This window comes from Cavia porcellus, unplaced genomic scaffold (assembly GCF_034190915.1).
Source record: "Cavia porcellus strain 051 isolate PalLab524CR breed Dunkin Hartley unplaced genomic scaffold, mCavPor4.1 scaffold_16, whole genome shotgun sequence".
NCBI classification, from domain to species: Eukaryota; Metazoa; Chordata; class Mammalia; order Rodentia; family Caviidae; genus Cavia; species Cavia porcellus.
The window spans coordinates 48,011,447-48,133,342 of record NW_026947499.1 but is presented as its reverse complement, the minus strand read 5'-3'; the positions used below and the strand labels follow the sequence as shown (position 1 = coordinate 48,133,342).

Sequence of the window (121,896 nt, the reverse complement as noted above, 5' to 3'; positions counted from 1 at the left end):
ATTTTGAGTCTAAAGTAGAATTTTGCTTTTGAGTTTGTGTCGGTACACGTGCACCTTGCACTGCACCGGCCAGACGGTGCGTAGAATCCTCCAAAACTCCAGGGGGCACAAGTGGGCTTGTTTCCTCGCTGAGCATGCGCTGTGGCTCTCGTTTCCTGGGGCTTTGGGCGTGGGGACGTAGTGCGCCTGCGCGGCGGCGGCGTAGTGGGCGGGGCTTGGGCTGTCATCCCGCAGAGAAGGAAGGAGCCGGCAGCGTGTAGTGTGAGGGGCGGGACCGGGCGGCTTGCGGAGGGTCTGGCTGGGAAACTGGGCCATGCGGGCGGGCCGGGGCGCGGGGCCACCGGCGCCCGTGGGGGTCGTCGCCGCTGTGCTGCTGCTGCTGAGCGGCGCGGGGCCAGCGCTCGGCTCTGAGGATATCGTAGTGGGGTGCGGAGGCTTCGTTAAGTCGGACGTGGAGATCAACTACTCGCTTATCGAGGTGAGCGTCCACCCCCGGCCTGGCCCGGACCGGCCCGCGTCGCGATGTTACCCTGCGCCAGTCTCTCGTCCTCTCTGGGCCACGGTGGCCTCGTTTCAGACACTGGGCAGCTTCCGCCAGCCCCTCGCTGTCGGAGTCCTTCCCTCTGCGCACGCTGTGCCCTGCACGGGCTCCGCCACCCTCCCCAGACTCGCCCAAGCGGCTTAGTGCCGTGGAGTCTGCTACAGATTGGGGGCGCCGAACTCCCGACTCTCAAAACCCCGACTACAGATCTCCAGAAATCAGACCCCAAAACCCTAGAACCCAAACCTCCTTTCACGGAAACCTAGACCCCAGGTCCCGCAGAACTAGGCCCCCTGAAACTTAGATCAGGAATAACCCCTATTCCAGAACCTAAAGACAGCAGATGGTATTTATTAAGCTCCACAGCCCTGGTCCCCCTGCCCCTGTCCCTGCCCCACTGTGCTAATCTATTACTCCTTCAACATCGGTTAATTTCTTTTTAAAGAGTATAGATTCCCATCCCATATAGATTTTGACTTAGTGGACCGGTATTGGAATCTCTGAGGCTGGAATCTGTACCTTGCTGACCCTGACTACGCACGCTCCTTTCCTCTGAAAATAGTTGCCAGATGGCCTGATTGCCTCAATACGTAGTTTTTGGAATTACACTTGAGATTTGTGTAGACGTTCTAAAAAATTGTAAAGCTTTATTAAATGATTATTAGCCCATGAGATTATGACCCAGAAACTTGAGAAGTGGAAGGGGGATGGTTGGAAGTAGGGGTGAAGGACACTTGTCAAGGTAGAAAGGAAGGGAGTTGAGAGAGGGCTGGTCCTGGTTTTGCTAAGGGGACTGATGGGGCAATGGAAGGGATGGGAAATGGAAGAGGTAGAGTTTATGCACCCGCAAGATGATTTGAGCGAAATGGAGAGAGAAGGGAAATGTGGAAGGGAAGGGATGAAGAGAAGGGACGGGGAAGAGGACCTCAGAGGCTGTCTGAAAGCACCTTTGAGCTTCTTCCCCAGTGATGGTAATGAAGGATCAAACCTTAGTGTTGTACAGAGCAAATTGCTGAGGATTAGGGGAGGGTAGGAATTTGATTCTGCACCCCAGGATCCTTTTGACTTGGCTTTGCTCCAACTCCCAGGTTATGTACTTGAAGAATGGGAGAGAAGCCCTGGAATCCATCACCATGGTTTTCTTAAAAAGAATTATCATTTTCAGGGCACTTGTGTGTGCCATTCTACCCTTTTTACTTTTAGGGGCTGCTGGGGACATGCTGTTGGATGCCCAAGCCACCTCCTATACTTCCAAGCATAGGGCATTTCAGAATCTACCTTGAAATGCTTTTTACTCTATAGTTTCCTCAAACCCTGGGAGAAAGGGAAGGGCAGTTAGAGGCAACCCCATGCCCAGAAGTAGTAATTTTGAGAGCAGAGAACAGAGAGCAGGTTTTATGACCCATTATGAACTGTGTTCTTGAACACTAGCCTGCCTTTCTACATGATTGGAAATGCTCATGCTTTTGTAATTTCTGATTATGAAATCAGACAGTTCATAAACGTAACCTTGACATACGTTGCTATCCTGTGTCCTGATCTGTACTTTATAAAAGAAATGTAAACAGGATATTTCAGTCATTCGTTGATTGTGTTTTCTGTGTTCCAATACAACTACCTTCACTCTCCAGCCTCCTTCTGTTTTGGGTGTCTTTGCATCATTGTCATTCAGTCAACAATTACTTACTGAGTTTCTGCACGTACTGAGGCCACTGTACAGGTGGGTATGTAGCAATATAGTGAACAGGTCAGACAAAAATCTCTGTTCTTAGGGAACTGGCATTTATTTTATTTTATTTTGTGGTAATGGGATTGACCAGGGCCTTTGCCCTGAGGTATATCCTCAGTGCTTTTTTATTTTTTACTTTGAGACAGCTACTCATTAAATTGGTAAGTTGCCCAGACTGGGCTCAAACTTGTGATCCTCTTGCCTAAGTTTTCCAGAGTTTTGGGATTACATGCATGTGTCCCTATACCCAGAGACGTTCTATTCTTTAATAATAGTCTGTATTGTTAAAAGGAAAAATTATACTGGTTTCTGATTCTTTAACAGTTGGGTCTCACATTAAAAACCGAATTCTCAGTTTCTCTGAAGAATGAGCTGATCTTTGGGCTGAAACACTAGGTGTGAGATGCATAATGCTCTGAAACCCTGGAGAAGAAGGTCTGTTAACAAACAGTGCCTCTGAAGCACTTCAGGCTGGTGAATGTCTAATCCTTGCATAGTACCTGTACTCATATGAATTAGTACTAGGAAAACAAACAGGACTGTCACAGGCCCTGTGTAAGCCTGAGCTGTGGTGGTTGCCAGCTATAGAGAGCTTACAGTCTACTTGTTTTCTCACACTCTTTCTTATGTGTGCAATGCATGAGTTTGTGGCTTGGTACATTATCTTAGCTGGTGAGAGTTGACTTTGGCATTTCACATCTTGGTTATACCATTCACATTTTATTTTATTTTTGGTACTGGGGATCAAACTCATGATCTCACACCTGCCAGGCAAGCACAGCATTCACATTTTAGAGGCCAGATTCTTAGAGTCATTAGACCTAATTGTGTTCTTTTTTCCTTTTTTTTTTAGAGAAAAAAAGCAAAACAGAAAAAAAGGGTAGAAATAATACAGAATTTTTTTTAAAAAGTAAGAAATCACTAGTTGATAAATTACATATTGTTATCTTAGAAGTAGCTAGTCGTCACAAAATCAAAGCATAAGTGAGCAACCAAACAGTGACAGTACAGACCATTCTGTGTGATGAACTAACAAAAACTTGGAGGTATGGTTATCTATCTTGCACACGTATACAAAGTTATATCCTTTGAGCACCTTCTTTCCCTTTCATTATCTCAATACCTATTATACATTTGGATCTCATTACTCTTTCATGTTTTTATTATTTTTCATACTAGAGAGAGACAATACAGTGTTTACAAATGTGAGTCTAATTTATTTCACTTATGAGGATAGTCTCAAGTTGCCTCCATTTACCTATACAAGCCTCAAGATCATCCTTTTCATAGACCTGAGGATCAATGGAACAGATTAGAAGATGCAAACACAACTACAAAGACACTCAGCCACCTTATATTTGACAAAGGGGTTAAGCATGTTTACTGGAAGAAGGATACTCTCTTTAATAAATGGTGTTGGAAAAATTGGCTTTCCACATGCTGAAGACTGAAACTAGACCCATGTCTATCACCATGCATTAATCTAAAGTCAAAATGGATCAAAGATCTAAATATTAAAACAGAAACACTAAAATCTGGAAGACAAGGTAGGTAGAAATCTTGGAGCCATAGTGGTAGCCAATTGTGCTTTTTTAGAGATATAGGAACTGAGGCTTATTGGCTGGTTAAGCCACAGAGGAAAGTCAGAGAATTTTTCTAGAGCTTGATCTATGCCTTGTTGATGACATCATGTTGCCTTTTATTTCTAGAGAGAGATATTAAATAATAGTAAGAACTACTTTGTTTTAGGGTATGTACTCTGTGTTAGGTTCTTAATATACACTGATGTGAATCTTGTACTGCTGTGAGAGCGGCTCCCTTTTCACCCATGAAGAAAATGAACCTCTGATAGTGAAGTGACTTGTCCAGGGTCACTCAGGTGTGGGATCCCTGATGTAGGTTGTGTTTCTTGTTGTGTGAACAGTTCATTCTGCTGATGTTCAGGATACACGAGTTTTAGAGCATTCTTGCAGAGAGGATGTATTAATATATTAATATATGTTACATGTCTTTTTTGATCTATTTTTTTTCTGAGGATAGTAAAGAGAAAATTGAGTTTCCAGGTCTACCTGGGGCTAAAAATGCAGATCCCTATCCCTCATCCCAGACTTTCTAATTGAGAAAATAAGGTGAGCCCTAGGAATACTGTAGACTTCATTGTATGTGCTGTTGAAGTGAGCACACTGTATGCATTTTATTAAGCAACTTGTTAACAAAAAAATTTGTAAATTTGTTTAATACTCAGAAACTTAGATGAACAGCATAGTCACTAAAATAAACAGAAAAGCAATGAAAAATAAGACTTAGGGTAGGCTTTACATCATTTCTTTTTTAAAAATTCCATTCTAGGACTCAAACCCAGGCCCTTGGGCATATTAGGCAATATTCTTTCACTGAGTTAGACCCCCAGCCCTTTAAAACATCCAATCACGTTTTTTTGGTGGTGACTTTGTTTTGTTTTTCTTTGTCCCTGATGCCCAGTGTTAATAACTTATGTATAGTGGTCCTCAGCAAATGCATATTGAGTGAACGTATTCAGGCGTAATGTATGGAGTTAATTATCAAAGGCAATATTATGACCTCTGTTTTCTTCCTTTTTAGATAAAGTTGTATACCAAGCACGGGACTTTGAAATACCAGACAGACTGTGCTCCTAACAATGGTTACTTTATGATCCCCTTGTATGATAAGGTAAGAGGAAGGGAACTTTAATCTTCACCACTGGTCTTTTTATGAGAAATAATGCATCTGCCCCTTCTCCAGTCAAGAAAGAGGCGTTTTCCACATGAGCAAATAAATGCTCATTTATCATGCAAATGATTTGTAAACTATGGCAGTGTTAGCCAGATTCCAAGGGAGACAACTTATAAACCTGTTTGATTGACTACTCTGACTCTCCATGTCTCCAGGGATATTTGACAGTGTCTGGAGACATTGTGGTTATCACAGCTATGGAGGGGTTCTACTAAGTAGGTGCTGGGAATGAGCTAAACATCCTACAGTGAATGCTATGCTGGACAGCTCAAATGCCAGTAGTGCCAGGACTGAGAAACTCTGATTGAATAGAGCTCTCCACCAGCAGCCTAAAATACTATTTAAAAAATTATACAAGTAATGTGTGAATTTATCAGCTTTGTGGGCAAAAAACAAAAAACAAAAAACCTCAATGTCTTTAGAGTTACTTGAAATAAATTTGTCTCCTTCGCCCCTACCACCTCCCTCTACTACAATGATAACCTTTGACAAAAGTACTAATAGGTTGGTTAGAGTGAGGCAGATACCCACAGTATGCATGAGCATGGACATACGTGTAAGCACACAAATGCATGTGGGTCCTTGCACACTTCTACTTACACAATTTCATCCTTAAATTTCAGCTTTTTATTTGGAAATACAGATTCATGTGAAACAGCAAAAACAATAGTTTTGACTTTGATTTTTTAAAAATATAATTGGAATCTAGAAATAGAAGTTATTTTGCACTTTGATCCCTCCAAAGATAATGATAACGATAATGTTACAATAGGAACATTCGTTTTTTTCCCCTTGCTTTTAACATCGGTATATGGATCAGTGTTGCTGCCTTTCTAGGGCTACATGGAATGTTAGAGTCAAACCAAGTCTATAATGTGTTTAGCCACTTTTCAGTTGATGGACATACACACTTTCCCCAATTTTTAAATTATTAATAATACAGCAGTAAATATCCTTGAGCTTACATCTTTATACAAAATGTGCTTAAAGGTAGACTAGTTTGGTCTTAAAAGTCTGTCATTGCTGTTTTTCTTTTCTTTTTTTTTTTTTAACTTAATATCAATCTCAAGAAATTTTAAGAAACTAGCGTTGACCTTGTTGAGTTAAACCTTTTTTGAGGAATGATTTTAGATCCTAAGGATGTGTTGACCCTTACAACCTTAGGCATGTGAGAAGTTAATAGAGGTCTTGGTTACTAGTATGCATTTGGTGTCAAAAGACGAGTGGCAGAATGTGGTGCTTTAGAAGTCACAAATGGGCTTTAGCATGGCATCTGATTGCTGGAGGGAATCTTTGGGTATTAGCTTCAGCTTGTAGCCTCTGAAGGGAATCCAGGAAATGTCACTATTTTTTACTGCTTATGTGCAGAATCTCATTTTAGGCAGCATGATTTTTAGTTTAAATGATATTATATTATATTACTATAGTAATATCATGCCTTTAAGTTTAATTTTTTCTCTTTTTCTTTTAGGGGGATTTTATTCTAAAGATTGAGCCTCCCCTAGGGTGGAGTTTTGGTAAGTGAGCTGAGTAACCAGGCTTACCTTGTCAGGGTCACACTATGAGCTGGGTATTAGTTTAGTTTGCCAGAGTACAGAGACTATTAAAATATTACGGAACATTTCTGGTGTGGAAGAGAGCTGTTTTGGCTTTTTTCCCCCCTTTATCAGTTTAGCTTGGATTTACCTTAGATATATCTTAATGCTGCCTGTCATTTTTCTTTAAATGGGTGTTTCTCCTTGTACTGTATCTGTTTCGAAAACTCTGCCTTTGCAGTTTTATTCATTAGGTAGCAATCAAACAGTGCAGATGCTAAGCCGAGGCTGTGTTCGTGTCTGAGGCTGGCTCTTTCTTAGCACCCTCAGTTTTATGTATTTTATTTTTTAAAATTAACTGAATGTTTAAACATTGTGAGATTTGATTTTAAAATCCTGATTTGTGGTTCCTAAGGAATCAGAAGATCTGACATTCTTGGGCTCTCTAGCTCTCTGTTGACCTTGGGCAACCTCTTTCCCCTGCCACCTCTGACTGCTCGTATGGTGTCACAGTCCTTACAGGCTCTGCTTCTCAGGGTGCTGGGAGGAACAGTGGGCCAATGTTAGTTGTTCTGAATGGCTGGCCTGCACTTTGCAAGCACTATATTCAAAATCAGCTCTCTGCATCCATATAAACAGAAGCTTCCAGCTTTCTGCTACAACTGCCTTCAGCAGAGTTGAGGAGTTGGGAATGGACTTGAAATCAGAGGAGAGGATTCCATTTGGCTATGGCTGGCTGGTTGTTCAGAAGAAGAGAGTTTTGTCATTGGGTGCAGTGTCCCCCATCTACAGCTTGGAGGGGAGCAAGGCTTGCTTGTGTTAGATTCTCTCTGTTGGAAAGGTGAAGCGAACCTCCCTCACTGCCAGCTCATTTGACCAGGAAAGCAGCTGTTTTAGCTCTCAGTCCGAGGTACCTGAGAGGTACTAGAAAGGTGAAGGGGAATTCAACCCAAGTGATGGTGGAAGCGGGGGTCACATATTGGTGGCCTGTATGTGTTTTGTTGGCAGCCATTTTCCTCTTGCTGATGCTTTTTCTTTTGACTAAAATTTTTTGAGTTATAACATACTATTAGAAAAGTATGCTGAATTTAATCCCCGTCTCCCTTCCGTCTTGCCTTGGTGAATTTTCAAAAAGTGGGCACACTCAAGTAACTGACACCAGATAATGGGATAGAACTTTTCTAGCACCCCAGTAGCACCCCCTCCCACCACTCATTATATGCCCTGCCCCACCTACAGGTGACCACTGGCCTGCTCTTCTAAAATTAAACATCATATAAATGGAATCATCTAGGGTACATTTTTGTATCTGACTTTTTTCTCTTAATGTTGTTCACAAGATTCATCTGTATTATGTGTCATGTTATGTGCCACTCTAGTTTGTTCTCTTTGCTGTGAGAATTCCGTTGGGTGAACATAAAACCGTATATCCTTTCCATTACTGATGGACGTTTGGCTTGCTTGCCAATTTTAGCTACTAAGGATCATGTTCTGCTGAAAGTTTTTATACTAGCTGAAGGTTTTTTTACCTATCTTTTGGTGTGTGAGTTTTTGTTGACTATATGCCAAGTGAAATTGCTATGTGAGAGGTTTTTTTTTTTTTTAAATCTCACTGTGTATTGCAGGTTGACCTTGAACTCCTTTATGTAGCCCAACTTGACCTCAAACTCACAGCAATCTTTCTGCCTCAGTCTCCTGAGTGCTGGGATTACAGGCATGTACCATCACACACAGCCCTGGGTGATAGAATTTATACGTACTCAGTTTAGTAAATATATTCAAAGAGAATAACTTACGCTTTGCCATCAGTGTACAAAAATACCTAGTTGCTTCACTTTTTGGCCAGCACTTAGTGTGATCAGTCTTTCTCATTTTAGTGGCTTTTTCATTTATTGATGTGATAGTTTATATTGTGGTCTTGATTGTGCTTGTCTGCTGACCAGTGAGACTGGGTACCTTGTTGAGTTGTTTCTGTTTATTTGTTATCCATGCTTGTTCAAGCCTTTTACCTTCCCTCTTTTTCCGAATCTTCGCTTTTACATACGTGTTCTTGTGCATGGTGTGTAATTGTTCCTTTTACCTGAAATTCTCAAGGCTTTTCATTTTTTTCTCTACTTATTATTTCATATTCTTAGTAGTCTTTTAAAAAACTTGACCTTGACCCCTGTTACGATAAACTCTTCAGTTTCCTAGAGCAATTGAATTAATTGCCAGTACGGACAAATCAGGAGATTGCACATATGACCCGTATTCCCAGTGCTTCTGAGATGCGGGAAGCTGGGGCCGCACAGGGCATCTGGCAGCAGGTGGCGCAAGTTGAGAGGTGGCTGCACCCTCGGGTTGCCTCCTTGGCCTTGCTCATTTCCCTCCCTCCTGGTTCTTGTGGCATTGGACCCTGTGGGGCTGCTTATGTCTGAAGCAAGTTTTGGGGGATTCTGCTGGAGCCCTGGCACTCACAAACTGTGTGACCCTGGGAGAATTCTTCTGTGCCTCAGTTTACCTCTCAGTAAATTATCTCCTAAAATAGTGATGAGGATTAAATGCATTCAGTATTGTGCTAGTCCATGGTAACCGTTCAGCAAATAAGACTGTTTGGTGCTCACTCAATTTTCTGTGGGACTCCAAGATTTAAATTAGCTAAAAGACTGTTTTTAAACTTCTATTTTGTAAATATTTGTTCCACTGGGTCAAGGGAACCAGGTAATAAGGGAACGGGTGGGAGGGAGGCTTCTCTGTATCACTTGCTTTACCTGTGGGTTTTGAATTACATAAGTATGCAAAGTGTTCAAAAATTAGTAAATAGAGGCTGGGGATATAACTCAGTGGCATGAGTGCCTGCCTGGCAAGCACAAAGTCCTGAGTTTGATTCTTGGTACCAAAAAAAGAAAAAAGAAAACAATTAGTAAATAGAAGAGCCTAGCTGTGAAATGTGTTTTACTTAGAACTAAAGTTGCTCTCTGTCTTGTTCCCTGTCTCCCCACCCCACCCCCTTTGCTGCTTTATTCCTTAGAGCCAACGAATGTGGAGCTGTATGTGGATGGTGTCAGTGACATCTGCACAAAAGGCGGGGACATCAACTTTGTATTCACAGGGTTCTCTGTGAATGGAAAGGTTTGGCTGGAATTTGCTATTTTCCACTTGGCTATGTAGTATGTGCTGAGTCTTCTCTCAACCTGTGGAAAAACAGGGTGTTTGAACTTGAGTGTTTTGACCCTAGAAGGTCTCCATTCACAGATGGGCTTCAGTGGGGTCTCTCTGACCTCTTCCTTCTGTGGTAGGTAGAGCAATGGGTGTTTTTAGGAGTCAGACTTAGGCTGCTAGCCACCTTCCACCCACAGAGTAAAAATGCCAGGAGTGGCCTTTTGCAGCGATACGGAATAGGAATCAGAACTGTGGCCTTTGCTGTGGCTGTGGGTGAACTGGCATCACTTCCTGCAGAGACGATGTGCCTTGCCTGTGTCCCTCCCTGGGAGTGGTCTCAGTGTTTAAACTCACTGGGTGTTTCCCGCCTAGTATGAATCCAGGGTGCTAATCTGTGTGAGGGTACTTTTTCCTTCAGACTCTGAGTGGAGAACTTTGTTTTCTCCCTCTATTTGGCAGCCAGGCTTGAGGAGTGCAGTTTTCCTTGCTGTCATAGTCTTTGTTGGTGGAATTGTTTTTCTGTTACTTTTTTTTTTTGCCTTTTTTTTTTTTTTTTTTTTGTTTTTTGTTTTTATCGGTACCAGGGATCGAACTCACGACTGCCTGCTTGCAAGGCAGGCGCTTATGCCACTGAGCTAAACCCCCAGCCCCTGTTTTCCTGTTACTTTTATGTGAAGAGTAATGCCCTCAATCCCCACTTTATGTGTGGGGCTCTTATTAGAGATGGTGATCTTGGGTATTTCTTTTTCAGTGTTATGTGAAATATTGGTGCATTTTTAACTGATGGTATCTTAATTCAGTGAAAGAAGGTTTTTTTTTTTTTTTTTTTTTCGGTCACTATTCCTTTCCCTAGCCCACCCTCAGAAAGGGCAGCCATGCTTTGTGATATTTTTTGAAAGCAGTCCTTGACCAAAGAACGCTCCAGGTACCTTGCAAGGAGAGAGCTTTGCTGCCTAGTGGGTCCTAACCTCCTTCTCCACGCAGGTGCTCAGCAAAGGACAGCTCCTGGGTCCTGCAGGGGTTCAAGTGTCTCTGAGAAACACGGGGACCGAGGCGAAGATTCAGTCTACTGTCACACAGCCTGGTGGAAAGTGAGTAACATTTTGGCACCCAGCCTCGCAGCTAGAACTGGGCTGTGATGGGACTGAGAGGGGCTTTGGATTTAGGAGACTTGATTCAGATCCTTGTTTGACCTCTTAACTTCCAACAAGTTTGTACCCTTCAGAGCTTTCCACTCATCTGTGCCGTGGAAGTCTGTTGCTCCATCTACCTGGTGAGATGATGAAGTATCAGTTCGTATGCCTAAAGGGTCTGATACTTAATAGGCCTTCATTAGCAGTTGAGGCTGGTGCAGGAGCCTGGTAGCCCATGTTTGAACCTGGCTCCTCCATTTGCCAGCTGTTTGACCTGAGACGTTACTTAATTCCTCTCTGCCTCAAGTTTCCTCATTTGTTAGTGATAATTGTGGAATCTGCCTCTAAGGTTACCAGGAAGATTAAATTATCAATATTATTTCAGACCTCCTGGCATGGATCCTATGTGTGTAATAAATGTTTGCTCAATATAGGTTAGCTTGGTTATGATTTAAAGACATCATTTTATCACTATCAAAATGATTACTTAATTAACTTGCTGATTGAAATTTGAAGCACTTATTTAATGGATCTATGTAGTTGAGTTTAATAGTTACCATAAGCTAAATATCAGAATAGTTCAAACTGATAATTTTGAAAGTGTTCAAATTGTTACTACTTCAGTACGCAGAATCATCTAAATAGAAGTTTATAAGGAAGTCATCCAATTTAAAAGTTATTGTTGTTGAAATAGTATTTATTTCTATTTGAGTGGAACCTCTTCAGCCTGTTCTGTAAAAGGAAATGGAGCTGTCATTTTTCTTTTCTCCCAGGCTAGTTTGTGTGTCCTTAACAAGAATACTTGGGGACAGAACTGTCTTGGACTATGGGATTTTTCAGATTTTAGAGTATTTGTATACACGTAAGGAGCTATCTTGGGGATAGGACCCAGGTCTGAACATGAAATTCATTGTTTCATATATACTATGTGCATATAGGCCAGAGGTAAACTTGATAATTTGGTACATGAAACAGTTTCATGGTCTGTAATTTTCCATTTGTGGCAATACACTGGCATGCAAAACACTTGGATTTTGGGAGATTTCAGATTAGAAACGATCAACCTATTGTTTGTTGATCTTACCAGGAAAGGTGACTTGAACTTCTAAGTTCCTTTCATCTGCACCAACTAAAACAATGGTAGTAACTTGCAGCACTGGGATACAATGGAAATTAAGCAGAGCCTAAATCTTCTCAAAGCCAAAATCCAGTGGTAATTTCAGTTTTATTATAACAAAGTGATTTCCAAGCCTTATCCAGTTACTATATGCAAGTACCATATAAACAAATGGAATGCTATTTGTAGTTTATTTCAGTGGACTGAATCCTCCAGCTGTCAGGTGCCTTACCAATTTAGGGTTAAATGTGTCAGAGTCCCTGCAGTAGCAGTTACTTTGTCTCTAGCTACAGAGTTATTTTTATTAGCTATTGGTTTCATCACAGTCACTTTGCATAAGAGCTCAAAATGGCTTATGTTTGTTTCAGATAACAGATCAAACCTTTTTCTGTGTAGGATTCAAAGCTTGTCTTTATTTGCTATGCCTACATTGTTAGTGTCATCTGGTGTTAGCATCTGAGTCAGGCAATATGGATGTGTCTCTTCTTTATACCTTTTGCACTTCTATTCCTTGGACCATTACCCTCCCCTCTTGCCTACATTTTGGGTGTGTGTGTGTGTGTTTTTAGACAGTCTCACTATGTAGGTCAGGCTGGCCTTGAACTCAGTACGTAGCCAAGGTGGCCTCAAACTCGTGGTGATCCTCCTGCCTCAGCCTCCCAAGTGCTGGGATTACAGATGTGCACTGCCTGGCTCAGCTTCCTTGCCTAGTTGTACTTGTTGAACCTGTCTGACCATTTTATGACTTACCCCACTGAACTGTAGTGATGGTTTAATGCCAAAAGTCCTGGAGATGAAGGGAAGTGGGAGCCTTCATCCTCCCTGCCAGCACGTGGAACCCCTTTCCTTGTATACAGTAGATGCTCAGCAAGCACCTTTTGTTGTGGCTTTGTTCAGTGAAGAACCAAGTTTCATTGTGTTCGTTTTGCTAGTGGGAAGATTGTGATAATTCAGATGTTATGTTCTCTCTTTCTTTTTAAAAAAGGTTTCCTAAACATTCACTGTTTACTTCTTGTTTTTTATTTTTTATTCTTTTTCCATCAGATTTTATTTGTGCATTTGAGGTAGATAGAGTGATCACATTCATCATAGAGAATTTGTACCTGTACATGTGTTAGTTTGTTTCTTTGTCTTTTTCCCATTCCTCTACTCTCCTTTAACACCTCATCCCCTCCCATTTACAAAAGCTTTGTTTCCCTTCTTTTCTCATTTTTTTTTACTTTTCCCTTTCCTTTCCGCTCCCCCTTCCATTGTTCAGATATTCTATTCTTGTGATGCTAATATTAGTCATAAAATTAGAAATACTCAGGTTGTTTTGAGAACATTAAGTGATATTTTATGTTTCTTAGGTTTGCGTTTTTTAAAGTTCTTCCCGGAGATTATGAAATCCTTGCAACTCATCCGACCTGGGCATTAAAAGAGGTGAGCATTTCAGCTATAAGTGCAGCCCTGCCAACAGTGCACTAGCTTGGGAACAGATGCAGGGACTTTCAGTTTAAGATGTGGAAGGAGTGTTTGGTTTTTCCAGATGTCAATGAAAAAATAGTGGTGCTGCTGATGGTGGGTTTATGAGATAAACTCAGCTGCTGTAGCAGATGCTTCTGGTATTGGTTTCAATTTAGGTGACAGTGTCATCGTCCTGCTGCGAAGTAGCTCTATTCTTATTTTTTTTTTTTTTTTTTTGAAGCAGCTCTATTATTAACCTTGGCTTCTGAGCTAAATCAACAGCAACAGCACCTGATGAGATAGATTTGTTTTCTTTTCCAATCGGAAACAGAAACTTATAAATATACTCAGACATTCTAGAAATTGTGCATGTGCCCAAGCAGAAAGTATGAAAATGTTTGTTGCAATATTGTTTGTACAGCAAAACACTGTAAACAGCCTAAATGCCCATTAGAAGAATAGATTGTAGTTTTGGTGCCATCACGCAACAGAATTTTGAATGTCAGCAGTAAAGAGTCCAGAGCTATGTATATCTCTGTAACTGCATTTCAAGCAGAATTGAAGGGACAGGATACTATGGATATTGTCTTACGTATAAGAATAGATAGAGATAGTTTTAAGTAGAATAATTATAAAGATATGTAGAGGAATGGCAAACATCAATATTCATGGTGACACTGATGGCTTTAGAAGGAGAGAAGAAGGGAGTTTTGGGGTAACCAAGGTCTTAAATTGCATTTCTAATATTTTTACTTGGTGAGAGGATATTTAGGTATTCTTTAGAGTGTTCTTTGTATCTTGAATAGTTTATAATGGAAAATTCAAAAAGAAATATACTAGGTAAGGTTTTATGACAGCTGTAAGAAAAAAGTTGAAATAAGATTTAAAGACATTCTGATCTGCTAACTTTGCATTAGTTTTGGGGCTGTGTCTTAATTCCTGAAGGTACAACAGAATCAATATTTCCTTCTTCATAGGTTTTTTATGCATCTGTAATTAATGGAACAATTTTACACCAAGTTGTTTCTATGTAGTGTTTCTGACTGTTGAGTTTGGGGTTCTACTCTCCTAGGCCAACATTTGAAAACATTTTGTTTAAAATTTAAGAGCTTACATGTTGTGCATAGAATAAATTTTTGGGTTTACATTGTATGCTAATTGTATGTGTAAAAGAATTTGAGTTCACTAAAGTTGTGATTTTTAAGACCAAGCATGCTAATAGAAGTCAGGGTGATGATTGCCTGTTGGGGTCAGTAGCTGGAAGTGACAAGAGGAACTTCAGGCCGAGAGCTGGTTCTTTGTCTGTCTGCTATTGGTTACTCAAAGTGGTCTGTTCAGTCGAAAATCATTGCACTGTATGCTTAAAATATGCCTACTTTCTGTATGAAAATTGTACTTCAACAAAACATTTAAAAATGTGTGCATGTATATGATTAAAATAGAAAAATACTACAATATGCTCACTTAAAAAATTGACAGAAAAAAACCACAGTATGCTCAGTAAAACAAACAAACAAAAAAACCTGGGACATAAAAGGAATTCAAAGAAATGGGACAAAGTTAGAAATTTTGGAAGGTGGAAAAATGTAGAAGTAAAATACTGCTATTTAGACAAAGTCAATATTTACATTTTACTATATTTCCTTTCATTCCACTTTGGGCATTAAAAAGTAGTTGTAGGCTGGGGATATAGCTCAGCAGCACAAGTGCCTGCCTGGCAAGTAGGAGTCCTGAGTTAGATTACTGGTACAAAAAAAGAAAAAAGTAGGTGTAATTATACCGTTGTACAGTTGGACGATAGTATTCATGAATTGTGCATCCAAGGATTCAGCTAACTTTGGATTCACCCAATTGTGAATTGAAAATAATTGGGGAAAGAATTATACTGAGAGACTTGGTCATTAGTCTGTAAACAATACAGTGTAACAATTATTTACATAGCATTTATGTCATATTGGGTATTAAAGTAACTAGAGATGATTTGAAGTACACAGGAGGATGTGTGCTAGTTACTTGCAAATACTATGACATTTTATATGAGCAACTTGAGGATCTTCAGGTTTGCTTTCTGTGGAGGTCCTGGAACTAATTCCTTGTGAATACTGATCATATGTGCAATTTTATATATTGCTTGCCTCGGTTAATGTTTTACTTTAAACATGTCTTCTTGTTGTTAGACACTTTGGGACTATTTAGTTTTTTGAAGGTTAAACTCTTCTCCTTTGTAGGCAAGCACCACTGTGCGTGTAACCAACTCTAATGCCAATGCAGCCAGTCCCCTCATAGTTGCAGGCTATAATGTGTCTGGCTCTGTTCGGAGTGATGGAGAGCCCATGAAAGGGGTGAAGTTTCTTCTCTTTTCTTCTTTAGTAACCAAAGAGGTAAGTGCAGGAAGCATACAGGGAGGTAAAAAAACCACAGAGATTGGATGTGTGTTTTGGACAGAGGAACAGAGGTGAAATGGGGGATTATAGGCTAAGATTTCTTGTTGAAAATGCCAGTTTAAGGTTGACTTATTGCCTTGATGTTTATATTGAGTCACAAGAAACTGGGTGTCTGTACTGACAGACATGAGTTTGGTGGAAAGTGGAAAGGCTTTGATCCTTGGCAGCTACAGGACTTTGGACTGGTCACTTTGCCTTCCCGAGCCATCATTTCCTTGTCTGGGCAATGGTGATTCATTACTGGGAAGGACGGTCTCATCATCTGTCTAAAACTATGCCAGCTTTTAACTTTTTACCTTCAGTATGAAGATTTTTCTTGCTTTTGTCTGTGTGAATGTGCCCTACATTTCAGAAATACATAAATTAGGGGCTGGGGATTTAGCTCAGTGGCATAAGCACCTGCCTTGCAAGCAGGCGGTCATGAGTTGATCCCTGGTACCGATAAAAAAAAGAAATACATAAATTATCCTAAAACTTATAAAAGTTCTTATATTCTGTGGTGAGGCTTTTTGGTGGTAATCAGAACATGTAAGTTGAAAGGAAGCCTTATTTTTTCTTACCTTGGCATAGGATGTCCTGGGCTGTAACGTTTCTCCAGTGGCTGGGTTCCAGCCCCAAGATGAGAGCCTGGTGTATTTGTGCTATGCGGTCTCCAAAGAAGATGGCTCTTTTTCCTTCTATTCTTTGCCAAGTGGGGGTTATACTGTGGTGAGTGAAGCAGGTTTCCCTTCTGTTTATGTTTGGGACATTTATGACTTGATAAGAGTTGATGCCATTTAGATATTAGAGGAAAAAGTGGTTCTCTGCCCTGTTTAGCAGTTAAAGATTAAAGATTGAGCATCCCTAACTCCGAAATTGAAAATGCTCCAAAATCCAAAGCCCTTTCAGCATGGATATGATGCTACAAGTAGAAAAACCCTTACCATGAAACTCTGTTCCACACGCAGAATTATTAAAAATATTGTATAAAATTAAGTTCAGCCTATGTGTTATTTTTCAGGTATATGTAAAACAAATGAAATGCCTGTTTAGGCTCAGGCCCCATTCTTAACTTAAGATAGCTCATTATGTGTTTGCACGTATTCCAACATCTGAAAAACTAGGACATACATTTCCAAGATGTGTAATATTTCTTGGATAAGGGGTACTCAACATGGACTTAGGATGAGACACTGATCTCGTAATAGCTGCAAAAAGTACTATGCTTCCTCCGTGAAAATTGGCAGCACTTCTGATTAATGTTTCTCTTGGGCTGTCTTGAACCCTTGTAGTGTCTGGGCTACTAGATTAATGATTCATATTGTTGGTGAGATTATGTTATTGGTTCCTTGTAATTAACAGACCCTTCCTTCCAGATCCCATTCTACAGAGGGGAGAGGATCACGTTTGACGTTGCCCCTTCCCGACTTGACTTTATGGTGGAGCACGACAGCCTGAGAATTGAGGTGAGGCCTCGCTGTATTCAGGGATCAGGTGCTTGAATTTCTCTCCTTGTGCATAAGAGTTGCAAACATGTAGGAAAAAAGTATCAATATTCTGTGCAAATGTCCTTTGGGAAAAAGTGTAATCTTGTACTGTGTTCTAGTTTAGCTTGGGTTACACAAGATACCTCACTTCTCCTATGTAACGTCTTCGGTCTAGAGAGTTGGATTCCTTATTAGAGGGGCTTCATTCAGTGAAATCCTGTGTCAAGTGCATCCTATATTGACATGCGTTTAGGTCTTATTCCAGGGCATGGGATATGACAGTGATCAAAAGAGGCACAAATTCTTATCCTTGGGGAGTTCATGTTCTAATGATGGAAAGTCAGTATATGTGTAGAGAGGTGAGTTGGAAAGTGGACTAGATCTCTGGGAAAATGAAGCAAGAAAGGAAGTCAGGAAGTTCAGGGTGGAGACAAGGGCTGCGTTTCATGTAGTGTTCTTGGGAAGCTTTCATGGTGAAGGTGACGTGGAAGCAGTGGCCTAAATGGGAAGAGCAAGTGAACCACACTTAAATCAATGAGGAAAGTGTCACAGACAGAAGGAATGAGAAGTGCAAAGGTCCGGAGGCAGCACATATCTGGAGTATTAGGGGCACCTCAAGGAGGCTGAGGTGGCTATCATGGAGGGAATGAGAAAGGAAAGAAGAGAGAGTCAAGGGTGATGGGCAGCATGGGCAGCACCTGCTGGGCCACTTGGCCTGTTAATCTGGTGAGAACTGCTGCCATCAGAAGGTTCTGAGCAGAGGAGAGTTGTGAGAAGAATTTGTAGGGAGCCAGGCGGAAGCTGGGGACATGGGAGGAGGCCATTGTAGTAAATCAGTGGGGCTGATAGAACTTGGACCATGGTGACAGGAATGGGTGGTGTGATAGGTGACCTGATAAGCTCCTTAGGCCCTAAAATAGATGCTAAATGTCTTTTTCATCACACTTATGTTGTCTTTAATTACAGAAGTAGAAAATAGTTACTGTAGAAAATTTACCAGATAGAGCAAATCCTAAGAGAAAATAGCAGTCTTTCTTAAATGGACCACCCAGTGTTAGAGATACTGAAAAAAGTGTACTTTAGTTGTTTTCTTTAATGTTACATTGAAATTAAAAAAAAAAAAAAAACAGTGTTAAAATAGCACAGCCTTGCAGGAGCTTGTTTTTAGGGCACATGCTCAGTGGGGAGCCGACTCTGCTTTTTAAGATGCAGGAAAGCATTTTACTGTTCTGCTGCAGGCTGGAGGGGGTGGGAGTGAGATCATGCAGTTTCCTTGCTTCAGAGGGCTTGGAAGGATGAGGGCGGGTGAGGGAGGAAGATACTCCCAGATCACTGTCAAGTACAAGTTCCAAGCAGTGGTGAGTGGAATTCCAAGGAGCAAAGGCCTGTAAGTGCTGTGAGTCAGGAACCATTAGTGATTATGCATCCCTTACTGTGTTTCTAACCTGTGATTTAGCATCTGGTACATAGAAGTGCTTCATAAGAGCATTTGTTTTGTGCATATTTGAATTAATAAGTGGGTAGATAAGTGGATGAATCATGTGTTTTTGGATGGATTGGGAAGAGCCACCTAAATAAAAAGAAAGCCATTTTACTTTTTTTACACTTCCTTTCAAATGTTATTGCATCATGCATATATTCCTTCATTTAGGTGTCATTTATTAAGTGCCTACTGTATACCAGGTAACTAAGAAAAGGTCTCTATTTTAGCAACTTACATTGTGGTGGGAGGGAGATAAGCTAAGAAATCAAACAAAGACATTTCAGATACTGGTAATTTTGATGAGGGTAATGAAATATTGGGGTGAACTTGAAGAAGCAAAGATCGGAGTGGGTGGCGTGCAGGGACTCTGGAGAGAGTTGAGGCACAAGTGCTCACCGTGAGCAGGACCCACTGCAGTGAGACGAAGTCTCGGTCTACTTAGTGTGCAGTGCTGAGGTTGGCAGAGTAGGCCAGTTGGTCCAGGCAGGGGCTGTGACCCAGCTGAGGGGCAGTGAGAGGTGGGCAGTTGGATCTTGCAGAGGAGGAACCACAGGATAGGCTGATGCTGGAGGGATGGGGCCAGGTGTGGAGTGGTGCTGGGGCTTGTGCTTGGGAGACCAGAGGAAGGTGTGGTTCACCAAGGGTCACCTAAAAGAGAGGGGCGGGAGTGGGGTAAGGCTGGGGCAATGACCTATAAACTGAGAAGTGAGCCTGCGGACCCTTCCTGTTCAACTGTTTGGCAAACATTTATGTGGTGGCAGTCAGCAGGGAAGGCAGACCCTGGGAATGTGAGAGGGATCTGGGCAGGAGTGCAGTGAGAGTGAGCAGTGGCACACCAGGTGAGAGGAGGCTTTTGTGGCCCAGGCACATGAGCATCATCTGTCCTTCATCTTCTAGCCGGTGTTCCACGTCATGGGATTCTCTGTCACTGGCAGGGTCCTAAATGGACCCGAAGGCGAGGGTGTCTCTGAGGCCGTGGTCACTCTGAACAACCAAATCAAAGGTGAGCAGACATGTTGGCTCCTAGCCTGTTAGACAGGGCTGTTTTTGAATCCTAGATAGCAATGGAAAGGAGCAAAATCACAATAATTATGAAAACACACTGGCCTTTTGTCACACATTCCTGTATACATGTTAGGTCTTGCAGTAGGTTTTGCTTCATCTTTTGTTTGCATATTTGCTTCACAGTCAGAACAAAAGCTGATGGCTCCTTCCGCCTGGAGAACATCACAACAGGCACGTACACCATCCATGCCCAGAAAGAACATCTGTACTTTGAAACGCTCACAATCAAAATTGCACCAAACACCCCACAGCTGGCGGATATCATTGCAACAGGGTAAGCTTCATTTCTGTGGGCCTGGAAGTACCAGTGCACAAGTTAGGTAGGATATCACCTTCACCTTGACCTGACTGTGTGTTCCTACCAGGGATCTGCATCCACTCTTCAATGTCTAGTAAGACATCTAAGCCTGTTGGGGTTGCACATACCTGTGATCCCAGAACTCAAGAGGCTGAGGCAGGAGGATCTGTGAGTTTGAGGCCAGCTTGGGCTGTATAGTGGGTTCAAGGCCAATCTGAACTAATAGTGAGATACTGTCTCAAAAAAAAATAAAAACAAAACAGCAACAACAACAACAAAAAAAGAAGGAGGAGGAGGAGGAGTAGGAAGAGAAAGCTACTTAGGCTGCCTCCCCTAGAAGAATTAGTGGCAAATCTTACAAACTAAAGGTACTTACATGTTGGATGCCTTGAAAAAACTTTCCTGTGCTTCAAAGTTAATACAGGTTTGGTAAGTTAGAGAAAGATTTTTCATCTTGGCCTTCATGTCTGTGAGATTTTTCTTTGCCTATTCCTTGAGGACTTTGGAAGATGATCTAGTAGTTGATTGAAGTAGTGTGTTGAAAGGTGTTTCTGGTCATTGGCATAGCTCTTGCTGCTGTATAGTGTTGATTGTAAACTGGGAGGAGGCATCCTGTGGTTGAGTTCATGCTGCTTGATCCTCTGAAGCAACATTGTGTAGTCTGACCTGGAGTCAGGCCTTGGATCTTTGCCACCCTGTGGGGGGAATCTGCACAGTGAGGATTCTCCCATCTTTCTTTTTGACAGTGGTGGGCTTGGTGTCTGTAGCTTAGAAGGAGATGTGCAGGGCCTAGTGGGGAGGGACGAATTGAGCAAAGCCGTGCAGTGCCGAAGTGTCAGTGTGGGTAGCTGTGTACAGCTTGGTGTTGTAGGAACATCAAATACAGGGCAGGTGAAGGAAGTGATGAGGCTAGAAACGCTGCAGGGACAGATTGTGGCCTCCTTGCAGCCCACTGGAACGCAAGGACCTTGTCCAGGAGCCACAGAGCCAGGCATGGCTTTGAGCATTCAGGTGACATGGTTTGCTTGGTGTTTTTAGTAGGTGTGTTAGTCCTTTTTCTGTTGCCAGTAACACAATAGCACAGACTGGCTGAGTTATGAAGAAAAGTTTTATGCTGGCTCCAGGTTCTTCAGGAATAATGTGGAGGGGCTACATCTGATGGTACTTTCCTGGCAGGTGACAGAGTCCTGAAACGTACAGAGAAGTAATACATGGGCCAGGGGGAGGGAACTCACACGTGTGTCTGCTTGTCCCTCTTTATGAAGCCACCAGGATTCCATCATGGGACTCCATCCTTAGGACCTGATCTAATACTAATCACCTCCCCAAGACTCCACCTTAGCCACCATACCTGGATTAATGCTCCACCTTCTTAATTCCTCACACTGGGATTAAATTTGAACACATGAAGCTGTGGAGGACACATTCACATGTTTCCATGTCTAAACCAGAACAGGAGGGCACTCTGAGGGTGTGGAGGGGACTGATCAGGGTGCAGTCCCCACTTTGAAGGGGACTGATCAGGGTGCAGGGGGCCTGAAAAAAGTTGACAAGGCCAGGATGGATTGGAAAGATTTAGGGTTTCCCAGCTTGACTTGTGGAATGGCAGGATGACCACTGGCTGTGGATGGAAAAGAACCAGTTAGGTGCCAGTTCAGTTTGGGCCATGTGGATCTGTAGGGCCACTAGGTGGAGCTCTCTAATTGGTATTGGGAGGATTGTAAATCACTGGCCAGAACCTTGTGTGGGTAAGAGCAGGTGCAGGTAGAATTGGAACAGTAAATTGGAGTGCCAGCACTTAAGAACGTGGCCCAGGAAGGACCTGGGGTATGGGTCATGGGAGGTAAGAAAGCAGGTTTTAGGTATAACACAGTGTGCAACTAGGAGGTCAGGCAGCTGAACCCTGCAAAACACAATCGATTGGCTTGGTCACTGCGGAGGACACAGTGACAATTTTCTGTAGACAGGTGGGAGTCAAAGTCAGGGGGCTGGTTCAGTAAGTGGGAGGTGTGAGGAAGCCAGTCATCCTCCAAAAAACTCCCTCCCTTTTATAAACTTTGAGCAGCTACTGTGGGTGAGGCACTGTGATAAGCAATAGGGATGTGACAAGGAACCAAACCAACTTCAGAGTGATGGGGGTTTCATCACACTGGGAGATACGCTCAATATAAAGACTCCTGTGGGTATAAATTGCTATAAGAATGGTACAGGGGAGTGAGCAGCGTGCTCTGGTGGACGGCGAGCTCTGCACAGCCTCTGGGTTGTGGCTTCCTTAGGGCCGACCAGGGTTAATAAGTGAGGGGCTTTGAGGCAGGGAAGCAGCAGGTGCAGTGGCATAGGAGACAGGCAGGCAGCGTGGTCGGAGGCGGGTGGCAAAGGCAGGAGCTTTGTGACCGTGGCTTTGCCTCTCAGTGCAGGAGGAGCTGTGAAGAGCTGTCGGGGTACAGATTGTGAGACGTTTAATTTTTTTTTAACTTTTTTCTTCCTAGCTACTGGGTGGAGAAGGGACTGGAGAGACAACAGGACGTAAGTGCAGACCCAGATAGGAGACTGTAACTGTTGTCCAGAGCAGATACGTGATGTGGGGTTCAGGGTGCTGGCAGGCGAGGGGTGAGAAGCAGACGGGTTTGATAGGTCAGATGCTGTCTGGCCCAGCCTCTTATTTCAATGCCTGGGTTGTTGGAGGAATATTTTTATATACTTTCTTTTTTTAAAATGGAGTATTTGGAGTAAAGAAAGAAAAATTACATTTTTTACTCAGCATTTTTGGTTTGATGTTTCTGTTTTTTTCTTGCAGAAGGTGAGGGAGGGCCAGCATGGCACATTTGCCTTTTTAATATGTTGGTATTTCTTACTTTCTTTTTTTTTTTTTAAACTAAATTATGTCCCAATTTACTTAAAAATCAAACTTTTTATTTCTGTTCAAATACCTGTGATATTACAGTTATTTCAATATGTACCAAGGTAGTAGGTTTTGTCCAAATATATTAAACTCTGTTGAAAGAATATTTTGAGACAAATCAATTTTTAAGGATATCAGTATAATTGAACTCTCTCCTAACAGCTTTTCAGTTTTTCCAAATGAAAAATCAATATGCATTTGAGGTTTAAAGAACCTGGGTGCTTTTCTTTAAATGAGAATGTGAGCTAAAAGTAGGTCTTCTGGTTAAAACATTTACAATTTAGTAAGGCACAGAGCGTTACCTGGGAGCAGGCAAGGTGATGTGTCCCCTGACCAGTGCACAGAATAAGACAGTGTGTAGTGTCCTTAGGAAAATTCTGTCAGTGTTCCTCCTTGTCCTTTAAGTCTCAAAGTGCCAGTAGTAGAATGTGACAATAGACTTTTCATCCAGCACAGTTGGCAGATGCATTTTATTTATTTTGTAAGTTTGTTTGGTAACAGAGTTTGAACTTAGGACCTTTGCTGACCTGTGTCTTCGGCCCTGGCAAGCATTTTTATAAAGAGCCAGATAATAAGTCTTTAAGTTTTGTGGACCATGTAGTCTCTGGTGAAAGCCACTATATACAGTTTGTGAATGAACAAGTGTGCCTGGGTTCCTGTGGGTACTAGGATTTGCATTTCACATGATTTTTACACGTCTTGAGATAATACTCTGTTCTCCCTGCCCCCACTTAACGCTTCTGAGTACGAACACCATTCTTGGCTTACAGTCCACATAACCAAGTGGTGAGCACAGTGTGGCCTGTAGGCTGTGGTTTGATCCCTGCAATAGAGAATAAGCTGGAACAAAATGACTGTTCTTTTGCTTTATGCTGTGTTTCATTTCATACCCATCTACTATTTTGTTTATCTTTCTACTGTTTTTCATCTGAGGCAGAGTGGTTATTCCAGCATTTACTATATCCCATAGTTGATCAAATATGATGTTTTTTTTTTATCTTTCTGTCAGAAGGAACAAATGATGTTTATCTAAAATGACTGTTTAAGTTTAGAAAATACAACGTTTATGGAGTTAAAGAGACAAGAGAGGCTCCAGATATAATTATTATTACACTTTACCTCGTCAGCTAACTAAAAATGAGGAGCATACACTGAGGGTAATGGTTTTCATTGGTCTTTGTTAGCAGGCAGATGTACCTTTCTGACATTTGTCAGAGATGCTTTGAGCATCTTCCACAAGTTCACCTGAGTTCTAAGTCTGAGTCATTTTCTGTTATTAATAGGGCTTTTCATCTGTAAGTTGCTTTTGTGACTCTCAGCTCCTGAAGAGTTTAGTTTTAGCTTTGCATTTTTAAACTAAAAACTTTTAAAGTTAAAAATTTCTGTGCAAATCTCTCAGTTTGCTTTTATCCATACATGATATCTACTCACAAGTGAGACACTGTTTTAATAACCCTGCCTTGTTTTATGGCCTGGTTAATGCCAGCTCTGGCTGTTAAGGCCCAGATGATATTCTCAGTCCAAGCCTGTTCCCCTGTCAGTAGTCTCATTATCTGAAACATTTTTATTATCTGCAGACTTTCTGAAAATTGCTTTTGCAGTGGGGGATTACCAATGTAACCCGGAACACACAAACAGTTCCACCATAGGCCTCTCTTCTGTAGAAAGAGGTCTACTCCTTTCTGAAGGTTGCTTGTTAAAGCAGAAATCACTTAGGCTGTGTCTTGTCTCTTTGGTCAGATTAAACTAGTCTGAGACACAAAGGCCAGAACAGGGATGTATCTTGAGGTTGCTAAGCGCCTGTCCCACAATAATTGAGTTCTCATGCTGGAGTGAATGGTGTTCTTCTTGCAGGTTCAGTGTTTGTGGGGAGGTGTCAATCACTCGCTTTCCTGACACTGCCAAGCAGATGAATAAATACAAGGTGGTCCTCTCATCTCAAGACAAGGATAAGTCTTTGGTCACCGTGGAGACAGATGCTCATGGATCATTTTGCTTCAAAGCAAAACCAGGAACCTATAAAGTCCAGGTGCGACGAGTTTTGTTTTATATAAAATATTTGAGGAAAAGAAGAAAAAATAATTTTCCAAAGGGTTAGGAGTCAAAGTGGGGCTTGAGAAGGAGTATTTGAATTCCCAGCTGCTTTTTTTTTCAGTCTTCACTTTCCTGCACATCACAGTTAGTGGAGCAGACAGACATCCAACTCAAAAATAATGCCATAGGGTCTGGGGGTTTAGCTCAGCGGCATAAGCGCGTGCTTTGAAAGCAGGCAGTCCTGAGTTCGATCCCCAGTACCAATAAAAAGGAAAAAGACAAAAAAAAAAAAAATGCTATAGGACTCTTACTTAGTCATGCTATTTGCAAAGGTTTAGTATCAAGCTGTCAATCACCTTTACATTTTCTCAGTCTTCTGGCTGCTGCAGATCTGAGTCCAAGAGGATATCAAAATGAGCTCTTTTTAAATGGCAGCTCAAAAACTTACATGATGCATGGCTTCCGGGACCCCAGGCAAAACAGAATTTCCTGTTCATTACCCTGACCTAGGTGGAGGCACATGGGCAGACCCCGTGCAGTCTGTCCATCCAGGCAGACAGAGAAGCAAGGGAGAAGGCCTGAGCACTCCTGCACCAAGTGAACAAGTGGCAGGACAACCAGAGACTGGCCACTGTGCCTTCCAACGCAGTGGCCCTCCCCCTGCAAATACTGTGTCTCTATATATCTCAGGCTCTCTTCCATCAAATTAGTTGCTGTTGCTTCTCTTTGGGGAAGAGCAAAGCAGGGAAAGGTTAAAGGAAAATAGGGCAGGAAGGTTCCCTTAGGACTGCTGTCTTCTGCAGTAGGGTGAGATCCCTCCATCTGTGGGGACACAGGGCAGGAGAGTGGCACTTTCACTCTGTCACACAGCAGTGTAGTGGGTGGGTTGACAGCGCTTTTCTTTGACATCAGCCAGCTTTTTGTGAAGATTGCCCCATTGCCAAGCCTTCCTGTTGGAAGCACTGAAGGACTGTCCCGAGGGAAAGCAGTTCTGTGATGTTGTGCATAATACAGATAGAGGTAACCACTGCCTCCCTACCATTCTTGGTCTAGGAAAGCCACACAGAAGAAGAAGAAGAAGAAGTAAAAAGTGAAAGGAAGAAAGTAACTGGATTCAACCAAAAAGTTGTCCATGTAGTGTCACCAAATTCATAGCATATGCTGTGAAGGAACTAATGCCAGGGGAAGGGGCTGGGAGCTGTGTGGCTTTTGCCAGTGTGCAGATGGCTGTGTCAGTCCTGTGTGCCTTTGTGGAGAGCTGCAGTGATACCCTTTTACACATACCCATGGGACTATGGGAGGCTGTTTGTCATCTGTGACACCCATAGAAATGTGTTTCTTTACTCAGATTGTTTGTGAATTTATTTTGATAATAAAACTAGGCTTGGAAATGAACCTTTATTCTTTATAATCTGCTGCCCTCTGGGCCCAGATGAATGTTTTAGTGCCCAGGAGCAGTCCCTGTGTACACTTGTAATGTCAATCTATGCATTCCTGCAGGTGGTGGTTCCTGAGGCTGAGACCAGAGCAGGCCTGATGTTGAAACCCCAGACGTTCCCTCTTACTGTGACTGACAGGCCTGTGATGGATGTGGCCTTTGTGCAGTTCTTGGCATCTGTCTCTGGGAAAGTCTCTTGTTTGGGTAAGATGTTAATTGAAAGCAAGAGCAGATAGTTGCAAAGAAGTGGGTGAGTGGGGTGGGACTGAGGTGAGTGGTCCTCATTGGCTAGTGTTAAAGGCAAGTGCTGTCCTGTGGAGGGTTTTTTTTTTTTTTTTTTTCTTTTATTTTGAAAGTAGTAAAAATACAACAGAACAAGACAGAGCAAAGCCAATCGAGACAATGCAGTGAAATTGGTATAGAACTTCACAGTAGGGTACTGGGATGCTAGTAATAAGATATATCTTGTTATCTTCACGATAGTTGTCCAGTCAGTTAGGTATAGCAAAATCAAGCCAAAAACAGAACATTATAAAACTAATTGAGAGTATTGAATAGAGCAAAAGAAACATAACAAAGCAAAACAGTGAAAATAACCTTTGCCTTCAAACAGAAGATAGAAGGAAATCCCCCATATTTGCTATATTGCCTATGGTCATCCTCACAAGAAATGCTGAGACATCTGTCCCCAGTAGCTACGGGTGGGGGAGGGTGTTTGATTCTCATCCCACGCAATGGTAGGCTCCCAGGAGCTGCTGGTTCTCCTCCTGGCCCACACTGGGGGCACTTCTGCGGATGGGTTTTGACAGTCCATCTGGCGCATACCAATAGTTCTTTCTGAATTATTGCCCCAGTAGTTGCTGAAACATTTTCCTGCATATTTTGGCTTGGGCTCTCAAAAGAGCCCACTTGTGTTTGCATGCTTCCTTCAGGCCCAAGTTTCAGTCCCAGCTTTTGTCTTGCTAGTGTTGACTGTCAGCCCTCCTGGAAGTTTTTAATGAGGCTTAAATATGGCTTTGTTAAGAGGCAGTGTAGCACAGTGGTTAAGAGCACAGGCTCGGCTGGTCCGAGTGCAGTGGTGTTTACAACTAATTGATCACAACCAGTTACAGATTTCTTTGTTCCTTCTCCACTCCCACTGCTTCACTTGACTAGCCTTAAAAAAAAAAAAAAAAAAAAAAAAGCACAGGCTCTGGAACCAGACTCCTGGGCTTCGTCCCCAGCTGTGTGACTGGGTTAAAGTTATTTAATCTCCTTGTGCTTTTGAGCCCCTTGTCTAAGATATGGAGATAATGCCAGTAGCTGCCTTGTGAGGCTTAAGGGAATTGGTGTGTGTTACCCTAGGAAAAGTACCTGAACATACAGGGGGCTCTCTCAGGCTTTGCTACTGCCGGTGTGTTACCATTGTGATAAAGAACCCGGGTCTCTCACTGGCTCAGCACTTCTGTGCTTTGTTCCTGTTGTTGGTGCTGTGAAAATGCCACCCCCACTCCCTCCTGTCTCAGCATGTTCTCATGAGTGTTGCTCTTCCTGTCTTTCCTCCCCTCCCACTAGAACAGGGGTGTACAGTGGGGGTCCTTTCTCTGTTGCCTTCGCTGTGTGCCGCTTGCACGGGTGACTGCCTGGTATCTGGTCGGTGTACACTGGCTTTGAAGGAGCCCTGTGGGCTCTGCCTCTTGGGGACTGGGGGTGACTAGTATCCCTCAGCCCAGAGTGCAGATGTGTGCTGTGCTCTGGGACTCCATTCATATGAGGCCTCCTGTCTTTCCCCGGCAGATACCTGCGGTGACCTGCTGGTGACCCTGCAGTCCCTGAGCCGCCAGGGCGAGAAGCGCAGCCTCCAGCTCTCAGGCAAAGTCAGCTCCATGACTTTCACTTTTGACAGTGTGCTCCCGGGAAAATACAAAAGTAAGAACAGACTGCAGCACTTCCTGTCTGTGTAAGCTTTCACAACACAGCTCTCAGATTGTGTCTTATTGGTGTGCGTTTCCTTGCTGACCTTTTCTTTGCCTGGTGACCTTGAAACACATCACATAATATTGGCAGTGGCACAGGGCTCCAGACTCTGAACCTTGTCCTAGCTGCACATCAAATTTGACTGGCAGTTTGGAGAGGCTGTTGGTATGTAAACCACACTGCTTCTGTGCTGTGGCAAGTTCATTTCCTGTTTCTGAGCCTCAGTTTTCTCCTCCTTCATCTGTTTTGGAAAAGGTACCCTGACTCATGTCATGTTATTTCTAGACACCAGAAAGGAATGTGACATAATTCCATTCACAGGTCTACTTGTTAGTCCTGTGTGCCATTGGCAAGTTACTTGATCCCTGAGACTTTTTTTTTAATTGATACCAGGGATCAAACTCACGACTGCGAGCTTGCAAGGCAGGCACTTATGCCACTGAGCTAAATCGCCAGTCTCGAGATCCTGTCTTCTCATCTATAAAATGGAAGTAATACAACCTTTCTGCAGAATCTAAGACTGTAAGGCCCCTTGCACACTGCCTAGTCAGGAGCAGGGACTTCATCACTGGCAGTTGCCTTTTCCCTACTTCCCAGAAAGCCTTTTTTGCTTGGACTTTCACTTTTTCAAAGATCGACTCAGAGCTGCTGTTAGTGGATAGTTTATAAGGTGGACTTCTATATAAGGGGGGAACAAACTTCTCCACAGAAGCTGACTGCCTGTTTTTATAAAACCATTTCCTTAGAATATAGCTATACTTATTGTTTCTATAGTGACTGTAGCTGCTGGTGAGCTTCCCTGGCAGAGTAGAATAGTCAAGGTCACAGTGTGTGTGGCCTCAAACTGAAAGTAGGATGGTGTTGCATGTCTGTAGTCTCAGTTACTCAGGAAGCTGAGGCAAGAGGATCCTGTGAACCAGAAACTCAAGGCCAACTTGGGGGACATAGAGACCCCACCTCAAAAACAAAATATCTGAAAATATTTACCGGAAAAGTATGCTAACCCATAGATGTTTTATTTGCAACCTGATCTTTTTGGCCAGCTGGATTTCTTTGTTGGTGATATTCATGGCTAATTTTTCTTAAGCAGTAACTTCTTCTGAGCATTGCCAGCTATCTGTGTGTGTGTTTATATATGTCCGTGGGCACACACACTTTTAAAGTTAGTTTTCCCATTGCACTTTTCCTGGCGGGTGCAGGGCTGCAGTGCTCTGTGCCCATGTGTCTTTCTGCCGTGTTTGGCTTTGCAGTCAGCATCATGCATGAGGACTGGTGCTGGAAGAACAAGAGTCTGGAGGTGGAAGTTCTGGAGGACGATGTGTCGGCAGTGGAGTTCCGGCAGACGGGCTACATGCTGAGGTGCTCCCTTTCTCATGCCATCACTCTGGTAGGTGTGGCTTGTGAGGGGTCTCTTGCTTGGAGAAACGCTCAGCTTGTAGAAATTGCCAAGGGAGTTATAATAGTGTCAAGTCAGAATTCCTTTTCTGCTTCTTGATTTGTCCACCTGTTAGGGAAGGCACAAGTAGGAAGGATTTAAAATTCCAGAGTAGAAAGATGCCTGTGTTTAGGGGATTTCCTTCTCTTGGCTCACATTAAATCAGACAATTTGGGGAGACTGTTGGTTCGTAAGCCACGTAGCTTTTGTGCTTTGGCAAGTTGATCGACTGTTTCAGAGCCTCAGTTTTTGCCTTTAAACATGAAATTATACAACCCACTTTGCAGTTGCAGGGAGATTTCTGTGAATCTCAGTATTAAACACTTCCTTTTAGTATGCCGCTGTTGATATATTAAGAGACACAGCTGGATAAGTTTCTCCCGAATATTGATTCTAAGGCAGATAGCAGAGCTGTTCTCTTACTGTTCTCATACTGGCCTGATAAAGTGTGCTAAATGGATTCCAAGAAAGGTAATGTCTATATAGTTCACTTATGAGATATATATATATATATATATATATATATATATATATATATATATATTTTGTTGTTGTTGTTGTTGTTGTTGTTTTTGTTTGTTTGGGTACTAGGGATTGAACTCATGACCTCATGCTTGGCAGGCAGGTGCTTAAGCTACTGAGCTAAAGCCCTGGCCCAATTTAATATAATTTTTGATGTCAAGCAGTGGCAAATGTAATTGTCAGAACCCAGTAAAGAAACCAAGGAAAATGGTAAATGACTGCTTGTGATAGACATGGGAAGAACGGTGTTCCTCATGCCAATCTGCTGTTCCAACTGCCATAAACACCAAATAAACTTCCCTATTACAGGAAATGGGCTAATGAATATTGAGTTGAAAGCAAGCAATAGGGCTTCCTTTTCAGCAACCCTTTAGTGGATTTCTGCTTCCATAGATGGAGATCCATATTCCTTAACAGTGACCTAGCTCTTACTTCACTTCCTGCTGCTCTGCTTGCTTTCGAGGCCTGGTCTTCTCTAGTTGAATAAAATGCTGCTTCCTCCTCTGGCCTTTGCACATTCTAGCCCCTCTGTCAGGAGGGGTGTGTCCTTTGCAGAAATACAGGCTGTTTGTTTTTTTCTCGACTTGCAGCTGTCTCCCCACTGTTACCCTCTCAGGAGGACACAGGCCTGAGGCTGGAATGCTCAGGGACCCTGCACAGTGATCATTCTTTCTCCTGTTCCCTGTTTATTTTCTTAGCTCTACTCCCCTTAGCCGAAATCATTAATTTATTTGTTAACGCATTGATTGTCTGATTTCCTGAATTAAAAGGGAAGCCCGCTGAGAACAGGAGCCATGCCAGTGCCTCCCGAGGCCCAGCCTTGTGTCTGTCACATAGCAGGTGCTCAATAAATATTAGTTGACTGAATGAAAGGAGCATGTTTGTGTTGGAAGTTTTTGAAGGTTTTTAATTTTCCTGTGGCACCCAACTGCTCAAAATGATTAATGGGCAAAACAGACGACTGGTTTGGAAATAGAAATATTATTAATCATCATGGTGTCTCCGTCTCCCCTACTAAGTCACTGTATTGGCTCTGGTCCCTCAGGAATTTTATCAGGATGGAAATGGACCTGAGAATGTGGGGATTTACAACCTCTCCAAAGGTGTCAACCGCTTCTGCCTGTCCAAGCCTGGTAAGTTGGAAGAATTGATGTGCCACAAGTTAGAAAAATGGGGAGGTGGCAAGGATGCTTTTGAAGGCATCTTTCCTATCTTCATTCTGTTTGCATCATGCTGTCAGTTTGGGCTGTACTCCACATAAACCTGTGGAGGGAACAGTGTTGGAAGCTGTTCCTGGTTTTGTGGCTTTGAGTTGGGCAGAGACCAAGGAATCTTTCACCTTCAGAAGTGTTTGTGAGCCAGTGACCTCTCTTCAGTCACCTTTCTTTGTTTTTTTTTTCATTGTGTAAAATTCACTCACTAATAATGTATATAGTCTTTTTTATTAGTGTACATAATGATCTTTTTGAAGTCGAATTATCTCCCACCTTGCTGAAAATTCTTCAGGGTTCTTGCTCTCCCTTTTAATTTTATTGAGATACAGTTTTCAAGCCATAAAATTCATCCATTTGTGGGTCAGGGTTGTGGCTATGTGGTAAAACACTTACCTGGCATGGGTAAAGCCCTGGGTTTAAAGACCAGCACTCCCAAAAAAGAAAGAAAAAAATACTCATTTAAGATATACAATAATTTTTATTTTATTTTATTTTTTTTTCATACCGGGGATTGAACTCATTACCTCGCACTTGCCAGGCAGGCGCTTAAGCCACTGAGCTAAATCCCCAGCCCATACAAAAATTTTTAGTAAAGGTACCAAGTTGAACAGCCATTACTGTGGTCCAGTTTTAGGACATTATTATCGCTTCTAGTAAGGTCGTATGTTCCTAGTGAGAGCCACTCCCTGCTCCTAGTCCTAGGCAGCCACTAATTTCCTGTCCCTGTGGATTTGCCTTTTCTGGACCTTTCATATAAATAGTTACAGGTATTTAAATACCATACAATGCTGGTATTTTGTCTGGCTCTCTTCATTTAGCATGGTTTACAGCTTATCCACACTGTAGCATGCATGGGAAGTCTGTTCTTTTTTGTTGTTGCCAAATAGTATTTTAGTAAGGCTGGGGTCCTCTTACCACATTAGAACAGTGTGTTTTTGTTTGTTTTTTTTTTTTTTTGGTACCAGGAATCGAACTCACGACTGTGAGCTTTCAAGGCAGGCGTTTATGCTGCTGAGCTAAATCCCCAGCCCATAGGTGTTTGGTTTGATTCCATTTTTTTTGGCCATTATGAATAATGTTGCTGGGAAGATACTTGTACAAGTTTTTGTGTCCATATGTTTTTGTTTTCCTTACTGGAATATGAAAATAATCCTAAATGAAATTGCTAGATCATATCATAAATTTATGTGTAATTTTTTGAAAAGCTACTCATTGGCTTTTGAAGAGGCTGTGCCACTTACTGTTTGTACCAGCAGTGCACAAGGGTTTCTGTTGCTCCAGGTCCATTCCAACATTTGTTATTGTCTGCTTTGTGTTGATAGTCATCTGGGTAGATGGGAAGTGGCATCTCCCTGTGCTTGTATGTTGCATTTTCCTGGGACATAATTCAGTTCTCTTGGTTCTCAAAATATAAAACCCTTAATCTTGACTTTGAGCTCCCATAGCCCTGAATACCGCTCTGAACTCCAGCCTCTCTTTTTTTTGGTGGAACTGAGAACCGAACTGAGGGCCTGCACACTGAGCTTCATCCCCAGACCTTTTTATTTTTTGAGATGGGGTTTCACTAAGTTACCCAGGCTGGACTCAATCTTGGGATCCTCATGTCTCCTTTTCTGGGAGGCATCCTTGTGTCTCACTGGCCAGAGTGTGTCACATGGTCCCTACGGGCTGCAAAAGAAGTGTGAGTCAGTTGATTTGTTGCCTGAGGCTGGACATTGCCAGCCTATAGGTAATCAGCATCTGTTTTTGAGGGAGGAAAGATAGTTTTCTTGGTAACAGAGAACCAGTCAACTTGTGTGCAGATGCTCTGTCTTCCCTGCCACCCTGCTCCATACCTGCTCTGCCTTCTCACAGTTAGTTCTTGGTTCTGATTTGCTCTCCAGCAGGAGCTGGTCCTCCAGTGTCCTTTAAGCCTCCCTTGTCACCCTCTGTCACAGCGCTCAGTTCTGTTCTCTTAGTAAACATAGCCTGGGTGGTATGTCAGTGATGATGGAATACTTCTCTGTCTCTGCAGATGGGTAAGTGCTACGAAGGCAGGACCACACCTGTCTAACTGTCCACTGTGTGCTGCTTCCAGCATGGTACCTAGTCTGGAACAGGAGCACTGTCAGTATTTGTTGAATAAAAGAACAGCAAAATGAATTGAGATAGCTGGTCCTTTTATTTTTCTGATGAGAACCACACTGTTGCTTGCTCAGAGTAAAGAAAACAGCAGGGGTGCTTTGAACTAATCTCATATCTTGTAGGAAATTAGCCGTATTTTTATACTTTGCTTTTTCTGAAATTGACTGTATTCCTCTGGCAAATGATGAAACTTGCTCCTGATCTGAGTATCAGTGTATGGGCTCACAGTGTAAAAGTATTTTCTCTGGTTTTATGATTTTCTGGACTTTCTGCTACCCTCTGCTCCTTTCTAGGAGGGGTTCAGTGTGGTTACCTTGTGAGTCTTTAACAGAATCTTTTAAGAAGAAAAATTCTCAGTCTAATTTGGAGGAGGAAAATGTCCTTTTTCTTGCTCTCTCTTTCTCTCTTCTATCTTATAAATAATAGGTTGATTTATAACAGCTGTTCTGGATAGTTAAAAGTTTGTTTGTATGAGGAGTTATCTAACTCTGAGCATACTGTACAGGACAGTTAGAAGTCGTCATGGCAAGAGAAAAGCTACAGCTGGCCTGCTGCAGCTAGCACAAAAACAACCAGAGAACAGTAAGGGAAATGTGGGGATCGAGGTGTGGTTTGTTTATTGTAAAGAAAAAACAACTCTTTAGGAATATTAAGAAAGAAATATTTTGCACTGGAAGGAAAGACATGAGGTTGCAAAATTATAAGTATTTACACTCCAGCCCTGTCCCTACTCTAAGAGCAGAGTGTAAAAAGACAGTTGACTAAACAGGCAAGTCTGAAATTTCTCTTAGAAATCCTAAAAGTTTTATTCAAATTTAAACTTGCTTTTAAAAAATTTGCTAAGTCAAAAGGCGTGCTTTAGTGACATGCTAGTGATACCTGAAAAAGCTCTAGAACCCCCTCCTGTCAGTGCCGTGTTCAGGTTGACCAGCCAGCTCACACTTCTGAGCCCAGGTGTGAACAGGTACACATGTGAGGCTCTGGGCCTGCTGGTACTGTGTATCTACCTGTGAACTGTCCCACGTCCAGGGAGCAAAAATGTGTGTTTTGTTCCTTCTTGGGCAAGTATGTGTTAGCTTGGTCTGTGCAGATGGAAGTACTGTGAGTTGTGTGTTATGGACAGCGGAAAGCTCTTGCCTTTATCAGGCTGTGAAATGGTTGGGTTGTTGGTGAGATGTTATCACAGGCAGCAAAAGAGATGTCTTCCTGGTTTTTCTGCTCCTGTTATCACTGATCCGCAACATATTTGAGTTTTCAAATAGAACCTGACTTGGGATTCAAAATGTTGGAATTGCTTAGTGTAATGGATACCATTCTCCAAAAATTACTTCCATTTCCTGTCCATAGGTGTGTACAAAGTGACCCCTCGCTCCTGCCACCGATTTGAGCAAGCCTTCTACACCTATGACACGTAAGCCTGGGTATTGACGACTTTGTGGCCTTGTGCGCATTTGGTAGAAGAGGGCGAATAGTCATCTCTTCATTTATTTCTGAGGACAAGGGAACTTTTCTTTCTTTTTTTCTGGCAGAAGCAAGATTAGAATGAATTTCTGGTGGTTTTAAGGCATTGTCTTGGTTACTTTTCTTTTCTTTTGTCTTTTTGAGATAGGGTCTCGGTATGCAGTTCAGGCTGGTCTTGTGCATACTTTGTAGCCCAGGCTGGCTTTGTACATGTGCTGCCAAAGCAAGCACCCCAGACTAGCTTTGAACTTGCAGCAATCCTCCTGCCTCAGCCTCCCAAGTTTTGAGATTACAGGTGTGCACCACCACACCCAGCTTGTCTTGGTTACTTTTCTTTTGTTGCTGGTACAAAATACCTGATACCTGAAATTAAGGAAGGAAAGGTTTATTTAGATCACATTTTTTGGAGGTTTGGTCCATAATTAGGTAGCTCCGAGGTAGGGTGGCATGGCACAGGGACAGCCATTCATGGTGCCAGCAGGTACCAAAGGCAACAAGAGCAAAAACAGTAGAGCACACCTCCTTCCTTCCCTTATACCAGCTCCCTGCCCCTGGGTGAGTGTAGCACTCACCACCAATCCCAGCGCTAGACAACGAACCAATCAGAAATGCTAGACTCAGCTGCCTTCCAGAGGCTGTCCCCCATGACTACATCAGGCTTTAGGCCACATCCAAACACAAACCATAACAGACACTTAGATAAATTACTCAGAAATGGAGGTAGAATCTCCTCCTAAGAGTTCTGTAAACTCAGAATAAAAGACCATGTTTGTAAAATACTTTAAATTTAATCTCTGTTGAATCTTGCAGTCCTCATAGATGGGAATATCTCAGTTCAAATCTTCCATGTTTATACTTTTAAAAATATGTATGGAATTGGAAAAGTAAAGTTTTGGGGTGTAGAATTAGTTTACCTGTTGAGAGACGTGTGTGGACCTCCCGAGTTAATTCATCCCAAACTAAGAACTATTTCCTGCAGTATATCTCGGGATGGGGACAGTTCCCCTAACAGGTGCTGTGGGTATTCCTTGGAGAATGACTAGGTGGTATTGCTAGTGGATTCTTTCCACTTCTCTGATTTATAGGTCTTCACCCAGTATCTTGACGTTGACAGCCATTCGCCACCATGTCCTTGGAACTATCACCACTGACAAAATGATGGACGTCACTGTGACTATCAAGTAAGACAAGTGTTTCTTGGTAAATCAAGAGTGGGAGGTGGTAGACAAGGCCTGGGGAGTTCTGTAAAAGACTTTTGGAAAATTATTTCCGATTTCTTATCTTTAGGTATTTATACAAATAGCCTTCCCTCTCTTATACCTGTACAACAGAGCCATAAATTCACAGCAGCCTGAATCTCTTTTACGATTAAAGAATTAACTGTGGGTGAGGAAGAGCCTTCTGACAGTTTGATTCTGTTTCTGTGTGAACTCTTTGTACTTTTTGCTAAGGGAAAAATATCTCTGGGGTTTGCTCATTGTATTGCAAGTGTTCTAACAAATTTTTAAAAAAATTGTCTATTTTCCGCTATACCTTTTCTTAGATGCTTTGAAATAGAAAAGGCACCTGATATAAGAAGAATTGGGAGAAAGTGTTTGGAAGGCAGTCCCTTGCTGAGGGTCATGTTCATGTGCATATTGCTTCTGAGCAGATTTTCTAGGGTATGGTGAGGTTCTCCTGACACCCTATTTTTGTTGAGAAATCAGAGAGTTTTGGCAGTGTGACCGTTTTTGCTGGACAGAGTGCAGTGCTGAGTAACTTGCTCCCTCCTTGCTCTTGGTACAGCTTCCTTTCCAGCTATCCTTCCATCTTCATGCACCACTTCGTTGTTCCTGTGTCATGAATGCAGGGAATACTATTGGGAACCTTCAGGGTGATGAGGTGCTTAGGAACTTGACCCAGTAGGCCCCTTATGTAGTTTACTGTCTCCTATGGAGGGAGACACAGAACTGGAAATTCATAGTTATGCTGAGAGCTTTGAATTTGACCTTGTGCTGAGGGCATGCAGAAGGTGTAGGTTGGTAGGGGGCTGGCCTTGTTGAAGGTCTTTGTTCTGTGGACCCCATTGACATGTTTTAAATACAAGGGTGACTTTTTGTTCCAAAAAGATCCCCCTGGCTGCTGAGTAGAAAACAGACAGAAGAGGCCCAGGAGTGGGAATCAGCTGAGGTGGGGCTGGGAAGGATGCAGAATCAAGTGAGAGGCGCTGTGGCCTTCACCAGCCTTGCCCATCTAGCCAGTCTCTCAGCAAAGCCATGGCAGTGGAGGGCAGAGCAACGCATTGGTCAGAGAGAGGTTGAAGAGGCCAAGTGGACAGAATGTGGCCATAGATGGCCTCTGGGCTCAGGGAGGGAGAAAAGTCAGGTTTCTGACTGAAGGGACTGGGTTGATGAGGAGACAGGGTTTTGAGGGGAGGTTTTGAGGGAAGGCATGTTTTTGAGGGGAGAGGGCAGGTTTTTGTTGGGTGTCCTTATTGGGCCCAGCATGGTGTCTGCTGCTGGGCCAGCGTCGTGCTGTGTCCCTGCTTGGAAAGCATGAGTTACTGTACGGCCAGCAGGCCATGCTCTTCCAGTGCCGACTCCATGTTGTCTTGTTTTCATCTTCTCTGAGTTAACTTTGGCAACTTCAGGAGGGTCTTTCTTCCATGTTCCTGTGCTGGGGATTGTAGGACATGTGACTTGTGGCTGGACACGAGGGCTCCTCTTGGAACCCTTTTGGGGATCCTTTCCTTACCAGGGCAACCCAGACTGTTGGTTGTTGCTCTTCACGGACCTCCTCTGTAGTGTTACTTCCTCAGGGGAGGTAGCTCCATTTTCTTAGCTGTTATTTGGTTCTTTGTCTCTTACACCCTGTATCTAGCTAGTCCCTCAGCAAACCCTTGATTTTATATCCTAACATAGCTGTCTCATACTGTGTGTGGTACAGTTCACCTTAGTGACTTGCTTGGATTTTTTTCATATCTGACCTTTCTGGTCCAGAGTTGCCTCATGACATTGTGTTGTTCCTCTGTGGTGGAGACCAAGTCCTCCTTCTACTAAAGTGCCAGTGACTTACCGTGCCAACTAGAGTAAACCCAAGGTTCCACCCCTACCCCTCATATATAGCAGCCTTCCCGGCACTCTGTTCTTCCATGCTGTGATACCTTTCTTCCGCTGTGCTTACTATTATCCTCTGATGTTACTTTTCTGGTTATCACCTGCCCTTCACACTAGGGTGTGAATTCTCTGGGGTCAAGGATGTTCAGTTTCCTTGAGAGCTGCATCTTCTGTGGTAAAGCAGTCCCTAGTTCTCTCACTTAGTGGATTCTTGGTATAAGTGGACCAAGAAGGCAAAAGTGTTGGGCAGAGAGCGCTGGATTGTGTGGAGCAGGCGCATTCTCATTGGCACATCATAAAGTCAAGAGTATTCTGTTCTAGCCAATCTACTGCAGATCTGAGGAGTTGTTTTTATTTTTTGTTAAACTATAAGCATTTTTAAAACAGAAGGCTATTCTGTCATTATAAGATTTTCAGTTTTTCTTGAGTCACTGCATATAGAAATGTCAAGTTCTCACTGACTATAAGGATGTGCAACTGAATTGTATGGGCTGCCCCTGCCTTTCCCAGGTCATCCATTGACAGTGAACCAGCCTTAGTCTTGGGTCCTCTGAAGTCTGCACAGGAACTGCGGAGAGAGCAGCAGCTGGCAGAGATTGAGACCCGAAGGCAGGAGAGGGAAAAGAATGGCAACGAAGAGGGTGGGGAAGGCAGGACCAAGCCGCCTGGGCAAGAGATGGTGGATGAGTTACAAGGTCCCTTCTCATACGATTTCTCCTATTGGGCCCGGTAAGCGCTTTTGTGGTTTTCTTTGCAGCATCCTCTGTTCTGCAGGGACAGAACCACCTAAACTGAAGTGTTCTGACCTTTTAGGTCTGGAGAGAAAATCACAGTTACCCCCTCGTCTAAGGAGCTGCTCTTCTATCCCCCTTCCATGGAAGCTGTGGTCAGCGGAGGTGTGTGTCCACTCTGTGAGCAAGTGTCACTCCTTTGCACTTCCTTCTGCATTGAAAGACTGTGTGTGGGGGCTGGGGATTTAGCTCAGCGGCATAAGCACTTGCCTTACAAGCAGGCAGTTGTGAGTTCGATCCCCGGTACCGATAAAAAGGAAAAAGACAAAAAAAAAAAAAAAAAAAAAAAAAAGACTGTGTGTGGTTATGGTGCAGCATGTCTATAGCCTCCTAAAACACTCTTTGCACTTGGATATTATTGTTTGATAAAGGGATAGATCAATGAATGGTAACTTTTGTGGCTGCAGTTGAAAAAGTCTTTTCTAGAAGGGATTTGGTTTCCTTGATATAGTTTAAAGAGAGCAAATCTACTAAATGCTAGCATTCTCAGTTGGTCTTCATATGTCTGAGCTGTTTATGAGTTTCTGTGCTTTGGCAGGGTGCGATTTGAAAGTATTTTTTGGGAATGATTGCAACTGATGGCTGTGTGTGTGTGTGTGTGTGTGTGTGTGTGTGTGTGTGTATTACTGGGAGTTGAAGCCAGGCAAGTGCAAGTGCTGCATCACTGAGCTACGCCTCCAGTCTACTTGCATTTGTGTGTTTCTGGTTTGGGAGTTAGGCATATTGCAAGCAAGCTCCCTGGTGGGTATTTTAACCATTGGATTGGAAGGTGGAGCAGCATTGCTCTGTTTGTGGCTCCAGGACTTCTTCCCTTATCAGTGGCCTTGTAAAAACCAAAGCTGAGGTATAGTGAATACCTGGCCTGTTTTAGGTCTTCTGTTCAGGTCCTTGGCAGCTGAACAAGGCCTTTTAGGAATGGAGAGAGGTCATGTGGGGCACTGACCTCCTTTGGATCTAGCTTCTCATGTCTAATATCTCAGTTCCAGGGGAAACTCCGAACTAGCTACTGCCCTCCCTTTGCAGCTCATGGTTATGACTGTTCTTCCCTTTCTAGAAAGCTGCCCTGGGAAGCTGATTGAGATCTATGGAAAGGCAGGCTTGTTCCTCGAAGGCCAGATCCACCCAGAATTGGAAGGAGTCGAGATTGTTATCAGTGAGAAGGGGGCAAGTTCACCCTTGATTACAGTCTTTACTGATGACAAAGGCGCCTATAGGTAAGGCCTTGAGTAAGGAACTGGTGCTTGGGTCCAGTGGGATCCCCTTGAAGAAACTGGGAACCTAGGCTTCCTGGGGGAAGTCCATGCTTTCTCCACGATTGGAAGCAGTTAGTAGCATTCTGCTTTTTGTCACTCAGTGTTGGCCCCCTGCACAGCAACCTGGAGTACACTGTGACCTCGCAGAAGGAGGGCTACGTGTTAACTGCAGTGGAGGGAACTATTGGAGACTTTAAGGCTTATGCCTTGGCTGGTGTAAGCTTCGAGGTAACCCTGTCTTTTCAGAAGCATACTTCACTGGGGTGTAATAAACACAGGAAAGCTACACAAAAACTGTCTAGTTGACAGTTTCTACATATGACTATACCACAGCAATACCATCACCATCAAAATAGCACAACCATCACTTCTGAAGGTTTCTCCAGGCCCTGGTAGTCCCTCTCTGCTGATGTCACCTGCTGTCAGCCTCTCCTGGTTAATTTGCTTTGTTTAGGGTTTTTATATAGATGGAATTCTGCATAATGTACTTATCTTTTTTGTCTTCTTTAACTCAGCATAGTGTGGAGAAATGTCAACTTTCACATGATCATGTACATTCCAGGAAGCATTTTAAGCCATCATCCTTAACTGTTCTGTATGGAAGGCTACAGAATGTTCCTGTGGTGGTGTCTGATGTTTGTCTCTTGTCAGCTAGTCCTGCTAGGGAAGAGTCCGGAAATCTTCAAGTGTGAATATTTATAAACTACTAGTGAAAAGAAAAGAATGACACCTTACATCACAGAAAATTTAAAATTTGATGTTGCTGAATATATTTTAAACCAGACTAACAGATGTTCAGACTGGGTAGAACTGTCTGTACTGTAAGTAGTATCCCTGGCCTACCAGGAACTCCTAAAATCAATGAGAAAAAGACCACCCCCTAGGAAAAAAAATCATGAGCAAAGGATGTGGAATGGCACTTCATGGAAGTAATGCAATAATTAACAAGCGTCGAAGACACTCCGGGCGTTAGAGTCATTGAGGAGATGCCAAGTAGGGTATCAGCAGGACACATTTTGGGTGAGATATGCAGGAATTAGATCCATGTCCATTTTTTTGGTGTGTCTTCCCATGCATAGGAATTTATATGGCTGAAGTAGTACAGCCTCTTTGAAATTTGATTTAGTAGTATCTTTCTGAATTTAGAGTGCACTGATCTAAGAATTCCTAGGGATTGATTGATTGCTCCGGAAAACAGAAAAACACATAAGTATGGAAGTGTATGTTGGGAGACGTTTGGGTTGTCTCTTAGTGCCGGAATAGGCCGCCTGCTGTGTTGCCAACCCCTACTTTAGTGTGTTTAGCGGTGGTTTAGAAACAGCGAGGCAGAGCTGCATGCTGGTAGGAGCGGAGAGCTAGGCGCAGTTGTTGAGGAAGAGAGCTTGTGCATCATGACGTTTTTTGTTTCATCTCTTTCCCCTCAGTAAATTTGCCAGTGTGTCAGCATTCATAACCGTGATGAAATTTTTGTGAGCAGAGTTGTGGAAGGTTTCACAGCAATTTACTAACATTAGTTACCTGTGAGAAGGAATGATACTACTCCCTACCTCTATGAATAATGACAAAAGACAAGAGCAGGCCGGGGTATAGCACCACCTAAAATAAAAAATCCAGTAAGTTTCTAGTTGTTGAAATGTCTTTTGAGACTGACATCACTCTGGTCTCACTTTCTCATCCCTAGATAAAAGCTGAAGATGACCAGCCTCTCCCTGGGGTCCTCTTATCCCTTAGCGGTGGCATGTTTCGTTCCAACCTCTTGACTCAGGACAACGGCATCCTGACGTTCTCAAACCTGGTAATGTGTTTGTAACTTACTGCCTGCCTGCCTTCCCCTAGAGGTAGTTGGGACAGACTGAGGCGTGACTTCTGTTTTGCTTGATGTAGTGAGAGCAGAGAGTCACCATGGAGTAGTTTAAACGTCTTAGGGGAATACAACTAGTTAGTATGGCTCTTGCTGGAACTTCCTGCTGCTGATTCATGTTCCTTTCCACACTGTTGTTTTCTGTGTACCCACTCATCAGCACAGCAGTGTAATTAATTGCCCAGGGCACACTGTCCCTTTGTTTAACCGTGGGATCCCATTGTTTATAATGTTGAGTCCCTGACTGTGGTAAGTGTGTGTTTCCTCTGTGAAGAATATTTTGCCCGATGGGAGGATGGCACTTATTACACATTGAGGACATTGTCCGAGACCCTGGCTGGTGGTGATTGAGGCCGTGTGTGTTCATTGGCCGTCGTGTCAGTCACAGGAATGGGGTGATTGTCTTTAGAGTGATGTGCACCCCACCTCAGCTCATCTCTTTCTGCTTACTTGCTGAATCGTACCAAGCCAGTTTGTTCATTCACAGAATTCTGGTCTGACTTCTGCCTCACAGATTTGCTGCAGGTGTGTGGTAATGTCAGCTGCCATTGCTAGAGTTGTACTGTATTTGCCAGGATGCTTCTGTAAGCATTCCTGGTAGAGAAGGGGTTACCGTTTCTCTGTCTGAAGCCCTGAGCTCTGGTGGCGGAATTGGGTGTGTTGTGACTCTCAGCCGCGCTAACATGGCCTCTGGGCTTATGTGTGCTCATCTTGCAGAGCCCCGGCCAGTACTACTTCAAGCCCATGATGAAGGAGTTCCGATTTGAGCCGTCCTCACAGATGATCGAGGTACAGGAGGGACAGAACCTGAGGATCACTATCACTGGTTACCGGACAGCCTACAGGTGGGCACGTTCTTCTCTGCTTCCACTCTGGGCTGGTGGCGAGTAACACTGAGACTCTCTTACCCAGAAATGCACCCCAGGCTTCACACTGAAGTGGTTTGGTAGGAAGGAAGTCGTGAGGTGTGAGGTCAGAATTTTGCTTGTTTTACTATGTCAGCCTGGTGCTCACTCAGCAGCTTCCTATTGTGATCCTGACCACAGTGAGCCTGTTGAGTTTCTAAACTGTTTCATTTTTAAAAAAACTTTAAGCTTGATTAAATTTTGAAATGCATTTGCTTGGGTACAGCTTTAGAATGTTGAAAACTACACACAGTGTAACGTTTCCTCTTGTCCTGTCACTTAATCTATCTGTATCCCCTTCCCAAGACATCCAGTGTTGCCAGCTTTTCTGGATACTTCTGGAGGAAGGGTATACAAATATTGCTACAGATAGGTAGTAGCCATGCACAGACAGGCAGATAGATACCTGCAGGCCTCTATGTATATGCACATATACATGTATGTGGTATGCATGTGTATATACACATACAAAAGCACTACAGATGAAGATTCATCAGAAAGTCTGGATTTACAAAAATGGACCATTTCCAATGAAATGAAAAGTCCTCTTGAATTAATTTCCTGTTAATGATTGCTTCATCATTTAAAGATTAGCAAGAATATAAAGTTTCACCTCTTACGTTAGAATTTTCTGGAGAATCCCTCAAAATGCATGTGAAAAGCAATTGGAAACAGCTTATCCTACAGGCACGAAGTCTGATTTTGGATGTGTTCCAGGTCCCTAGGTTGATCCTTGTGAGCAGGAGCAGATTTGTGCTATAACTGGGAACACAGAACACTTTGCCTGCAGTCCCTTGTGTGCTTTGGAAAACCTCTGGAGTACCATGTTTCATTTCTTCTCTTGTCATACCAGTTGCTATGGCACCGTGTCTTCTCTGAATGGGGAACCAGAGCAGGGTGTTGCAGTAGAAGCTGTGGGGCAGAAGGACTGTAGCATTTATGGAGAGGATACCGTGACAGATGAAGAGGGCAAGTTCCGGCTACGTGGATTGCTGGTGAGACTCTGACCATGTTTTGTGAGTGGATTTCATCATATAGAGAAAAAATGTGTGCAGAGGTGTTTTGTGGTATCCCTAAGACTGCCAGGAGAGGCATAGGCCAGCAGACTGGGGCATTCCAGAACCCTGCTGACCCCTCTTGGCTGGTGCTGAGGAGGCTGCAAGCTGACTGCCTTTCCTGCAGCTGTTCTCATTAATGTCAGAGGAGGATGGGGCCTGGGCACCTTATAGTTGGCTGTCTTAGCTGGGCCTTCCCTCCCCTTGGTGACTGGCTTTTCATTCATCTCAGTCTCCTGGTTGCAAGAGAGAATTGTCACCTGTGTTCTTCCCAGCATGCTGCTGGCCCAGTTGTGTTCTTCTAGGCTGCCAGGCTTAACACATTCATTTAATTTAACTGAGCATTGCAGTAGATTTCCACTGTACTGCATGCTTTCCTACCACCTCCTCCTCCCTCACAGGTGTTAATTCTGTAACATTTTTTCAGTAGTTTTTGGAGTTGGTCCTTGCTGGCAGTGTATACCTTCCATATACAAGGTGATGGAAAGTCTTCTGATGAGTCTTCTGAAGGGTTTTGGGTTGAGGTGAATGTTCTTCCAGAGGATGCCAACCTGGAGATGCCTTGCTGAAGATTTCCTAGAGACTTCGACCACAGTTAGGATGAGCATTTGGGCCCATTTGTTCATTTGACCTTGTTGATCAGTGTTCTTGTTAAGCCATCTAGATGTTGTTGCCAAAGTCTGCAGGTGAATTCCTGAGATATCTGGCTGCAGGGTGAGGAATCAGGGCCAGTTATGATCAGAGCGGCTGCCCTGATAGGCCCTGACTGGCCCAGGCACTGGAGTGAGTAGGCAGGGCCCAGGCCTTCCAGTTCCAGTGGCACTGTCTCCTTTCATTTAAAATGAGCTCTTAAGACTTTTCCTTTTGGTACAAATAGTAGCCAGCCCTCATTGAGTACGTGTTATTGGTGATCATACATTTGATTGTTCTTACAGTATACTTTATTTTCAGCGATAGCTTTATTGTCTTTGTAGAAGCCCCATGTGCTTGTTACAGAATCTAAGCAGCATATAGGAACCTGTCCCCATTGCCATCCCTCACTCCCCCAGAACATGGTCCTGATCAGTGTGTCTCAAACTGCCCCGAGTGCTGCGCTGTTTGCTTAAGGCAATGATAACTGTGTGCATAATTGTAGAAGTCCAGAATCTTGTTATCTGTTCTCTATACTGGTTCAGAACGACTTTTTTTGTAAACATGATAATATGCCTATAAATTTAAGCAGTAAGTAAATATAAACAAGATTTTTTTTTTTAAAGCAAAAGCTTCAAATCCTGCTTCCTAGAGATAATGTCCCTTGTAGCATTTTGGAGGTCATTCCACATGTTACCTGATGTATTTATACACAGAGGGCAGAGGGGGGTAGCAAGGAAACGTTTAGAAGAGTCAGAGCATGTTATGTGTATAATCTTGAAATAAGCCACATATAGTTCGCCTCAGGTAGAAGAAAATGAAATGGAGTTGGGATTGAAGGAATGGCGAGACTCAGATGTGTGTCACCAGGGGACTTCTGAGTCAAGGGGATTCCTGGGAAGGTGGACAGACCACACAGGGAAATGCAGAAACAGAAGTGTTCCCAGTTTAGGTTAGGTGTGGCAGCCAAGCCCCTTCTGGAGAGATGACACTGGTGTCCTTGCAGCCGGGGTGTGTGTACCATGTGCAGTTGAAGGCAGAAGGCAATGACCATATCGAACGGGCACTACCCCACCATCGTGTGATCGAGGTAAGGTGCGCCCTGGCCCAACTGCTTCCAGGGTCAGCCTTCCCAGCCTCCATGCTCCTCTGGCTGTCTGCCTTGCATCTGTGGTACAAGGAACTTCACAGCCTGTTCTGTGGTGTCCTGTGTAGGGTTCAGAGAACAGTGCTGCTGTCCTGGCACAGAAGCCAGCGGCTGTACCCTCCTTCCTCACTTTGCAAGTTGAGGTACTGAAACAGAGGTGACATCTCAGATCAAGGGAGCTCAGAGAGAGGATGTGGACTCAATTGGCAATGGGGCCACCCTGCATTCTAGGTTCCAGATGACGTTTTTCCCCTTTGAGGAGGGGAATGATTGTTGACATTTGGGATGATGACTTAATGCAGTCAATCTCAAATAGGCAGCCCTGCAGGTCACCAGGAGGGGCCCAGACATCACTTGTAATGCTTTTCTTTCCTGGAATAACTCACTGGCTAGATTGGAGGGCTTGGGTGCAATGATACCAGCTTCCTTTCAGGTTTATTTAGGTGGTTTCATTAGGCATGAAACTTGTGAGGCATTCGGAGGGAGGATGGTGGGCTAATGAAGACTTTTTGACTGAGGAACTGAATTTATGGTGTCAGATAACTGCATCTCACGCTAGAAAGCTTTACAGTTTCACACTTCCCTGCTCTTGTGGCTTAGGACGGGGTCACAGCAGTGATGCAGACTGTGGCTGGGAAGGTGTGGAAAAGAGAGCCCTCCTGGGGTCCCATCCAGAGGAGGTCACCCTGCCCCTGCCCCTAACCCCCATGAACAGGTTTATCTTTTTTTCAAGAGAAGCTGAACAATTTGGCTTTGTGGTTGAATTTTTCTTTTTAAATGTTGGCAGGTAATTAAAACTTAGAAGATAAGTACCATGCTCATCAAATGCAGTATGCCTGGGGCCAAGGCCGACCATTGCCCTCAGTGTGTGACCTTGCTCTTGATCTGCTTCAGAGACCTCACTTCTTACTGTAGGGAGCAAAGCTCACTGTAGTGCAGCTCTCAGGCTGCCTGACAGCACAGTGGTTCCCCCTCCGGCCCCTCATTGCAGCATTTCTTGTCTCCCTTTAGGTTGGGAATAATGACATCGATGACATAAACATCATAGTTTTCCGGCAGATTAACCAATTTGATTTAAGTGGAAATGTGATCACTTCCTCTGAGTATCTTCCTACGTTATGGGTAAGATCAGTTCTTTAAGATTCAGGTGGGATGTTCCCTTCAGCTTTGAGATAGGTGAGAACTGGATATTTGTGCTACTGCAGTTCTTGCTTTAGCTGAGGGAGTTTGAGTGCCTGTTACTGGGGGAAATACCTTCCATCTTCAGGGAACTGTCACTTTATCTTTGGAAGATCATGTAAAAGCCTGGTGAGTGATTAGTGCAATCCAGACTCTAAGGGGTGAAGATAGTTTTAAGACAGAGCGCCTCATTCCTTTCTAATTTTTAGCTTTGGAGGTGCTGGGCAGAAGACTTGGGAGTCTGGCAGTCCAGTCTCTCTTGTCACTGATAGTTACTTGTCTGTACCTTGGCAAATTATTCTATTTCTATGTGCCTCAGTTTCTTCCTCTGTGGAACCAGAAATTTGGACCTAGTGCCCTCTAAAGGCCTTTTTCATCTTTAACAAAATTCCCTTATCTACAGCAAACAAGGAAGTTTTCTATACATTACCCCATGAGCCCTTGGGAGATGTCATCACTTCTCAATTTTCCAGAAAAAAGCTTACAATTATTTGAAAAGATCTGATTTTTAAATAGCCAGTGAATTTAGATTCATTTAAAATCCCAGACAGGTAAGTCAGGCCTGGTAGCGCGTGCCTATAATCCTAGAACTTGGGAGGCTGAGGCAGGAGAATCCTTGTGATTTGAGACCAGCCTGGGCTACAAAGTGAGCTCAAGGCCAGCCTGAACTACATAGTGAGATCCTGTTTCAAAGAGACAATCAATAAAATAAACCCCAGACAGGACAAAAGAGCACATATGTGGAAATGAATGTGACTCAGGCCCCCAGCCTGTGACTTGTTTTAGGAACCCCTCCTGATACCTTTTTTGACTTATGCAGGACAGAGAACAGTGCCAGAGGGTGCTGGAGATGGTCTCTGATCTTCCCCTATGGCAGATGCTGGGTGGACCCCTCATAGCCTTGATGACAGCCAGGACTGTGTCCCCCTCTTTCTGAGGGTCCATTGTGTGAGAAAGGGAACACACCAGGAGAGAGAGGCCAGAAATGAAGCTCTAAAATGCTTCTGGAAGCTGTTATTTGGAGAACTAACGTCAGGGGCATGGGCTTTGAGTTTAACATATTTTACGGAGTTCAGTTCAGACGATATGACAAGTTCAAGGTGGGCACGACCCTTCATGAGTGGGTTGAGTCCCAGCCCCGTGCCCCACAGCTCTTGAAGTGACTTCGGTGCTCTGAGTCGGGGGTGGGGGTGAGGTGGATAATAAGGATGCATCAGAATTGGTGTTGTTGTATGTGTGACATATGTGTCAATGGTAGTGAAGTTATTTTTAATATTATCACAGTAACCATGATTGTCACCATTTTGACCAATACATAGGTAGTCAGAACTTGTTCTAGAATCTTAGGTTCCTGTGTGTGGCATGAACCCAGGGTCTTGTGATGGAGGAATGCCTCTACTCTGTCAGGAGAGGATGGCTTCTTTTTCACATAGCCATGTTTCCAAAGACCCTTCCCCCCAGACATGCGATGTGCTAAGGATGTCTGAAATGTTTACCATGTTTCACTTTCAAAAGTGCAGGCTGCCTTGTTTGTGCTCTCCAGGTGAAGCTTTACAAAAGTGAGAACCTGGACAACCCCATCCAGACGGTGTCCCTCGGACAGTCCCTCTTCTTCCACTTCCCACCACTGCTCAGGGACGGTGAGGTAAGGCCCGCACTTGGGATTCATGGCACCTTTACGCCACCTTTACCTTCTCCACGCCATGCTTAGGGTAGGAAATGCTGCTCTGTAGTCTCCCTAAAAGTCATTCTGCAGAAAGGTGCTCTCGGGATCAGAGGCAGATGGGCGGTAGGGTTATTCTTCTTAGTTGTTTCTTAGTACGCTTTCTCAATAATACAGGGGGAAAAAATCAGACATAATTCCATTAGTCAGAATTAATCCCACTATTCAGAATCCCATTGTTCATGTTTTGATTGATATTCTAATCTATGAGTGTGTATGTATGAATATTAAAAAATTATTGCACTAATAACTTTGTAATATGTGCTTTTCAGTGAAGAATATATCATAAATCTGTCATTGTTAAATTCTTTCTTTCTTTTTTTTCTTTCTTTCTTTCTTTCTTTCTTTCTTTCTTTCTTTCTTTCTCTCTCTCTCTCTCTCTTTCTCTCTCTCTCTCTTTCTTTCTTTCCTCTCTTTCTTTCCTCTCTTTCCTTTCTTTCTTTTCTTTTTGGTACTGGGGAGTGATCCAGAGCCCAGCACATGCTGGGCAAGGGCTCTTCCATACAGCTACATTTCTAGCCTTTTTAAAAAATTTTATTTTGAGACAGGGCCTTACTAAGGTGGTTAGGCTGCCCTTAAACTTGGGGTCCTCTTGTGTCAGGCCTCCTGACAGATGAGAGTACAGGCGTATGCCACCACACTCTTGTGTAACATGATTTTTAATGATTGCTCAGTAGTCTGTAGTATAAAAATACCATAGTTAATTAAACAAGGGCCTTGATGTTGGACATCACTTATTGTTAGCTCTTTGAACTTACTATCTCATTCTTTCCTGTTCTGTAATGTTTCTGCTGCAAAATCCACGGATAGTCTTATAATGAGGCTCCTCTTCAAAGTGACAAGTCTTACTGTAATTTTTGTGTTTTGTGCGTTTGGAGACTGAACCCAGAACCTCATGCATGTTGGGGAAAGGCGGTAGCATGGAGCCATACTGCTAGCTCATAAAATTATTTTTCTTTCTTTCTTTCTTTTTTAATTTATTTTTTTGACAGTTACATTGTACATTGTATCATGTGGTTTCCACTAATGTGTTGTCCTTTGGGCTTCTTGGATCTGTATGTCCACCTCCCACACCAGAATTGAACAGCTTTTGGCCAGTATTTTGGACATTTACAAAGTATAAAGTGTTTATTGTTAAGTCTAGTTAGACAGAGCCCACTATTGTTTTGGCATTGAAGGGCAAACTTTGCAGGGAACCTGATTTTTTTCTGGTGGTTTCTGCCTGGTGATGGCTGTTTTGCACCTGTTTTATGATGTTGCCCTTCCTGGCATCTTGTTACCTGCATGGAGATGACATATTTTGTCTTTTCTCTGTAAAATAGTAAAACACGTTATTTTGAAATTTTTGGCTTCTTTTCCTACATCTCCTGGTGGTGTTACTTTTGAAATAGTCACTCTTTACACCCTGTGGAAGCATCCTGCCTCTAGATGAGATGGCATCTGGCTGTCTGAGTGGCCCATGGCCTTGGGCAAGTTTCTCTTGGCCTCTTCAGGCTTCACTGTATTTATCTGTAAAATGGAGTGATGGCCCTGATCTTTCTGGGAGAAGAGGGGAGAGGGCCTGATCCAATGCAGTGTGCATGATGCCAGCCCTTGGTTGGGGTTCAGTGCCCAAGAGGCCCATGGCTGTCCTACCATGTTCTAAAAGGAACCTAGCAATTTATAAGCCACCTAAGTAGTGCCACTTAGAAGTCAGCCTCAATTGGATGGAAACCATTCTCAGTTTGATCATGCGCTTCCCTCCTCAGGACTAGCTGGTAATAACTGTTGTGTTTCATCAGGTCAGATCCTCAAAGGACTGTAGTTGTCAGGGCTGAATACATTCATAAAAAAGTGCCGCTATCCCTGACAGCCTTATCAGAAGACACAGTCTCAGAGCCATCAGGGACCCATTCTGAAGCTAGCCATCTTGGTTTGGATGTACAGACTTGGGAATTTCTTTAAACAACATAAAGCACTTTATATTACAGACATATGCCAGGTTTTACTTTTCATTTGCTTTGCCAGAACTGTCTGTTACAAAAATAATTTGTTCTTCTGTGTGCACAGAATTATGTTGTGCTTCTGGACTCTACGCTTCCCAGGTCCCAGTATGACTATGTCTTGCCTCAAGTCTCTTTCACTGCAGTGGGCTACCACAAACATATCACCTTGATTTTCAATCCTACGGTAAGAAAGAGGGGGACTTAAAAAAGAAAATCATGGGTGGCAGGAGAATGCCCATCCTCCCCGCCTGTGCTCCTGGTGGCAGGTTGCAGGACAGTGTCTCAAGGACTCCTGGTGCTGTGTCCTGGTTTGTTTTCCATTCTTGAATCTAGGCTCTGCAGTCTAGATTTCCCAGATACTTTTCCCAAGACCTTGTACCTACTGTTGGGACACTGGTGATGAAGGCTGGAATTGTTCGTATCCATGCTCAGCAGGAATTTGGGAAAAGAGAGGTTTACCACTCCCCCGTGACTGGTAGCATTTCATCCCTTTATCAGGTGCACTTGATACCCAGCCTGCTCAAACTCTAGGTCCAAATGCCAATTCACAGGATATGTAGAGGACCTAGGAGCATGCAGATGCACTGGGGATGAAGGATAACAGCATGAAGACTGATTTATTTGACACATAAATTGTAAGGGAAGAAAACAGGCGGATGGACTAAAAGAACCTTGCTCAGTTTATCAGCCATTAGTAATACTGAGTCCTTACTGGAGTCTGTGTGCAAGACTGTAAAGTATAACTGGAAAATAAAACCTGCATGTGTGGTTCACATTCATGAAATCATTAAGATCAGTAATTTTCAAAGCTCAGTTTGTAGTAGGTTGAACAGGCACATCAGCCATCACAAAAATAGACTGCAGTCTAACTCAGCACTGCTGATATGAACTCCATAAGTGGTGAGAGAGGAGCCCATGAGTCTGCATTAAAAAGCAAAAAGTAGCTTCTTAGCTGCTGTGTTAGTCATTGTTTCTAGGCCTTTTGGTGGGAAGGCTTAAGAATTTTATTTATTTTTGAAAAGATTATTGGAGATAGATCAATATGTTATTCTTCATTCCTTTTTCAAGCAGCACAGAACCCCTTTGTTAGGGATTTACTGTGTACCTTAGTCCTTTAAGGCTGCTAAAACAAAATACTTCAGACTGGGTGATTTATGAACAACAAACATTTATTCTTCATATTATAGAGGTGTGAAAATTCAAAATCAGGTACCAACCACTTCAGTGTGTGGTGAGGACTGCTCTTTGCTTCTTATAGTGCCTCCTAGCTGTGTCCTCACATGGTGGCCAGGGCCGAGCAAACTCCTTAAAGCCTCTTTTATAAGGGTACTGATCCTGTTCATGAAGGCAGTGCCATCATGACTTAATCACCTCCCCACAGTGAGGGGAGTGGACCATGAATATTCAGAACACAGCGCCATAGTATATTAACTTGCCTTCATGTGACAGTTTATGTACTGTTGAGCTATTACTAGTTTTCTATTTCAGATATCCCTTACTAAATCGCCTTATAATGCATGTATTTGAGTGTCAGTCTGTCTTGAGAATTGACTCCTAGACATGGAGTTGCTGGGTTAAAGGGCAAAGATAAGTGCAATTTCAGTTGACACTGCTACTTCTCCTGCAAGAAGGTGCACTGTTTGCATTCCCACCAGCAGTCATGAGTATCCTTCTCCAGCAGAATTGTGTTGTTGAATTGTTAAATTTTTGTAGTCTAATGGATGGACAGTGGCTACCTAAAGGCTTTCAGGAAGATCTGGGACTTTAGCTTACTATACTCAAAGCTTACTTTAGGAACTTTACTCATTTCCTTTGGACTAAACTCTTAATGAAGTCTTTCACTCTGTAGACAAGGAGTTGCATCTAACACATTAAAATATACTTAAGGAGTGGCTGTGGATGACAACTTGCTCTTCCATTTATGAAAGATTCATCTGTGGTTCAGTGGCTCCACAGTCATTCTGTAGCCTCACAATCCTCAGATGCTTGGACCTCAGAATTGTGGATTTCAGCAAGCTTGAATAAAATGGATTTATATATTTAACGTATTAGAAATTAAAATGTGGATGTTGAAAAACAATCCACAAGTTTGTATTCTTTTAGCAAATAGGGTGCTGACATGTCCTGTAGATTTTGGGAAAGACCACTATGTGCTTGTGAGAGAGTGGGAGCAGAAAACCACATAATACTTTAGTGTTGTTACAAAAACAGTTTAGCCCATGACTCTCCTGACAGAGGTTCTGCCCATTCCACTAGTTTTCCCATGGTCATTGTGAGAACCACTTCTCTGACTGAGCCTGTTTTCCTCATTATCTGAAATTTAATTCAGTTGTATTATTTTCAGGAAAGTTGGCTAGTTGGGGTATATATATATTCATTTACTATTATAGAGGTCTGGCATTTCAGAGGCTTTAGAGGGATTGCAGTCTCTGTTTCATGTCTGTTTCCATCCATGGATATCCAGGGGTCCTATGGTAGTTCCAGGGCTCAGGCTGTTTTCCCTTGTCACTCTGTTCTAGTAGTTTACTCTTTGGTAAATTAGTATTCGAGTGAGGGTTACTCTGTTACTTCTGTTTATGTACTATTGGCCAGAATTTAGTTCTGTGGCTGCACCTAGCTGCAAGGGAGGCAGGAAAATATGGTTTCTACTCTGGTTGATCCAGCTAAAAGTTGGAAGAAAGGGGAGAATAGCAGTCTGAGTTTCACTTCACTTGGTGTAATCTTTTGGGCCAGCTTGTTCATTATTGCTATGTGCCCTGGGTGGAACAGTGGATTCTCTCCTTGTGGAATAAACTCCCAGCATGGATGGAGCTGAGACTCAATGAAATGAGATCCATTTACTTCTTAGCAGCAAGGATTCCTCAGTAGCCAAATCTCATTACCTCAGTTGGGTGGTAAGCACACACACACACAGAGGAATTCCTCTTTGTGCCTGAGTTTTAGGAGCAAGTAACAAGGGTTTAGATAGCAGAGGATTATCTGTATCACTTCAGTTTCATCCTTTGGATAGCGATTATGTGGATCAAGAAGGATCCTTTGGTGTCAGTGAGTAGCCAGTTTGGATACTGATTGGGTCATGGTCGTGGATATTGGTGGATAACAGAGAATAAGAGAATTTACCAAGTGGTAATGGTGCTCTGGTTGTTTGCAGAGGAAGCTGCCAGAGCAAGACATCGCACAAGGATCCTACATAGCCCTGCCATTGACGCTGCTGGTCCTCCTGGCTGGCTATAACCATGACAAGGTAGGAAAGGAAAAACCCTTTTGAGAAGGCAAGGTTCAAAGAGCAGTCCTTACAGCCATGTGAGAGTGACAGTGGGAGGATGATCAGTGTCACAGAAATTACAGGATTTTAGAAAAGTCATAAGATTGTGAAGGGCTCATGTTGGTTCCTGGGTCTCCTTTAAAGGGCATAAACTAGTAACATCTGTCCTCATCTGTAAGCATGGAGCACATGCAGGGATGTGTTGCTCGTGACAAAAGGCCAACCTGGCCTGGCAGCTCTGGCACAGAGGCCTGCCTTCTGAGAACTGGCACCTGCCCATCAGCGTGTGGCAGGCACTGGCTATACCTGAGGAAGCGTTGGGTGGGGGCTGTGGCTCAGAGGTACTGTGTTTACTTAGCGTGTTCAAGGCAGTGGGTTCCATCCTCAGCAATGCAAATGGAGAGAAAAAGAAAATGAGGGGAAGGGTGTTGACAAGTGGAGCCCACTGTCCCTCAGGCGACGGCTTCTGGCATGTCTCACACACACTGTTTCTTTCCAGCTCATTCCCTTGCTGTGGCAGCTTACAAGCCGGCTGCAAGGAGTCCGAGCCCTTGGCCAGGCAGCCTCTGATAACAGTGGCCCTGAGGATGCAAAGAGACAAGCCAAAAAACAGAAGACAAGGCGCACGTGAGGAGAGGGGAGCAGCTGCAGTCTTCCTTGAGCCAGGGCCACCAGTGCTGTAGGACGGAGCCACGCATCAGCTAACTGCAGTCCAGTATGGGCCCGTGGCCCGCTGTTAGAGGGGCAGCCTGTGCCTGTCCTCCCCTTCGTGTGGCCCCACGGGGCAATGCAATGAATGACCTCCTGTCACTCTGCTGAACACGATTTATTTTCTGAGTTGAAGATAATTTATTATTATTATTTTTGTCAAAGAAATATTTAAGTTGTGTTGGTGGTGTGAGAACGCAATCCTTAGTCTTACGCACTTGTGTGCAAGAAGAGTTCCTGTAAACTTGGTTTTTGGCTCCACAATGAAGTACCTTCTGGATATATCTTTTCCCTGAACTTCCCTTTGCATTTGAGATCCCACTGGAAACTGCAGCAACCTGTATCAACTCCTAGGAGGATCTTTTAGGAGGTGAAAATCAATAAAATTGCCCATTTGTTTGTGTTGTAGCTCATTTCACATGCGTCTCTTGACTGACATTGTTCTGATGCTGGGGTCGCACACTGAGATGCGTATGGAGCAGGCAGGAGTCCTCAGCAAAGCAGGCCAGGGAGAGGAAACATCAGCCCAGCCAGGGTGATACAACAGACTACTGCCATTGGCCCTAGTAATGGAGAAGTGGGGCCGTGGGGACTTGCAAATTGGAGGCACATACCCCGCCTGAAGGAAGTATAGGTTCTCAGCTGTAGCTCAGTTTCCCACAGGAATGTGCAAGCAGTTTTCTAGAAGAGCCAGGAAGACAAAGCTTTATGTGAAACCTTCCAAATTTTAAGTACTTTAGTTTTTGTGGTATGGAACCTAGAGCCTTACACATGTTAGGCAAGTGCTTTACCACTAAGCCACACCCTAGTCCAGCAATTTCGGGTTCTGAAAAATGACACACTTGGCCAAATGGAATTGGGTCTGTAGGATGGGTGGGTCTGGAAGGCACTGCCAGATTGCATGCAGTCAGCTGTGTCATGGCATTTCAGCAGCATGCAGTTCATTCTTAGTGTGCCTGTCCATCTACCCTGTACTAAGTGCTAATTAGAGTAGACCCTGGAATATAGAGCAGAGTAGTGGACATTCTCAAGGAAACTAGGAGAGGATGGGTCTTACTTTGTTTCTCACTGCATTCCCAGGGCTCAGCCTTCTGGAAATATTCGGTGAGGAACAAGGGAATGCTTTCACATGGGAATATTGAGGCAGGCCTGAGGCATCTGCTGTCCTAGAGCGCATGTGCCTTCCTTGGGTAGGAAACATCCCAGGAACTGCAGAGGTTGTGTGAGACTAGAGCTATCTAGTAAAGGAAGCTCAGGGGCATGAGGACTTGGCAAAATTTAAATCCCATCTGAGAATGTAGCAAGGATCCTTGATGGGATGTTTGAGCTAAATTTGCAAAGTCAGTGGGTGAAGATATAAGGTAAAAGGACTTTTGAGCATCACCTCTAACAAAAGGCTTGGCTTAGACTCATCTCGAGGGTCACAAGGAGAGTACTGTACTTTGGACCAGTGACTCTTGGCACATAAGGCATTTCATGAGATTGCTTTCTGCCATGCAAAGAGAGTGAGGGGAATTGGGGACAGATGTGAGCCCTAACCCATTTCTAATCCTTACTCCAAGTGGACACTCAGAAACATCCCTTTAAATGTTAATGGGGTTTTTTATTGATAAGGGGGCAAAGGCTAAGAGCTTGTGAAAGCCACAGCTAAATGTTAATGCACTCCATCCACTTCCAAATGCTACCATTGAGTGGCAGCCTGGCCCCATCACTGGCTGCAGGTCATCCTTGGCATAGGTGCAACTTTGGCTGGCATTTCTCAGTCCACTTGAAAGTTGGGCCTGGCTGTGGTATGTAATTTTCTGCATTTTCTGGCACTCTGAGAACTGAACTATGACTCTCCTATAGGAAGTAAATATTCCTGTTATTGTGGGAGTTTTGAGTGGCGCAAAATAGTATGAGACAGATTTTTATTCATGAAGAGTTAAAATAACTGTATAAGAGAGTGGATTCTTAGAGAATGCTATTGCTTGCACTTTTATTGAATTCAACGCCTTGCCCCTGAGCCATATCCCCAGGCCTTTTTTATTTTGAGACAAGATCTTGCCATGTCCCTAAATTGCTCAAATTGAGTTTGAACTCAAGACCCTTCTGTCTCAGCCTCCCAGATTGCTGGGTTTACAGAGATGTGCCACCACACTCAGCTTGCACATTTTTGCTTGTTAAGAAGGGGGGAAAAATACCAAAAAACTCAAAACCCACAAAAAAAATCCTAACACTTTGATAAGTTTTAGGGCAATGCCATTCTTAAGCAATAGCTTCATCTTTTTCTTTGTTCTGGATTTTTTTGTTTGGTACTCTGTTCTGCATCAGCGAGGAGTGCTGGGCTGCTGCAGTGCATGAAATGTATATGGTGGGCTGGAGAAAGGGGTAGAAGGAGCACCTGGTGCTTCATTCTCTAAGGATCTGACCATGGGGAAGGAATATTCAGGAAAGATGGTGAATAACGGCGTCCTGGGTTAAGAATTGCAGCAGGGTGTGGTGGTATATGCCTATAACCCCAGCTACTTGAGAGACAGAGGTAGGAGGCTTGCAAGTTTGAATTCAGCCTGGATAACTAAGCAAGATCCTGTCTCAAAGTAAAGATAATATAAAGGCTAGCATAAGCAAGGCCTAGGTCCAGTCCTAACACAACACATACACAGGAGTGATGTGTGAGTTACGGTGTGCCAGGACCTGTGCTGGGCCCTTCATGTGTCATCTTTGGACCTTACGTAACTTATGGAGTGGGTATATCTCAGCCCCACTTTATAGAAAGGGGAACTGAGCCTCGGATTTTATGTAGCTGTTAAGTAACAGAGCAGCAAGCTAAACCCAAACCAGAATCCTGCTGTCTGCTCTCCTGGTAAGTCAAGGAAGACTGTGTAGTCACATCATCTGGGAATGGTTCAGAGATTTGACAAATGGATGTTGTGTGCAGTTGTGGGGGCCAAGTAGCTAGTAATGTTAGTAATGGCACAGCAGCAGTCTATGTGATGAAAGATTAGGTCATAGGAGGGGTGCAGGTGTGGACCTTTGATTATCTCAGCCATCAGCATCATTTCTGGAGCTGGTCACATAGCTAAACACATTCAGTTCTTCAATAGGCAAGAGTCTTCCTTAAAGCCAGGCACTCAATAGGAGTCAGGGCCAGTTTGGTGGGGAGATTTTCTTGGCTGCATTCTGTTGTATGTGCTTGCTGTGGATGAGGGCTGTGTTTCCAGTGCTAGCACATGGTGCATGCTTATGGCAGGGAACTAGGATCCCTATGTACCCCCAGAATCCATATAGCCCTGTGCATGAACCCTCTCCCTCTGAACCAGAACTGTTCTTGTGTGACCATTGGAATGTGGCAGAGGTAAGTTCTCAGATTAGAACCTAGAGGCCCTGCAGTTCCCACTGAGGTAGGTGCTGGAAAGCCAGTTGCTTGCATGGAGGTGCAAAGGCTGTCCTCTCGGAGGGTTGAAGCCCTTAGCCACCAGCCAGTGTGATGTGCTGGCCACATGAGTGAGCCACTTTACAAATGGATCATCCAGCTCCGGTCAAGCCCCTGATGATTACAGCTCCAGTTCATCCCTTGCTGCTACCACTCAAGAGAAGTCAGTGCTGCCCAGCCCAGCTCTTCCCACTTCTTGACTCACAGAATCTGCAACTAGGATAGATGATTGTACTGGTCCCTGAGATTTGGGGGTAACATGCAACATTAAGTAATTGGAATGGTACTCAGTAAATGAATGTCACATGAATGCATCAGATACATTTCTGGTTGTGTTAGTGAACAAAACACGAAGGAACATGTCACTGATGGGAACTGGGAAATTCGTAAGTGTCTGGCTTTATACACAGCAGGATCCAGGGTCAGTCTCTATCCTGGCCGTGATGGCTTGTTCTTTCTTCCAGCAAGGCTCTATGCCAGTTTTAACACCACTTTACTAGAAACCACAAGAAACATTCTTTACACCAGGGCCAGCATCGTTTGCTCAGAGGCAGGAACAGAAGGAGAAGATGGCTGTTGGCTTTTGCTGATTTGTTCTTCTTCCATAGAAGATGGTCAGCCAAGCAGTGTTGAGCCTTATAAAGTGCACGTCTGCAGGCCCAGCAGAAGGAGAATTTCCATCCCATAGACCATGTGTCAGCCTTGGGGAAGGTGAGGACTGACAGGCAAAATTTGCAAAATCCTAAGGCCTGGCCCTCCATGAACACCCCTGTATGAAGGGCAGCTTCTGTGACCAAGGTGCTGTATTACACAGATGCCATGTGATCCATCATGGTCAAAACCAATAACAATTGGCTCTTCTTCCTTGAGAAGGCCTTTCTCAAGGCCTGCAGAAAGCCATCTGCCATTTTTGACTTTATCTCTCCTTTAAAAAATTGACCGTGACCATGACATTCCCAGAGAAGGGAGAAACTAATTTGACTATGGTCCTACTGTGTGCTAGAACTAAAAAACTTGTTTCCAGCCCTGGAATTTGATGAGTGGGGGTCAGTATGAGGTGGCCCTGTTCCATTCTCTTTTTCAGTAGTAGCAGGTATCTGTGTGGTATGGTAAGGATGGGGTCTTGCTTGGATCAGAACATTTTAAGTGTACCCTCGTGCTGTGATTTCTGTCTTAGTTAAGATACTGCCTATTTATGTGTCCTTTAGATAAGCACATATTTCAGTATTTTTCTTTCTAGACTTTGAAGATTTTGTAAGATAAGATGAATGCATTGACACAAGCAGATCCTGGGTCTGTGCAGAATCTGTGCCTCCAGAGACGGACGGCTGCTCCTCCCTGTCTGCTCTTTGCCAGACAGGCAGCTGGCAAGAGGAAGGGAGCTGGCAGCTGCAGCATCTTCACCTACTTCCTGCTCTGGGCGTGAAGAAGGGGTGTCTCCCTGATGCTGAGTGATCAGAGGACCTCTTGCTTCTTTTTTGTGGCTGGGACATAAGGAAAGGACATTTTGCTGCCTGCTAAAGATGCTTGTTGCCTCAAATAATTGCCAGATACTTTGTCTAAGTGATAGTAAAAACTGTCCACATACTAGGTGTTCACATGAATGAATGGTACTGGAGACTTAGATTAAGCTAATGCAGGGCTTAGCACACTGTGCCCCGCAGGCCCAGTGTAGCCCCCTGTTGTTTTTGTAAACAAGTGTTATGATAACACGGCCACATCCATTGCTTCACAGACTCTTATGGCTCTTTTCACCTACAGTGGCAGAGGTGAGTAACTGCTACAAACCCGGCCCTTTCCAGGGCCTCTGGTTTACTGGGTGCTCTGTCAAGTTTAGTTACTGAAGTTGTTGAGCCATTCAACAAGTATTAATTGAGAATCTACCCTGTGCAAAGCATTGTTTGGTGCCTTGAGGAGTTAGGGGCAGCAAAGAGAAAGCAAACCCCTCTCCTGCGAAACCTGAGCTAATGTATGGACGAACAGTGATCCCAGAGCTTGGATTTTGTTGGATAATACAAGGTTATACGAAAAAGAAATGAACCAAAGCAGTGTGGTAGAGTGTAATGGGTGCCAAGGATCGTCTATCTGAGGAGGTGGCATCTGAACAGAGGCTTGGAGAAAGAGCCAATTTTGCAAAGCTCTGAAGAAAGAGCTGCCCATGCAGCAGGGCCAGGAATTGCGAAGGCTCCAGGGAAGAAATGAGCCACATGAGTTGAGAACTAGCAAAGGTCAGTGTAGCCAGAATAGAGAGAGGGAGAAAAGAGATGAGACATCTAGGCAGGGCCAGCTCATGAGAAGCCCTGGGGAGAAGTTTGGATTTTGTTATCATTGCAGTGAAAGTCACTGGAGGGTTTAAATGTGGTAAGTGGGGCTGGTTTGTTTTTAAATAATAGCTTTAAACATTTTGGAGAGTTAGGGAGTAAGAGTGAATGCAGGGAAGAACAGCAAGGAAGATGTTGCATTGACCTAAGCAAGGGACACCAGCTTGGGGTGAAGGAAGTGAAAGTGTAGACAGTAGTCAGATTGGGGACATAATTCAGAGACAAAGAAGAAGGGTCTTACTGAAACATTTCATGAAGGAGGTAAAGGAAAGGAGAATGCAGTGGTCAGTAAGTTCTTTATCTCTGGCTGGGTCAACTGAAATAGGTGAGGAAATGAAGAGTCTTGGATACCATGAGTTTGAGACGCATGTCAGGCTCCCATGTGCACTGAGGCCGGAAATGAGGTGTGAGAATGAGATCTAGGGACAGTTCAACCTTCAGAGGCTAGGCAGAAAGGAAGAGCCTGCCAGTGAGTCAGAGAAGAAGGCGTCAGTGAGGTAAGGAGAACGCTGGTAAAGGTGGTGGGCTGAGTAATGCTCCACCCATTCATTGATGGATGAATGGATGGCTAAGTGGATGGGCGAAAGGATGGATGAATGGATAAGGAATGCATGAATACTGGTTGGTCGTAACCATCCATGTGACTCATGCTACCAGTTCATACTAACTTCTATTAGATTTGCTCATATGAAGCCGCCATTTTATAGGATGAAAAATTGTTTGAATAATATATATATATATATATATATGTATCAGTGAAATAAGTGAATGGATGAATGGATGGTGGTTGGTAGGGGGTCAGGTTTGTCACAGTTGATTTGGGGGGTTACAGAAGGGTACTATAAGGCACATAGACATGTGTGAAGGGATTAGAGTGGGAGCCATTAGTACAAACACATCTTTGCCTTAAGACAGATATCTAAATATGTGTAAATATATGCATATGCTTGGGTTAGTCACAAGTGTTTGTTTTCTCAGTCGGCTGAGAGGGCTTAGAAGCAGTTACAACCCAGAAGCATTGAACACCCAGTGTTTAAGTTGCCGTTTTCTCCTAAGCACAATTCTCTAGTGAAAGGAACCAGGTTCTTTGGGCAAATGTAAACTCAAGGTCTGAGATGAGAAATGCATAAGATGCCAGACACAGCGATGCCTGCTTGTAATCCCAGCTACTTGGGATGCTGAGGCACAAGAACCACAAGTCTGAGGCCTCTGAGCTCATACCAAAGACTCTATGTCAAAAGAAAAAGGGCTGCAGAGGTAGCTCAGTGCTAGAACACCCCTGGATGTACTGGGGTGGGGCGGGGGAAGGTATGTAAGATGAGCCTGGAGCGTCTTGTGGTTCTGAAAGTAAAGAAATGCAAAACAAAACATAACGAAGAGCCACCTTGAAGGGAGTATCTCAGAGGGACAGAGGAGCCATGGTAAGAGCTCTCACTGGCCAGAATAATAAAAGTACTGAAGTAGTACTAGACTAGAACCCCCAAGTAAATACCTATGATTTCCATGCTGATATAAATGATAGAATAAACTAAGAAGACACTCATCTATGCAAGAAATTTCACAGAATTCACGCAGCTGCACCGCCTGCAACCTGTTACAGATTTAAGCAAGTAATCTATATTAAAAACAAACAAAAAGGCAGAGCGTGACTCCTGCCTTCTTACATGTGGGCAAAAGGAGTTTAGAGCGAGAAATCTGGCAGACTACAGCCAGAGGCTCAAGCCCAGCACCAGCAGTGATGGTCCTCGTAAGGGGAATGAGCCTGACAGGAAGTGAATGAATGTGCTTCACCTCTGTGTTCCTCCCCCTCCAAACATGTGAGTCCAGTCCAGTTACCAGAAAAACACCGACATCCCACAGCAGGACCAGCCCTTCTCAAAATTCTCAAGGTGATCTCCTGGCTGGGATCCTGGAGCAGATGAAGTACATTAAATAAAAACAACAAAGATCTGAATGAAGAATGGACTTTGATTAACAAGAATGTGCACATATATGGTGCATAAGCGAGCCTTCTGTATTGTCTTTTCCCTTTTTCTAAACTATTCCAAAATTAAAAAGTTTAGCCATTTATTTAAAAGTATATTCAAGTACCAGTGTGTCTTTAAGCTCCTTCAGTTTGTGGCCATGAATTTATATTGCTCTATCCAACCGTGGCTGCCTGACTACCATGACAAGTGACCAAGGTTAACAGACAAAAAGCCCAAGTTGGGGTTATGCCTATGACCATTAGTTAACCCAGCCTTCAGATTATACTCCTTGGTGTACCTGAAAACACCAAAGGACAGGATGAGCAGGGCCAGCAAATTATGGCCCATAGCCCAGCACCATCTGGCAGCCTATTTTTGTCAATAAAATTTTATTGGAACATGGCTATATCCATTCCTTGAGGTATCATTGAGAACCATTTTCAACTGACAACAGCAGAGCTGAGTAGTTGCCACAGAGAATGTACACCCCCAATTTTAACTGGCTGGGTCTTTCCTGAGGAAGTCTGTCAAGCCCTGGGATAGGGGACAGAAACGCAGTGTTCATTCCATCCTCAGCAGGAAGGGAGAGTATCCTCAACAAGGTCCACATCGGTCTTTAAAGAACGGAGAACACACCTGGGCAAAGTGCAAGGCTCAACTCTTTAGGATGGAAACAGATTGTTAATACTGAATATTTACATCCTCCTTGCTCCAGATGATTCAGTTTGATACCTTCCATCTCTCTTCAAGGGGCCCCTGCATGCAGGTTCACAGCTGTAGGCCTTCATCTGCTTCCTCAGGTCTTAGAGCATATTGAATCTTTGAAATATACATTTCTTTGAAACGAGTGTCTCCTGACATTACAGGAGATCACATGTCACTTGTTTTCTGTCCCTTTTATTCCCTTCTGGATATGATAAAATGATGATCAGACATCACCAAGGGACCCTTGTGTCTCTTGGAAGCAGGACTTCTTTTGCTCACTTTTCTTTTTAATCTCTTTAAACCAGTGAGGCATACCAAAAACTTTTACTGGCTTTGGAGCCAAATGGAACTGAGTGTGAGTACTGCCCCTGTTATTGTTGAGGCAGTGGAATTTTGGGAAGGCTGCCTAGCATCTCTGAGGCTTGGACCATCCGGAAATAAGATGGAGGATCAAGCTGCATTTAGCATGACTGTGAGGATTCAGTTAGATGACCAAGGCAACTGGACCACCGCTTGGTTCATGGAACAGCGTGCCATGATAGTCGGCTCGTGCCCACTGGTGTGTTTTGCCTATTCATTGTAGCCAGTTGCTTGGTTGGTCACAGGGCCTGGGCTGATTAGTCAGCATTCGTGTCATATCAAGTGGCTGATATTTTGAAAATCTTCAAAACAAGTGTAATGATAGTCACTGTTAAAATGTCCTATCTGGATCTCCTCTACCTGGCCAGTGCACCTGTCCCAGCTGCCCTGAGTGCTCATTGCTAAGAGCTTGTAGGTGTCTCTTCTGGAGAATCACCATCAGATCAGAGCCACCCCACCTGGGAGGGAAAGCCATGGCCCAAGAATGGCCCAATTACCAGCTAAGAGAGCAGTGTGCATGATGGGGACCATTCCATGGTGCAGTTCACACACCTGAGCTCCACATATATGAGACCAAGGCTGGACACCAGGAACCTTATTCTCACTCAGGTTGGATCCCATTCATGCCTTGTGGCTCTCACTTTCATTTTCTGAAAAGCTCTGCCTCAAAAACCCACATCTGTCTCAAGCTCTGCACTAAGAAATCTGGCTGAAGACACCTGTGTCTGGCTGTTACACATCTGGACATTTCTGCAATTGGCACGATAGTGTCAATCGGGGGACTCACTGGTGACCGACTAGTGAGGGAGCTGTTTTGTGTTGTTTCAGGCTGGAGGTACCCTCTGGAGGATGGAACTTGAGGACTTTGCCCACTAGTTTGTTCCCTGATACATGTAGACAATGATAGATGAGATCAAACCCCTGGGTTTCCTGTATGCCTTATTCAGCCTGCTTTTCTGCCATGTTATCAGCAGGAGCTGAGTCTGGAAGGACTGCGTGTGTGTGTGTGTGTGTGTGTGTGTGTGTGTGTGTGTGTGTGTGCATGTGCACATTTGTGCATACCAGATGTGGTTATAAGCCCCACTTCTGATCCAGAGTCCCTGCCTGGGCTGCTGCTGTGGGCTCCTTAGACAATGGACAGCTGGCTGATGAGGAGGCACTCAGACGCCCTGTTTGTTGGGACTCTTGCCCATCCTCATCACGTTGGGTCTCTTTGCCTCTTGGGTATTATTGGGCTTCTGTTAACTTCAAAGGCCTGCCAGAGATGCCATCTGGTCTGGTGAATGCTCTTAGTGTGGGCACAGCCCTCTGACCACTGCCTGCTGTCTGTGACTTCTTGTTCCAGCCTAGCCTGACCTGTGTGGGTGCTGGGTACAGAGCTACTTCTTGGGCAAAAATGGTTGGGAATGATCGTAGTTTTAGGATCTCATTGTGCTTTTAAGATGCAGACGGTGTTGAGTCAGTTATCACTCAGCAGCATCCTAGACTGTCTAGTGGAGAGGTAGCCTCCTCCTGGATTTGCCCAGGCTGGATAGCGTCTGCCTGGGTCTTGTGTTGGCAGAAAGATTAATATCTGGAGTAGTGCTGTGCTGGTTAACACTCTTGCTTGTAAGGGTTACAAATGAGCGTCAAACTAGCTTAGGCAAACGTCAAGGGCTCTTGAACTATTGGCCAAGTCATTTCTCATGGTAGGTAGAGTGCTAAGGGCTTTACAGAATATTTTTATTTGATCCTCAAAACACGTAGATAAGGAAACAGAGGTCAGAGTAGTTAAACACCTTCCTAGTTATAGTCCATGTCATCACTGGGACTTGAAATCAACTCTTTTTGTCTCTCAAGTAGTACTCTTAACCCTAATGTCATGCCTCATGCCAGCCACCCCTCCACTGCTAAGTGTATTAATCAGGGATGGCTACACTATTGTAACAAAAAGCCCCAAACCTAGTAGCACTCTCATGCACAACAAGGGCTTGCTTCTTATTCATATCAGAATGGTTCCAGGTGAGCCCCAGAGTAAGGCCAGGTCTGTGTCCTGCAGTCAGCTAGTGCACAAACTCCTAGGGTGTTTACATCTTTGCCATATGGCTTCACAGGTTACCCTGAGGTCTCAGCTTGGTGGTATGATTTAATGGGCCAGAACTGAAAGTGACAGATTCTTTCCATTCTCATTCTACTGGATTGAACCCTGTCCGTGGTCCTGCCCTCATGCAAGGACTCTTGGGAAATTTGGTCCTGCTTTGTGACCAGGAGAAGGGAAGGATTGAGTTTAATAGGTAGCCAACGGACTCCCCTGCACATAGTGTTTTCATTATTTCTTCCTCTCTTAGTCCTTGTTATAAGAAGTTTTCTTGCTTGGAACCATAATATATGTTCTAGTTTTCATTTGACTTCTTTCATTTATCATAAGCCTTTTCCTGTGTCTCATGGGGTTTTCATAATGATCATGGTTACGGGCTATGGACATCAACAGAGGGTCAAGTTGCTTCAGTTGGTTTTCATAGCATAAAGCAGTAAACACCTTTAAGGGGGGAAAATGAACCCCTTTTCTTACTGTTGAATTATTTCTTCAAATCCTCAGAAGTAACAACACCTGTGAACATTTTTATGGACTTTGACGCTTCTTATCTTATTGCTTGCTTTCCAAAGGGTTTGCAGTCACTGACAAACATATTCAGGATGTTACCAGCACTGGGTGCTGTAGTTTAAAAAAATAATTTAGTTGAAAAATGGTTCCTTTGCTTATTATGTTAGCCTTTTTAAGCTCAGCCCTTTAAGGTGGGAAGTGTTTGAAAGAGCTAAGTCTGCTGTAGTTTAGTCTCTACGTTCATGTTTAGTAAGGAAGAAAAAATTATTTAATCACTCGGCACAAATTTGGGGGATAATTTATGTTGCAGGCAGTGTTTTAGTTCCTGGGCATAGAATGAATAAAAGAAAGTCCTCACTCTTGTGGAACTTTATTTTCTAGTGAGGAGACAGACATTGGTTAAACAAATTTGTGAATAAACACAATTATCTTAGTGATAAGTTGCAAGAAGAAGACAGCAGTGGGTGGAGGGATGGTGACTAGGGATGTCCTTCTTTAAGCCTGTAACTCTGTGACAAGATCAGCCAGCATCTGAGTAGCAGAGGGAAGAGCATCCCAGACCACGAGAACAGCACTCACCAAGGTCCTGAGGAAGGAACAATGGGGGAAGGTCCCTGCAGTAGCAAACAGCACATTTTGGCAGGAGTACCAGCACCAGGCTAGGGAAGTAAACAGGAGCAAGAACACGTCAGGCTTTTCCAGCTAGAGTGAAGAAGTGAGACATTTTCCACCAGCCTCTGGAAGCCAGTAGAAGGCTTTAAGTAGGGGAGGAAAATGATCTGATTGTCAGATCAGAATGGTACGGGGAGCAGAGACACTTCTCCATAGAGCAAACATGTTAGATGCAAGAACTGCACTCGGGGTTCATTGCAGCCGCTCAGCTCTGGCATTGGGGTGGTGAAACAGCCTTGGATGATATGCACATGGCTGTGTTCCCCTAAAACTTCATTTCTAACAAGTGATGGCTGGATCTGGCCTGACGGCCACAGCTTACTCTGCAGTACAGTTAACAGGGAGCTCAGCCAGGGGTTCCTGGAGAAATCCAGAGGAGACATGCCGGCTGGTGGCTTGGGCTGGGTGTGCAAGAGCAGATGGACACTGGATGTAATTTGGAGATGGAATCAGCATGAACAGCTTTGCTGGTGACCCTGATCTTCCACAGGGACTCCTGAGGAGGCCTTGAGGTCTTCTCATTGTAGGCTTTTGGAGACTGGATCCAAGTGGAGCCTGTATCCAGGTACTTGAAATTTTCTCTCTCTCAGTAGGGACTAACAAAGGAGATTTGGAGTCAGAATCTGATCTCAGTAAATCTGACTCAGGTGTCCTGATCAAAACCATGATGCTGCTTCACCTTCTGGTTCTCCTGAGCACTCTTCACTCTGTCTTTTTATTGGGTGCTCCAATTTTTCTGCAGGATCCCGGGGGAAGGGAGGACGTTGGAACCTCGGCAGGCATTTCCTTGCATAGGATGAGGGGCTCACCTCTTCTCCACTTTCCCTTCTTTATCACAATAACCCTTGATGTTAAAATGAGTAGTTCTAGCGAGGGCCAAGTGTGGGTTTGGGAGAAGACAGCCCCGAGGCCCACCACTTACTGCAGGAAATTAACCTCAGGCATGCCACTGTGGCTTGTAAGCTTCAGTTTCCTTAACTGCAATCTAAGGTCAACAGAGTGTTTCATCCCCTGGAACTGAGTGGGGACTGGAGCTGAGTGGGGACTGGGTATGAGACTTAGCTGAAACCCACAAAAGGGCAGCTTCCCTTGCTAAGAATCCTCCTTCCTGATGCTCTCCTTAAAGAGTCAGGCTTCCCAGCCTGCAGTTTCATTTTGCTGCCGTGGACTTTTACAGGATCTCCCCCTTGCCTTTGAGTATTTTTATTTTTATCCATGAGAGGTTCATTTTTACTGTTAATTCTCAATTCAGTTTTATTTCCTAATTGTTGGGTGGTGCTAGAAGAATCCTTTTGTCTCGTGAGGTTTCCAGCTCTTACAGAGCAAAGCAGAGCAGTCTTTTGTTCAGCTCTGGATGCCCAGCCCCAGCCTCCTGCTGGGGATATGTGGATTGAATGAATAAACTGGGAGACCTATCATTGGCCAGCGAACACCTCAAGGGCAGTAGTTGGGCCAAGGACTGCTGCATCTGTCCTTCCCAGCACAGTGTCCAGCACATACTAGGCACACAGTAAATGAAAGATGCATTCGTTGAAGTATGTTCACAGCTACACTCAGGAGAAGCTTGACTGCTTGAGACATTTCTTCAGTCATTGCTGCAGGTGAGACTAGCTGGAACATGTGTGGGGCTCAGTGCAAAACGCAGAATTTGCTAAAATTTTAAGAATGTGAGGAGGATGACTGCATTAATTCAAGCATGAGGTCTTTTCTCAGTTTCCTTGATCATGCCAGTTCCACTTTGAAGCCTGCAGACTCCCAGACCTCATGTCAGCCCTATATTGTATATGAGTCTTTGGGATGAGGCCTGGAAGCTTTCAGGGATTTTTGTGCACAGGAGGTTGGACCTCTGTGCTGGTCTGCAGCTTGTTAGAGACGGTCCTCTGTATGATGCTTCTTTGACCTGCGCTGCAATTAACATGCAGTTGTCTCTCTTATAGTGAGCAGCTTTGACAACAGGAGCCATTGCTGCAGTTTGTTGGGGACAGGTACTTCATTTGCCCCACATGGCAATGCCAGCTCATTCCTCAGTGTCTTTCTTGGATCCATCACCAGCAATGATTTCTTAACAGGTGGTGGGATGTTGGGTCCCCATCTGGGGCTGGAGGTGTGACTTTGTAGAGAATGGTCTTCTGTGGGAAGAGCGATGAACTCTGTATCATTGAACTGTGCAAGGAGAAGCTGGACTTGGCAAGGATATTTTCAGGAGTTGCATCCAATGTTGGGTCCACCTGGAAGATCCTGAAGCTCCCCTTCAATATGCATGGCTCCCTTCTGTCCTACCTGCCTGTCCATCACAATCTCTGCAGAGCACTAGACTGGAAAGGTGTGAGGATAAGCACCTACCGCTGGGAAGTGTGAAGACCTTGGAGCCTAAAATCAGCCTCTGCTGTGCCGAGATATCCTAGCATCCTCCCAATAGTCAGGATCTTGGGCCTGAGGAGCAGGCACATGCAGTGCCCTGTGCACATAACTCTGGCTCATGATGTGCTGGAGTGGGCTGGTATCAGCTTGCAAGAGTCAATTGTTAATTATATTCTTTGGAATTTTGCAAACCAGTTGATGTCATGTTAGTAGCTAGAAATTGGCCATAAAAGTTGAAAAAGATTGCAGATCAAGCTCCTCACCCATAATGTAGAGAGCTGTTGTTGAGCACTAACCAACACACTAGGGCTCTGCCCTTATTTTATTAGGAAGTGCTGGCCAACTTCTGGATGTTGGCAGGTCCTTCCCCTTGTCTGAGTCTTCCCCAAGCTGCAGAATGGCCCAAAATCTTGCCTCATATCTGTTTCTGAGGGAGCCCAGACTAAGATCATATGTAGCTTAACCTCTCAGTCACCTTATTTAGAGATGAGGCTCACACGGACTCTCAGGGAGATGTCAGATGAACTCTGAACAGTGGAAATATGAAGCTGAGCTTGAACAGAAATGGTCTACTTTGAAGTATCCAGAACGGTGCCTGGGAGATGTGCAAAGGCATGACTGGTGGTGCCTGGTTGTAGTAAGCACTATCAAATGGGTCATCCACATACCCTCCAGTTTATCAAACTGACTACCTGTCCTTCAGTTGCAAGTGACAAAAGCTCATATGAAGTACTTATAAGCCAAGCCAGGCTTATAGAACAGAGGGGTTTGTTGCACTGATTGGGAACTAGGGACATGGCATCAGGAGCTGGGGACTTGGTGACCCCATATCAAGATGTGTTGGTGTCTGTCCATCTGTCACTTCTGCTGGTGCTAGCACCTCTGGGTGACTTGCCTTCAATTTGTCCTGCAGAAGAGCTGTTCTCATGTAACAACAAATTTTAAGCAAAGAGGAAAAACCATTCCTGCACAAAGCCAGTGCGGTGTGAGTCTGACATAGCAGTGCCTCCCCATCCTGGTTAGTATAGAATTTTCCCTGTATTGTCTATAATATTCTTCTCTTCCTTACAAAATACATACAACTATCTCATGTGAGTTGAAAAACAGGTTCAGAAAGGATGAATAACTTTCTGAAGTTTGCACAGCCGGCAAGGGACAAATCCAAGAATTAGATCCAGTTCTGACTGGTTGTAGAGTCTGTTTTTTGTCTTCCCTCACCCTGGGGAGTTGTGAGATACAAATTGGGGTTGAGGGGTAGAGTGAAAAGGTAGCAGAATTGACAAATAGGGTGAAGTAGAAGTGAATGTAAATTTAGCCCACCTCCTGCCAAAGCTCCACCCGTGAAATGTGACAGATCACACAACTCACGAGTCCTGCTCTTGGAATATTTTCAGACAAGCTGTTCTGGGGCATTTGCTAAACACCCTGGATGTGTCTTCAAAGACCCCCTTTGTATTTTATCAAGCACACAGAGCAAGATGATAATTCATGCTAATGTCCCTTCATGACTGTCCCAGAGGACTGTTCACTCTTGTCCCTTATTAAAGCTACCTGTGCACTTCTGAAGAAATGGTGTTCGGCATCTGGACCAGATGTCAGAGAGCCACAGCTGGGAGGCCCTTGATCCCCTTCAACTGGCTTCTTCTCAGTGACACTTTCTGGCAAATTTCCCTGCTGTCAGATGACATAAAAGCTAGCGATACCAGCATGCCTTCCATCTTACCGGAACTGCCTGCACCAGCTTTCCCATCCCTGCCACTTTGACCCCACAGTGAGATCCTGACCACTTATTACTGTTTTGATTTTACCCGAAAGTGATAATTTTTTTTTTTTTTGGTACGAGGTGATCAAACTCACTTGCCAGGTAGGCACTTGTACCGCTGAGCTAAATCCCTGACCAAAATGGGTCTTTATGTCTGTCTGTCTGTCTTTTCTTTCTCCCTTTCTTTTCTTCTTCCTTTCTTTTCCTTTTTTCTTTCTTTCTTTTTTTTTTTTTTGGTACAGGGATCAAACTCATGATCTCAAACTTGCCAGGCCGGTGCTTATGTCTCTGAGCTAAACCCCTGCCCCAAAGCTATTTTATTTGAGTTCCTGAACATAGGTGATTGGTCCAGAGGTTAGCACATGACCCAGGATGGGCCAATCAGAGTCCTTCTCTTGGGTTGTGACCTTGGAGTGGGATAGAGTGTGGTGAGTCAGTTCTCTGGTGGAGGCTGTGAGAAATATGCTGCCAACAGAAAGGAAAGAAGAGGTAGACAGGAGCAGAGATGAAAAGCGAGTTCTGTCAGAATTCAAGTGCCTGGTTTCAGTTATCCTTTGTACTTTTTACTTTCAAGTGCTCATCCGTCCTTTGATTATCATGGCAGCGGGTGTATACTCTGGAGCTATGCCTTGTTCCTGGACAAGGCGTGTGACAGCAGTTTTTGCCTTCTGCAAAATGGGCTGAATCAGAATACCCACTTCATATGATATGTAGAGAGAATGGTTCTCTGATCCCTAGCCAAAATAACTCCATCTTGTGGAGCTACCAACTTTCAACTAGTTATCCGGTGGGCCCCTGGCCGGGTCCTGAGGCCTTATACCACATTACAGTAAAACAAGGTTACCCACTACTGTGGCTACACAGTGCTTGCTGAGACTGATGGAGTTTCCTGGTAGGTAAGGTGGGATGGTAGTGGAGAACACCCAGTTTTTCCCCAGGACCCTTGTTGCTTTTGATCTTGTTTTTGCTGTTTTAATTAGAGCTATATAAAAATAGTAGTTTAACAAAAGAGGGCGGTGACTTCAGTAGTGCTGTAGCCTGCAAGTCATCCACTGCTCTGTGAATAAGCTGGCCTTATCTGAGTCTTTCTTTGGATTGTTGGCCTCCATTTCTTTTATGTCTCTCTAGGAAAGTTAGGCAACAACCTGACTGGAGGATTAAATGGAATAGCACCCCAGAGCCATTTAATGCTTTATAAATGTTTCTGATGACAGCAGATTATTACATCTCATTACAACTAATATTAAAATAACAATAATTAAGATTCTTTAGTAGCCAATAAGTTGGGCTTTTATCATTGGCAATGAAAAACAAACAGAAACTCTTAAGAGGAAAAGAAGCTTCAGAAGTTGGTGGGCTGCTCCTGGAACCAACTCAACCATTCACTAGTGAAGAGTCTGACTGTCAAGTAAGCTTCACCAATGAATAACCTGGAAGTTGACAGCTTCCCCTTGGACAGGACGTGAAGAGTTGGTAGCAGAAATCCTTGGAAACAGAAAGAGACTGGGCTTCTGATTTAGGAGTGGCATGAAAAGTGGTGAGGGAAGTCAAGGGTAAAGTGCAGTTTTTGTCTCCAACAATGCAACTCTCCCATCAAAAAAAAAAAAAACAACAAAAAAACCCACAAAACCCCCCAAAACATCAGGGCCTGCAAGCAGGTTTGAGTGAACAAATGAAGCAAAATAAGATAGGAACTTCTGAGGTCTTTGTTCACTATTTTCAACATGACTGTACTCTTTTAGTTTTTTATTCTGGTGAAGGTTTGTTCTGAACTTTTTTTTTTTTTTTGGATTAAGATTTGAACGGAGGACCTTTGCACCAAGCTACATCTCAAGTGCCTTCTTCATTTTGAAATTTTGAGATAAGAGCTCATTAAATTGGTGGAACTTGAGGTCCTCTTGCCTCAGTCTCCCACAGTTGTGGGATTACCGATGTACATCCCCATCTTTTCAACTTAGTGAACACGTGTATTTACAGGGGACTTCCAGTGTAGACAGCAGAATTGAGGTGGAGAAACTGATCCCAAAGTATTGTTTGAGCTCCTGAAATCATCTGTATGCAAAGCAAGACCTATTCTTGGACTCTTCAGACATGTGAACACATGAATTCATTATTTACTTAACTGATCACAGTTGGTTTTCTGACCATTGCCTTCACAAAATAATTAGGCAAGAGCTAATTACCAACTTACTTAAATGAGACAACCAATTTTAAACTTGAAAATAAAAAAATTCCCAAGGCACTAGTCTTTCTGGAGACTCATTCTAGATCAAGATTGAGTGTGGTTTGCCATACTGCAGTTGGCTACTTCAATCCAGAGTCAGAGCTGGGGCCCAGGCAGAGAAAGAGGGACCAACATGGCAGACTGACAAGAATGCAGAAACCTAAGTCAAGCTCCAGGACTGTTATACATTTCCAGGGAGGAAGAAATGCAGCACAATCCAAGACTGATAGGTGAGAAGGACTCAGCTTAAATCTGAGGGACTCTCATTGTTTACCACTTTGCTCTGCCAGCAGAATTCTTGTTGAAAAGATAGAAAAGAGAAGGTAAGAAAACCCAACAGTTTCCGTTTTCTAATCTGTAGTACCCATTCCTCTCAACCAGGGGTCCCCTATACAGCTGGCACAATTTATTACTGCACAATTCCAGGGGAAACCGTTTGCATAATAATCTTATATAATTTAACAACCTTAAGTATTACATAGCGTCTAACCTTTGCAGCAACAGGAACCCTAATAAACTGCATGCTCCTAACAAACTGCAAGTTAGATGGTTTAATATCCCCATTTTTTATAGACAAGCGAACAGGTACAGAAAGAGCAGGTGACTTTCCCAAGCACAGTTCATAGATGGGAGACATCTAACTTGAACTCGGATTAGATGCACTCCATTATATCACTTAGCTTTCTATGAATTAAAACACTCCCTAGGATAACTTATCTCTCACATGTTGGAATTGGAAAATACATCAGTGAGTTCCCTGAAGTCAGTGGTCCCATACCATTGATCTTGATACCCCCATTTCTTAGCATCTGTATCTGATGTGCACTTGACAGTTGTAAAGCAGAACTGGCCATGAACAGGATGATGGAGCTCTATGAAGGCCTCATTTGGTGGGTTGGACAGATGAGAAAGGAGTTGGGGAGCAAGCAGTATTTTCTAGCTCCTATAGTAGAAATAAATCCAGCAATATGTCCTGAAGTCAATGATGAAAAGGCTGATTTCTGCAGACATCACCAAACCTTGAGCACATCCCAAGTTGACTAGCATCCTGATGGAATGCATGGCCTACCCTGTCTGGTCACTGACCTGAGACTTGTTTATCGTACTAGTGCAGCCTTCAGTGTCTCTGAAATACAGTAGGATGTAGCAATGTATGTAGAATGGGATTCAAAAGGAATCATATCTTGATTGAGAAATCCTTCTTTGAGATTCTTAGCTAGGGCCAAGGCAGAGTCTGGGGATGATAGTTTAAATTGGAGACAGAAAAATCCTTGTAACCATAGGGAATTGGTTTCAGGACTCTCCATGCATACCAAAATTCATAAGTGCTCAAATCCCTTATACGAATGGTGTAATATTTCTATAGAACCTACATACCTCCTCTGGTATACTTTAAAGGCTGTGTAAATAGTTATACTGTATTATTTAGGAATAACAACAAGGAAAAAAGAATCTATATGTGTTAGGTCAGACACAATTTTGGGGGAATGTTTTCAATCCATAGTGGGTGGAATTCATGGGTAAGGAATAGGTACGGAAGGCTGACTGTATGAGACTGTAAAGGGATTTGCTCTCTTCCAGGACTCAGCTTGCAGAGAGGTTATGTTTCACCTATTCCTAGCTTTAAGTAAATGTGAATACAAGCAAATATCTCAAAGTTGGAAGACTTTGCATTAAAAATACTTATTTTGAGCTTGTATTAAATCAAAGAGTGGCTAACTTAGACCCACGTTCCTGCAGAGTAAGAACCACTATTCCCTCTAAACAGAACAGAGACTCTAGTTTGTCAGTGTCCACTGTTATTGACCATGTTGAGCCCAGAGTGCTTCTCTTATTTTTGTTACTGACTAATCCTTATACACATTGGAGCTTTGGACTTTCATTTCAGAGTCGAGGCTGAAAGATCACCCATTCTTGGTTTTTAGTACAGCCTCTCACCTATAGAGAAAATCACAAAGATTCAGAAGTTTCTTAACCTTTTTTAGGGATAAAGGAAACTGAGTCTGAGTAAGTTAAACCACTTGTCTTGGGGTCACATGACCTGACAGTACTGGTTCTAGAAAGTCAAGTATCTTTCTCCTTGTGGACCACAAGAAGATCTACAGTCTTTCTGGAGATGGCCACCAGGGTACCCTAGAGAGTCCTGTTCTTAGGTCCAGTTTATAAATTTACCTTCTGGCTTATGTGTCTTTATTCCACTTTCCATTCTGCTCTATTCCTCACTTTTTGCCTCCTATTCTAAATTATTTTGCTCTAGTCCCAATTTTAAATTGTAAGTTTTGTCACATATTTCTTGCAGAGTCGACTGTAAGTTCTAAGTGAGTAGTGAATGAATAAATAAAGCTCGATGAATTTTAAAAGGCCGAGAAGGACCCGAGTCACACCACCCTCCTAGCAGGATGGCTTGTCATCCATCTGGATTGTTGTTCTGTGCTCACCAGTTCCTGGGAACTTTTTCAACTTTCTGCCAACAACATATTATACTTTTCCCGCATTACGATGGTCTAGGCTGATGTGTCCAGACTACACTGGCCACAAGTGCCCAGTCTGGTGTCAGGAGGGGAGTGGCAAGCTGATACCAGGTGGGCAGTGTGGATGCAGCAAAGGTGGAGGGAGCTTGGCTACCTGCGTGGCATCTGGGTTTTGGAGGTGGAATTCCAGATACTACTGACTTCCTGTTTGTCTCTCTTGATCCCACTGATGTGGTTGCTCCTGCAGAGATCTAGGGAGGAAAATTTCCAGTGAGGGGTTTCTGGCTTATTTGACTTTGAACATGACTTGAATCTACATTCCTTAATCCTTACCTCTACTCAATGCAACACAGTCTCTTGTAATTTTTTTGAAGGCAGTAGTTCTAAGGCAGAATAAAATTTGAATGTTCGAAATAGAAGGACCATCTTTATTTACTTTGGCTGTTGCGGGTGGGAAAGAGGGCCTACACTTTTGAATTCTATTGTCTACCACCTGATGTTCTGCCTTCTTAGTGTGGACATCAACTTGCTTTGAGTTCAGACTGACTTAGAAGTGGGTAGGCCGGCTCCATCCTGGTTGGCTTCTGAGAGTGAAGCCCGGTACCCTATTCCTCTTCGCCTCTTTATGCCTCTGCCCTCCTGGTCTTTGCCTGGCTGGTTCCTTCCCACAGCAGGTCCCATCTGAAATGTCCCGATGCCTCTATCTCACAGGTAGGTCTCTTACAGAAACAGTCCTCCTTTTGCAGCACTCAGCACTTAATATTTTTACACTTGATTTTAAATGAATGTGTTCTGCCTTCTCTCAGAGTTTGCTCCGTGGCTTTCAAGTTTCCTGCAGGAAGGCTCCTGTGTGTTTTATTTCTTGTTGTAGCCCCAAGTGCCCAGCTCAACAGGGATGTATTGAACATATTTATTGAAAGAGTGGACATTGATTCCATGATTTGAGTGCTGTTGCTATTGTAACTATTATAATTAAAAGCTCCTGATTATTAGTTGCTATGTACCGGGCACTGTGTCAATGTTTGTGTTAGTCAGAATCCTTCAGAGAGATGGAACCATTGGGGAAATTGTCTGTCGCCATTTTGAGAAATCCCACCACAAGGAACAGGCTGTCTGCAGGATGGGGAGCCGGGATCCTAATATATGGCTGAGTGCAAGATCAAAGGCCTGAGAACCCAGAGGGCCACTGTTCTAAGTCTTAGAGCCCAAAGGTTGGGGAGCCCTGGGTTTTGATGGTGAAGGGCAAGTGAGAGGACAAGGATACACATTTCTTTTTCCTCTGTTTTTGTTCCCCCTATACCCTGGTACCAGCCTCACTGTGTACTTCCCTGTAACTGATCTCTGGAAACGTCCTCACACCCCAAAATAAGGCTTTGCCAGGTCTCTAGGGACTCCTTGATTCAGTCAAAATGACACCTAATATTAACCATGCCGGTGTTTCATGTTCGGCATCTTGCTGAATTCCCATGGAGATGAAGAAGTCCGGGCTCAGTCACTCAGCCAGTCAGTGACTGAGCTGGGCTCAAACTCAACAGTGCTGTGTCTCTCCCATTTTGATGCTGTCTTCTCTGTGGTCCCTTGAGTTGTTGTGACCTTTTGACATGTGCTGAAGTATGAGTCCTACAGAGTGGCAAAAAGACAGGCTGGCCATGGGAAGCCATGTAGGAGCCCCCTTCAGGGGGTTGCAAGAGGATGGGAGGAGGGAATCGTGTCCCTGAGCTGGGCTGAAGGGACAAGCTGGCTGAGAGCTGGCTGTGAGTGGGCTCCCGTGAGTCCCTGAAGGCTTTGAGGAGCTAAAGTTCTGGAGGACAAGCATCCTTTCAAGCTCTACCTGGTCCTTTCCTATCTGTTGGGGTCTCAGTTTCCTTATCTATGAAATGGGGGTGCCATGATCTGCCCTGCTTTCTTCCTGGGGCCCAGAGGGGCAAATGACATAACGTGGAAGACCGATTGCTTTTATTAGCATTGTTTAATGTCATTTTCACAATTCTACAGCAGACAGATGCTAGCTTTTTTTCACACTTGAGTTGTTTGGAAGTTATTTTTAAAAGTCTTTGAAGTGTCTTTTTCTGTATTTGACAAAAGCAAAATGGAAATTGATGGCATTGCTATCACTGGCATTCCCCTCCCTCCAGCTGCCTGGCTGGGGCACTGCTGGGGAAGGCACACAGCTTCATACTATGTGAGTTCCTGCGAAGTTTGACCAGCTCTCTCTCCTGCAGACCAATTTTTCATTTTCTTGTTCCTCCTCTTTTTCTTTTCCTACCAGTGTTAGGCTGTCTGTGCCATGTCTGGATTCAGAAGTCTATGCGGTAGGAGTTGAACCCCATTGGCCATTTCCAGGTCTTATGATAGTACACACCTGTCATCTCAGCGAGGCTGAGGCAGGAGGATTGCTTGAGCGTAGAAGTTTGAGACCAGCCTGGGCAATATAGTGAGGGGTGAGGGACCCTGCATCAAAATTAAAAACAAAAGCAAAAACATCCTCTATTGGCTTCTCTGAAACCTTCGAATTATAACTTACAGTAATATTCAAATTCTTGAGTAGGACCATGGGCCTTACACTGTCTCTTCCTGTCACATTCCCCTCTTTTTACTCAGTTCCAAGTAGGTGATTCCCTCTATTCACAAATGCTCACTTTATTTCTGGCCCCAGGGCCTTTGTGAGATCTCAGCCTGACCTCTGCCTCCACCCCACCTTTTGCTGTATTGGGGATTGAATCCAAGACATTCACAGTAAGCTATATTCCAATAGTCCCAGCTCTTTTATTTTATTTTTATTTTAAGACAGGGTCTCACTAAGTCAATAGATTGCCCAGGCTGGGCCTGAATTTGTGATCTTCCTGCTTCAGCCTCCCAGAGTGCTGGGATTTCAGACATGTAACACCTTCTGATCCTTGACAACCCTGTGCCACAGGCAGCCCTTCCCTCACCCCTAATCAAGAATAAGTCCCTGTCACCATCCACTATCTAGGATTCATCAAGTCACTGAGTTAGGGCAAAGCATGGTGCCCAGTGAAATGTGAATTTTTGATGAACACTGTAATTGATAGTACTGCATAGGACATATTTGTACTAAAAGTTCACTAATTGTTTGAATTTAAAATTGGATGGAGTGCCTTGTATATTTGTTTGCCAAGTTTGCAGTGCTGTCCTCCAGAGATGCATGTTGAATGAATGAGTGTGAACTTCTCGGCATATAGCTTGTGACACATGAGATACTAAATAAATGGTTGCTGTCACCAATTTTTTCCTCCTCCTCCATCTCCACTGAGTGATTTTTGGAGGAACAGCCTCTCTGTTTCTTTTTTTCCTCTTGGGGACTGTGAGAAAAGGCCTTCTACCAGAGAGCTGTTACCTGTGTCCTTAGAACAGCATAAAATATTCTCTGCCACAGCTCCGGAATCCGATTGCGGTGGCGTTTGGCAGGGAAATGCAGTGAGTTATCACAGAGTGTTCCCTCCAGCACTGGGTCATGCAAATATTTATTGCAAGCGTTAAATAATAAATGGAACAGCCTGCCCAATGGTAAATCTGTCATGTTTGGTTTCAGCCAGGAGCTGTGATGGCTCTGGAATCACTGCCCATTTCACTGCCTCCTCCTACTCCAGAGGGCCAGGCAAACAGCTGAGTCCTCCAGGGCACAATCAGCAGGCTTGATTAGACACCTGGAAGCCAGAGGGCATTGAAGGATGTTTGGGCAGGTGTGGAAACTGGCAGGTGAGACAGGGATGTGCCCCAGGAATCCAAGCTGATAATACAATGAGCAAGTCAGGACCCTGTGATCCAGCTGTTGCCATGGGGCTAGGGAACATTGTCTCCCTATTACCCCGGAGGTCATCTTTCAGTATATTCCTTGATGTTCACGTTGGCTTTATTTTGTTTGACCAACCCATTCTGCTATGCTTTGGAAAGTGGAGTCAGTGATCTCTTTCCTAGGTTGTGAGAAAGAGAATGAGCCCACATGTTAGTTCAGAGAGTACACTAGTCAGCCATCCTGTTGCTGGGACAAAATACCCAGACCTCCAATTAAAGAAAAAGAAAAGGTTTATTTCAACTCACAGTATCAGTGGGTTCAGTCCATGATATGCCAGGTGCCAGTCAGAAACAGCATGGCAGAAGGGCCTGGCAGAGAAAAACTGCTCATCTCATGGCAGCCAGGAAGCAGGGAGAGGGGAGAGGAGCCAAAGTCAAAGAAAGACCCTTTCAGGTTAGTCCCCCCAAAATCTGCCTTTTCCAACCAGACCACACCTCCAAACAGCACATCCAGCTATGAACCCATCAGTGGACTAATTCATGATGAATATAACACCCCATGATCCAGTCACCTTCCTAAAGACCAGTTCTAACACAAAACTTTTGGGGAACATTCTAGATCTAAACCATAACAGACAATAGTGCTTCCCAAACTCCTATGTGTATGAGGCCCCTGGAACACAGTCTCTTGTTGCACCCAGAATTACCATGTGGAACTCAGACGTGGTAGTTATCAAGACAGATGTGTGAGCTGCAGTCCCGCCTCTGTTTTTAATGAGCTCTATGATCTTGGCTGAGCTATTTGCTCCATTTCTGGAGCTGTGAGGTGGGGTAAATTGATGGTGGACAGTGCCTTGAGCTGTTGTAAGCAATGGGATAAATTGGTGGGTTTTTGCACAGTTCTGGGACTTGTAGTGCCAGCTCCTGTGGTGAACAGTAGTTCCAAGAGGAAGAATCTGCCCCTATGCAGACTGAGGTGCCTCGGTTCTGAACTGATGGTGATGTTCTGGACTGAGGGGTAAAATTAAGACTCTAACGTGGCACTAAGTGGCCTTAAGAATAATGACTTTTATTCTACTCCAGATCTTCCCTATCGCTCACAGGAAGACGGGGAATGTGACACCATACTCCCCCCAGCTCCTATGACCTGCGATAGGTGGTATCCTTGCCGTGGAGAGGAATGCCCCTGGAGCCTAGTGCAGTGCTGCAGAGGATGGCTCCAGACAAGATGTGTTTTGTTTCAAACCACAGAAAATGCAGCCAGAAGTGGCTTTGACAATCGTGATCATCATGGTTTCATGGAAGGCACCCTGTGATTAGTTTTTTCAATGGCTTAACTGTGAAATGGGGGGGGGCGGTCCAGTTTCTGCTCTTCCACCTGTAGTTGGTGGTTCTTGTCCTCACTACCCCCTGCCATGCTATCTCAAGGTGACAGAAAGGACGGAAGTATTTTTCCTCCTCATGATCACTTTCCAGACCCTCCACCTCCTGCCACTTTCATTGGTCAGAACTTCATCTCAGGCCCTTCTCTAAGCCAATCCTGGCAAGGGAAATGGAATCACCATGATTGACTTAGACCAGTGATTCTCAAGGTTGATTTTGAGACTTGCTTTGACAGCAGCACCTGAGTACTTGTTGGAAATACAGACTCCCAGGGCCCAGTTCAGACCTCCTGAATCAGAAACTCTAGGCAGGTCCCACAGTCTATGTGACTAAGCCCTCCAGGTGTTTCAAATGGACTTTTGAGTTTGAGAACTCTGAGCTGATTAAGGAGTTTTCCTGTAGGAGCCAGATAGTAAACACTGTAAACTGTGGCCTTTTGGCCTTCTGCAGCAACACTCATCTGGGCTGCCACAGAGTGGGAGTGGAGACCTTAAACAAATGAGTGAGTGTGTTTGGAGCCTTAGGTCTACATTTCATATAGCTTTTATGTGTTATGCAATATTATACTCTGCATCTTTTCTACCTACTTAAATATAGTGAAAGACCTTTTGAGCTCCTGGACCACAGAGAAGCAGGTTGTGGGCAAAGTCGAAAATTTCGTTTGCCCACCTTCACCAAGAGTGACCGATGTTCAGCCCCCAAACTGGGGAAAGTGTAGTGGTTTCCCTTGAATCAGAGCACCCCGACATCCTGTGAAAACTGGGATTTGATTTCCAAGGAATAAGGGGCCAGCGGCTATTGTGTGCTAACCTGCAGCATTTGGCACCGTAGGACCCAAGTCCCACAAAGGGTTTATTTGCTTAGTCTCTTGGTTTAAAAGATTCACTCTAACTTTATTTCCTAGGGAGACTTTTCATCTTTCTCCTGATGACTGTCTACATTCTCCTGAAATGACTGAACATAGTTTGTTTCTTTTTCTGAATCTCCAACCCAAATTCCCAGGTGGCATGAGAATATGAGATGACAATGCAAGATATGTGTGTTGGTGTTATAACTTTCCTGAGCATTATTTGTGACTCTGAGACCAAAATATTCTCTACCATCATTTTGTAGTAGGGCATCAGCGCAACTAAATACTAGAAAGGTCAGAGGCCCAAAAGTCTAGGGCTACACTATGGTGTTCTAGTTCTGTAGTTTTAGAGCCATTCTCCAGACTGGCTGATCCCAGGAGACGGGCAGTGTTATGATTCAGTTGCTGGCCTCCTTCTTCCTTTGGTTGTACTGATGATGATAATGACAGTGACAACAGCAACAACAAATAGCTACGAAACCAGAATGCTTCCTGTCTCACAGGCACCATCCTAAGTACTTTAGGGATATTACCTCCTTTAACTTCTCTATCTCTCTATCATAGGTGAAGAAACTGAGGCACAGAGTAAGTCATGAAAAAAGAACTGGGGATAAAACTCAGTGTGAAGGCCGCAGGTTCAATCTCCAGCATCACACAAGAACAAAAACAAAAAAAAAATCCCAATCTGCCTATGGCAGAGCCAAACCAAACCAAACCAAGCCAAACCAAACCAAGCCACCACTAAAACAAAGCAAAGCAAAAACAAAACAGGAACACTCCTCCGTATTTTGAAATGACATGATCTTCCATAAATAAGATCATCGGCTAAAAAGAGATTACTTTGTTTTCTTCTCTCTGGCTCAGAGAACATATACAGAAGACACTGTAAATGGACTAAACAAGGCCACATGGCTAGGAAGTCCTAGAGACAGGATTTGAATCCAGGGTTCAGATGCTGTAGACTCTACTACAGCTGCCTGGTGCTAAAAGGCTGGGGAATGTGCTGGGGATCCAGGGACGGGGCAGGAGTGGAAGTAGAAATGTGTGCATAGGCATGTGGGAGTCTATTCACATGGGCGGTAGCACCCAGTAGTGCCAATGTGGAGACAGGTGCGGGTCTCTAACATCTGCTTGCCTTTCCTCTTCTATTTTCTTTCTGTCTTATTCACACCTTTCGTTGGCCCCTGGTAAGGCTCTTCTCCAACTCATGTATGGGAGGTGTGGATGGAAGACAGAGCCCTCTGGTGTCTCCTGAGAGCCAATCACAGCCTCTCTCTGTGTTCTGGGAAGTTAGAGCCTCCCTTGGCTGTCAGATGGCCACCTGAAAAGAATGGTTGGTATTTTCCTGGTCCTTTGAAAGATCTGATTTGTAAAGCTGGCTGTCCTTAGATGGTGGCCTTGGGGTCCAGGTCCCCAGGGGCTGCTGGCAGGTGCTGCCTGGTTGTCCTAGAGGGGGCCGTAGGGACCTTGACAGAGGCTGAGAGAAGAGCTGGGGAAGAGCTAGGTGGTTCAGGAAGGGGGCAAGGGCAAGGAATATCAAGGACATGTGGACAGCTTTCCCCTGGGACACTCGGTTACTCTGCCAGGTGGTTGTGTCTAGACAGCTTCTGGCTGATCTCTCTCCTCATCTCAGCACACCTTCCTGAGGCCTGGTGTTGGACCAACTCTAGAAGCGCTGCATGTGCTCACTGAGAGCGATAAATAGCTCTGGAAACTCCATCCTGCCTGTGGGCATAGAGCTGTTGGGATTGCCAGGAGTTATTCTGGATGTGGCCCAGTCTCAGTTGGTCTTAACGAATCCTTTTATCATCTCTATAGAGTACCAACGGCGATCCTTGTAAATCGTGGCTCTCTGGGAACCTTAGGGTTATCTTTTGTCCTAAAACATACTTCGTTTGTTTGGGGTAGTGTTTTAGAAGGATCATTCATTGATTGGAGGACTTCTGTAGCACCTGGCTCTCAGCTTCTGTCAGCGTGTTGCGGGTCTGGCAGCTCAGGGTGGTGGTCCTTCCCGGAAGCAGCTGGTGAGTCTAAAATGAGGCTTCAGACACTCCAGGCTATCACAGACTCCACTTTTCTATGTTGCTTTACATTCCTCCTTCTTTCTTTGTTTTTGTGACTTGATGGTATTTTTATTTGTGGTTCCTGTTTTACAGGGACCTTTCCCGATCATATCAAACCTCTTAGGTCCCTGGGGGGTGGCAGAGTGGGAGGGAACAAAACAGACCCTCCTTCCACATTGTGGTTCTTGAAAAGCCTAAAGCTCTGAAATCACGAGGCTCTCCATGTGCACAGTGCTGTCATCATTGTTAAAAACAACAGAAAGGAGACCAGAAGTGAACTGCACAGCATCCCCTCCCTCAAGCACAGAAGGGCGCTTGCGCCATCTTGATGGCATTTAGCATTGATGTTGACAGGTGTTATTAAACTATGACAACTTGTAAATGCAAAATATTTACCACACGAACTAAAACAACCTGGCAGAAGTAATATCTAGGTACTGTCTGTCTTAAGCTGCTCTTTCCATAAATCGTTGTGGCATTTCTCCAGGGTCTGAATCAACAAGGAAGGAAAGAATGACTCCTCTGGCTTGTTGAAGGTGTGACTTGTCATTCCAGCTGAGCTCCTGTTTGTCCCCTTGTCTCTGCTGCCACTGCTGATGCGGGGCTTAGACCTTGGAGACTGTGTATTGCTGGCCAACTGTCTCCCCAGGACTCATTTATTAAAAAGTGGGTGAAGTGTCTCTCCCTTTGGCTCTGTCCCTTCTCAAACTGAAGCTGACTGATGACAGTGTGCCATTGTCAAGCTCCCATTGCAGGCTGAATTAGACAAAGCTTCTTGCTGCGGTTTGCAGGTGGGCTGAGCTTGGACATGGGTGACTTTGTGTAACAGTGCGTGTCTCCAGCTCCTGTGCCACTCCTGTGTTGCAGTGCTTTACTTACCACACTGTACCCTGGCCTGCCTCCTTCAGAGTCTCTGCCCTTACGTGATGCCCTCCCTGGCATGGTTAGGATTCCTGGAGTGTGCCATGCGCTTGCTTTTTCATGAACGTGGAGTTATATGGGCATCTCCAGGCAAGGTCATGGTGCTGATGATCCAGAAGATAGAGCCTGGAGCCCCTGCATCCCTTGTTTACCAACTTGCCAAGTAATTTATGTATGTATGTATGTATGTATGTATGTATGTATGTATTTTGAGTAGGTAAAAAGTATAAGGTGCTGAGCTAGGTGGTAGAGATTGTAAATAACAGAAATCTCTTGCAAAACCTGTGATATCCCATTTACATATGTAAATAGTTGGGTCAGAGGAAAAGCTTAATACATGGCAACCATAGTGATTAGCAATAATTACTTTTCCAGAATCTCATCTGTGGGTGATTATTCTTATGTTGCCAAATCAGTCAGAGGGGCAGACCACTCAATTTTTGTGACCCTATTTGTCTACATAAATAATCATTGTAAAGATATGTTAACTCTCCTAAATATATATAAATTGAATGTGAGCAGTTTATGATACGGCACCTGGGAAATTCACTCCACCACCGCTGACTGTGGCCCTGTTATGTTATTGAGAAAACTTTCCTTTGGGCATTGGGATGTGTTATTGCTCCTTCAATCATATCTTGGTCTTTGGAGGGCCCAATATGAGGCTTTTATTATCTGTTGTTTTAATCACAACTGGGAAATGATAGCAAGGCACTAGGGGGGAGAATTTTCATATAAGATGAAATGAGCTAAAATTGGAAGATGATGTTTTATTTGTCTTGCAATGTATTGGGGATGGCGTGAATGGCTTGGTGAGTGGGATGAAGGTTTTGACAGAAGCAGAGAATCTTTGACATGGATGAAGGTCTGTTGGTGTTGGCTGCCCTCACTCTCTGTGGCAGACTCCGGGCTGAGTGTGCCCATTTCATGATCAAAACCAAGCTTCAAATCCACACAACCTATGCATTTTTAATTAATCAAACACATGGTCTTTTTAGGAGCTAGAAGTTTTTCAAGCGTCTACAAAATTGCTTGAGATTTGCAAAAGAAATTATTGGGCCCAAAAATTAAAAAGGAAAGTGGCAAAATTGAAATTAACGAATATATAAAAATTACCTACAAACTGTGCTGCTCTGTCAATATCGCTAATTGGTAAATTTAATATTCATAAAGATTTCATTACATTTAAAAATGTGGAGTTAGAATTTCTCACTTTCAAGAGCTTCTGAGTATGCACAATTGCCCAGAAATCACATCTAATCAAAAATTAAATGAATCACTCACTGCTAGATAATTTTAGGAGCAAAATTTAAAATTTTACCAAAAGAATATTTCTAGCAAAAATCCATTTGATGTAGAATGTAGAGAAATTGATATGGTCATCCCTTTTATATCCCTCTGGCTTGGTTCCAGGATCAGGGCTCTTGGCTTGGATAACTGACCAAATGGTAGCGATGTTCCCTGAGAAGGGAATGCAAAAATAGAAGAAAAAGTTATTTGGGGGGCAGGATGAATTCATTTTTGGGCTGATTTAATTTGACATGCAAATGAATATCCAGTGGAGTTCTGTAAGGTCATGGGAAATGAAGTCAGATTTCTACACCAACACAGATGACGGAGGGGCCAGATCAGACTTTGGTCACATGGAAGGGAACCTGGTGGACCTTGTACCTTGAGAATTTTGGTTCTTCTCAATTCCAGTCATGCTTTATGTTTTCTGAGCACTAATCACGTCAGAGGTGATAGACAAGGAGCTCTTGAGCTGATAGTGACTGGCAAACTTGGCACAAATTACTGGAGTCTTCATTAACACGCATCCCTTCAAAAGAATCTTAGCTAGTCTGCCCTTCCTGGGGAGAGTGGTCTAGCTTTTTCATTTTTTTCTTTTCAAAAGATTAAGATAAAAGAGGATATAACAAAACAGATCAGATCAGAACAATTTAAGCAACATAATGTTTCACCACAAGACAGCCTGACATAACAGGCTACCATTGTGTCTCTTTCCTTGAAATATTTGAGTATACTTTTATATACTATAGTATAAAACATAACAAAATAGTATAAAACCATTCAAGAGAATGAAAATATTACAGGGCATTCAGAACCAACTAACAGAAAATGAACAATGGTTACTATATTTTCTCCTTGTCCATAAAAATTTTGTTTATACTATCACAGATAATAAAATCCAATAAGACACAACATGATAAAACTGATGGAGACAGAAGAACAAAAGCATGGTAGGACTTCAAAACAAGATATTAAATCAGCACTAGCTATTATAATGTCTTGTTTTCTTCAAAATAGCTGTTCACATCATCACAGACAATAAAATCAAACAACCTAGAATAAAATCATTCCAACCAATGAATGAAAACATTGTAAGGCTTCAAAGCAATATAATGGGGAATCATGATTACCATATACTTTTATGTATTCTTACCATTTCTTACACTAGGGAGTCTATATGGTATTTATACATGTGAGTTTGTTTATTTCGCTTATGAGTATAGTCTCAAGCTGCTTCCATTTATTTATAAATATCTCAATGTGATCATTTTTTATAGCTGAGTAGTACTCCATTGTATAAAACAAACCACAACATTTTTATCCATTCCTCAGTTGATGGACACTTGAGTTGTTTCCAAGATCTGGCTATTACAAATTGTGCTACTATAAACATGGGTGCACATATATCACAGTGGTATGATGTTTTCAGTTCTTCTGGGAATATGCCTAGAAGTGGAATAGCTGGATCAAATGAGACTTCTAATCCCAGGTTTGTGAGAAATATCCAGACTGGCCTCCACCAGTCATGGCTGCACCAGTCTACACTCCCACCAACAGTACAGGAGTGTCCCTGTTTCCCCACAGTCTCTCTAGCATTTGTTGTTGGTAGTTTTCTTGATCCTGGATATTCTTTCAGGAGTGAGATGGAATCTCAGTATGGTTTTTTTTAAAAGAAATAATACATACTTTCAAAGAAAAAATAAACAGTAATAAATCACTTATTGATGTTTACATATTGTCCTCTTACAAATAATTGTTCAAGATACGAAAGTGGAACATATAAGTGGGAATTCAAACAACAAGACAACAAATAGTTCTGTCAACTATCTAATAAAAACTTAGTTTTTAGTTTTATGGTTATCAATCCTATACTCTTAAACATACACACATTTATCCATCTCTTCATTTATGTTGAGATTAAACAAACCAAAGCAGACTAAAATCACTCTGGACAAAGAATAATAGTATTGCTGGATTTCACATCAGGACACTCCGGAATCAGCTTTGGGTCCTGTAATGCCTTTTTTCCTTCAAAGTTGTTTGTTCATTCCATCATGTGTCATAAGATCAATTCTCGTAAACTGTTTATAGGTTTTACACAAGCATGAGTCTTAACATGTATTTTTATCTTTTCTATATTAGGGGGAGAAACAGAACAAAGCTGGACAGAATAAAACATATTCCCATAGACACATAAAACAAAAAAGACATATAAAGCTGCTGTGCAAGGAGTTCTATCTTGGTTACTGTGCTGTCTCTTGTTATCATCAAAAGAATTGGCTATATCATCAGATACAGTATAATTGAATATACCAGTACATAACAGTATTAATAGAAATACAACTTTGTAGGTAGTGTAGAACTACAAAAACAGGTAGTAATAAAACCAGAATAGGTATTGTATACAAACTGGGACGGAATAAGTTCTATCTAACCAGAGTGGTGTGAGTAATATGGATTTTAATTCCTGATACACTATTAGCAATAACTTCTGCTGTCTTTTTTTAAGATTATTCTTCTCCTTTCACTCCCTCAGGGTGTACCGTGCATTTCTGGGTCTCCCCAACACCCTCGGTTTTATACTGGGGGGAGGGTAACCTGCTATTTACCTAAGTGGTTCTGAACCTTCTCACTCCTGGACTTGATCTCCTGTTGTATTTCTTTACCTATTAAAGCCTGTCTTTCCAACTTACCCATAAATACTGGTCCAGTTGCCCCTATTACTCTCTGGTTCCCTATCGCATAGAGTACTGTTTTCTTATATTTGATTTTCAGTCCATATACCCTTCTTCAGGTTAATTATATTTCCTATAAAGAGCATCTTGGTGGACACTACCTCTTGATCCACTCTGCCTGTGATTCTCTCTCTTTTCCCCTTAATTTAGTGTATCTAGGTCATCTATATTAGAAATTATATCCAACCTTCTGTGCCTCATTTCTGTTGTGCTCTTTTTCCATCATTAGTTGTCTGTTTGTCTTCTTCTTTTCGTTTTCTGCTCCATTCATTGAGGCCTCTCTGTCACTGTTTCTGAAATCCTGGTACTTTTCTCTCTCTTTAGAATGTCCTGCAGTATTCTCTGTAGAGTTGGATTGGTGGCTGCGAATTCCCCCAGTTCTTCTTTATCTTGGAAGCATCTTGTTTCTCCACTAATTTCTAGAGACAATTTTGCAGTGTACATCAATCTGGGCTGCAGGTTATTTTCTTTCAGGGCTTGGAATACTTCGCTCCATTCTCTTCTCGATTTGATGGTTTGTGCAGAGAAGTCTGCCATAATTCTGATGGGCTTTCCTTTGTTTCTTTGTAATCTGTTTCTTGTTGCTGACACCTTTTAATATTCTGTTTTTATATTGGCTTTCTGGGATCTTGATTATTATATGCCTGGGTGTAGTTCTGTTTTGGTTGTAGGTGGCTAGAGTTCTCTATGCCTCATACATCTGAATATCATTTCCTTTTCCTATGTTTGGGAAGTTTTCCTTAATTATTTCTGTGAATAGCCTTTGTAGTCCCTTTGTTTGTACCCCTGCTGCTTCATTTACATTCTTTATTCTTAAGTTATGGATCCTCTTGTCTTCTAGCGTTTGTATTGTTACTGCTTGTTTTCTTGTTATTTTAAAGAAATTTTTGCTATCATGATTCCACACTGCAAACCTGTTCTCCAGTTTGGATAATCTATCCTTAGTTTCTTTCAAGCAGTTTTGCCAGCTTTCAGTGGAGTTTTTTCTTTCCTGGTAATCTCTTTGAACCTGCTTCATGTATTCTATGTTTTCTTTATATTCTTTATCCCTTCTTTTGTTTTCCTCCATTGTTCCATTAGTGTCTTCTTGAGAGGTGCTTTTATTATTTTATTTATATCTTGCTTTACTTGGTTAAATATTTCACTTTTGAACTCATCTATGAGGTCCCAAAGATATCACTTTATGTCCACTGGTGCCGTGTCTGATATTGCATGTTTGCCATCTTCAATCTCTTTTGCATTTACCTTTCCTGGATCAATGTTCTCAGGGTTGGGGATCTTTTCTTGTTGCTTCCTCTTCTCATATTTTTTGTTCCTTTCATACAGGTGTATGTAGGAGGCCCAAGTTTCTTTCTTTGTTGGTTATAGTTCATCTGAAGTATGCTGACTAGGTGCTCCTGCCCAATGCAGTGTACTATGGAGGTACAAGCAGGGGCAGCGTATGCTGGGCCCTCCCCTGTGGGTCAGTCAACCTACTGAGGACTTCACTGCATTAGGGTGCACTGCCAGACATAGGGACTTGGTTTGGGCTAACTTCTTGGATCTCAGCCCGGGGCATGACCCAGGTCAAGCACACCCCACCAATCTTGCTTGAGAAGGAAGCAGCTGACTGAAGTCACCACTGCTCCTTGTTCTCACCAGTCTGCCTGGCCCCAGAATGTCATCTGTTGGAGCCCCTTTTTCTGTGGATTGGTTTTATTCCTGTCACTCACCACAGGTTGATGCAGGTTCCCTGCCAGCTCAGCTCTCTGTTCGGTTCACCACTCCAGTCCTCAGTGCAAGTGTGACTCCCGTGAGTTGAATCAGTAGTGGGCTTTTGGGTAGCTCAGTAAATCTTGGCTGTGTGAGTTTAAGCACTGCAGCGGGAACATAAAGCCTTGAGCTATTCCAATAGTAGCACTGGGCCTATATGTTTAATTTCTTTCTCTCAGCTTAGTTTGTTCCTGGGTTGGGTGGATACATATTCCTCTGTTCAGGACTCTCCATGCTGTATTATTTTTGGAGTCTAAGTGGACTATCTCAGGGAGCCTTTGTAGCCTGCTGTTATCTATCCTCTATCTTTACCTAGCCCCCTCTCAGTGTGGTTTTAATTTGCATTTCTCTAGTGACTAATGATGATGAACATTTTTTCATGTATTTATTTGCCTTTTGTATTTCTTCATCTAAGAACTGTGTATTCATCTCAGATGCCCATTTTGGATTGGATCTTTGAATTTTGGGGGTCTGATTTTTTAAAATTCTTTATATGTTTTAGACAGAAGTCCTTTGTCTGAGGGACAGCTCACTAAGATTTTTTTCCCAGTTTGTGGATTTTCTTTTCACTATGCTGGAGATTTCTTTTGACATGCAGAAACTTTTTAATAAGATGTGATTCCAGTTACTGATTCTGGGAAGTATTTCCCATGTGGTTTGATTCCTGTTTATGAATTCTCCAACTACCTCTATATCTTCAATGTTTTTACCCATTTGTCTTCCAATAGATTTAGTGTTTGTGTTTTAATATTCAGATCTTTGATCCATTTAGATTTTAGTTCAGAATATGGTGATAGGCATAGGTCTAGTTTTAGTTTTCAGCATATTGAGAACCAGTTTTTCCAGCACCATTTATTAAAGAGATTGTCCTTCCAGTGAACATGTTTGGCCCCTTTATCAAAGATAAGGTGGTTGAGTGTGTTTGTAGTTGTGGTTGTATCTTCTAATCTATTCCATTGATTGTCAGCTCTGTTTTTATTCCAGTACCATGTTGATTTTATTACAGTTGCTTTGTAAGATAACTTCAAGTCAGGGATTGTGATGCCTGCTGCCTTGCCTTTGCTACTTAGAATTGTCTTTGCTATTTTAGGTCTCTTCTGGTTCCAGATGAATTTTAGGAGTGATTTCTCTAGATCTATGAGGTATGTTGATGATATTTTTATTGGGATTGCATTGAATCTGTTATACAGATTCAATGCATAATTTTAGGAGAATGGCAATTTTCACAATATTTATTCTTTCTATCCATGAGCAAGGGATGTCGTTCCATTTTCTGTGATCCGCTTTGATTTCTTTTTTAGGGTATTATAATTTTCCCTCTATAGCTCTTTCACTTCTTTTGTGGGATTAATTCCTAAGTATTTCATTTTTTGGATGCCAGTGTAAAGGGTGTGGCTTCTCTTATTTTTCTCTCAGTGATTTTGTTGTTAGTGTATAGGAATGTTACTGATTTTTGAGTATTGATTTTGTATCCAGCTACATTGCTGAATTTGTTTATTATATCTGGGAGACTTTCAATGGAGTTTTGGGGGTCTTCTATGTAGAGTACCATGTCATCTGCAAATAATGATAATTTAACTTCCTATCTTTTCCCCTTTTATTTCTTTCTCTTGTCTAATTGCTCTGGCTAGTATTTCCAGTACTATATTAAATAGGAGTGGTGATAAGGGACATCCTTGTCTTGTGCCTGATTTCAAGGTTAAGGCCTTCAGTTTTTGGCCATTTAATATGATTATGGCTGTTGGTTTGTCGTAGATGGCCTTTATCATATTGAGGTAAAGACTATTCCAATTTTCTGTAAGATTCTTACCATGAATGAATGTTGGACCTTATCAAAAGCTTTTTCTACATCTATAGAAATGATCATGATTCTTACTTTTGGCTTTATTGATATGGTGGATTACATTAATTGATTACATATGTTGAACTATCCCTGCATGCCTGGGGTGAATCCCAGTTGGTCATGGTGTATAATCTTCTTGATGATTTGCTGCATCCTATTTGCCAATATTTTCTTGAGGGTTTTTGCATCTGTGTTCCTAAAGCAGATTGGCCTGTAGTTCTCTTTTTTAGTTGGGTCTTTCTCAGGTTTTGGTACGAGAGTAATATTTGCTTCCAGGAATGACTTAGGAAGAATTTCTTTCCTTTCCATTTCATTTAAGAGTTTGAGGAGTGTTGGCATGAAATCTTCTCTGTATTTCTTGTAGAATTCTGCAGTGAATCTGTCTGGGCCTGGGCTCTTCTTTGTAGGTAAGAACTTAATTACATTTTCAATTTCATTAATAGAAATTGGGTTACTAAGCAGTTTTAAATCTTCTTGACCTAGCTTTGATACTTCATATGTTTCTAGGAATTTGTCCATTTCTTTTGTCTTATGGAACCTATGAGAGTAGAGGTTTTCAAAATAGGTGTTGATGATCTGTATTTCTACACAATCTGTACTCATTTCACCTTTTTCATTCCTTATTGCATGAATTTGAGCTTTTTCTTCCCTTTTAAAAATAAGGTTGGCTAGGGGCTTGTCAATTTTATTTATGCTTTCAAAGAACCAACTCTGATTCATTGATTCTTTGGATTGATTTCTTAGTCTCTATTGCATTAATTTCTTCTCTGATTTTTATGATTTCCTCTCTTCTTTTGGCTTTGGACTTGACTTGCTCTTCTTTTTTTAGATGTTTGAGGTGTAGCATCAGGTTGTTTATTTGTATTCATTCTGTTTTCCTGATGTGGGAACTCAGTGCAATAAATTTTCCCTTGAGGACTTTCGTTGCATTCCACAGATTCTGGTAAATTGTACTTGTATTTTCATTTGCTTGCAAGTATTGTTTAATTTCTTCTTTAATTTCCTCCATGACCCACTGATTGCTTAAGAGTGTGTTAATTCAATTTCCATGTGTTTGTGGGAGTTTTGCAGTTTCTTTTATCATTAATATCTAGTTTTGTGGTGCTATGATCTGATAACATGCAGGGAATAATTTCACCTCTTTTTCATTTATTTAAATGTGCTCTGTGGGCTACTATATGGTCTATTTTAGCCAATGTCCCATGTACTGCTGAGAAGAATGTGTATTCTGATCTTGGATGGAACACTCTGTATATGTCTATCAAGTCCATTTGTTCACAGGTGTGATTCAGTTCTTTTATTTTTTTGCTGATTTTCTGCCTAGTTGATCTGTCCCTTGGTGTCATTGATGTGTTAAGGCCTCCTGTTATAATTGTATTATTGCTAATTTGATTTTTCATTTCTATTAATACTTGCTTTGTATAACTGGGTGCTCTGGAATTTAAAGAGAAAAAACAAAACAAAGCAGTAAAAGGGTACAAGTAATACAAAATTTCAAGAAAAAACATATACAGTAAGAAATCACTAGTTAATAGATTACATATTGTCATCTTAGAAATAGTTGTTTCAAATTACAAAATTAAAGCTTACAAAGTAGACATTCAGACAGTGAGATTGCAAACAGGTCTGTTCAATGATCCAACAAAAACTTTAGTAATATGGTTTTCTATCTTACACACTTAAATATACATGCAGTTATATCCTTTAGATCATTTTCTTTTCCTCTCTTTTTTACAATAACAATTGCACCTTTTGGGTTTTATTACTCCCACAGTTCTTATTACTTTGGTGCTCTGGAATTTGGTGCATGTATATTTAAGATTGTTATCTCTTCCTCTTGAAGTTTTCCCCTAACCAGTATGTAATGACCTTCTTTATCTCTTCTGATCATTTTTGCTTTGAAGTTCACATTGTCTGCAAACAGAATAGCTTACCTCTGCTTTTTTTGGGGTTCCTGTTGCATGAAATATTGTTTTCCATCCTTTGACTTTCAGTCTTTTGGGTTAGATGGGTTTCTTGTAGACAGCATATGGTTGGATGTGTGTGTGTTTTTTTTTTTTTTTGATCCATTATATCAGTCTGTTTCTTTTAATTGGTGAATTGAGACTATTTACACTAATGGTTATAACTGTTAAATATTGGTTTATTGTTGACATGTTATCTTTCTGCTGTTGCATCTTTATCTTTCCATTCTGTTTAATTGTCTGCTTTGCTTAGTGGTTTTTTTCCTAAGTGTATCTAAACTGTCTTTCAATATTGGCTTGGTGATCATGAAGTTCTTCAGCTGTTCTTTGTTATGGAAGTATCTTATTTCTCCATGTATTTTGAAAGACAGTTTTTCATGGTACCTCAGTCTAGGTTGGAAATCATTTTCCTTTAGGATCTGAAATACTTCACTCCATGAACTTCTTGACTTCATTGTTTGTGCTGAGAAGTCTGCTATGATTTGATAGGTTTTCCTTTATAGGTGCTCTATCTTTTCTCTCTGACAGCTTTTAATATTCTATTCTTATGTTGGATTTCTGGGATGGTGACTATTATATATCTGGGTATAGTTTTATTTTTCTTATGGCTATTTGGAGTTCTGTATGGTTCACTGATATTAATGTCTGTTTCCATTCTCATGTTTGGGAAATTTTCAGCTATTACTTCTCTAAATATTCTCTTGATATCATTTGTGTTGTCCCCTTCATTTTTTTTATTTATCCCTATCAATCTTATGTTGTTTTTCTTTGCATTCTCTTGCAGCTGTTGAATTGTTATTTCCTGATTCCTTGTTATTTTTAAAGGATCTTTCCTTTCCTGTTCACTGGGTGCAATCTTGTCTTCAAGGTCTGAAATCTATCTTCACATTCATTAAGGCAGTTTTTACAACTTTCAATGGAATTTTTGATTTCCTGTATATCTCTTTGCATCTGCTTTATATATTGTTTGTTTCTTATATTGTTCATCCAGGGATTCTATCTTTTTGTTTTGTTCCTCTAATTTTTAAACTGTGTCTTCTTTAGATGTGTTCAGCATTTCTTTCATTACTTTTATCATTTTTTACCTGGGAGATCATTTCTAGTTTGAATTCCTTTAAAGCTTTAAAGCTTCCTGGAGTTGCTTCTTTATTTCAGTTGCTATTATTTTAGGTATTTCAGGTGTATGGCATATATTTTCTTCTATGTACGTAGCTCCTAAGGTTTCTTGGGATGGGCTGGAGGTTTGAGATTGCATTTTGGTCTTTTGTTTGTCATTTTCCTACATTTCTCTGTTTCAAGTGTTGTTCCAAGGCTTCCCCTGGGCCTGTTGGAAATCATCTTCTATGCCCTCAACTCCTGGAACTCTGGCTGTCCAGTTCCCCAGATTGAGAGAAGTTCACTGCATGGCCTAGGCAGGCCCAAAACTTGCAGAGCTGGTTGAGTGTGGCTGGAAGCTAGGAAGTTCCTTGACCACTGGGAACAATGATCTTAAACTCCTGGGGCTCAGGATGGTGCTTGGACAATCACCTCCAGCCACCCAGTTCCCCAGATTGAGAGAGGGTTTGGTCTAGTTTTTTCAATGGAACCTAACCTTACTTTTTCCATTTCCAGTGTGCATGGACAACTTTATACTAAATCCATGAAAAAGGAACCATTTTATGAATGGGGAAACAGGTTCATGGAAGTTGCCTGAGGTTGTTTTAGAACCCAAGAGATCTGATTTAAGAACCTAGTCTTTTAACCACCATACTATATTGACTTTTAGGAGGTCATTCTCAGTAAATTTTTCTTCCTGGTAGTGCTTCACAGTTTACAAAGAGCTTTCACATGCATAATGTTATCTGGTTGTCAAAACAGCTCCTTGGGGCAAATAGTCAGACACTATTATCCACCTATTGTTAGTAAGGGGTCTAAGGATTAGACCTAAGAAAGATTATGGACATGTCCAAGGTAACCCAGAGTTAGATAAGCACTGGGATCTTTTGCAGCTGTATGGAGGAGCCCTTTCTCTACAGCACAATCCTACCTCTTTATTAGACTGCCTACAAAAGATATCCCTTTTGTTCTGTCACTCTTAGCTGCTAGTAAGCAAGCATTACCCCAAGCTGGCTGTCTCTGTGAGGATCACTTTACAGGTGGAAAATGGAGGTTCAATGGATCAGGGAATTAACCTCAGCTATCAAGTGCATCTGCCTTCCTTGTGGCATTAGCATTGCTGATCCATAGTTCAGTTGCAGCAGAGGCTTGATCCACAGTGAACCAGCTCACAGCTGTTTGGTTGGGGAAAAGGGAGGCCTAATAATAGAGTGTCCTAAAACAGCAAGTGTAAACGCAGTTACTCTTTCAAACTGGGAATTATCGGAAAGAGAAAAGGAAAAAAAAAAATAAAGGAGGGAGTTACAAAGGCATTCCAGTGTGGTGACAGAGTGAGGCAAGCTTTATTATTTCAGATTCCTATGTACATGCAAAGAATTCCAGGTGTAGTAAGGAAGGTTGGCTGGCCCTTCTGCTAAGATCCCACTGATACCAAGACAACTGATTGTTGCCATTTTTCTGGATTGTCCTGGGATTCAGTGTCATGACAGACAATGTCATCCAAGACTTTAAAAATGGAAATTGATTTACATGAATAAACATGCTTCTTTGGTGAATACTTGCTTTTAGATTGGTTTTATTTCATGGACCTTCTTGAATTGCAAGTGGTTCTGGGGATTGGGTGCAGTAGAAACTTTTTTGAATGAATGAGCTGATTATTTCAAGATCTCTGATGCCCAGAGGGATTTCTGGGGAGAAGGTGCATCCATTTGCATAACAAAGTCAGAAAATTTATTGTAGCAAGTGAATCAGAGAGGTTGTGTGGCCTAAGACATAAAAGCCTGTGTTTTTGTGGCAAACTGCTCAGGTTCAAATCATGCTTCTGTTACTGATTTGCATATGATCTTAGGTAATATATTTAACCCTGAATCTTAGTTTTCTCACCCGTAAAAGGAGTGATATGAAGTTTGAAAGGATATATTTCTATATAAGGCCAGAGTTCAATAAATATTGTCATTAAAATTATTCCTTTCTCTCCTGGCTCTTTACGAGATTTGGAGCTCTATTTGGATGGATTGGACTATTTCTAGTTAATGCATAATGACAAGGAAGGAAAGTAAACTCTGGAAATAAAATTATTCCAAAGGAGAAGTTTATACAACTAACACCAAGTGGGGCTAGTTTGGGGTTGTTCAAAACCGATGTGTAGGATAGGATCCTGGAGGCCCCGGAGGGAAGCAAGGTGAAAGGTTTGAGTTTTTGTATCTATGTACAGAGAGCTGGAACCCAAGGAGCTGAAGAGTGTAGGATGATCACTGTGTCCTGGAGGCCTTGGCCATGCCAGTATTGTCACAGTAGGTAAAGACTGCCTGACTGTATTGACCTTTCTTTTAACAGTGATTGTGATAGTTCTGGGAACATAAAATGGGCTGCAGTGAATGGATCAGGTTTAGGTTTCTGTCTGCCTGGAGTGTGGAGGTGACCATTGGATAATTGATTCCACAAGATTTTTGGACCACAGAGAGGAATCTAGAGGTAGGTCCTGGACTCTCTGCTCTTAAGAGAAAGGAGAATGAGCACAAGGTTTGATGGAGCATTGTTTAATGTAGATAGGTTGTGCCCATCCCATGCATTCAGCCCTCATGACAGATCTGCAGGGTCTCAGGATCCTGCACTAAGCTCTACTGAGATTTATCTGCTCAGACTGTTTATTTCTTCCTCCATTACCTTCTACCTTGTACCTTGAATCTAGCTACACTGGTTCTCACTAATTTTCATCAGCAAGTCCAGTTCCCTGTCTTGGGCTTTTGCATCCACAATTCTCTCTGCCTGGGATGCTGTTCCTCAGAACTTTGAAGGATTGGGAGTGTAGAGAAATGAAGCCACCTTTCCACAGTCACTCAAGATAGCAGATGCTTGTGATGTCCCTGTCATGTCCCTAGTCTTTACCTCTTAAATTTCCACTGGCCCAACAAAATGCATTTGCATTTTTCCTCCTGTGGACTTTGGTATAAACTTTGCCTGTTAGCAGGACATCATGGAAATGCTGGGGAAATGAACAGCTCCTGTCACTAGCAGCACGCCTCTATCGGAACTGATGGGAGCTAATTCAGACCTGCCCCAGCTACCTTTCCCCTCTAGAGAGCTACCTGTAGGGCACACTCAGTGATGTGGGAGAGCTGGCTCATGCCAGCTTGCATGGGCTGTCGCTGTGTGTGTATCTTTTCCTAAGTTCTTGTTCAAGGTGTGAAATCAGCCTCAGTAGGAGTAATTAATTACACTATGTGTATGTGAAGACACCACAGATTTGGGCTTTTTGTGTTTTTCTAGAAAGATGGTCATTAAACATTTGCCAGCACTGCTGGGTGTGATGTCCACTGTCTCTCAGGGTTGCTTCCCTGGATGAACTCTTCAGTTGCCCAAAGTGTTAACTTGTTTGACAATGGGCATTGGTTGGTTACCTCCTCTTCCTGTCACATTTGCTGTGTTATGTTTCATTTGAGTCCCAAATACACAGCTTGCATTTGGATTTGTTTCCTAAGATCCACTGTTAGGGAAACCCAAGCCAAGGTAGAGTAGTAAGCAGTGAAGCCTGCACTCAAAGCTAGGCCTAGTTAAACACTCCATAGATGTGTGTATCTCACTAATACCCTCTCTTGTGTGCCTCTCCTAGCAGGATGATGGGCATCCTCCTCATGTGAAGAGGCCTCTAAGGAGTGAGACAAATGCATTATATTGATGAAATTAGGTGGCAATTAAGAAGTTATCTTTTACATGTTAAGAGCTAGATTAATTAGATAAAACATGGGGAAATTTAATTTACTTAGCAAATTATTCTTTATAAAAAATATTTTAAAATGCAGTCTTGGTTTCCATAGAACATATAGGCAGCAAGACAGCTTTATTGCTCTCTTGTGGAATGAGCCACACCATGCTTCCTTTCATGCTTGTTATAATTTACTCTTTATAGTTCCAAACTCTCTGGGCTGTTTTAAATATTCAAGGGCCTTTCCAGGTGGTTTGACAAGTTTGACACAGTGATAGTGTTAGATGCAAACTAAGCAGAGCCCTAGAGAGAGGTGTTAGGTGCAAACTAACAGGCCCTGGGCTGGAAAGGTATTGGAGGTCTGGGTAGAAATCGGAAGTTTGTATCAGTCAAATTCTAGCAAAACATAGAGTATAATTAATAATTATACTCTAGAACAGGAAACCAAAGTGTTGACATATTTTATAGCTGATAAACAGGGGAGCTGGGATTTAAACCTGGAGTTTCTGCCTATACTTTGTTGCCATATGAATTTAGTGTGCAGTTGTTACTGAGTCGATGAGTAAGTGAGTCATGGCAGAGCTTGCCACAGACGGAGCATTCCATGACCAGCAGCAGTGATACTAGTTTGGGCAGCTTCTTTCTTCTGTCTCCTATTAGCTTCTCCCATGGGCGTCCTCTATCTACAGGATTCAGCATCTTTAGCCCTGGCTATGCCAGTGTTGGAGGTTCAGGAGGGGTCATGCCAAGGAAAATGAGGCTGGAGGTGTTTCCAGAATCATTTCCTGTGGAATCAGGAGCGTGGGGTGTGATGGAGAGATAGATCTTGGCCTGGGGTTTGAGAATTGTAATAGAATTATCTCCTAGATCAATGGGTTCTGACAAATGGGAGCATGTGGAAGCAAAAACTCAGGTGTCTCTTTCTGGACCACGGCGGGGAAGTTATAGGGCGCTCCTCCCCACCCATGTGGTGGAGAATCCAACTCTGAAGCATCTGCTGCAATCTGAATGGGGACACAATGTGTCCATACAGGGCTTTCAAGCACTGGTGCGGTCATTACTGCCAGGCACTAGGTGTATATGGATCTGTCTTCTGGGCACGTGTGGGAGCACTCCTCTGGCTCCCAAATTAGACACGACAATGTGACCAAATTTAGTCACTGACGCATACAAACAAGACAATGTCACTTGCAGGTGGTGGCTGTTGGAGCCGGCGTGTGATCTGCCACGTTCTTGTCTCAGCTGCAGACACCAGCAACATTCCAGACAGTGGTGACTCTGGAAACCTGGCTCCTGGGGTAGAGTCAGCAGGGGTGGAGAAGGCGCCTAGCCTGCCCTGGGCAAGCTGTGTGAGATATATGACTTTCTTGTTTTAACCCGTTGAGATTCAGGGGCTATTTGTTATTGCAACAGAGTCTAGACCAACCTGGACACTAACCCTGAATTACAAAAGAAGTGACCAGTGAATTCAGAGTGGTGGGGGAGAAGAAAGATGTAGACTTTAGAATCAGAGAAATGCCAACTCTCCATTCACCAGCTGTGTGGCTGTGAGTTCTTAACTTCTCTGATCTCACTCTGCATTCTTACCAATGAAATTAGAGCCATAGTAACTACTTTATGGAATTACTTTGGGTACTAAAATAGGGAACTGCATCATGGGTATAACATAAGAGGAGACTAAGAGGTGGGAGATAAGGTGGGAGGGGAAAAGAAACAATGAAAAGCAATTGAAAGAAAAAGATAGAAGTAGAGTTTTTGTAAATGGAAAAGGGACCAAGAGATGAAAGGAGCAGGTTCGAAGAAAGAATGAAGATGTATTACACACGTGTACAACTCTCCACAATGAATGTAATTGTGTCTGCAAATGTGTACTTATACTAAAAATCATGAGTACTGATCAAAGTTAGCTGTTACTTTTGTTATTATGTAGCATAGTGTAGATTTTTTTTTTCCAGAAAAATCTGTTTCTGTCAATTAAGGTTAGTGTAGCTTAATTAAGTAAACTCCATAAACAAATGGGTTGAGTTTTAATTCTCTTTTAATCTTCATTAATGCCTGGGGATTTGACATTTATCTGAGGGTTGACTAGCCTGAGGGCTGAGGCATCTGCGTACAGCCTTCTTTTTTGCTCTTCCTATTAGTATAATCAATTATTGTGGGACAACTCCAGTAACCCACTCCCTGCAGACCCAGTTAGCATCACAGCATTTACAGTCTCAGGAAGACCTAACTTCCTCTGGGGTCTTTCAGGGTTAACAACAGGATGTTCAAAATTGGACTCATCTTGGTTCCAGAAAGCCTGAAAGTCTGAGATGCTCAGAAATAACCAGGATTTCTAAAAAAAGAAAAAGAAAAACAAAAGACATAAAGCATCTATCAAATTGGCAGAACAGGAGGCAGGTTTCGTGATGCTTAAAGACTGCATGATTTGGGGATCTGTTTAAGGAAAAAAACTATAAAATTTGAGAACAAAATTAGGCACAAAGGGAAATTTTCACTTGAAAGAAAGAATTAAATAAACCTTGGGTTCTTCTGAGATCTCTAGGCAGCTGATCTGTACAGCTAGAGATGCCTTGTTTTTGCAGTCCTGTGCACCTAGAGCATGCCGTATTTATAGACCATATTCACAGGACCAACTCACCCACATGCCCTGCAGCTTCTGCTTCAAGGACTCTGGGTTAGATCTTTCCTGGTCTACAGGCAGACAGGTACCAGCCCACCCGCTGGTACGAGGACAAGGCTGGGCAAGTGTTCAAGACAGGAAGTCTGAACTGAGTGCCTGGGAACCACACTCAGTTTCTCTTTGAAGGTGAGCTTAAAGCTCTGGACTGCTCCAGCTCAGTTAACATCATCCCATTTTCCGAGGTTGTAAAATAATGTTTTCATTGTTCCCCCAGTCATTCTCACACCTGCCCTCACATACTCACACCCACGTGTGTGCGCATGTGCACAAGCTCAAACACAGAAGGCGGCCAATTCTGGAGGGCTAATGTGTTAGCTAATCTTCATCAGGCACTGAGAATAGCTTTGTTCATTATTTGACATCGCTTCTATTTGTGGGCTAATCTCATTTGATTGTCTTTTTCTTCACCAAGACTCTAGTTAAAATATAATAAACATTTCCCCCATAAAAATATAGATGGTGCCAGGATACAAATACCGTGTCTATATTAGATTCTGATGTTTCTTTAACTATCAGATGCACATTGTTAAAGTTCAAAGCACGTCCCCAGTAGGTGGAAAGGGCCGGGATGGGTTGAGGATCAGGGAAGCAAACTGAATTCCTTGACTGAACACTATTTAGTCTTGAGCTGTTCTCTGTGTAGAAAATGATTCTGTGTGTGTGTGTGTGTGTGCATGTGTATATGTACACGCGTGCACGTGCGTGTGTGTGCATGCATACCTGCTATGTGCCAGGGTCTGCTATAGTGGTGATGAGTTACCATACGAGATGTGCTTGAAAAATCCAGTGAATGTTTACCTAAAAATCTCCATTACAATCAGAGACATGTAACCATTACTATTTCTCAAAGTGCCCCCCTCTATTCAAATGCACTTATCCAATCATTCTTACCACTGTGTAAAGTAGCTCTAAGAGTTCTGTTTTGTGAGAGTCTTTTTGTGGCTGTCTTGATGTCCTCAATCAATTTAAAATGTTTAGCTTTCACAGTCATTTTGACTTTGAGGAAGAGAAAGAAATCACATGCTGCTAGATCCAGTGAATAAGGTGGATGAGGGCACACAATAATGTTTTTGAGATCGTCTTTGTGTTAGGTGGCACCTGGGAGCAGCATTCATTGTATTTTGGATCACACCTTGAAAGATATGAAAGAAGACTTCCTGAACTACTTCAGAAAGTGGATGTATTTGTTTGCTTGGGATGACAATAAGTGCTCAGACCAGATGTGTATTCTTACAGTTCTGGAAGCTGTTTTGGCAGGGTGGGTGTCTAGTGAGGCCTCTGTTCTTGGTTTGCAGATGGCTGACTGCTCGATGTGTCCACACTGGCCTTTCCTTTGTGCACGCACACACGCATGCACACACACACACACACACACACACACACACACACACACACCCACACATATCTCTCCGCATGTCCTAATCTCCTCTTGTAAGGAACTCATGTCAGATTGGATTAGAGCCTCCCTGGGGGCCTCATTTTAACTTAACCACCTCTTCTAAGACCTGTGTCCAAATACAATCACAGTTGGAGAATTTTCGGAGGTACATAGTTCTACCCAGAATACCAAGAATGGCTGGAAAATGCATCACCGGACACTAAGTGCTGGCTGAACCCAAGCAGAGCCACTGCCCCTCAGAACTCTCACCTGCAACCTGAGCTTCTTCCCTCCTCCTACCCCAGTTCTCTGTCTTCCACCACCCGGGGAAAGGAGATGATTCGTTTGTGTCACAGCATGGTGGTAAAGAGTGTGGGTCTGGTAGACACTTTGATTCTTCCCCTTATTAGGTGAGTGACTCTGAGTAAGTCCTTTCACTAAACTTCAAAACCCGCTCTTCTCAGCTGGGAGTTTATTGAAAGACTTCACCTGTTCAAATTGTAGAGAGGATTAGACAGATTAATGGGTGTAGAACAATAAACATTCAAGGAATGCTAGCTACTACTAACTGTTAGGTTATGTGAGTTGCAAGGGATAGAAACCCGCTGGAAGTAATTTAAGCCATAAAAATGGAGGTGATTGATAAACCCAGGGAGGGGAGGAGTATAGCTGGAAATAGGCAACTAAAACCCTGCTGTGGTCCGTTCTCCATGTCTCATATCACTTCTCACCATGGTGATCTGGTGATCTTGTGTGTTCTTGGGTTAGTTATTTCTTCTTGTGTAAGACCATGGTTGCAAGCCGCATCCCCTCTCTCTTGATATGGCAAGACTGTCATGGATTACAATGTGAAGAACCCCAGCGGGACACTGATGGCTCAGCTCAGGTCAGGGGCTGGGGTTCAGATTTCATCACATTCTTAGTTTCAGGCTAGATGAAAATATCTGATGCCTCCCCCATCATCTAAATGTTCTTCAGACCATGCTGGGAATTTGACAGAAATCTGTGAGTTTCCTGGCATCCTGTTTTTTCTTACCCACACGCTCACTTTCTATTTTACAAAAGAATAATTCAGAAAGAAAGTGAGCTTGGTGCCGGGGAAATAGCTTAGCTGCACAGTGTCTGCCTAGCAGGTCATGAGTTCAATTTCTGGTGCAAAAAAAAAAAAAAGGCAGCTTGAGAAAAAACTTACAGGTCTAGGGTATTGGGTAGGAATAGTGGCTTAGCTGACCTGGGCTCTGGATGAAAGGAGCCATTCCAGCCTAAGGCCACCAGGGAGATCCGAGTTAAGTAGTTGTACTCCTCTCTGCAGATCAGAGAAATTTCAGGCAATGCCTTAAGTTTGAGTTTGAATAACTATGAAGAATCTTATCAATTGTCCACATCCTTTGATCCAGTCAGTACACTTCTAGAGCATTAGGAACTACGAAGAATCTGAGCTATTACCCCATATGCAGGCTATTAAGTTGATCTGTCAGAATTTCATAGACATTGACACAAGGTTCAAAGATAAAGGACTTTCCTTTTCATGGCACAATGTACAGTGTGAGCTCTATGTTTGTAACAGTTCCTCTTGATCCCAAGTCCCTCCAGGTGACACAGAAGTAGTCCCAGAGGGATGCTGTACATGCATTCTACTTGCATCACAGTAAGGAATCTTGAGTTTAGGAATCTCAGTCTTTTCATAGAGGGGCTGCCACCTTTGCCTGGGTGGAAGACTTCACAGTCCTGGTCAGCAGAGATCTGCCTTCTAATGCTATTAGCTGTAGGAACATCCTTGTGAAGGTGGCCTGGAACAAAAGCTGATAGAGGGTGAGCAGAAATGAGAGAGACACATGGCTAATTGTCACTCAGCAAAGAATCTCTTCCAAGAAAACTATTTCTGAAACACATGCGGTTTATTTATAAAGCTACAAAACTCCAACATTAGAGGAAGAGGTTAAACAGGCTATTGTCGGACTCTTCTACTATTCTAAAAATATTTCTGAAGCTCTCAAAATGGCAAGTGAAGATGTTCAACGTAAACTGTAAAGTGGGGAAAAAAATCAAACTACAAAAATTGCTATGTGTTTTTATTAACTCCGCAGAACCATCTATTACAGGAGAATTGGGAAGGAAATTGGCTGAAATATTGGTAGTCTTCTCTGAGTAGCAAGTCCTAGGGTCAATTGCTTTTCTTCCTTTTGTATTTTTACATTCTTTCAGTTTTTCTGAAATAAATGTGTTGCTTTTATAATAGAAAAGAGAGCTAAGACAAAATAATTTTGAAAGCAGTGCCCAGCCTTCAGAGTTTGGCAAAAACAAGGGAAGAAAGCATGAAATAAGCAGGAAAAAAAAATGGTTTTAGTTCAATTAGATGTCCAATTAAGCGATTTGCTTGGCTGCAAAGTATCTTTTTGACAGACAATTAGTTTTGGGCAAGCCAAAAGTTTTAACAATGTGTTCATATGGGGCAATTAAAGGGATTCATATTTGATGTGCTGAGTATTGTGGTAATTGGGAAACTTCCCTGAATGGGCTGGTCGTGTTTTAATTTTCTTCCTTGAAGTTGTCCTGATTGGAGAAATTGAGTGATTTCCTTGGCCAGCCATCCAACTGGATCTACTTGAGGACTGTTGGGGAATATGGGTTGGAATTTTCCTTTGAGTACAGGAAATGACCTGAAGAACACAGAACGAGGGTCAACAGTGGTAACATTAACGATACTTATTATAACAGTATCAACCATAATTGTGACACACAACATTGCACTAAATACTTTATATGGCTGTTTATTTCTACAATTTTCCTACTCAGTAGGGACGATCAAGGTTTTTATATTATAATCTGGGAAACTGATGGCCAGAGAGGCTCAAGTTGACTTTTGCAAGGTCACACAGCCAGTAAGCAGTTGAGCATGAAGCCCTTTTTCATACATTCCTGGACTTAAGTGTTGGAATTTTGAAGAAAATAATAACATTTTATAATTTTCTCTGTATTTTCATAGATAAGGTAATCTAGCTTCCCTAAAAGGCAAGCAGGGTATATTTGAAAGAGGAAAAAACCTGAAGCCCAGACTTGATAAAGAATTTACGCAAGCCACATAATGAAAGAATAGGGAAGTTTCATTTGTAATGTAGCGAGAGCTTTTATATCAATGCTGTTTGTAAATTTCAATTGACAATGTCTTTTATATTCCATGAATTGTAATGAAAGGTGAGATGATGTGTTAGCCGAAGTTCTTTATATTACATCTTGTTATCATTCCTTGCAACTTTAAAGCCCACAAATAGACCTGGCCTTCAAGTGTGGCTGAGTCCAGGTGGCTTCAGGATAAACTCTGAATCATTTGATGGGTATCTCTCCTCTCTCTTTCCCTCCATGTGGGCTTCATTCTCAGATAGGCTCTTCCCTTTTGTCATCAGCAGCGTCTGACTTATTTCCTACCAGTTAGAAACTCTGAAATTTACCTTTGCTAAGAGTATCAGCATAAGAAGCCGAGACTGACTCTCACTGGGTTGTAAGGGTTGGGAGCCCATCTCTGAACCAATTATTATTATTATTATTTTTTGTCTTTTTCCTTTTTATCGGTACCAGGGATTGAACTCACGACTGCCTGCTTGCAAGGCAGTCTCTTATGCCACTGAGCTAAGTCCCCAGCCCCTCTGAACCAATTATTGTGACTATATATGTAGAAGATGGTGATTGTACAGCCCTGGTTGTGTCCTAGCCCCAGGGAGTGGTGGTAGCACTGTCCAAGTTACAAGAATGAACAACAGAGGAAGGACAGAAGAAAACAGAAGTGCTGTCACCTGGAAATCAGAAGGTTGGGTATCTTTTGAATGTTCCCTAAAGGTTCATGTGTTTAAATCTAATCCCCACTGGGAGTTATTAGGGGAATGGAAAGTCAGTCTAGCTGTGGTGTTTAGAGGCGGGGCCTTTGGGAATTGATTGGGATTACATAAAGGGTCATGGGCCCCCGTGTTCAAATACTGATAGCTTTACAAGAAGAGGGAGGAAAGAAATGTGTACTATCTGTCTCTTGCCATGTGATGCCCTGTACTGCCTTGGACTCTGCCAGCAGGAAGGCCACCACCAGCTGGGGCCTGAATCTGAACTCTTACAAACTAAATAAGCCTTTTTTTCTTTATTATACTGTAGCCTGTTAAAGGTATTTCATCACAGTAATGAAAAGCAGATCCACATAAGTACTGATTCGGTTAAAATACCCGTTCTTTCTGCAAACAGCATTACACAGGGCATAAGAAAACTTGGTTCATAGCCCTCTGCCACAAACTAGTTGTGTAACTGCAGTCAATTACCTTTCCTGACCCTCAGTTTTCCTATCTGTAAAGTAAGAGCTACTGGGCCAGAGGGCTGGTGTTCAAAATTATGTCACAGATTTTGAGAGTAGAAGGCTTTGTGATTTGTAAGCAGTAGGCTCTCAATCTACATCATGGCCTCTCTGTTGCCCTACAGCTCTTGTTAGAGTGTGAGCTCCCATGCATGTGAAGCTGATTGTGCTCAGTGTGGGCAAAAGTCATTTTATCAAACCAGGTGTGTGACAGATAGTTGAAGTCAGACAGACCAAGGTTTTAGCAGGGTCATGCCTTGGGGTCGAGGGTTGAGATGCACCTGCCTTGGATACTTCCAGTCATGAGGACTCGTTTAGGGGAGGAGCGGCATCCTCAATAGCAAATCCAATCAGCAAGTGTGAGTTGACAATTGGTCAGTGGCATTGGGAGATTTGCTGCTGACCTCAATCTAAAGGATAACTTAGTTGTGAGTGTTTTAGTTCTAGGGAAAAAGGAAGGTAGGGAAAGAGTCTGGGAGGAAAGACAGATCACATTTATGAAGTCCTTTAATAGCTGACTTAATTTTCACATCACTTCTTGGGAGGTAGGTGGCAACATCAGCATGCTACAGGTAAGGAAACCGAGTTTAAGAGATATCAAGCTGTTAGCGTAACAGTTTCACATCTTGTGGGTTCATGACTTTTTCTTATATTCCTTTAGCAAACATCTGTTAAGCTTTTGTTATGTACTGGGTATGATTCTAAGCTCTGACACCACAAGGTTGGTGAGACCAACCTCTCATTCAGAGAATGAGACCAACATTCTCTGAACTCGGTGAGCTTACATATTTTGGGGGGAGACACATAAGGAATAAGTAAGTATGGAAGGACTTCTAGGAGTAGGACGTGCTTGGAATACAAAACACTGGTGGTCGGATGGAAGCGGGATGTGAGCATGGGGAATCCCAGAGGGCGTCCAGGGGAATCTGAGCCAAGACTTGAAAGATGGGGAACAAACAGGTGGGTGATGAGGCCCAGGGAAGCTGTCTAGGCAGAGAGTAGAGCAAAGGTAAAGGCCCTGAGACACAAATGAGTTTTCAGCAGAAAGAAAGGCAGTGACTGGAGGATGGAGGAAGAGGGGCCAGCAGTGAGAGGGGAAACCCCAGCAGGAGCTGGACATACACACACACACACACCGGAATGCCGTGGGAAGGAGTCGTGAAATGGAGCTTTTTTTTCGAGTTACGAGGGACTGAACACAGGGCCTTGACACTGAGCACATCCCTGTCCTTTTTAAAATTTTGGCACAGGGTTTTGCTAAGTTACTAATTGCCCAGGATGAGCTCAAACTTGAGATTCTCCTGCCTCAACCTCCCAGAGTGGTGGGATTGCAGGTACGGGCTACCACAACCCATGGTCTTCTTTGTACTGCTCGGTTTCTGACAGATTTTTGAAGTATAATTTATATACCTTTAGTCTGCTGTAAGATACAATTCAATGGCGTTTAGTAAGTAGAGAGGTAGAGACCATTACCGCAGTCCAGTTTTTAAAGATTACCATCACCTGAAAGCTTCCTCCGTGTTCCTATCATCTGTCCTTGAATTGTGTTTATGTCTTGGGCCCTAAAGTTACTTATTAGGCTAAAAGTATAACTTGCTTTAGTTCTCTCAATGAACATTGAGTTGAAAGTGGAAGTGTTCATTAAAGCACTTCGTTTACAAAGTAATTTGACTCTCCCAGCTACCGTGAGAGGTGGCTATCACTAACTCCGTTTCACAGATGGCAGAATGGTTGCTCAGAAAGGTTAAGAAAGCCGCCCGAGATCACAGAGCATGTGGCCAAGAATACAAGATTTAAGCTCAGTTTATGTCCTCTGGCTCTGAGTTCAATGCTTTGCCATGACTGACTGCTATGTTGGTGATTTCTTTTTTTGTCTTTTTCATTTTTATCTGTACCAGGGATCGAACTCACGACTGCCTGCTTGCAAGGCAGGTGCTTATGCCGCTGAGCTAAATCCCCAGCCCTATGTTGGTGATTTCTGATCACCATAAATTATCCAGTTGATTCCTGACAAAGCTGCATCGTATTTTTTTCTGTTCCGCGAGGCATAACTAGACACCCTGGCCACTGGAAAGGAAATGTTCCCTTACAATGTTTGCATGAGTTTGCCTCTTGGAGGATAACATGAGGTAAAATTACCATGAATATTTACTTTAAAAATTGTTTTTACAGTAAAACACATATTGCCATTAATCCCCCTTGGAATACTCCTCTTCACTTCTAATCCACTTATCCCATCATTCTTGCAACTTTCTGAAGCAGTTCTGAAAGTCCTTATTTATTTATTTATTTTAAAGAGGATGAAACTAAGGAAAATAAAACAGGATAAGTAATACAGGACTTCCAAACCTTATGAAATCAACAATAGTTATCATAATACCGTTATTGTCTTCAAAATAGCTGCAGATACCACTTTAGGACGTATTAAAAATCTAACAGAACACAATAGCATAGAAACAATAAAAACAAAACAAAGAATGCAATAAAGGACATCAAAGCAAGCCAATAATAAATACATAATGGTTTCCCTAACATGCCTTGCTATCTTTTAAGTAGCTTCTCATGCCATCAGAGTTAACATAAACAAAACAAAAGAAAATAAAAACCCAATCCAACAAAACAATGAAAATGATATGGTTTCTGAGTGGGGATCTCCTCCCATGGGGCCTGGTTTTTTCCCTCCAAAGTGGAAGTCCTTTTTCATGAGTGTCATTAGTTGCATTAATGTTGCTCCTTTAATGTCCAGAATTGATTCAAATGTTTGTCCTTCATGCCTATCTTGACTTTAGGGAAGAGCCAGAAGTCTCATGATGCTAGATCCAGTGAATAAGGTGAATAAGGATACACCACTGTTTTTACAAACCTGTCTTTTTGTTGAATGACACTCAACAACAGTATTCACTGTACTTTTGATCACCTCATAAAAATAGGTGTCAGAAAGACGGCTTCAGCCTGTATTATTTACATTGTGTTACTATGATTGATCTTATTTGAATCTGGTTTGTTAGATCGCTGTTTTGTCTTGACTGATTTTATTCGAATCTGGTATGCTTGATTGTATCAAGTGTGAGAGTAGAGGCAACTAGTCTGAAGATGACAAGATTCAATAGGATACCCATTCCGGCTTGATTATTAACTGCTTTTGAAGTCCTATAATGTCTCCAATGTTGTGTTTTTATTAATATTGCTATGTACTACTATGTTCAATTATACTATGCTTGATGACATAGACAATTTTATTGAAAATAACAACACATACTACTACAGATCACCTAGTACTGTGATTTTATATGTCTTTTTTCATGTTTTTCTAGGAATTTGTTTTGTTTTGTCTTTTTTTGATTTTTTATTCCCTCTATTACAGAAAGGATAGGTTACATGTAGAGACTCATGAATGCATAGAACTTCTAAACAGTTTATAAGAATTGATTATATAATGCATGATGAAATGAATAGATATTGAAGAAAAAGAGACACTAAGGTATCCAGTACTAATTCCATAGCATCATGATATAAAAGCTAGCAATACTATTATTTGTTCAGAGTGATATTATTATATTTTGTTTGTTTAATTTCAACATACATGAAGGTACAGAAAACTATTTTGAAGAGAATGAGAGACATTATGGCAGCCATTGTTGACTTTCCTATTGTCTGGTCTTGAAAACCTAAAATGTCTTCATCATCCTGTTCTGATAAGTTTAATACTATTCTGTTTGGTATGAATTCACTGTGTGTGAAAATATGGACAACTATTTGAAAGAAAACAAGAGACAATATGATAGTCAGTGAAGATCTCTGGTGGTCTTGCTTTGAAATCTGTGTTTCTTAAATTGTTTTCTTATAATCTGTTTTTTTCTGTTTACTTTTAACCCCTTTAAAATAAAAACAAAAAAAATAGGGCTTCAGAACTGCTTCAGAAGATGACATAAAGGATGGGGTAAGTATGTTTCAGGTGAGGGGGACTGTTTTGAGAGGGACTAATGAAAATATGCCTTTTACTATCATATATTCGGATCACACCTTGTACAGTATTTTGGCATGTGTGCCAGGGACAGGAAGTGGAGGAAGAGAAACTTGGAAAATAAAGAGAAGCAGGCCACCCCGAAGGCTACATTTGGTTTTTAGGGCACGTTGGGAGGAAAGTTCAGAGGATCTTTTAGGAGGAGCTTTTACTTGCAGGCCAAAGCATTGTTTCTTAGGCTTGTGTGGCTCTAAAGTAATCAACAAAGGGGGCAAGTTCACAACTGTGTGAGACCTGGCTTGAATTTAGGCTTAAGGTACTGGGGGTGACCTGGTTTGGGATCCCATGATGGATGGTGAGTAGGGTGGAGGAACCAAGTGTAGGAACTGTGACTGAATTAGAGTCAAATAGCCAGAGTACAGTGAGTATAAGGAAATGTAAGCTGGGTGTTGAAAGCAGAATTTGCAAGATGATGTGCTTGTTCTTTCCTCTGAGACACAAAACTCCAATTTGGAAATTAAGCCAGCATGATTTTTGTTAGGGAAAATGCCTATGGGAGATGATGGGGAGAGTACCAGGTGAGGCTGGGGGAGCCCTGACATGGTGATGCAAGTCTGACCTGAGGGAAGGAGGCCCAAGTGGAAACAGAAGGGGTCTTTGAGCCACAGGTGAGGATACAGATGTCCTGCATCTCCAGGTAGGGGTCAGCTTTAGTATCCCAGCCATGCCTGACTCAGCCCCCTGCAGAAGTGTCTGGGTTGCCCAGCACCACAGCTGAGGCCCTGGTCAGTTCCTCTTCATGAGGTGTGATGTGTCAGATGACTTTTCTCAAGCCATTTTGACAGCCCATGCAGCTGGGAGTGGCCAGAAATGTTGGTTCTGTTCGTATAATGTTTACATTTTAGAAAATTAGTCTCCTCCATTCAATAGTGTGTGTATTTCACATTTTTAAAAAAAATTTCTGGATTTTCTGTTTCTCTTATAAAAAAAAAAAAGTTGTTTTGCAACATTCAGTCTCCATTTCTACCAGTGTTCTGGAATTGAGTCCTTGCTGTCTCCTATATGGGTTGTGTATTCTCCTGTTTTCCACAGTCTCTGCCAGGTCCTGTTTCATCTCCAGTCTTCTGCTGTGGGAAGCCACCTATGATGGCGCCCATTTCCTGCTTCCGGGTTCTTCCCGGCCTGAACAAGCCCGCCAAATTGTCATGTCTGCCCAGTTACCCGTGACGCTAGCCTATCAGCTTGTTAGACGCGCTTCTCTGTGATTGGATACTGCTTCCCCTTATAAGAGGTTGTTCCTGCCCCCAACGGGCGGAAGAGGAACCAACGTTGAGGGTGGCGGACCTTGTTAGGTCCGGTTCGCTGTACGCAATAAAGTTTGAGAGCTGATCCTGCTCGAGTTTGGCCTCCTGTCTTCTGCGGCTCCGGTCATTCTGCACACATCTCTACCCTCTACCCTCTTAAGTTTGCAACCTTTGAGCCAAGCATGGTAGCTCACACTTTGAGCCAAGCATGGTGGCTTACCGGGTTACTTGGGAGGCTGAGGCAGAAATAGAAGTTTAAGACCAATCTGAGCAACTTAGTGAGATGCTGTCAAAAAAAAAGTAGAAAAACTTGCAACCTTTGCCTTAAATCTCTCTGACTAATTACAAATATGGAAGCCAGTTCAGTTGTGGAATCAAATGAGTGAAAGCAAAGCTGGAGATTGGGAAACAAGACTGGGGTACAGCTGTTCATTGAGAAATTGGTGAGATAGATCTTGGGGAAAGTGGACATACTGCCTCTGTGTCACATCAGGCCAAGAGTTACTGCACTATCTTGACACTTGCTGATGGCTGTGTTTCAGCTGTGTTCCACACCATCCTGCTTCTTGAGAGATGCAGATCGCAGTGGATTTAGGCTGTGTACCTTCCTCCTTCATGTTCAGGAAGTTCTAGCCTTGGTGCCCTTTCCTCTTTGATGAGAGCCATGTGTGCCTTAGGCAGGCTCCACCACAAGTACATCCTGTGATGAGTTTGCTTCTACATGATTTATTTGTTGGGCAACTCCAGCAGTCTGTACTAGGAAAAAGGGAGTAGGGTAATCTACAAGTGAGATCAGCAAGCTGGGGACCCAGGGAAGCCAAATGTGAAAACTGAAGTCTGAAAGCTGGCAGGCTCAAAATCCAGGGAAAGCAAGGTTAGTTTTAAGACGTTTAAGTAGGAGAAATTATCTCTTATTTCTAGTCTATTCAGGCCTTCCACTGATTGGAAGCGGCCCACTCACCCACAAAGGGAGAGCAATCTACTTTGCCCAGTCTGTCAATTTAAACATTAATTCCATTCAAAATCATTCAACAAGAACACCCAGAATGATGATTGATTATACATCTGGGAACCCAGTGGCACAATCAAGAAAACATAAAATTAACTATCATGGGAAAAAATGAGATAAGGGCATTTAAAACACAATAGAGTGGAATAACAAGCAATTTACTGCTATGGGTGACTATTTCTCACCTGAATGTTGAGAAAACTGAGATATGCATCTTCCATTTCCCATTTGGCATTAGCTGATGGATACTCCCAGGGACTTTGACACCCTGGAACTTTGAGCTCTTTTGCCTTGGGCAAGAAGAAGCATTTGGGGTTTGGGGATCTCAGATGTTTGCTCTGAGATGCCTTTGGCTTGTGTGAAATCATGTGTCCTAGGGATATTGTGATTGTAGCCTTTTTGTTGCTGGAACAAAACACCTGATATACACAATTTAAAATATGAGAAGTTGATTCTGGCTTGTGGTTTCAGAGGCATCAGTTCAGAGTCAGTGGCCTATGTTGCTTTAGGCATGTGGCAAGGCAGAAACACTGTGACAAGTGGGCAGGGTGGAGGAAAGCTGCTCATCTTATGGTAGCCAAGAAGCAGAGAGAGCAGAAAAGTCATTGAGAGGAGGAACTGGGGATAGGACACGCCCTTTGAAGGTATGGTCTTCCAGTGACCTACTTCCTCCAACTAGGCCCCACCTACTAACAGACCATTTGAAGCTATGAACTCATGAATGAAGTATACATTTCATCAATCAATTAACATGTTGACTGTGGGAGACCAGATGAGAACTGAGGCCTAATTGACTTCCTCTGTGAACACAAAGAATGAAACCAAGGCGGCTCCTTAGATAACACGCAGTGATGATACTGCACTGCATGTTCTAAGGGAAAGTGAGCACAGCTGAGATCTGGTTGTTTACCTGGGCACAAACTAGTAAGAAAATAGGAATCAGATGAATTGTGTGCTACTCTAACAACTGATTGTGTCTAAGTGAATAAAAGCAAGACAGGCCAGACAGTTGGGATTCTCTGCTCACTAGAGGCAAGAGCTCTCTGGCTGCCCACATGCTAAATTAACCCTGTGTCTGTTTGTCTTTCATCCTCATTTGCTCAGGGTCATGAAACAAACTAGCAGGACCAGGTCTCCACATTTGTTGCCTGGAGTGGAAAGACCAGAGTAAGGCCAGCTTCCTACAAGTGGCACCTGGAACAAGGACTTGATTGGTTTCCTTCAAGTGATGCCCAAACAGGGACCTGGGACTGGACAAAGTCCGAGCAGAGACTTGAAAATCCTGGACCAGGGAAAGTCCTAGTAGGGATCCAGGAATGAACAGAGTCCCAACCGGGGAAAGCTTGGTGGGGAAAGAGCTGGACTGGGGAAAGTTCAGAAGGGAAAGTGCCTGACCGGAGAAGTCCCACTCAAGCAGGTGTACAGACTACGCAACAGAGAACTCTGCAGCAAAAGATGCCAAACAAACAGACAACAAAACATGAATAAGAGAGCCTGGAGTAATAAGGCAAAAGCAATGCACAGCCAAGAAGAGCAAAGCAAAGCAAAGAGAAAAGAAGCATGAGTGTGTGTGGAGAAAAGAAAGCATGAGAAGTGAACAACAGAAAGGAAAAAGCAACCGGGGTAATGAGGTAAAAGAAAGAATGAAAGTGAGTGCAGGTGGAAAACTGTTTTTGCTGGGGTAATACAGCAAGTTTCAAAATTAAAGCACAAGTGAAAGTTCAGGGTTAAAAATGAAAGTGAGAATTTAGAATTAAAACAAAAGTGAAAATTCAGAATTAAGTGCAAGTGAGTATGTCAGCAGCCAGAGTAATGTAGCAGAATTTGTCAGTTGACAGTTTGGGTCACCAAATCAAGTGGATTCAAAAGTATGATGTTTTGGTTGTAGTAAAATGGGGCATATGTACACAGACTATTTGGGGAAAGCTCAGGTTATGGCTCAGTTGCATGATGTCTGGATTTTTGAACAAGGAGATTATAGCTTTTTCCTGTTGCCAAGGCTGAAGCCACTTATCAAGATAAAATCTGGAGGAGAGAGGGATCTAGCAGTATCTTCCATGGGAAGGTGTTCTTCACTTAGGATGTCACAGACCAGCCACCCATGTGTATTGCTGAGACCAAAGGAAAAATAATTTCAGGGACTGACAGATGCCATGAGGAATAATGGGCGGTCCCAACCTGTGTCAGTATTTTATTGGGAAAAATCCCCTCAAGCCTATAGAGTATGTTGTATGGATGATGTATTGCTTGCTGTTGATCCTTGGCAACAATTTACCCTTCTTTTTGCAGAAATCAAATAAGCTTTGATACAGCATGAGTTATACATAGCCCCAGAGAAAATTCAAACTAGTTCCCCCTGTGGTTCCTTGGGAACTCTGATGGCAGAAGGGGAGTGGTTTGAGTCCAGAAGAAACTCATTACAAACATTAAATGATTTATGATTGTAGAAAGCTATTCAGAATAAGACTGCCTCTTAAAATGACAGTTACAAAAATAAAAAGAGGGAATAAGTCATAATAAGCTTGTAGCATTTACACATAAATTTTTTGAGGCCTGCTGGTGATATAGATGGCACCTCAGCAGAGTTGCATTGGTTGAATGTGCAAGGGAATGGGGAAAACGAGAAGGTACAGGTGTTGTGGTGGTCCCTGGAGATGGGAAAATGGGAGGAAGCAGTCACTTTGTTGATGGGAGGGTGGGGATTTGCTTGTGTCATTGCAAGAAATGGACAGATCGTGTGCATATCCTTTAGGAGCATGTAACCATGGAGAAGTTCCTGTGGTGCACCTGGCAAGGAGCTTGAACCTGCTCTCCTCACCAGTGAGAAAGCCCTCTTCCAGATGCCAACTGAAGAAAACTATCTGGAAGGCTGAAAAACTTGCCCATTGCAAGGCCTGCCTTGTCAAAAATATGCCTCCATCCCTCCAGCAGTGTTGATCCCCAAGACTGCACATAGCCTAACCCTAGAGTCTCCTAGAATCTTCCTCTGGGTTTGATTTATCATAGGTCCTGAACAGAAAGGATGTGACCCGGAGCTGTCAGTATCTAACTGCAGATGGAGAGAGAGAGAGAGAGAGAGAGAGAGAGAGAGAGAGAGAATAAGGCTGAGCAAAGGCAAGCAGAAAAGAGAAACAGAAATAGAAAGAGGGGAAGTGTAGTTGTTGGTCAATTGTGTCAACTTGAGAAGTTAGACACTTAACTAGTGCCTCAGCAGTCTGTACCCTAGGATGTAGAGGGTGGCTGTCTGAGCCCTACAGTGTAGAGAACTCACCCTGGGGTAGCTGGTTAGTATAAAAGGGAAATGAGGAAGGATGGTTGTTGGGCTTCTGTTCTTTGGAGGAGCTCCAGCCTTCTCCTTTAGCTTGGACTTCATCTCCTGGCTTCTAGTGCAGACTACTTTGGCTTCTGCCTTGGACCCTTCAGCCTTTTGATGTAGACTCATCAGCCCTCCATCACGGAGCCATGAGCCTCCTGATGTGGACTTACAGGGAACAGTGCAGTGAGGGAACTTACAGTGCACTGCATGCTCCCTTATCCAGCTCTGTGGCTGACTATGAGAAGCCAATCTTGTAATTTCTTATACATTTGTATATCTTGTGTTATATCTGTTTCTCTCACAAAACCCTGATTGATACAGAGAGTGTGAGAGAGAGTGTCTTTGTAGTCACTGAGTCCTGTTTCTAGTCTTTAGGGCTCTGATTTTTGTCTCACCTTTCTGTAAACTGTCCTAGCTCAATAAAACAGTGTCTTCCTTTCTTAATTTAACAAGAGTTAGGTTTTTGTGCATACAACCAAGAGTTATGGTAATGGCAGGGGGATTGGGATTGAGTGAGAGATTGCCCAGCCCTGAGAGCTTTTTCTGAGATTTAAGGCGCCGGAAGGAAGATAAGTTTATGGTGGAAATTTGTAACCGACCGTTAACTAGAATGGCACAGCTAAGCCCCTGTGCCTGGCAAATTGTTGGGACTTAACAAAATAGTGATAAAAAAGTGCTTTTAGTTTCAGCACTTAATTAGCCATTCTTCTCCTTCCTGACTTTTAGTTTTATGATTCTAGTTTCTAGGATAGGATTTTATTGTACTAGCGTACAAATTAAGTTCAAAATAGGACTCTCCCTATGCCTCTGCTTCCTCAATTTGAATTTATTCTTTGTTGGATGATACAAAGTAAAGTATTACGTGTCACATTTAAGGACTGTAAATTTTTAAAAAAGAGACAGACTGAGCATTTTTCATTGTGATCTCTTTCCTACAGACTATAGGAACTCATAATTTTAAAAATGGTATAAAAGTGTTAATATTGTTGTCGGTTGCCTTAAAAAAGTTAGGAGATTTATCTGAATTCTCTAGGAATTGGCATCTTAAAATATGCAATGACAAAAAATGGCAGTAAGTTGTTTGTTGAAAATCTTTCAATGCCATATTAGGCCGTTACATTTCAAGGGTGTAATCAACTCAATGAAGCTCTAAATTTGGATGATCTCTTGTTTTCTTCTGAAGAAATGGGCTCACTGAAGCCTTAACCAATGTTTCAAAGTTGGAAAAGATAGGACTAAGAGCCAATTTGCATTGACATTATTATAGTTTAAATCTAAACTGTGCCCAGAATCCTCATATGTATGGAAGATAATTGGATAAAGGGGGCGCTATGCTCATCAGGAGATTCAGCCATTGAGGACTTCAGTAGCTAAATGGGCTTGATTGGAAGTAGGTCACTGGGGATATGACCCAGGAGGGTGTATTCTTGTCCCTGGCTCCTCTTTTCTTTCTGTCTCCTGGCTGCCACAGGTTGAGCCCCCTTTCCTATGCCATGCCCCTCTGCCACCATCCTGTTTCTGTCTTGGGGCCAGTCAACCATGAACTAAAACTGGGAACCAAAATAAACCTGCCCTTTCAATTGTGAGAGTTGGGTATTTTGCTCGAGAGAAGAGAAAATGACTAAGACAAAGACCATTCAGACTCCAGAGAGTGACACACTTTCCATGGGCAAAAAATGTGTTTTATATCTGTGGGGTATAGAGGTGGTGAAGATGGGGAATGCGTTATTATATTTTGGTGTAGGACACTGCGTTAGGTATTGCACAGAATCAGCACCCAGTGAATTAAGAATGTATGCGAAACTGAAAACTTATTAGCCTGAGGGGAATTGTATCTTTTTACGGTTTCCGAGCAAAGGCTTTGTTAGGTAAAGCAATTATTATATTTGTGCCCCATGGAAATTATTTTGCCCCTCTAGAAAGCAGAAATTCTTATTTATCTCTTTCCTGAAATTCAAAATAAAGTGAAGAGACTTTATGACATCTACCCTTCATCCTTTACTATAACAAGGCAGAGTAAAAGAAACTCAGTAAGAAAGACAGAATGATAGGATGTGTTTGCTCAGTCTGTTCCTTTTGAACTTCCTGAGAGATCATTCTTTATCTTACCATGAGGAGGCAAGGAGAGGTACAAAGGTTTGGAAAAGTTGGTGACTTGTCCCAAGTTACACCAACTGGGTTAGATGGTGTCTTAGTTGGTTCAGGTTGTTTGAATAAAACCCAATGAATTAGTTGACTTAAACTACAGAAGTCTATTTCTCACAGTTTAAGAGACTGGGAAATCCTACACTCTGGGAACTGGCTGATTCAGTTTCTGATGAGGACCCTCTTCCTGGATTTCAGATGGCTGCTTGCTTCCTTTCTGTACACTGACATGATGAAGAGAGAAAAAGAGATTCATGGGGGTACAGTGAGGGGAAACTCTCATGTCTCTTTTTGTAATTCCATCCTTTCACCCTTATGACCACATCTAAACCCACAGTCTTCCAAATGACCCATCCCCACATACTATCACTTTGGAGGTTAGAGCTTGTATTAGTTAGAGTCCTTTGGGGAACAGCATTAAGAGAAAATATGTGTACAGTTAAACAAGAGAATTTAATATGTAGGCTTACAAGATCAGAGGTGGGAGAGCCCACAGTGGCCATCCAAAGCTGAAGAAGTTACGGTGGCCATCTACATGTATTGCTACATGGAGAGCTGGAGGATCCAGTGGAAGCTCAGCCCAAGAAGATGGGAGCTTCAGAAAAAGAGGGTCAAAGATCAGCGCTGGTCTGAGGTTGAAAGTGTGGACATCCAGTATAGAGTTGTTGCTATGAGTTGGTATTGGAAGGCTGAAGAAACTGGAGACCAACATCCAAAGGCCCTGGTGAATCTTGGATCTCTTCCACCAAGGCTGTAAGTAACATCAGAATCTGGAGCAGGTCTTACTCCCTCAGTTTGCCTGGCTACAGGTCAGTCATTCACAACAATCATGCTTTACTAATCTTCTAGGTGTTGCTCAATCTATTCAAGTTGACACAGCATGATTAATGGTCACAAGGCTTCAGCATATGACTGGGGAGCATGATTCAGTCCATAGCAGTGAGGTTCATCTGACTGACTTGACAGTCATACTTGAACAAGATCTTGGAGCACTGTAAAGATTTCTTTAGAAAACAACTATCTTTGCTTCTTTAGAGCACTGGGTCTCATGCCCTGGCCTTTATGGTAATTCTGAATATGATTTATCTCTTAAATAACCCAGGAGTACATGGCGAATGCACCTTGATTTGAAATACTTATGTGCTTGGATGGGGTTGTAAAATGTGCTCTTCTCTAATTTGGCCTAAATATGCAGTTCACTAATTTGGCCTAATTTTTCCCATCATTTCACATTACCAGGCCTGCTTCATCCCTGCTTCTGCTCATGATTATCTAGAGTGAGAGCACAAAGTGAGCACATCCACTTTGGGAAAGGGAGAAGGATTTGAGCTGAAGAAAGACATTTCAGTTTCCTCCCATTTTCCTTAGCTTAGGAAGTTACCTGCTGTGTGGAGGGTGTGTCTCCATATTATTATTGTTGATAATGTACAGGAACAAGACACAACAACAACAATGCACACAGTATCTGTAATTACAGTGGCTATTTGCTAAAGGTGGAGTTGCCCAGAAATTTGTGATCAGTTGTTGAAGACTGGGATGAGTAGTCAGAAAACTACTGCCAGCTTTAAGTCTAACTACAAAAGATATACATGCTCATCAAAGAGAATTTGGAATGTACAAGAAAAATTATGAAGAAAAAAATATAAAGTTTTATTAATTTTTTAATAGCCTTTGGGTTGGTTGGTTAGAAGTCATTTCTGCTGCAGGCATTCACTGTTTAATTTTTAGAAGCTGTTTCTTGGATGATGCTAATGATTACTTGTCTTAGTTACTTTTTACTCGTCACTGAGACAAAATACCTGATGACCAAAGTTGTGAGAGGGAAGATTTATTTCTTACAGTTTTTGGAGGTTTTAGTCCATACTCAGTTGGCTCCAAGGCAGAGTGGCATGGCGGGGCCACAGTTCCTGGTGGCTGCAAACAGCAAGGTAGAAACCGGCCAAGAGAGTGGGCAGGACACACCTTCTTCCTGCCATTACTTTGTATGCTGGCTCCACCTCTAGATGGTGTAGCACTGACACCATCAATCCAGGTGCTAGACAATGAACCAATCACAAATGTGCAAAGCAAATGCATGAGGCCTGGGGCCCACCAACATAAACCATGACATTACTGAATGATTACTCTATGCTAAATCTTGGCTAGGAGCTTCACTGAAATAGAACTCATGTGTATTTTTATTTTATAAGAGAGGAAATAGGCTCAGAGAGGTTAAGAATGTATCCATAGTCACAGCAATGGAATGGAACAGCTGGAATTCAAACAGACAGATTCTAGAGTCTAGAGTTTTCATCCTTTTACTACCTGCACATTATCCAAGGGATTGCAAAATTCACTTTTGGTATAAAGGTGAATGAATGGGAGAGAAGAAAAAGTACCAGATGGGGAAACATAGAGAAAGGAAGCCAAACCCTGTTCATTGTGAGTCATATTAAAAAAGCCAAGCAGGGGTGATGGTGTAACTTATGCACTGCTGGTTACTGGAGTGGATACCTTTGTACGAAGCCAGGGCCTCTGCTAAGCATGCATGTAACCCCTCTTTGCCTGTAATCCTTACAATTAATAGCTTTTTGGCTCTCTTAGGGCAGATTGGATTTTTTTTTTTAACAGTTGGAAGTCATTTGTAGCCAAGTCAAGTGAAAATGGTAGACGATCAAGCTCATTACCACAGTTTTTATTGAAATGAAATTTATCTTATAGTAATGGGATTGATCTTTTTTTGTGTGGCT

The 121,896-nt window shown here is 42.8% G+C and overlaps 1 protein-coding gene across 1 annotated transcript; it reads left to right on the top strand.

Moving 5' to 3' along the window:
- Positions 1–232: 232 nt before the first annotated feature.
- Positions 233–55,243, top strand: LOC100713781 (BOS complex subunit NOMO1). Its single transcript, XM_003477788.5, has 31 exons — positions 233–478; positions 4,872–4,961; positions 6,496–6,541; positions 9,570–9,670; positions 10,685–10,791; positions 13,300–13,372; positions 15,625–15,777; positions 16,411–16,548; positions 17,196–17,285; positions 19,687–19,792; positions 19,978–20,128; positions 24,909–25,083; positions 26,589–26,730; positions 28,303–28,434; positions 29,733–29,869; positions 31,485–31,572; positions 35,125–35,188; positions 36,324–36,419; positions 38,844–39,062; positions 39,147–39,229; positions 40,179–40,338; positions 40,479–40,605; positions 42,059–42,172; positions 42,956–43,083; positions 43,997–44,138; positions 45,835–45,918; positions 46,987–47,097; positions 48,698–48,799; positions 50,927–51,046; positions 54,014–54,106; positions 54,627–55,243. The coding sequence occupies exons 1-31, from the start codon at positions 314–316 to the stop codon at positions 54,756–54,758; spliced, it is 3,669 nt and encodes a 1,222-aa protein (XP_003477836.1). The 5' UTR covers positions 233–313; the 3' UTR covers positions 54,759–55,243.
- Positions 55,244–121,896: the final 66,653 nt, after the last annotated feature.

Bases quoted from the DNA above. Each gene is read 5' to 3' on its own strand.
- LOC100713781 (XM_003477788.5), top strand. From the start codon at position 314: ATGCGGGCGGGCCGGGGCGCGGGGCCACCGGCGCCCGTGGGGGTCGTC. The intron at 479-4,871 runs GTGAGCGTCCAC...CTTCCTTTTTAG, and splicing joins TCAACTACTCGCTTATCGAG to ATAAAGTTGTATACCAAGCA. The intron at 48,800-50,926 runs GTAAGGCCCGCA...CTGTGTGCACAG, and splicing joins CACTGCTCAGGGACGGTGAG to AATTATGTTGTGCTTCTGGA.